Source organism: Erigeron canadensis, chromosome 3, assembly GCF_010389155.1.
Source record: "Erigeron canadensis isolate Cc75 chromosome 3, C_canadensis_v1, whole genome shotgun sequence".
NCBI classification, from domain to species: domain Eukaryota; kingdom Viridiplantae; phylum Streptophyta; class Magnoliopsida; order Asterales; family Asteraceae; genus Erigeron; species Erigeron canadensis.
The window spans coordinates 33,368,875-33,504,031 of record NC_057763.1 but is presented as its reverse complement, the minus strand read 5'-3'; the positions used below and the strand labels follow the sequence as shown (position 1 = coordinate 33,504,031).

At 33.2% G+C, this 135,157-nt stretch overlaps 15 protein-coding genes across 17 annotated transcripts in view; 8 read left to right on the top strand and 7 right to left on the bottom strand.

The window, feature by feature from the left end:
- Positions 1 to 3,122: 3,122 nt before the first annotated feature.
- LOC122593120 (NAC transcription factor 25-like) lies at positions 3,123 to 4,741 on the bottom strand. The gene is made up of 3 exons (XM_043765477.1): positions 4,529 to 4,741; positions 4,087 to 4,388; positions 3,123 to 3,933 (listed from the first exon to the last, which is right to left on the bottom strand). The coding sequence occupies exons 1-3, from the start codon at positions 4,710 to 4,712 to the stop codon at positions 3,340 to 3,342; spliced, it is 1,080 nt and encodes a 359-aa protein (XP_043621412.1). The 5' UTR covers positions 4,713 to 4,741; the 3' UTR covers positions 3,123 to 3,339.
- A 6,094-nt stretch (positions 4,742 to 10,835) lies between these two features.
- LOC122591958 lies at positions 10,836 to 11,633 on the bottom strand. Its single transcript, XM_043764178.1, has one exon. The coding sequence runs from the start codon at positions 11,631 to 11,633 to the stop codon at positions 10,836 to 10,838; it is 798 nt and encodes a 265-aa protein (XP_043620113.1).
- Positions 11,634 to 15,607: 3,974 nt separating this feature from the next.
- Positions 15,608 to 17,038, top strand: LOC122591957 (protein GID8 homolog). The gene is made up of 5 exons (XM_043764177.1): positions 15,608 to 15,628; positions 15,832 to 16,006; positions 16,095 to 16,204; positions 16,307 to 16,610; positions 16,863 to 17,038. The coding sequence occupies exons 1-5, from the start codon at positions 15,608 to 15,610 to the stop codon at positions 17,036 to 17,038; spliced, it is 786 nt and encodes a 261-aa protein (XP_043620112.1).
- Positions 17,039 to 20,032: 2,994 nt separating this feature from the next.
- On the bottom strand, positions 20,033 to 20,776 carry LOC122591956. Its single transcript, XM_043764176.1, has one exon. The coding sequence runs from the start codon at positions 20,774 to 20,776 to the stop codon at positions 20,033 to 20,035; it is 744 nt and encodes a 247-aa protein (XP_043620111.1).
- Positions 20,777 to 27,563: 6,787 nt separating this feature from the next.
- LOC122592617 (NAC domain-containing protein JA2L-like) lies at positions 27,564 to 29,325 on the bottom strand. The gene is made up of 3 exons (XM_043764892.1): positions 29,027 to 29,325; positions 28,620 to 28,888; positions 27,564 to 28,356 (listed from the first exon to the last, which is right to left on the bottom strand). The coding sequence occupies exons 1-3, from the start codon at positions 29,205 to 29,207 to the stop codon at positions 27,802 to 27,804; spliced, it is 1,005 nt and encodes a 334-aa protein (XP_043620827.1). The 5' UTR covers positions 29,208 to 29,325; the 3' UTR covers positions 27,564 to 27,801.
- A 9,742-nt stretch (positions 29,326 to 39,067) lies between these two features.
- On the bottom strand, positions 39,068 to 40,790 carry LOC122591954. The gene is made up of 6 exons (XM_043764175.1): positions 40,638 to 40,790; positions 40,232 to 40,499; positions 40,020 to 40,116; positions 39,470 to 39,594; positions 39,310 to 39,394; positions 39,068 to 39,236 (listed from the first exon to the last, which is right to left on the bottom strand). The coding sequence occupies exons 1-6, from the start codon at positions 40,788 to 40,790 to the stop codon at positions 39,068 to 39,070; spliced, it is 897 nt and encodes a 298-aa protein (XP_043620110.1).
- Positions 40,791 to 50,257: 9,467 nt separating this feature from the next.
- Positions 50,258 to 54,790, top strand: LOC122591236 (beta-glucosidase 18-like). The gene is made up of 12 exons (XM_043763471.1): positions 50,258 to 50,514; positions 50,598 to 50,664; positions 51,955 to 52,013; positions 52,094 to 52,169; positions 52,262 to 52,336; positions 52,576 to 52,663; positions 52,741 to 52,993; positions 53,081 to 53,196; positions 53,604 to 53,856; positions 53,945 to 54,047; positions 54,125 to 54,233; positions 54,473 to 54,790. The coding sequence occupies exons 1-12, from the start codon at positions 50,338 to 50,340 to the stop codon at positions 54,708 to 54,710; spliced, it is 1,614 nt and encodes a 537-aa protein (XP_043619406.1). The 5' UTR covers positions 50,258 to 50,337; the 3' UTR covers positions 54,711 to 54,790.
- A 3,644-nt stretch (positions 54,791 to 58,434) lies between these two features.
- On the top strand, positions 58,435 to 62,408 carry LOC122591215 (beta-glucosidase 18-like). Of its 3 annotated transcripts, none has more exons than XM_043763440.1 (12): positions 58,435 to 58,642; positions 58,720 to 58,786; positions 59,586 to 59,644; positions 59,748 to 59,823; positions 59,916 to 59,990; positions 60,231 to 60,318; positions 60,397 to 60,649; positions 60,737 to 60,852; positions 61,170 to 61,422; positions 61,511 to 61,613; positions 61,697 to 61,805; positions 62,044 to 62,408. In XM_043763440.1, the coding sequence occupies exons 1-12, from the start codon at positions 58,463 to 58,465 to the stop codon at positions 62,285 to 62,287; spliced, it is 1,623 nt and encodes a 540-aa protein (XP_043619375.1). In that variant the 5' UTR covers positions 58,435 to 58,462; the 3' UTR covers positions 62,288 to 62,408. The 3 variants fall into 3 exon arrangements, with proteins under 3 accessions (XP_043619375.1, XP_043619376.1, XP_043619377.1); XM_043763441.1 differs by having other exon boundaries at positions 58,436 to 58,642; positions 60,397 to 60,545; positions 60,723 to 60,852; XM_043763442.1 differs by lacking the exon at positions 59,586 to 59,644 and having other exon boundaries at positions 58,550 to 58,642.
- A 3,456-nt stretch (positions 62,409 to 65,864) lies between these two features.
- On the bottom strand, positions 65,865 to 66,643 carry LOC122590583 (TIR-only protein-like). Its single transcript, XM_043762777.1, has 2 exons — positions 66,186 to 66,643; positions 65,865 to 66,071 (listed from the first exon to the last, which is right to left on the bottom strand). Exons 1-2 carry the CDS (start codon positions 66,623 to 66,625, stop codon positions 65,966 to 65,968), a joined length of 546 nt encoding a protein of 181 aa, XP_043618712.1. The 5' UTR covers positions 66,626 to 66,643; the 3' UTR covers positions 65,865 to 65,965.
- Positions 66,644 to 74,198: 7,555 nt separating this feature from the next.
- Positions 74,199 to 79,609, bottom strand: LOC122593890 (ubiquitin-activating enzyme E1 1-like). The gene is made up of 6 exons (XM_043766342.1): positions 79,474 to 79,609; positions 79,183 to 79,400; positions 77,834 to 78,628; positions 76,628 to 77,487; positions 75,733 to 76,129; positions 74,199 to 74,792 (listed from the first exon to the last, which is right to left on the bottom strand). Exons 1-6 carry the CDS (start codon positions 79,598 to 79,600, stop codon positions 74,199 to 74,201), a joined length of 2,991 nt encoding a protein of 996 aa, XP_043622277.1. The 5' UTR covers positions 79,601 to 79,609.
- A 24,663-nt stretch (positions 79,610 to 104,272) lies between these two features.
- LOC122594561 (ethylene-responsive transcription factor ERF054-like) lies at positions 104,273 to 105,267 on the top strand. Its single transcript, XM_043767000.1, has one exon. It carries the CDS (start codon positions 104,339 to 104,341, stop codon positions 105,011 to 105,013), a length of 675 nt encoding a protein of 224 aa, XP_043622935.1. The 5' UTR covers positions 104,273 to 104,338; the 3' UTR covers positions 105,014 to 105,267.
- Positions 105,268 to 117,103: 11,836 nt separating this feature from the next.
- LOC122594145 (WD repeat-containing protein 44) lies at positions 117,104 to 123,190 on the top strand. The gene is made up of 8 exons (XM_043766618.1): positions 117,104 to 117,488; positions 117,613 to 119,023; positions 120,573 to 120,663; positions 121,123 to 121,280; positions 121,390 to 121,441; positions 121,523 to 121,605; positions 122,059 to 122,152; positions 122,222 to 123,190. The coding sequence occupies exons 1-8, from the start codon at positions 117,337 to 117,339 to the stop codon at positions 122,830 to 122,832; spliced, it is 2,652 nt and encodes an 883-aa protein (XP_043622553.1). The 5' UTR covers positions 117,104 to 117,336; the 3' UTR covers positions 122,833 to 123,190.
- A 1,250-nt stretch (positions 123,191 to 124,440) lies between these two features.
- LOC122594147 (protochlorophyllide reductase-like) lies at positions 124,441 to 126,204 on the top strand. Its single transcript, XM_043766619.1, has 3 exons — positions 124,441 to 124,584; positions 124,788 to 125,678; positions 125,892 to 126,204. Exons 1-3 carry the CDS (start codon positions 124,444 to 124,446, stop codon positions 126,045 to 126,047), a joined length of 1,188 nt encoding a protein of 395 aa, XP_043622554.1. The 5' UTR covers positions 124,441 to 124,443; the 3' UTR covers positions 126,048 to 126,204.
- A 1,538-nt stretch (positions 126,205 to 127,742) lies between these two features.
- On the top strand, positions 127,743 to 131,315 carry LOC122594148 (ribosome biogenesis protein BRX1 homolog 1). Its single transcript, XM_043766620.1, has 8 exons — positions 127,743 to 128,005; positions 128,113 to 128,254; positions 129,613 to 129,691; positions 129,834 to 129,958; positions 130,133 to 130,234; positions 130,551 to 130,619; positions 130,714 to 130,812; positions 130,907 to 131,315. Exons 1-8 carry the CDS (start codon positions 127,818 to 127,820, stop codon positions 131,036 to 131,038), a joined length of 936 nt encoding a protein of 311 aa, XP_043622555.1. The 5' UTR covers positions 127,743 to 127,817; the 3' UTR covers positions 131,039 to 131,315.
- Positions 131,316 to 134,533: 3,218 nt separating this feature from the next.
- LOC122594542 (CBS domain-containing protein CBSX5-like) overlaps positions 134,534 to 135,157 on the top strand; it is a 1,475-nt gene continuing 851 nt past the window's right edge. The window contains exons 1-2 of the mRNA XM_043766985.1: positions 134,534 to 134,930; positions 135,107 to 135,157. The exon at positions 135,107 to 135,157 is cut by the window's right edge and continues 851 nt beyond it. Coding sequence (XP_043622920.1) covers positions 134,572 to 134,930; positions 135,107 to 135,157 — 410 coding nt within the window. The 5' untranslated portion in view covers positions 134,534 to 134,571. The remainder of the gene's footprint in view (positions 134,931 to 135,106) is intronic.

Genomic DNA, 135,157 nt, shown 5'->3' with positions numbered 1-135,157 from the left:
AAGTATTCTTTATGTACAATAATATTTTTTATTTACAACATTTTTAGTACAAATTTATTTTTTAATAAATATTTACAATATTTTTTATAAAAATAAAGTATTCTTTTATAAAATAAAATTAAATATTTACAAAAAATATCAATGTACTTTTTAAAATTATTTATTCCTAAATAATACTTTGTGTAATTAAAACAACAATAATAATAATAATAACAATAATAATAATAATAATAATAACATCACTTCCATCAGAAATTAATAGGATTTACAAGAAATTATATTAATAATAATAATAATAATAATAATAATAATAATAATAATAATAATGGTTAATTACATAAATGACACTTGGACTATCCACTATATTAGTGGTTCCATACCTAAAACTTTAAAATTTACCGTAGTCATACCCCAACTTAACAGCCAAACTGACGCCCGTCAGGTCAGGTCTCGTCCGTGTGGAGAATTGATAAGTTGGGGTATGATGAAAGTAATTTTAAAGTTATAGGTATGAAATCAGTAATATAATGGATAGTCCAGGTACCATTTCAGTAAATAACCCTTAAATATATGTTTATTTAGTTTTTAAAAGAATTTGAAAAAATAAAACAAACAAAAACTATTATAATAAATATGGATGAGTCAAATCAAATAAAAATAGACAAAATACAAAACAACCTTAAAAATCTGTATATAAATTTATCATATTAAATACATATGTTTATTTAATTTTAAAAAAATTAGTTAAAAAAAATTAAGCAGGTTGGCAAGCAGCTGCGCAGCTAGCGTGCTTCACTGTTCATAGCTACGCTCTTTGTTATATAATAAATATGCAAGTTATATATCTAGCTACTATTCTATCTTCCATCACACGCACGTCCGTGGGGGGTTAGGCATAGTACGAAGTGGACGACCGACCGAGATCCGATCTTTTAGGAGGCCTGACTTTTTAATTTTTTTATGTGTATATATATATATATATATGTTGTTAGCCAAGACCGTTACAAATTTTAACAATTATTCAGAAATTAAACAATAGTACTTAACAAAAAAATGCTCAAGCTAGTATCAGATTCATATAACATTTATCATCGTTTTAATATCTTAGTTTATATAATTATAATTGTTGCATCTATGCTCTGGGCCATTTTTTTTTCTCGGCCGAGGTTCATAAATCCTCAGAGACGGCACTGGGCACGTCATAATCCAATACTGTTGTTAATATAAGTTGTACAATATGAATAAGCAATTGATCGAAATTAAGGTATAGAATGATAAACGAGCATAGTACCTGCGCAATGCGGCGTTGGTGGTGGGGAAGACAGTATAGTGGTGTCGGTGATAGTAATATTGGTAGCGGTGGCGGTGTCAAGTGATGTAAGTTGATGTAATTGTGATAGTGGAAATTTTTTAGAAGATATGGGTTTAAAGTGTTCATTATTAAAATAAAGGTCCAGAGTGTAAATTAATTTATTAAGGACAAGTTTAGTATTTTATAAAAATTCTTTCCATAATAAGTGTTTATTAAGTGTAATTTAGTAATTTCGTGTATAACTATTTTTAAAAGAGTAGCGTGTGATAATTTTTATAAAGGAGTATAGATGAGATATTAGATAAGATGTATTAGGGTTGTTTAGTTAATTATATATCTTAGCTTCAATTCCTCATTGAAAGAGAGAGATGAAAAAAGATGGTCCATATCAAGATTGTCCCATTAAGATTCACAAATAAAGCCACTAATGATGCAAAACGTATTAAAGTTGGTTTCTACACTTTACTTAAAAAGGAAAGGAATGCAACTAGTGTGATTTAATTTGTGTGGTTTTAAGATTATGATTCCTTTTGGTGACAGCAAAATAGGTCCCACTACCAAAAAATACGACTTTAATGTCTGAGGTGTGGTTAATTAACAAGCAAATGTCTCATCCTTAAGAAAATGACTCTCTAGTCTCACATTAATACTAATTAATCTTAGCGATTAACTTAAAGATAATATCAACTTAAATATCATCACATCTCTTGAGAGATTAGTCAAAAGGTTTGTCATGTAAAAGATAACATGACGACGACTTTGGTTTCTTTTCAAACTTTTTTCTTTCTTTTTGATGTTTACTGGTCATTGAAAATACAACTGTAGATGATTTTAGTGTTGTCGATAATAAGAGACGTGTTTCTTTCTATAGACGTATTTGTTTTTTTATTCTTATTGGGGAATTGAGAGCGATCAAGTAATACACATTGCATTCGCATTGTTAGTGGCATTTCAAATTCCATGTTCGCTTTTCTTCATAATCTTTTTCAACCTTTCGACTCATTAAAGGGTGTTAAAGGCAATAAACATAAAAGGTATAAAGGGATTGATCTTTCTCACACCTATTTTGGCTAGTCGTGCCAATTTGTTATCTTGATGTAAAGATCAAAAGTTAGCCTAATGAGCCAAGATTCGGAGTGTAGTGTTTCCATGTTCAATCCTATGTTATTTTAGCCATTTTGATTTACATATGATATGAAGATTTTAGAAAACTTGGTCTTTTAATTTGATGCATTTAAGCCTAAATATATTAGTAACTTAGGGTTGTAATTATTTGAAAATTAAAATTTATGTGAAATTAAAAAATTGGTCAAAACATATCGTGATCTGAATTTAACACAACATGCTTTTAACATAGCATAATGTGTTTAAAAACACATCGTGTTAAGTTTCAAATTAGAGTGTCTTTGACCAGTTTTCTTGTTTTCACCCGCTATTAAAAACACACTGTAATTTGAAACATAACACAAAGTGTTTATGCAAAAACATGTTGTGTTAGGTTCAGATCACAGTATGTCTTGACCAATTTTCTAGTTTTCACGAAAATTTTAGTTTTAGAACAAGTAGTACGATCTCATCAAGTAATTATATATATACATTTATATTTCGAAAAAGGAAATTTAACTAGTAAATCCAACCAGAAAATATTCATGATCAATTATCTGCATGGAAAACTTTTCAAATTTGAATAAACATGTAATAAGTGTTCAATCCAATAATAGTTAGAAAATTTAATAATCAACCAAACCTTCATGGCATATTATGATGATGGTTTTTTAATGTAAAGAAATCCATGTGACACATATATAGATATGTATGTATAAATCATTTCTACCTTATATATTACAGAATTTAGTAAAGTACATATGTATATGTTGTACAAGTTTAATAAATTAATTAATTAAACAGCTGCATTGCGCATAAAAAAAAAGTATATATAAAGATCATTTTTACCTTTTAGGGTTTTTGAAGTGACTCATGGAAAAGAAGATTATGGAAATCGTTCACACCAACTTTCCAAAACTGATCTAAGAGTACCAATTCATGCCCTGTAATTGATATTGTTGCCGAAAAACGCCATCTTCAAGCGACCCCAACATTGCTTGTTGTTGCATTTGTGGTGTTTGCGGTAATTGGCTAAGCAAACTTGCTATCGAGCCACTGTTTTCTTCCGTTGCTCTCGTGGCGCCGGCCATGACACTCACATCACTAGTACTCTGATCGGCCGTGAGAAACCTTTTCGTATTGTTATTGCCTCCTGAAGTGTCTTCGTTCCAAAAAAGGCCAGCGGAAAGGGATCTTTTGACCGGAAGGAGATTACAAGTGTTTGTGTTTGTTTGATCACTATCGTTTGTGTTCATCCTAGAAGTATCGAACATGAGGTTTTGTTCATGATTCTCTAACAATGTATTATATCCTAGTACATGATGACTTGTTGTTGTTGTGGATGGCTTGAGAATCATTCCTTGCACATGGTTGTTTGATAGTGAAATAGATGGAGGTATAGATGATAACATTCCATTCATATTGTGTTGATGATGATGATGATCAATGTTGTCGCTATCCATAGGCCTTTGTACATTGTTCTTCTTGTAGATTCTACATAATACCCAATCATCTAGCTACAAAATATCAAATCAACAAATTACTCACTTTTTTCGCGACAAATAATTGGTGCCATATGTATATAGTCCTTCGACTTCAGAAGGACTATATACATAGCACTTTTTTATCTGGTATTAGTTGGCCGTTTAAAAAAAATAAAAATTTATTACCCTTAAAGAGCCTTTTTGTTTGATAGGATCACATGGTTTGGAGATGGTTTTACCATCAGAAAGGCGATACTCATGCATGATCCAATTGGTTTTAACCCCTTTTGGTGGCTTTCCTCCGTAAAAAACTAAAGCCTTCTTGACACCAACTCTTTGTGTACCACCGGATGTCATCACCGGCTTATCGGTTCCCGTGGCTTTCCAGTACCCGGAATTCGCTGCCCTGTTAGGCCGAGCTCCATTCGGGTACTTCCGGTCCCTCGGGCTAAAGAAATACCATTCTTGCTCCCCAAAGGTTGCCTTGGCTACAACAAATTAATTAACACGTACTATAAATAATTAACCACATATATAAAAAGATTCACATATAATTACGTATCTTGTATTATAATAGTAACTCTATAAATTATAAAGTGTGGATGGAGAAATTGATGAAACTATTAACCTGGGAGCTCCCATGGATCAAACTTATATAGATCAATTTCCGCGATGATGGACACAGGAAGAGGGACGGAGGCCACTCGTTTCTTAAGGTAGTGAACCACCAACTCTTCGTCGGTTGGATGGAAACGAAAGCCCGGAGGGAGTTGAGGTAACGGGGACCCCGTCGACGAATCTGTACTCTCCATGATCAAGATATCACTTGGATATATATATAGATATTTGATATGGATATGAATCTTGATTTGTAATAAAATGATCAAAGAAGAGCATCACTAAATTTGTTAGATATAAGTTGGTCTTATATATAGATGTGCACATCTACCAATATATTGGACCATGGTATATATTAGTATGGGCTACACTGTTGGGTTCCAATACTTGGGTTTTTTACTGCAGTATGCCACGTCATGTAATGAAGGATGTAATGGTCATTTGCAACCATTGGTTGTTTTGGAAAATTATGGGGGCCCAGTTTCCGCTTAAATATCATATGGGCCCGCCGTCCGTAAGATGTCACACGTACTCTATATTGAGAAATTATGTGTGTCAAAAAACACATTAAAATATCGATTTAATTGATTGGTTGGTTTAGAATATTTAATTATCCAATTTTCTTTTACTAAAAACTTCCATGTAATGTAACAACACAGAAATACGAGTATATATTCACAATTAAGCAATAAAAGAAAAGGCGCAAACTTATATATACATATATCTCACTAGTGACTGACCAAAGATAGTTCACTACTTATAAGTTGAAAGAAAATACATAATTATCATAACATACTTTAGTTACAAAGTTTTGAGTTTATGATGACCGGATTAAATATTTGTTTCCTCATATGATGAATCATATGTTGACTTGCGACACATAGTCAAACTGGCCATCCCATCTTATTTGATAAATTATGATTCAAAGGACCCACAATTAACACTATAGAAAGCAAAGTGTTAGTTAAAAGAGCTTTCATATATTATAAGCTTTTATTATTATTATTATTATTATTATTATTATTATTATTATTATTACAATGCATGTGAAATAAAATCGACAAAGATAATATAGTACGTACAAATAAATTTTATAAGATTTCCTAAATAAAAAATATATGTTTAAGGATTTCGGGAAGGGGAAAAGAATGAACCGACCATCTCACCGCATTTTCCCTTTCACACATCTCATGATATGTAACAGAATCAGGCATGGTCACTAATTGCATGATCCTTAAACATGTGACCAAACACATGCATGTTAATTAAAATCTGTTTCACATAATTGTCTCTTTTGTTACACGTAATTACTTCATTTAAATGTTTGGTATATATATGCCATAATTCATTCATGCAATAGCAACATGTTTAATTAGTTTGTTCTTTGGTCCAATTAAAAACAAATGTTTCAAAGAAATAATGATCGAGAAAGTTGTATAAAAATAACCGTAAAAAGATAGATTATAACAATAATGTATATTGCTATGTAAGAGTATTTGAGAGATTGAGGATATATGGTATCTATCAATAAATTAAAACAGGATTGAGATATTCTTGAAATGACATGTGACATTATACTTGATCGACACTTGTCATTTTAATTTATTTATTTTATTAAGTTAGCATTTTTAGTCGTATATAAACTCAATTTACTTATTAAACTTAGAGTTAAACTCTAACTTTTGACTTATTAATACAAAATACATTATATCCTTATTTGATTGATCGTTTTTTCTCATTAATAAATAGTCTCTTTTCTTTTCTCAATTCTTCAAATCCTATTACTTATAATAATAAGTTATTAATATGAAGGTACTTCAAAAATTTGAGTTTATGATCCGAAATTACAAGACTATTTGTCATCATCCACTATGTTTATAAGTTCTAATTTTGATGTGATTCTAAATAAAAATTTAAGGTAAATCTAAAACTCTAACTAAACATACTATATTTATCATTATTGTTTATTATAATTTAGTTTCGATCATCGATTTACTTAACCACAATTTATTTCATATTAATGAATCATGTATGAGGAATATTCAAATTTCTTTGTGATACAATCTATATAACTACCGTACATCGTACGAGTATTAAGACTAGTATATATATATATATATATATATATATATATATATATATATATATATATATATAAAAGTTGGCTCAAATTATTGCTGCTAATTAGGTAGTCCTATGAGTTATTTTTAGAGTGCATAAAATGTTATATTTTTATTAAATTCAGGTGGTACGATGTTTATATGTAAGGTACCAAAATTTACGCATGTTATTGGTATCTAATACCGTATTCACCAATGTATGAGAAAAGTTGAGATGTAAACAGTTTTACCTCTCGAGAGACTATTTTTAGGTTTTATCAAAAATAAAAAAAGACCACTAATCTTGCTGGGTATGAAGATTGAACCCTTAACCCAGGGAATAATAAGTGGAACCCAATTATGTACTTAAGGAAGTTTATAAGAATATAGAGATAAGTTTATATAAAATTGTAGTTCATAAAAAAGATGATGTATCACAGTGTATTAATGTTATGAACTTGACTATCATTTATAGCATTGGAGTTTTGGAGATGCTCTTAGCAATTTGATAGTTGCCTCTTTGTTCCCAACTTAATTATTATTATCCTTGTACGTATTCTAAATGTTAAATTAGAATTTGTAATTTTCTATAGTGTTCTAGGTACCGTCGATTATAGTTTTTATTTAGTCAAGGATAGTCATCAAGATAACCAAATTAATAACAAGAGATCGAGTTTAAAGTCTCTGCTTCCAAAATGTATATTATAAGTTTTCTAACTATATACAACTTTGTCATTTGGAGAAAAATAAATGTCATCGCCTTAATGTAACAAAAAAAAAAAAAAAAGAGCGCAACGAGGATAGCAAAATTGATACAGTAGATTACAATTATGTACATTAACTGAAAAAGGGGATATAACATTATAATTAATTAAGCGACCTAATTCTGTTTTAATCCATATGGTAATTAAGGTAATGTGATGGCAGCAGGTGGGGTAGGGTTGCTTTCACTAATGACATTTCAGTTAACACTTAATTTCATTTTTCTAATTTACATTTAGTACATTATTCAAAACTAGTACATATTCTCTGCACCGATGATTTGGTTTTAATTGGTGCCAACTTTTAAACTGTTGGATGTAGAGTGGGTAGTTCATTATTATATCAGTATTGTTCCATTTTAAGTCATCTTGAAATAACATATATGAAAATGAAAATTGATATGACGAAATAATTAAATAGACGTAAAACTTGATTTATATATTTCATATTTTAAAATATAATTATCTATAAATTAGTTATACAAGCATTAAAATTTGGGTACATGAAAATGAGACTGTTTGGTGTGTGATAACCAAAAAGTAGCATTAATAGATTGATGTTTATCCAATTATAGAAAAAATTAAAAGAAATGACATTAATCTATTGGTTGGTTGTTTGTAAGGTTTATATGATATTTTGAAAGTGGAATCTATTTCTCTTGTTTCTAAACCATCCAACATCTAATTATTACATTATATTTTTTTTTAAAAAAGTAAACTTTTATTCACAATCGTCCCGGCAAGACGCCGGCGGTATATTTACAACAATTTACATAATCTTAAAATTACACCAATCAACCCAAGTAATGCTCTTATATCTAGTTCTATTCCTATACCACAAATACCCAAGAGCTTTTATATCTTGAATTATTCCCACGACGTTTCGGTTTTTCCTTTCAAATTTGATTTCATTTATAACTTTCCATATACACCAGCAACTCGTCATAACGACTCCTTTGATAGCCAACTTTTCCATCTTGCTCTTTCCTTGCACTTCATGGTACTCCAGGAGGTCTTTTATGCCAAAAACAAAAAATGGAGGAGATTTGCACCAGTCGCTAACAAATTGCCAAACTCTCGCCGCTGTGATACACTCGCAAAACAAGTGATCCACAGTCTCCACACCTTCCCCACAGAAGACACAATCCGTGTCATCAAAGTAGCAATTACAGGCTTGAAGGGCAGTCATGGTTGGAATCCGATCCATAGCGGCTCTCCACATAAAAATGTTGCACTTCTTTGGAATCCACTTACACCATTCAAAGACGTACATGTTTGTAAAATCTCTATTACCATTGAATAACTCTTTAACGCAGCTAACCGTCATAACCTTATCTTTGGCTCCCATCCATATCCACCTGTCGCGTTTGTTAGAGAGATCCAGCCCAGCAAGCAGATTTATCAAACTATAAAGCTCGTCCAACTCCTCCATCTTCAGCGGCTGTCTGATCCAGCTCCATGACCCATTAAACGTCCTATCACCCAAGCTGAACCGATCCACAGCACGGGCCTTCTTGTCCCTTTCTAATTTGAATAGCAATGGGTACCTCTCTTTAAGCGGTTCATCGACTACCCAATTATCGATCCAAAACTTTATATCATTCCCATCCCCCAAATCTCCCTTCAGGAGCTTTCCAATTCCCGCTCCACCCAAATTAATTGCCTCGACACCTTTGACAATGTTCTTCCAAGTACCAGGAAAGTACTTATTCAGGGGGATACTTTTCCAGCCTCTTTTAGTGTTGTGAAGAGCATCGATCACAACTCTCCACAGTCCCTTAGAATCATTCTTGTACCGCCAAAGCCATTTGGACAGAAGAGCCAAATTCGTCTCCCCTAATTTACTCAGGCCCAGCCCTCCCATGTTCACCGGTGATGTCACCCTATCCCAAGCCACCCAATGAATTTTCCTTCCCGACTCAGAACTTCCCCACAAGAATTTTCGAATGATAACTTCCAATTTATCCACCACCGCTATTGGGGCTTTGAAAATAGAAAAAGAATACGATGGTAAACTTTCCATAACAGACTTAATTAAAGTTAATCTTCCCGCAATAGAGAGGCTAGAAGCCTTCCATCTGGAAAGTCTATACTCGAATATGTCAATCATAAAATTCCAATTGGTGATACAGTTCATATTCGCCCCAATCCACACCCCCAAATGCTTTAATGGGAGTGAACCAGCAGCACAGTGAACATTCCTTGCCATGGTTCCGACCTCTTCATTGCTTACCCCAATACCAATCAAATTCGATTTTCCAAGGTGAATTTCCAAGCCTGAGCATAACTTGAACACCCTCAGAATTCTAGACACGCAATTTATGTTATCCCGAGACCACTCTCCTAAAATCATGCAATCATCAGCAAACAACAAATGTGAGAGCACCAACTTATCTTTACCCACCTCGACACCCTTGAACTTCCCTTTATTAATCGCATTATTCAACATAACAGTTAAAGCTTCCATCACCACAATGAACAAAAAAGGCGCGATAGGATCTCCCTGTCGAATACCTTTATGACATTCAAACTCGAATGTTGGTGAGCCATTAACCAAGATAGAGGATCTCGCGGACGACAATGTACCAAGCACCCAATCGCACCATTTGCTCGGAAACCCCATCCATCTTAACACTGATATAAGAAAGTTCCAATTTACGTTGTCGTAGGCCTTAGCAAAATCAATTTTGAAGGCAAAAAATTTCTTTTTATTTTTCTTCGCTCAACTAAAGACCTCATTCAAAATAAGAGGTCCATCAATAAAATTTCTATCCCCCACAAACGCTGTCTGGTTAGAAGAGACCACCAAACCTACAACCTTTTTAAGACGATTAGCCAACACCTTAGAGATCACTTTGTTGATCACCCCAATCAAGTTTATTGGGCGGTAATCGTTCAGGTTCTCAGGATCTTTAGTTTTTGGTATTAGAGTGATGAAAGATGACCCACAACCCCTGCTTATCCTCCCATGTGTATAGAACTCGTTCAATAAGGCAATAAAATCGGGTTCTAAAAGTGACCAGAATCTCTTAATAAATCTAAAGTTGAACCCGTCGGGCCCAGGCGCCTTATCATCACCACAGTCAAAAACTGCCTTCTTGATTTCCCCTATCGAAAAAGTCCTTATCAACCCATCCGCTTCCTCGCTGCTCAGTTTTGAACCGGACCACTCAACGAAAACCGGTCTGTTAACATGTTCTTCTTTAAACTTGTCCTGAAAGAAGGCCAAGATGTGCTTTTTGATACACTTGGGCTTCTCCACCCACACCCCATTTAACATTAAGCCCGGTATGCTATTAATTGATTTCCTGTTATTAATAAAACCATGGAAAAACCTCGAGTTTTCATCCCCATCAATAGCCCATTTAATTCTTGATTTTTGTTTAAGATCTTTGGCTTTTGAGTCCTCCATCTCCATGATCCTTCTAATACATTCAGTTCGTATCCAGCTTTCTTCCTATATCAAGTCGTTTTCTTCCATAGCCCTTTCAATCTCCTCCAACTCTTTTCTACATTTATCCATCTCTTCACCCTCTTTTTCTCTAATTTCATCCCTCCACACCTTTATCTGATCTCTTAGATACTTAAATTTCATCATGAGCCTGGTGTCGGCAGGCCCAAACGAGATAGCCTCACCCCAAGCCTTCGTGACCACCTCTTCAAAATCGCTCTTATCCAACCAAGAATTGAACACCCTGAAAGGCTTTGGCCCAAAATTCAGGTCCTTAAAGGAAAGGAGTATCGGGCTATGGTCAGAAAAGGCTCTAGATAAGACTCTACAACATGCCAACGGCCACTTCTCCAATATCTCGATCCCAACTAAAAATCTATCAATCTTACTGAACTTCCCCCTACCGTTATCGTACTTCAAAAACATAAATTTTCTCCCTCTCATCTCGTATTCATGGAGGTCAGCTTCATAGATAAAGTTGTTGAAAGCCCGGGCACAACCAGAATTGAACAAAGACCCTTTTCTCTCTTCCGGGCTCCTTACCGCGTTGAAATCCCCCATAAAAATCCACAATCCCCTTTCAACATTTTTTGCAGCTACCAATCTATCCCACAACCTTTTCTTATCCCTCACCTTCTGGGGCGCATATACATTTGCCAAAAACACTGCCTCGTCACAGCCCTTAAGCTTCCCTTTTATGATTAGGAAATTATTATCCTTTACGCTACTAGTCTTAGTAAACATCCTAGTGTCCCAAACGCAAACTAAACCTCCCGACCTTCCTAATGGTTCACCAACTCCCATCCCATGTTTTTATTACCCCAATATTTTTTAATCAAAAAGTTTCGGAAACTCCCGCACTTTGAGTTTCTTGGAACGAAACGAAAGACACCCCTTCTTTATTAATAATATCCCTTATCCACCCCGACTTACCTGAACCCCTGAAACCCCTAATATTAATTGAGAGACAATTCATTGGGGAACCTCATTTTTACCTTCCTTGATGATATCCTCCTTTACCTTATCTTCGTGTCCCTGTAGCTTGACCCCGACACAGTTGCCCATCTCTAATGTTCCTTCAGTTTCTTCTTCAATAAGGTCAATTGGACCATCTGACTTTTCGTTATCTTCAAGTTCTACTTCCACCATGGTTTCTTCAGTTGTTTCTTAGAAAAGAGTTTCCTCGTTGTTTTCATTATTAGGGCAATTGTTTAAGTCAACTGTTTCTTCATTTAAATCCTGACTAAATACTTCCTAGGCTCTCGTACGAGAGTGGTCATCCCCATTCAGATTAAGGCCCACCAAATCATCTAGCCTACACTCCTCTTCAGGTCGTTGTCTTTTTTTGGGCCTGATATTAAAGTCACCCAACTTTTTGGCCCAATCTACCGAACAATCACCCTTCTTTTGAAAGTTGCCTTTCTTTTTTTTCAATTTAAATTTATTAGTATTAAAAGAAACTCTTCCACCCTGGCCCACCCCATCATTCTCTTGCATGGGGAACGTGTGAGCATTTTCGAACAACGAACCACAGTCTGAATTCCCATGCACGTTTGATTCACCTTCCTCCCCACCCTTTGACCTTCCATCTTCCTCCACCACCGTTTTCTTCCCTGGGAAATTTTCCGGCGAGGCTGCCATGTCTACTACTAACTCCCCATGACTCTATCTCAAACGGATTCCACCCTCTGTTTTCTTCCAAGATCCACACTCTGAATATATTTTATCTTCCCATTTTAAAGACATCTTCTTGTTAACCATTTCCCCATCACTACTCAACACTCCCATGGAGAACTTATCAAACCTGAAATCTTTACTGGTAATTACCGGAGGAACCACCACTTTCCCGACTTGACTTCCAATTTGAGACACCACTTCCGTGAGGGCTAAGTGTAAAGGAACACCGATGACAGTTAGCCAAATTATCCTTTCGAACGGGAGGGTCTGCCCAACCCAAGTATCCACTTTAGTGAACCACTTTCTCCATACTTTCTCGAGATACATGAACTCAATAACCTTTTCTTCACTTGTAAATGATAATAAGAGACTGAGCCCACCCAGGTACTTAAAACCTACCTCACGAAGACTCGCCTTATCGAATAGAGACCTTATCGAACAGAGAGTCTTGACATCACTACACCGCACCACCACAGCCTTAGAAAAGAGCTCAGGCAAAGCTTTCTCCTTTGGTTTCACCGTGATCACCTTTTCCGATTCTACCCCCTTTGTTTCCCCATAACAACATCTCTAAACGAAAAATCACCAGGAGTCCAGAACGACGTTCTGGTAGCAGATTTATCTCCCCGATTAGAGAGAGGTACTGCCCCAGGCTTGCTTCTCGGCTTATCATCCCTTCTATAAAAAAAACTCCCCATTTTCCGCAGCAAACTTTGCTACGTTGGCCACTAAGTGATACTTCCCAACCCTGGCCTTCTTCATTCTCTGGATAAGTTCCATCCTATCCCTGACCTCTTTGAAGGTTACAAACCCAAATTTTTCTCCCATCTTGTTTCTTCTTCTCGCTATGTATACCCCTGCGATGGTCCCGAACACCCCAAGGCTAGATCCCAGATCCCAAAGACGACATCCATCAGGAATATTTGAGATATAGAACTTGATGACTGACTGGTTATACCCATTTCCTTCGAAAGCACCTTTTTGTCTTCTCTTGAACGTCACTTCTTTCCGGTCACTTTCTCCCTCCCGGTTTTCTCTCTCCCCCCTCTCTTTCTCACACACTCCCATTTTTTTCAAGTAGTATAATACTACCTGCTGGTAGTTAATTGCTACTGTCTTAGCCTAATCTGCTGCTGGTAATTATTACATTATATATCTTTATGCATAAAAGTAAATATAAAGTTGTTTCATATCTAAGTTTAAGTATTTGTTATATAATAATTAAATCACATGATTTCATGAATTTTATGTAAAACTTGTTATAAATATGTTTAATTCATTTGGTAACAGCTCGAAGTTGGTAAAATAAGGTAAATCAGTACGACTATATGCTTATAATTAGCAGAGAATCATTTGCTGCCTTTTGATTTTATTCCATGCCAATATAGTCATGCATGATAACAACATTAAGGGACTAATTATAAGGGTGAAATAAAGTTAATTGATGATTGACTTGCATCATAGGTTATTAGTGATACCTCAAAAGCTATAAACATTGACACTAGAAGAGACAGATTATTAGATTAACAATTGAATTTGAGAAATACGAGTAGTAATTTTCTAAATTATTTTCTTTTTGTTCTTTCTAAATTGAGCAATGGTACTTTTTGTTTTGTAAAGATTGAGTTGACAAGTTTTAACTAATAAAACAAATGAAACATGACAAATGTTCAATAATGAGGAATCATCAAATTAATTTGATAACTGTTGGCACGAGTGTTTTATATAAAAACTGGGTTGTATCGGCCGATCGATAACATACACATTATGTTTTAATTTGACCAAACTTTGTTTTAAGTTGATTGTTTCAATATAACATATACATCTTACCAATTCACACAAATTATGTTTTATACAATTTTACACTATAAATTATAATACATACAAATTTATTATGAATGGTTAAAAGTTTTTCTAAGATCTATAATCACCCTTCCTATTATCATTATTGTCTAATAAACTTGTCCAACAATAACATACACATTCATCATGTGGTGACAACGCATGATTTATCATCGGTGTTCCTTTCTCCTAAAGGCCGAGTCTATTTGGATTCGATGATGCAGTTACTGTTGTTCACTTCCTGTAATCACAAGGATCTAGTTGTTCGAAAGGCATGTGTACAAATTTTTATAAAACTGATTAAAGATTGGTGCACGAGGCCCTTTGGTGAAGAGAAGGTACCTGGTTTTCAATATAATACACATTCACTATAGAATCGTTAGATGTTAAGCCCACCGGAGTATTCGATTAGCTTTTATAATAATTAGTAACGTCTTGAATAAACAATCGGTAGTTTTAGCCTTTGGGCTAGATAAGATGTTAGCCCAACAACTGGATGCTTGAAGCACTAAAAGGCCCATTTTGTTAAAGAGGAAAGGAATAAAGGATCAAGGTGGACATCACGCATCTGATTACTAGACTTGCTTGTTGATGATTTGAAAGACAATTATTTAACATCTCCACAAGATTCAAAATCCACAAATATTCACTCGTATTAGTTGTTAGGGCTTCGTTCTAACGGCTTTCGTTAAGATGCATTAATTAGTTGTACACTTACCATAAAATTCAGGGGTGGACTTTTAATATGAAAATATAAAAATCTTTTTATGCACGTTAAGTGAAACCCTAAGCGCTTTGTTTAGCAATTATCTAGTTATAATGGAACTAAAATCCATAACCTATCAAACGCTTATAATCATCACACTCCATCATGACAAAAAGAATTTACGTGAGCTGCTACCCTCTTTATTATCAAACTACATATAGAAAAGATATCATCAATCCGTCTTAAAAACGCCTTAAAAGAATCTTACCAACTGGATTCTTCTAGTATATGATTGTGTTAACAAATGAGTAACAAAGAAAAGGCTTCTAAAAAGCTCTTATAACATAACAGAAATAACCGTACGTAAAACTACTTTTAAAAACAGATTTAGGCGCCAATATAACTCTCTCGCAAACAACAGCTCATCGTCTTTTCATCTCTTTGATTCAAGATCCATCAGTTTGCCTTCTTCCCAAGATTCACAATAAAATTAAATTTCAAAAAAAAAAAAAAAATCACACATTTTCATTTAATTCCCTTCAAGAATCAAAAAATGGATCAAGAAATGCCACAGGTTTAAATTTCACTATTGTCAATCTTTTATTATTTAGAATTCACATTTTTACTTCTTAAAATTCAATATTTATATTTTTAATTGGGAAATTCTTATTGAAGATTTTTTTTATTTATATTTTGTTTTGTAATAGCTATTATCTTGACTAAATTGATGTAATTTTCATTGTTTTTAAAAAATATGGGCCTGGTTTTCTAATGCAGGTAGATTCAGAAAATGGGTCAGCAAAGGAAGTAATATCCGAGTACGACTGGAACGAGATGTTTAAGAAAGGAAAGTTCAAAAAGGAAGACATGAATACGCTGGTTATGGATTTTCTTGTGAACAAACTTCATACCAATGTTGCGGAAACGTTTCATACAGAATCTGGCTGCCCATGTATAGTTCTTGATCCCTTCAAAATTTGGGTCAATTTTAGTTTTGTGATTTGTATGCATTAGTTACATCAATCTTTAAAAATGTGTAGTGGGAATTGAAGATATTTCTTTTATAGAAACACAAAAGACAGTTAAAGAACTTATCTACAAGCGACAATTCGATGAAGTCATTAGTCTTCTTAATCAAAAACTAGGCTTGGTAATACAAAATCTTTCACCTTTTCTTACTGAACTTTATACAATAATTTGTCTGACTTAGATTTGATTACATGTCTTACTTATGTTATTAATTCGGATGCAGAGTTTCTTGGAAAGTAACCCACAAGTACGTTACCTTTTGGACCAGCAAAAGATGATTGAATTGTATCGTTCGGGTGATATATATACCAACGTTGCATTGGACTTTTCCCACGAGTTTAAAATGTGGGCAGATTTTATGGTCAATGATGATGACTTTGATAAAGATTGTTTTGAAACTTTGCTTCTAATTCTTTCCGGAGATGATAAAGAAGTCCTTGTAGATGACCTATTGCATCCCTGGAGGATATCGTGGGTCGTCGTATCCACACTAAAAGCAATGATCAAGTTCCGTGGCCGTGAACAAGGTTTGAATAGCATCTTTCTTTTTTAGATATTCAAGTCTTCAGTTTTGAGGTCAAAAGAAGAAAAGATATTAACTTGATTGATGCAAAGGTGTTAATTTTTTTTGATGATTTATATAACTTGATTAAACACTATGAAATTTTTTGCAAGAATAAGTAAAAAATGGTGAAAATAATAGAAAACTTGTAATGATTTGGAATGGTCAACTGAAAGTAGTTCGACTAAAAAGTCAAAGGGGGTGAAATTTTTTGCAGACCACTTGATAGGAAAAGCACTGAAGATGTTGAAAGCAGTCGAGGATGAGCTGAATGAAGATGTCGAATTTCCAAATTTCTATATCGGTAGTGGCTACCCTGAACCTCTTCCTCATCCAGATGGGCCCTTCAAGAACTTTTTTCAAACTGTTGATGATGACTACAAAGATTGTTAAATTTGCTTCAGAAAATGGTCTTACGGAAAATAAGTAATTGTATACTATACTTCTTAATGACTGCTACCGTGCTACGGCTATAGAAGACTGATGAAGTTTTGGAATTTGATTTCATTAATCTAATAAGGCCTCATGGATTTTTACCCTATTGGTTTGTTTGGTTTATTTATGTTCATTCTGTCATGCTCATATTCGACTTAAAACAAACAAGTACAGTTTAACGACAAATCGGCTTCCAGTTTTCTAGTAATGGCAAGAAATCTTAAAGCATTTTGTATTCAACATTAAAAACAATCTTAAAGCATTTTGTATTCAACATTCAACATCTTGTATTCAGCATTTTGTAATGGTCATATTCGCTTATATGGTTGCCACATATACATTTTCAACATTTATTTTCATTAACTCTTTAAATCACATCAATTATTTTACATTAATTATCTATCTTACTCGCCGTTGTTGCCACTACAAGTTTCCACCACCGTCATGCCGCCGCCTACACTGACACATTGCGCGGGTATTCGTGTAGTCATCTCTAAAAAGAATTGATTGTTCAAAACAATGATAACTAGATTAATACTATATTTTTATATTCAGCCCAGCTAATTAAAAGGTTACTGTTGCTGAATTTGGGCTGGACCTTGCTCACCCAAAAATGTTTGAAATAAGTATCCACATATTAGACTGATTTGGCCCATTTATAAGAAATTTGTTTTTTCCAAAAATGTCATTCGAATAAAAACTTTAGAGTTAATTTCACAAATCGTCCCCAAAAAATCATGTTTCATCTTTTAAACTTTAAAAATGACACTGATAGTCCTTTATACGTGGATAATGGTCACGTTTTGTCCTTTAATTTAACGGATGATGGTCACGTTTCGTCCTTTAATCTAACGGATGATGGTCACGTTTCGTACTTTATGCGGTCGACTAAAGGACGAAACGTGACTATTATCCGCGAATAAAAGACTACCAGTGTCATTTTGAAATTTAAAGAATGAAACGTGATTTTTTGGTAAAACCACAAGGACCATTTTTGAAATTAACTCAAAACTTTATATAGGAAAAAGCTAGGAACCTGTTTTTTCAATATACCTTCGAAAGAATCAAAGAAAACATGACAATAAAATACGGAATACATGCTAATGTATGTTCCCACGATTCGAATAACTTTCTTGTTGAAACTTAAATATAACTACGTAAGCTCTTTGATGATATTCAACAGTATTTGTAGGCTGCAACGTTGAACATTTAGAGATTAAACAAGACCGGTCAAGGTTCATTAATCCACTAAAAAAAATTAAAAGTCAGGTTTAATTTTTAGAAAATGTTAACCAAAGCCCTTAGGGCTTCACTTAACGTGTATAAAAAATTGTACATTTCCATGTTAAACGCTCACCCATAAATTTTATGGTAAATATATAACTAATAAATGCACCTTAACAAAAGCCCTTAAAATTTCGTTTAGAAAAACCCTTAATTTTTTTATAAGATAACCTTAATATGCATGTTTTCTTATATCTCAAGTTATGTAAAAGCCTCTATTTAGAAAAATAGAGAATGTGTTCTACAAGTTGTGCAACGACGTTTAAAGCTGTGTAGGTGAACAAATTTATTTCCATTATCAATAATATCTGCTAATGTTTACTTTAGACATGTCATTTGGTCAACCTAACAACAGAGTTTTAAGTTCATACTACTTCATACATAGTTTTCAATAATATTGTTGGGTCTAATAGTGTCTATAGAGGCACAAAATTACAAGACTATATATATGTCGAATTTGTTCCTTGACTTTATTTTTTTCTATAGAAAAAATATGTATCAACAGTTTTAGGAAGACCACAAATTGATCAAATGTTCTATATATGATTTATCTAATCGACCAACTTGATTACTTTTCTTTTTCTAAAAGTACTTTCAATTCATGAAAATATCTTTAATAAATAAGTGCATTGGGCATCTTTAGTTATGATCAAATGATGACTTCAATTATTTCATGTGTTTATTTCTTGTATATAAAAGACGCCATTTATCTCAGACAAAAAATCAACAAAGAGTGAACTCCACGGTGGAATTTATTAGACAAGTAAAAAGCTTACACTACCTCGAAGTCTATATTTAGCAAAAGAAAAGTAACCAACAAGTGTTGTGTTTTATAAATAAGAAACATAAAGGGGTGGGAGTGGATACCCCAACTCCAAATTTCCCCAAATTTCCACATCATTATTTTCTAATAAAAATCTTTCACCTCAAACTTCCCCAATTCACTCCAAATCATCCTAAAATGGTGGCGCCACTTACCCCAATCCCAATTTCCACATCATCTTTTTTATTTTCATTTATTTTTACTTAACAAAATCACAAATTATATTAAAATTAAAAAATATACCCTTTTATTATATTAAAAAAAAAAACATTACATAATACTTAAAAAAAAAAAAGAAACATTACATAATACTTAAAAAAAAAAAAAAAAACATTACATAATACTAAAAAAAAACTAATCATCGAGATACGCCAAATCTTGAGCCCATACGTGCTCCGTAAGATCATATCGAAGGCGATGGTGAACTTCTTCGTCTATCAACTCCGCATACACACTTTCATCGAACACCGGTTGCACTGGCGGGTCCATTAAATGGACCGGTGAGATTGCCCTCTCGTCCCTCTTAATGATCATGTTGTGTAAAATAATACATGTATGAACATACTTTCCAATTTTGTCTTTCGTTTGAGGTCGAAGAAGAAGTTTCCATTTACTTTTGAGAACACCAAAAACTCGCTCGACATCTTTTCTCGCCGCCTCTTGCAGTTTCTTGAATCTTTTTTCCTTAGGGTCGATTGGATACGGGTATGCTTTAACAAGTGTTGACCACTTGTTGTAGATCTCATCACTAAGATAGTAGCCACGTTTATAATCTCGGCCATTCACGCGGAATGAAGAATTCGGAGCCGTTCCGTTACGGGTTGTGACATACAAATCAGATTGGTTCAACACGTTGATGTCGTTGTTTGACCCCGAGACACCGAAAAAGCATGCCAAATCCACAAATCTTGTGACGGGGTGATTTCAAGCATAATAGTTGGACCGTTGTGGTCACCCCTCGTGTATTGCCCTCTCAAACGTCTAGGACATGCCGACCACTCGACATGTGTGCAATCGATGCTACCAAGCATCCCAGGCATATGATGTCGAAGCTCGTGGGCCTCGAAGATGCGTGCAACGTCGTGTGACGTCGGCCTGCGTAGGTACTCTCGACTATACAACCGAATGATGGCGTCACAAAAATAATCAAGGGTCTCACGTGCGGTTCTGGCTGCCATGCACAAGTACTGGTCATACTCGTCTGGTGTGTTACCCGTCGCGAGTTGCCTAACGGCGGATGTGCATTTCTGTATCGCCGTAAAACTTTTTCTTTTTCTTGCATCGTAACGTTCTTGGAAATACAGGAAGTTTGCTTCAATGTTGCGCACGATATCTAAAAACATGGTCTTGTCCATTCGAAACTTCTTTCGAAAGTAATCGTTTTCGTATTTTAGTTGTTGAACGAACCAATCGTTCAAAAGAGTGGCAAGACCAATTTCCCGACGCCGGTCCGTATACCGTCGAGTTTGAGGAGCACTAGAACTTGCCGTATCTTCAAGAAAGTATAACGCGTTAAGCAAGAATTCCATAGAGCTATCGTTTGATTCGTCGGGAGAGTCGCTCGAATTATCCAAATTACCGGAAGCCATATTTTTTGGTGTTGGGTGTAAGAAATTAGTAATGAAAAGGTTGGGGTGTTTGAATTTTATAAAAATGTAGTGAAAATGAGAGTAGTTGTGTGTTGTTTTGGGAAGAAAAGAGTGTATATATATAGAGAAAGAGGTAAAAGACAAAAAAAAACAACAATAATGTCTCTCTACCCCCGTTCCCCTCGCCACGTGTCCGGCCACCATTCGTCCGTTTCCTGCGCGCGGTCCCCACACTCGTTTCTCTCTCCTCGGTCTAACTACCCCGTTTACGATCCTTTCTTCCCCACCCCGACCCCCTGGCGGCGGTGTTCTCACGCGGGGCCGGGCTTCACCGTTCACCAACCCACTTCCACTCCCACCCCTCTAAGTTTTATTTGTAGTTTTGACGAATGCTTCAAGATAGGGAAGTGATATTTGTATCACAAAAGTTGATTTATTTACCATAATGTATAACTTTTATAACATACTATAAAAATCAATAAAACACATTTATGATAAATATATCAATTGTTATGTGTTAATTCCTCAATAGATATGATACTTTTTCTAAATAGATGGTTTTGTACTTTCTAGAAATATTGTTTTTGATATTTATTTTTATAGGTAGCATATATATAATATATTAATCATATATACTAATATAATATATACACACAAACATGAAGATGGGTGGAAAAATGAATATAAATATTTCCAAATAGTAAAATATGTTCCAAATGTGAGGCTTGGACAGCTGGCGCCGCAAAGGAGCAAAGGAACGTGGGCAAATAGGAAATGACGGCTGTCGTATGTAACGTCTATCGATACATCACGTGTCGCTTTAATGTTCTTGTTTTTATTATTTTGACTGGTCAATACAAATCCTAATTCCAAACCTCAATCATATATACGAACGACTTGATGTTCAAAAAAATATATATACGAACGACTATTCCTTGCCAACTGCAAAGTTGTAAAACTGGCTTTTTTGTTTTTCTTATTTATATAATACGATTCTTTATATGAACGGTTAAAAAAAATTAATCTAAGAACTTGAAAGGTTTAATACGTTTGTATTGTATGAGATGAATCAGATGATCATGGACCAAAATTTTTCGAAGTAAGAGTAGTAATAACTGTAAATTAAGAAGTAGGTTGTGAGAGTGGCCTGTCTTAAGGGTGGATAAAGTGGACGACAAGCCGAGGCTCGTTTTTTTAGGGGGCCTGATTTTTTATTATTTTTTTTAATGTTATATATATAGGTTTTAGATAGAATAAAACAAATATTAAATTAAAACAGATAAAACAATATGTTTCTCTTCACTCAAAATCACCGTGGATAATAAAAATCATCGTTCATTAATTGCTTCGTGAATCTTCGTACATCAATTTAATCATAATTTAAAGGTCAAGATCTTGTCTTATTTGTTTTACTTTAATATTTGTTTTACAATACATAACCTCTATATATACATAATATAAAATTAAAACTTTTACCGTCTTATAAAGTGGGAAAAAAAAAGTCAAAGCAGTCATAATAATCGAAGTCAAGCGGTGCTCTCATTCTGTCACTGTGATCACAAATTGTCTTTGTCCTCACCTTTCTTTTAATTTGTGAGTGATACTTTTCTCTTTGTTCTTATTTTATGTAGATAACGATTAATTGCAAACTTTTATTTGATGATTTTGCATTTTTTTTTAGTTTCTTAAAGAATAACTTTTGTTATGTTTATTGATATACCATTTATCGTCATTTTTAAAGATTAGTTTATATAATATAAACTCATTATTCAAAAAAAATATATATAGACATAATTTGTTGCGCTTAGCCTATGAGGCCTTTATTGATGCTCGGCCAACACCTATAAATCTTCAGGGCCGACCCTCCAGAGTCGCCTAGTTTCACACGTACTTTAGTTCCGTTTTTCCCCAATAAATACTAATGGTACAAAAGGTATTCTACCTTGATAATATGTAGTCTCTATTTTTAGATAATGTAAAAGACACTGTAGCAATTTACAAATTCATGAAAAATCAATCTTATATGCTTATTTGGGCAAGTTTACGTGGAGAGATCATATATATAATGCCTGGTTATCGGCTTAAGATTTTTGATAGCCTTAAACGAGATTAAATTTAAGGGTATAGTTCTAATTAAAGTAAAAGAAAAAAGAAAAAAAAAAACCCAGATGGCTTAATTTGTGTTATGAACTATTAACAAAAATTTTTTGTGAAAGTTGATGTAAAACTCAATGATAATGTTATTGTAATATAAATTGTATTATGATATCGATCTAGCTCAGAGTTCAAATACTAAATGTCTAAATCTACTATAAAAAAAAATAAATAAATTAAGGCCTTAGATTTTTAGGGGCCTGAAGCGATTGTTTGACCCCTTATAACCATAGAGCCGGCTGTATGTTTATATATGTTTTTTTTTTTTATTTCTACATCTATGTATATAGCTATATAAACTCACGTGACACATGTATACATGCATATTTCGCTGCAGGAGACCCGTGACAAGATTATCATTCTATTTTAATAAGTTATATTTTATTTTTATAAAAAAACTTTTTATTTATTGTGATAAGTATGAATTGATTTATTTCCAATTTTAGTGGTATTAGGATTATTATAAATAGGGGTTTTAATTATTGTAAAATTTAGTTGAATATTATTGAGTTATAAGAGAATTGATGATTTGTCAATAATTTCGGTCTTTGATTAATCATTTTGTTCTTGAGCCATTTGAATGCGTGTGACACTGCATCATATTCACTCATACGTATACACACATTTTACTCCTGTATATTTTTGTCTAAGTCTTTTTGAAAACAACCTCTTTACTTTCAAATAATACTATGATAATTTATATCTCGATCAATTCTTGCATATCTCGTCTTGTACAGGATTGAATATTATTGTTATAATTATTGTGTTTTACACTACGTTATAAAATATCTATTTTTAGATATTCTTTTCCTTCAAACCTTGTTAGGTTTACATACTTTTTAAATTCCACTTAACACCACCGATAAAAAAAAAAAAAAAATCGACTTTGACAAATTTTTCACTCATTTTTTGGTCAAAAGTTGCCATGCTAATTACTTGGTCACCTTTTATATCCTCTTATTTACGATTGTTTTTCTCCGCTTCCTACTTTTCAAGCCATTTATTATTTGGTGTGGAATCCTATTTGTAATATCCGCCTTTTTCTTTTCCGAACATCTGGAGACTTCGGACTATAGTTTTATATTGTGTGGTTCGGCCCAAATGGTTTGTTTCACTACATATATCATATATGATATATCATATCTACATGCACTTTTCATATGAAAATTAAGATATTCATGGGGTTATATATTTTTAACCGGGACGTTATGATGTCTATACACTATATGGAGAACAAATTAAGATTGGGATTGTTTTTTTTTTTTTTTCTTATCAAACAACTGTTAATAATTAGCATCTCAAAGTTCATTGAAGAAATCAAGTTCATAAGCTATCAATGAGTAAAAAATCAAAAAAAAGCCAAGATCGGTGAATCTTCCGGGCAATTAATGTGGTGTTTGTTAATTTGATGAGTTGCGTTTAAGTAACAATCTTTAGGGTGCGTTTGGGTGTAAAAAATATTTTCTAGTTTTTCATTTTTAATTTTTTAGAAAATGAAAGAAGTTTCTATTTTCTAGAAAACAAATAAAACTTTTGAAAACGCGTTTTAATTAGAAAACTTGGAAAACATGTTAGAGATGTGAGGGGGGGGGGGATAATGAAAAATAGAAAACAAGAAAAAGATGTTTTCAAGTTATCTATGAAAAAATGTAAAACATTTTTAGAAAACTATAATTAGAACGCGTTTTCTGTTTTTCATGTTTTTTTGAAAAATAGAAATAGAAAATGGGAGTGTTTTCTGCAACCAAACACCCCTTTAATTTTTTGGTTTTTTTATTTTGGTGTATTTTGTGTTCATCTATTTCTGTATTGGCTAGAACCTGCAGGCAAGCACTTTTAGTGGTATACACGAGTAACAAAAAATTTTGTTGCCCACACTAAAATCTTGCATAAATGCATAATACAGGGAATAATAAACATTAAAGTACTAGGTAAAATGTTAATGTTTTCACTATGACATAAGTTATTAATAATCATATGGATAAGATATACTAAAAGAATTATAGTATCCGTTGCATCTTTTGTATTGAGCATTGGAGATACCGTAAAAAAAATAATTTGTGCTATGAGCGTGTTCTTAATTATTTATTTTAACGTTGTAAATTAAGTTATGTGAATATAAAACATATTTATATATATTTATTCAATTAGACAGATGATGAATGTTTCAAAATAAAGTATCCCATTACTTGCACAGTTATACAAGTTTTAAATTAACTTTAAACTCCATACCTATCTAAAGCACATATGACATCCACATATATGCTCGATAAAAGGAATGAGCTCGAGGGAAGCCCCACTAGGAAAATATTGGAAGGGAAAATACTTCGAAGATCCTGTTTCCATGCAATAGTCAGGAATTCTTGACGATATCGAGTTGGAACAACTTGTTCATCCTGAATACCCTGATTCAAGGCCAAAGAGTTTCCGCTGCTATCATATAATATTCGTCAGTATTTGGTGATAAATAAGCACCCACACCCCTTTTGATTTCTCGTAAATTTATAACTATTCAGGTTATCATTGCGACAAAACAAATCTGACAAGTATATATATATATATATCCCAACAAGTTATATCCTACTAATTAATCAAAATCTTACTTCTTTTTTTGAACGTTCGTGTCACAAGATGGCTAACTGTTACATCCAATTGGGCATACAGTCACTAGCGACCGATCCTTGAAGTCATGGAACCACAGTGGAGGGAAAACCACACCAATTTAGCTGCTACAGAAGGAACGACGTTAAATTAGGGAAAAACTTTGTTTGCTCGGATTCAAATCCTGGTCTCCCAAGGCCCAAACTTCATTGCAAGGCAGAGATGTCAACTACGCTATTAAGGCAGGGACCAAAATCTTACTCTTATAATCAAGTTTCAATTTTAGATTTGTTATATAATTTCAATCAAAGTTAGAGATGGTAGCCATTTATCTGTTTTGCATTTAATAAAATTTTATAAGAACATAGTTAATTTACCTATTGTACAATTTTATTTTTCTTTAAGAATGAGTCATTAGTTACTAGTTAGAAGTTAACATTCGAAAAACCATAGTGACATCCAATTTGACGGTATGGAAAACTCAAACCATATATGACTAGGATGAAAGTTAGAACTCTCGAAAACCACTCTAATAATCCTACTTCTAAACATGTAGGGAGTGACATTCAAATTTTGGTGAATTTTTCCATGATCTTACCAATGGGCCTTGATAGTAAATTGTTATTGAAATTGTTTATTATATCACTTAATATAATCATCACAAAATTATAACAGCCTACGGTTTGCATGTTTTTCTTTCTAAATTTACTTTCATTCGATTGTCAAATAAATACAAACCAAGATTGTTATTAATTTTGTTTTCATAACGCTTTGTTAAGTTACTAATATATAGAATTTTTATTAGAAAGTTTTCTATTAAGTATACAAAAATGTACTTATAAACCTTCATCGTTACGTAATTTCCATTTTGTAGATCTTAATTGATAAACAAAGAGTTGTATAATATAATGTGGATGGAGTATTGGAGTTGCTTGAAAAAATATAGAGATTTTTATGTAGATTAATTGGTTGCTTTCATGTGATTGATTAAATTGATTTTCTTTTCTATTTACATATTCCTTTAAAAAATACATTAACTCATTAAAATATGAGAAGTAAATCTAAGGTTATTACACTTCCAACTTATATAAAGAGTGAAAAACCTCTCATATCTTAGTTTTTAATCTATAAAAAACATTTGGACCAATCAATTATTCAAAATATTAAAAATTAACATGTAAGACAACATTATCACCTACACTTTTCCCTTAAAGATATACTTGATATCTAAATACTAAATAAAAAACTTTTAAGTTGATAGAGAATATGACAAAAAATGTCAAATAATAAAACATTTATAGAAATTTTTTTAGGAACACATTTGATCATAATCACAATGGAAAGGCCTGATTATAGGTACACATTGCTCTACAATGTTGACTTTGTTGGACCACACGTCCACACGTGTAGCTATAGTAGGAAATTTCGACGTTATGGGGTGTTTTCTTAATGTGAATATTTATGGAGTTATTGTGGAAGGTTGTGTTTGAGGTTAGGAAATTTTGATTTCAACTATGTTGAGTTTAAATACAATTGTAAATGATAAACTCCAAGGATTATACTTGGAGCCATTGGAGTTCAAAGGTATGTTTAAAGAACATATTTAACTCATAATATTAAATTTTTCCGAAACACGTCATATAATTATAATTATATTATATAAACCAATAATTTAGTGAGGGAAAATGATTGATGCTCCTAAATTTTTAGCCTAAAGATCCTCTTAACTTTTTATGAATGTAACAAGTGTATTTCACTTAATCTCTCTCTTAATCTTCCCCTTGAATTTCCACATGTCACTATTCAATAAATTAAGAGGATTTTTAGGCTAATGAATTAAAAAGATTAATCATTCCCCGTCTTTTAGTGGGTACAAATAATGTCGACCAAAGGACCTCAGGCACCATAAGATGTGCTACAACTAGAACATCTAAAACATATGTAATCATTAGTTGTACATAAAAAACTAACACAACCAAATTAACATCAATAATGTCAAAGTTAGGCAAAATTGAGTCAAAGATCCAACACAAATTGAAAAGCTAATACTATTCTCCAAGTGAAATTACATTGTAACAACAAGAAGAGAAGAGAGAGAGAGTATCTACGTTGAATATGCTATTCCTTCATTAATTTCCCCAACTTCAATTTTTCCTTTTTTCTTCCTTCTTTTTCCAATTAAATTTCCATCAAAAATTGGGTTCCATTCCCACTTCAATAATAGCCCCCTATAGATCATATATTTACACGCCACCCCCTCTACTTAGCTTTCATTGTCCGAAACTCAACCCCCCTTGTTGGGTTGGGTATCGAATGCCAAACGGGTCATTCGTGTTTGTTACATTTTGTGTCTGACCCCACGGGCTCAAATTCGATTGAAAGTAGCCCGAATTATCAATCCTTTGGCTTCTTATTCCACTTTGAACTTCATCTTCTAATGATCTTCCAAACTTTGTGTCCATTGTGTACATAGGTGCCATTGTAGGAGCTGCATTTGTTGTCATTGTAGTAGTATTAACTTGAGTTGCGGATATGGGCTCGGGCAGCCCAAATGCAGCGATGCTAGCCCAATCATAATTGCCCGAATCAAACTTTTGTAGATTTAGTTTTTGGTCCTCTTGTTGGAAGCTTTTGATGGAATTAACCCTTGGCAAGTTAAAAAACCGGTTTTCAATATCAGGTAATGATTCAAGAACATCATCGAATTGAGATGATGATGATGAAGATGAACCATGACTTTGTTCGGTTGTTTGAGCTCCTCCTGAAATCGCCTTTTGTGCACTTGAATTCTTCTTGTAAATTCGACATAACACCCATTCATCCAACTACACAAAACCAAAAAAACACTTTAGAAACTTGATAAAATTTATCTTATTTATTAAGTTTTAATACGACTTATAAACAGTTTTACTCGGGTATAAAAGTAAAACTGTTTATCTAATTCTCTAAAAATTATAAAAGTAATAAGTCATGTCAAAAAAAATTAATTATTCCAACTTGTTTACATGTATGAGAAGTGTAAGACATTTTAATAAGCAAATTCCAAAAACTACATTTTGACAAGCATAAATTAAAATTTGTGACATACCCTTGAGCTACCATTTTTCCTTTGTGGTTCGGATAACCTATATTCATGCATGATCCAATTAGTTTTGTTGCCTTTAGGAGCTTTTCCAACATAAAACACCAAAGCTTTCTTGATCCCAACTCTCCTTCCTCCAGTAGTGATCACCTTATCTGTTCCGGTAGCCTTCCAATAACCCGACCCGGCTACTCTATTGGGTCTTGACCCATTTGGATATTTTCTATCTCTTGGGCTAAAAAAATACCATTCTTTTTCACCAAACATAGCCTTACCTATAACAAAACAAACAAATAATACAAAAGGTTAAACCATGTTCATATAACAAATCTCACAAAAATGTCAACGACACGAAAGATATATAAAACGTGTTAAAAAAGATTTTACATGAAACATATATAATAATTACTTACTTGGTAACACCCATGGGTCAAACTTGTACAAATCAATATCAGCAATTATTTGTAAAGAAAAATCATGTCCGGCCACTTTCCGGCAAAGATATTGCACCAGTAGCTCTTCATCAGTCGGGTAAAACCGGAAACCCGGAGGTAAGCTTAGTTGGGTCATCGGGTCGGTAACTGGTAAACCCATTTTGTTAAAAGAAGATTGTTTAGAGAAAGATATTTGTTCAACAAATATATATTTTGCAAGAAAGATAGATGGAATGAAAGAAATAGTTTTCTTTTTTGTTTTGGTTATTCAAATTTCGTTTTTTTTTCAAGAAATGTGAAATTTGATGGGTATTTATAATGGGGAAATAAGTACGGAAGTCCTTTTCTTACTGTGGTGAAAGATAGGTTTAGAACTGAACACGTGTCGATGAGCATAATAAGCCGACCTTATCCAAAGGTGTGTAAAAAGTTTCAAGTGCATGAACCAATTGAACCAAATAAGACAAAATAGAGGTAGTGACTTTATGTACAAGATTAGATCCCAACCATACACGTATTGTTCCAGAAAAATAAAGTCGATGAAACATATAGCGACAAATTATGTGTGTTTTTTGTTTTGTAAACTTCATGGGTAGTGAGAAGTGAAAGCAAGGTATGGACCTAAAAGTAAAAATGTATTTTACTTCACCCATTTTACCATGACTTATCCACATTGAAAGGCCAAGGTTATAATATGTCAACTTTGCCATATCTTTATATTGGGATTAATTCCCTTGAATGTAAAAAACTTTGAACGAATGTCTATAGTAGGAAATTACTAAAGCTGTGTGTATTGTATGTAAACAACTTTGAAATAATGTTTATTGTATGTAAGAATTTCGTTTCAATCAATTACAATCTGACAAGTGGCACCTGTATATGGTTGCCACGTATGTTTTCTTACATACAATAAACATTTTTTCAAGTTGCTTACATACAATACACATAACTTTAGTTTTTCCTAGTATAGACATTCGGTCAAAGATAGTTACATTCCAGGAAACTAATCCCCTTTATATTTAAACGAGGCTTTGTGGTTTGGATCTATGATTCTATGATTTAAGCATTGCCTTAATTTCTTTTTTTTAACGCGTATTTCTTTTAACGAATCAATTAATACTTTTAAATTGTACGTATATTTGGGACGAAATCAAAACAACATAGAAAGTAAGACTTAAACATTAATGCATTTTTCTAAGATCACATACCTCTGGGTCACTAAGCACATTGGTTTAATTGAGGCTTTTTGTCTTCAATAATGACTATTTATAATGCTGAACTCTGAACGTAGAGCTCTTATTAACCTTGTGGTGCTTGTATATGTCTGGGTAATTTTGAAATGTCATAACAATTGCATATTCTCAAACAAGCAACCCTTGATGCGTTTCGCTATCTAGGAAATTAAAGTAACAAGTTTTTTCTCTGGCTTTCAACTCGGTCCAGTAAACTCCGGGCCGATTAAGAAAAATGAAACTCTTTTAATGTCTAGCTTTTATGATTATTGTCTCAATCTCTAAATTCTATAACTTTGTATCTATAATCCGTTGTACTTCCTAGCAGTTCGCTAGTTTTTCATCAATAAAAGCCTTATTTGAATGTTAAAAAGAAGACTATTTATAATTCAGATGTAATTAGCTTAGTGAGATATCTTTATGAACATTTTCGATCTATTATTGATTACGCTGATCTATATTAAATGATAGATTTGTTTCACAAGAATAAAATTATGACATATTTAACTAGTACCGAGTACCAATTTTTGCTTTGTAAGAAAGAATGACCAAAGTTTAGATGTGCAATTTCACTAGTCTACAAAGTAATGTTGGATATATAGATCTGATTTCTGGCTTTGAAGGACATTGCTTCAAACTCCCACACCATATGTATATTATGTGGTTTAGTGCGCCGGAATGAAACAAACTATGCCCAAAAAGTTATAGTGTACACTAACTAACATTTTTGTTTGTTGTATGCATAAACTTAATAAAAACTTCAAATCATGCAATGTGTATACGTGGCAGCCCATATGAGTTGCCACGTGCAAAAATTTTTTTTTTCAACATGCCACGTATAAGGTTTTGATTGGTCGGTCACAAAAAGTTACATAATAAACATTTTTACTAAGTTTATGCATACAATAAACAAAAACGTTAGTTCGTGCGCACTATAACTTTTTGGGCATAGTTAGTTGCATTCCGTCGCACTAAACCCTATATTATGAGACCTTTTCAAATCGTTTTACCGTTAGTTTACCTTATCACCAATATGCCAGGTCTATTAAATTAGAAAAAAAAAAAATTCAAATAAGTACATCATTACTTTATTAATTACGAGTAATATGTATGACTAACCTCATTTGTCTTGGTATACGTTTTAACTTTTAAGCATCAAACATTTCTAAACAAACAAGTGATACTTCTTAAATATACATATTCATATCTTGTTGTATATATTGATCAGGAAATCTAGCAACTAATCACATTTGATCGTTTAATATTGTGACCTTTGAAATATACATTGCATACATTTTTTTCTTATATAATGATTTCCATTCTTATGTTTTTAACTCTAGACGCAATTTGTTGACATCAATTATAAAAGGATTTTATCCTTTTATATTAAAAAACACGTGGGCAAAGAAAGTACGTGCGTGAGAGTGTGGAAACTAAGGCAAACACGTGGTAAGTAAAAGTTAGGCTTGAATTTTCGTCAAAAAAAAAAAAGAGTGGAGGTTTATTAATTATTATGCTTTAAAAAATAAAAATGTCATTTAAGGACACGTTATCCCCCATTCTTTGCATTTGTTTATTGTTTCTTTATGCCCTTTTCTTCAACTTATATTTTATGCTTACTTTCACTCTTCTCCTTCCTAATCTTCCTTTGACTTTTGACTTTCTCTTTAACTACATTCTTCTTCTTCTTTATATCTTGGATTATTTTATGTAGATATGTGCATTATATAAAGTTCACCATCTTTTTGTTGCTTAACTAAAGAGTTATTATCATCTTATGCAATCAGCCAAATTCTCAGTAACTTTTCTACATAAAAGATGAGGTTAAAAACTTCAATAATAACTCTTGCTTAAATAAACAAAAACACAAAGGTAGTTTTATTCCCATTATCCCATAACGGTTGCAAAATACAGTAAGTTTTTTGAGAAAATAATGTAGAAGACATCAATAGCAGAGCTACATTAAGGTCAAAGGTGGGTAATTAACAACCTCATAATGTTTTTAAAAATCTATATTTCTAGCTAGTACTAATTTTATATATTAGTTTAGTTTAGTTTAGTCTATAAAACTCAAATTATAAATACTAATATATATATTTTACACATTTGTTAGTATCTTGTAAATTGTTCGGCTACTCGAAACGTAAAATTCTGACTTCGTTACGTAAAGGCTTTTTAATTACTAAATACATAAAATGTTTACCATATGTGTTATTGAGGAGACTTGAATTCTTAGTCTAGCTATTACCTTAATTGTGTAAACACACAAAAAATTACTAGCCCAAATACTCATGGGTGATAGGCATCCTACTTAACTTAATAACTCGTTTGGTCATAGCTGATGCATGGAAAACGCATCGACTTTGAATTAACATGTGTCCAATTTCTAGAACAAATGGTTGTGGATTGCTTTTTTCGGAAGTTAAATGTTGAGCAGATTGGTCTTCTTTTGTAATCTTTGATTACTTCTAGTTTTTGTTTAATATCGATCGAAAAGGCTACGATATTATGCGATGGGTAACTAATTAATCAGGAAGGTTGATTAGGCTACGTGTTAGAGAGCTTGTATATATTGATGATGATAATGATGATGATAAGATAACGTTCTAAAAGAATAAAAATAAAAATAATATAAATTTAAGCGATCGACATTTATCTATATTTAATTAATTAATGATATTATTATGAGAAAATGACGTATCTAATAATTGCAAGAAACTTACCTAACAGATTAATATCTTCTTCAACTTTTTAAAAGTGGGGTTTTCATGAATGCTAATTATACGTTAAGACATATTAGGACATGAAGTTCTCATACTTGATTAATTGATTTTAACAATCAAGCCCTTCATGACAAAAGTAACTCTATTTAGTGGCAAATAGGAAGTAAATTATGGCACATGGTGGTTTAAGATTCATCTAATTCACAATTACGATGGCTGCATCAGCTATTATATACTCCCTCTGGCCCATTTAAGTTGTCTTCAACTTTGACTGTAAATATTTTTGTTTGTATTATTTAATACTTAATGAAAGTTATATCATTAAAAAGTTCGTTTAAAATCAAATTTATTTATTATATATATATCAAGTGTTGTAGAATATAAACAAAAATATTTGCGGTCAAAATTGAGACACAAAAACTTTGAAAGTCAACAATGGACAACTAAAATGGGACGGAAAGAATATTACTACTAAAAAGTAAACTGGCCGGTACTCACATTTTTTACTTAGCTAAAAGTACAACTTCAACTGCAAAAGGTACAACTTCTATTATACTCACACAATATTCATTATAACTAACTGTACAAGGTATAACTTATTAAACATGAATACATACACATACATACCTCTTTTATGAAAAGTAACAAAATAAAAATAAAAATCACAAACTTATGTTAGTATAATCATCATCATCTGGTAGCTAATGAAAAGAAGAAAGAAAGCTAAATGAAGAATCAATAAAAATCTTGGTTTTTAAAGCAAACATCATAAATCTTTCAAATCATGTATCTACATATCCAAACATGAGAGATAAACGAGACCACATTGAAGGCTTGCAGATACGGAGAAGGTGTTGCAATGGCGGAGTCCTGGTTGCAGCGGTCACAGGAGGACACGACCAAGAGTTGGTGGTGACTTTGGAATTGATGGTGAATCTCCGCCCTTGATGGTGATGGTGATTAATTTGAAGGTTTTGTGAGTAGAATGGATTATCTACCTAATAAAACAAATCCACCTATTATCTTTTTAAACTTTTCAGCCTTTAAGAAGACTAAAATATCCCCAGACATCTTTGTATTCTATAAACACTATTAATGCTTCCTTATAATACTGTTGATAAAATTAATTTGCAATATACTTTTTACATTAATAACTTACATTACTTGTTGTCGCCATTATCACCACAATCCTCGCCGCCGCCACCTTTCGCCACCCCACCCATCGCCGCTGCCGCGGGTAAACCTCTAGTTTTAATTGTATTGTAGTAGGGTTCCATAATTATAAAACTTAATAGAAATACTAGATTTAAGAAGACAAAAAAACCACAAACTTATATATCATCGCTAAAATAAGTAGAAAAGCAACAAAGAGAAAAACATTTTAAAAGTAAATAATCCACCTTACATAACAAGTCAGTTTGTAAATCTATATTTGTTATTTGTTTGTAAATCTTCTAGCATTTCTCAAACTTTATCGTATTCATAAATGAACAAAAATCGGATGCCCTGTTTTTCCACGAATTTATACTAAAACATTACAATTTTCATATTAAGGAATAGTCGGCCATATCACTTGTTTTCTGCTATCAATGATCAGTTGGTATACTGGTTTGAAGTTTCTTTGCTGACCTATAAGTCTCAAGTTCGAATTTTCATTCCACAAATTTTGATATATAAATAGTCTTTCTTTGAGGGTTTGGCTTGGGTATATCCATGTTCAAACTTGAGCTAGCAGGATTTACCCATATTAATAGTCATGTCTTCGGGCAGATTAGAAGGACCCCCATTGAGTATTTGAAATAGGCATTTATATTTCGACATCTATCTAGCGCTGGCCCGGTTAAGGCTAGGGCTGTAAACGAACCGAACGAACACGAACGGGACCTTGTTCATGTTCGTTCATTTAACTTAACGAACGCTTCACGAACAAAATGACTTGTTCATGTTCGTTCGTTTGTGTTCATGAACGACTTTTCACAAACACAAACGAACGAACACTAATGAACGAACACAAACGAACGAAATATTTATAAATTAATTATTTTTATTTTAACTTTTTTTATTAAATAGTTAGGTATTAGTAATATATATTATATAAAACACATATTTATATTTGTAAATGAACATAACGAACAAATGTTCACGAACATAAACAAACTATTGTTCACGAATATTGTTTACGAAGAACGGTTCATGAACATAAACGAACTAACGTTCACGAACAGATTATCGAATGTTCACGAACGTAAATGAACGAACGAGAACTTTGTTCATGTTCATTCATTTAACTACACGAACGAATTTCCCGCTGAACGGTTCATGAACTGTTCGTTAACTGTTTAGTTCATTTACAGCCCTAGTTAAAGCAACGTATGATAGATATCTCGCTGTCGAATCACGACATGAAGTTTCAATCGAAATTCACCTTTCAAGAAAAACTTGTTTTCTGTTGACATAAATGCAACATCTATATATGTTGTCTGTTTTGAGTATGCTTCGAGTTTACATATATCCAAATTAATTAATTGTTATTAACCCAGTTAACAATTAACATAAGCACTAACTAAATATATAAACGAGCACCAAGTTCTACTTTAGCTATTATAGCTTGCCATTTATGAAACAATATGTGTACAAAAACATCTAACGGCATGTGTATTGATCAGCACATCAATAGAAAGCTATGGCTTCAAATTCCTCAAGAGACAATTAATTATATAGATTGTTATTATGTGTGATGCCTCGTAATATTTGTCTTTCTTAATTACAAACATAGAATATATCTCGTAACAAATTATTATAGAGGAAACAACAAAAAACGACGATAGTAAAACATAGCAATGATATATTTAATTAACGACTACTTAGATGGAAATGTCGCAATCAAATTCTTTTTTGGTTTCAAAGTCGTATAAAATGGAGATGTGAAGAGAAGCATATAGAGTTACAAGTGGAGACTGATGACGCAAACACTGATGTTAAAAAACTTTGGCTTTATGGGTATTCTTTAATTGACAAGTAATCCATATTCTACGTGGCAAACAAGCATTGGATAAAAACAAACATGAATGCAACCAAATTAACCAGTCTGGATCTTCCTAGAATAATGTGCACGTGGCTCAAGTGCGAGCTCAAAGACCCAAAGTGTTTTATACGTGTAAAATATTTTGATTATGGCGCCATACTTGTCTCTTTATTCAATTTTTATATGTATCTTTCGATTTACAACTTTACATGCTAATACTACTATACATAATATATACTCTTCCGTCTCATTTTAGTTGTCATGTTAACTAACTTTGACCATAAATAATTTTGTTTGTATTATATAGTAGTTGATGAACTTATATGAACGAAAAGTACATTAAAAACCCAATTCATTCATATATTTTATATCAAGTGTTACAAGACACAAACAAAGTTATTTACGGTCAAAGTTAGTCAACATGACAACTAAAATGAGACAGAGGAAGTATAAAATTTAATAAAGATTCATAATGGTGTTTTTGCTAGCAATCATTGACTAGGTGTAGTTATGCCTTTTTTATTTATTGTTTTTATAATTCGAGATCAATTATTATATATATACATACATGATGAGGTTGGTTATTGTAAATAAGTATTAAAGTAAAACAAATAGGACAAGATTTTGATTCTTAAATCATGATTAAATTGATGCACGAAGATTTATAAAGCAATTGATGTACGAAAACTTTGACGAGATTTGTTTACTTTAATACTTGTATCTTTTATTTTAATTTTAATATTTGTAAGAGTCCAAAATCTATAATAGATTATTTGAAGTATATCATATTTCTTATTAGTACGTATTGCTTAATATATATATTATATACTCCACATCCGCCATTAATATTAGGGCTTTTTCCATATGTTATTAATTTGACTGTCCTTCATCAAATTTGTCAACTTAACTATGTGTCACATAAACATTTTTTAATTGACATATCAACTAATATTGTGTCTAACAATTTTCTTTTATTACTTTACTTTCTTTTAAAATAAATATTTTATAACTAAACACAATGATTAAAAAACAAAAAGTAATAAATAGGACATTATATTAATAAAAAATTACATTGATTATCAAAAGTTGTCGGCATTTATAAAAGAAACTACAAGTATTACTTTAAAAAATCCCCAAAACATTACATTAATTTTTTTAAAACACTAATTACATGGATATTAGGATATACATAAAATTGAAAGAACAAACTAGTTGTGCATGCGTCTTATCTAATGTCGACTAACTGAAGAGCCCCAAATCAAGGGCGTTAGTGTGCACGTTTTAAATAATTATATGCTAAAATCGTTGAATGTTGGCATGTAAATGAACGCCAAACTATAGTCTGCATATTTAATTGTGTTGATACATTATTATATATAGTTTACATTTTGCGTAGCTTTCATGTGTTTTAAGATATTTAGTGGTCAAAAAGCATGCTCGGTCACGAGCCACTACGGAATTTTGTGTCTTTCTATATATGTCTCACTGGTTTTTATACAGTTCTAAAGATCATTAACTAATCAACACTTAAATCATAATATAAACAATGTTTGATTATAGACATTTAATCAATTTTAGAGTACATGTGTAGCGTTTGGATAACTTTATAGACTTCAAAATGACATATATATGTGCATGAATTGAATGATGAAATATCAAAAAAGCGCTTAAAAAGGTAAAATAAAATATCATAGTGTGGCTATTTAAATTCAATTTGGTAGGTACACCAAAATTTTATGCTACGACCAAACTACATACGTGTATCGATAAAATATATGTGAGTTGATATTTGTGAGTCCGATAAAATTAAAATAGATACCCATAATATATATATATATATATATATATAATATAATTAATTAATTTTCTTTTTTCAAACATCCAGTCAGAATACGACACCAGTTGGGAAAACTCATCGTATAATGGTGAAGACTTGCACCTATCCTAGACAACAAGATGTTGACATGCACCGTTACAAGTATTCGGAGGAAAAACCCAAAACTTGTCATCCCTAACCAGGGATCGAACTCAAGACCTTGGATAAAACTTGAGAATGTCTTTACACAAGTTGGACTAGACATCATTCGTATTGATTAATTAATTAACTTGCACTAGACAATACCTCATCCTACATTACCGACATATATACGCGTAGATATACTCTCGATTATTAATCATCTACGTACTCGATCTTATCTATGGTAATCGTATAGCACAATGAGTTCATTAATCATTTAAGCAAATTACTATTTTTGTTGAATACGACAAACGTAATGTATCAATCGTATATGCTTTATAGAAAAGGTGATCAAATATATAGAGTTTCTAAATTGCGTCTAATATACATTATGCGGGTGATAGGTACGTACATTATAAAATGTCATGTCGACTTTGATTAGAGCATATATTTTGACCGTAATGATTATGTTATATATGTACAAAGATACCAGCCATGATATTTTCATTTCATTAATTTATCGAGTACTATGTGTTTTTTTTTTGTGTGTGGCAAATATATATAACAATCATATAACTTCCTAGCAATAGAAGTTGTATATACATTTTTGGTAGGAACGTAGCTAGGATTTGACATTAAAAAGATGACTTCATCCATGAATCATGTATATCTAGTAAAAACAAACAACAAACAAAGAACAAAGTATATATACAAGTATGTAAAAATAGGTTGTACGAGTAATATATAAGTGTGGTAAATTTGGAATAAAAGTATATATATATATATACTAGTGCCTAGACCCGTGCGATGCACGGACAACTTAAAATTTTAATGTAAATTGTATAGATCTTTGAGTACGCAACTTCTGAACATATTATATATCATAAAGCAATATGTCACAATTTACTGGAGTTGGAATTAATCCATCGTACCCATGCCAAAATAGTAACAGTAATAACATTTACATGCTCGTATTATTAGATTGAAGATCGGCAAGAAGAAGAAAGTGTAAAGACAATAATGATGATTGTTATTAGAACCAAACTTAATTCATGTGCACATCTTATGTAAAACAAATACATACTATTGGAGATAAAAAAAAAACATGTCAAATTTGGTATTAGTGAAGAATATGGTATCTAACTCGAACAGTTGGACACATTTGGTATTAGTGAAGAATGCTTTAGTTGATGGATCTGCTAAGGATATCATCTTATGATTTGCAACTTCATCCCCGTTTTTCTCAACAAAACTGTATATAATAAATCAAAATATCATACACGCTCATATCACATATTTCATGTTCGACTATATAAATGAGTAACCTTTTTTTGAAGGCAATGATTTCATCGATATTACTATTCATGAAAATACGGGCAACATTGAAACCATGAGACACAGAGAAATTTCCTGTCAACATACATGTAATGTATTAAAGTAGTATCGAGAAAATCAAAAAACCAATGATATATATTCTAGAAATACCTCTCCATTCCCGCAACTTCGCAAACTGTACAATCATCACATTAACATCAGCCTTGTCATTGAAAATTTTTGCCTTGAAGTCATCCACATATGAATCCCAGAATGTTACCTTCATCTTGTTACCACTACATATTTGCATATTCAAAAAAATTAGTCTAAATATTGAGTTCTGATGGTACATCTACTTTATTGGTGCTTAAATATTGTTTCTTATCATAAGATATAAATTTTGAAGTCCAGAGATGCAAGAAGCAGATTCCATCTCTCATTGTAAAAATAGATGAATTATTTTTCAAACACATATAACTGATTTCGTGTTATCTCATTTATTTGTGTAATTCGACATAGTTAACTTCCAACTATTGAGTTGTTAAGACGATTAAAATATAGTTAACTTCCAACTATTTGTGCTTTGCTTTTTAAGATGATGGGTACCTAATCTTTTTTAATTTTTCAGTTACCACTACATATTTACATAATCAAAATAATTACCCTACATATAAAATATTGATGTAGTTATTAAGAAATATAAATCACAACAGTTTCTTACTCAATGTCTTGCAATTGCACATCCATCCTCTGATTTGGGGAACCGTTTTTATCACCAATGATCACATCACCATATCCAGAAACTTTACCAATCACATCTGAAATTAAAGATGAACTTAGTTATGCTTCTGTACCATCCACATATAAATTACTAATAAATCGACTGTAAATATATATATATATATATATATATATATAATTAGCAACACATACCAACTGTGGTGTTGTTTTCGACTTTCCCATCTGTCATATCAGGGAACGAAATGAACCTAAATCCATGAATGGATCCACAAAACTTCTCAATAACCTTCACAGCAGTCAATTTGTGAAGATTGATTTTGTATGGGTTATCCAAAATCTTGTACGACCCAACATTCTGATGCACGAAGAAGTTACTCATGTATATCGATCCACCTTCGACTAAAAGTTTCTCAAAGGTTGGTATCACATTTTTCCTGACAGAAGCTTGAATTCGTTGACCCTAAAACACAAAATTGAAACAAACATAAGTAGTTGTACGTTTTATATGTTCATGATATCATGAATATAAACCATATCATAAATCATGAATAAACCATACATATATCATCTGAAATTAAATTTGATAAAAAATACTAACCACTGCGTCCATTAAGATCATCTCGATGCGGCCGATGCTGTTCACATTGCCATACACAGGTTGTTTCCACAACCTGATGATCCTCACAGTTATGGAACACGGGTTGTGGTTTGTGTCAAGTTCGCTTATCATTACGGGATTTTTGGAAGCCATGATCGGAATTTGATTTGATGTGTGTGTTATTTATTGAGAAGGTGATCGACGGGTTGTTTTTTAAGGCACCAAGATGGACGGTTGTAACTACCATACAGTTTTAGGATTTAAATTCAAATTCATTAGTCAAAATCGAAAAGGAGGGAAAAAGCTGTGGATATGTAACCGCCATTATAACTTAACCGTATGAGTAAATCTAATATACACATGCCACATAGGATCTTTAGTTGTAATAATCACTCATAAAGCATGCCACATAGGATAGTTTTAGAAAAACCCAAGTAGGGATTTATATAGTGTATATATATATATATATATATATATATATTTGAAACAAATTCGTCCCTAAGAAGGTAAATATTTTTATTTGGAGACTTAGACGAGACTACGTTCCTACCTCGATCAATCTTTGTGCAAAAGGTATAGAAGTCGAGTCTATTAACTGCATGTTGTGCAACAACGGGACTGAATTTTTGGATCACATATTCAATAAATGTAGCCTCAACGTTGGTGTTCGCAATTCCATTTCGTCCTGGCTGAAGTGTGTAATCCCTAATACGTCACTTGAAGCTATCTTGGAATGGTGTAATGATATTGATAAACCGATCATTGTTCGTCAAAGAATTCAAGCGATTCTCTTCACTTGGTGGTGGCTATTTTGGAAGGCAAGAAATACTGTGGTAAATAATGGAAACTTAGTGACTAGCAGCAAACTGTTCCAATCCATCGTTGACTACTCGTTTCTTTGGATCGGAAGTTGTGACAGGAAGTCCTCATTCACTTGGGATAAGTGGCGCACATGTCCAGTTGATGATGGTTAATTAGTTGGGGGCTGCCGAAATGAGTACTTCTTGGTGGTAATTTTGTCCATTGCTTTGTCTTGTTATTGTTTATTAGTAGAGGGTACCCCGAAACTTGTTTGGGATTACATCAAAAACATCACGAAGTGAAAACCGGTAGCTCGGCCTTCGCTTGATGAGGTTTTTTCTTGTGTCTTGGGTAACCGTAATCGGCACAAGTTTTTTTCAACTTTTCTGTAAGCTTAGCCGTTAAAGTTTCGGGCGAGGTCTAGATGTAGTCTATGTGTTGATATCTAGATTGTTTGTTTCGTGTAATTGTACTATTTGACCACTAGCATTGTGCTAGATGGCCTTGTTATTATATATATATGTCTGTTTCCGTTCAAAAAATAAGTATATATATATATATATATAGGAAAATTATTTGTAGACATGTACTTTTTATAGTACATGTGTAAGTTAACTTACACACTTTTTCTTCCTTTTTCCTTCCATCTCCGACCACCACCACCATCATGATCCTCCGGCGACGACGATCATCTCCGGCGAGACTTACACATGTGTAAGTACAATTTTTTTAGTATTTTAGGATTTAAAATTTCTAAGTTTTTTCCTTCGCAAGACAACCACCACCAGCCGCACCATCATCTCCAACCACCCCAACCATGGCGCCGGCAACAAGGGCTTCGCCCGTACCGTAACAAACCATCACCATCTCTTGGATCGCCGCCCATCAAATCCATACGATTCCCATATGCAACTTTTGACGGTCAGTTTAGAACGGATAAGGGCCTCTGGTCCGTACCGTTTCCACTCTAAAACGAACAGTAGTCTCGTCGGAAAGTTAACTTACACATGTGTAAGTCTCGCCGGAGATGGTCGCCGTCGCCGGATGATCATGATGGTGGTCGAAGATGGAAGGAAGAAGGAAGAAGAAGTGTGTAAGTTAACTTACATATGTACTATAAAAAGTACATTTACTACAAATAACTCACCCATATATATATATATAGGGGTGAGATATTTTGAGACCACCTCTTATTATAGGACCAACTAGGACCATTGATTTTTGTACACCATCATCATCTACTACGATATACAATACTTTTTTGTAAAAACACTAAGACTTTCCGACGACGGGCCCGCAGAAAAATCACATGTAAGTTAACTTACACATGTGTAAGTTAAGTTTCAACATTTTTTTTTTCCAAATTGTCTCTATATATTTACCTAAAATAGCTATAATACTCATTCTCTTTCCTTAAATTTAAACTAATCATTTTTTTTTCTCTTCTCCATAAATCATTTATTTTTTTCATTTCATTCAAAATCTTTTATCTCAAAAACCGTACGTCGATAAATTATAAAATTATATGGGTGTTCTTAAAATTTCATGCTCTTTCATTAAAGATGTCATTCAATATACTTTTGACGAATTTTTAAATCCGAGGACAGAACCCGTACGGTTAAGATATTTGGTTATTACACTCTATGACCTATCACACTTTATGACCTATCACCTCAACCATCTCACTGCCTCAACGTGACTCTGGGTGATTTATTTGGGAAAACCGAAATAGAGCATGCTTCAACAATTCTGTTGCTAAACCCGAAGTCCATTTTGTAATTTTTAGTTAACTAATTGGGCTATAAACAGAAGTAAAGGGGTGTAACTATAAATTGTTAGAGTGCAGAAGACACCCTGCTTCTTGTTGAAGCACATTGCTAGAATAATTTGAAACAAGTTACACTTGTTGTTAGAATTTAGGGGAAAATTCATAAAAAAAAATTAACATTTTTATACAAATTTTTTATTAGGGATCCTATTTAGTTTTTGTCTATTTAAAGAAGCTCATTTTTAAAAATTTCGCAATAAAGAGAATGTCGTTAGTCTTTAACGTCTGTCCTCCGTTAAAGAGAATTTCGCAATCAAGGGAACCGACTTTCGAAACGAGATCCTTTAAATAGACGAAAACTATTTACGTTTCTTTAATAAAAAAATTGTATAAAAAGGTTAGCTTATATGCAATTTTTCCCTTGAATTTATCGTATTTGAGATCCATTAACGATTTTAAATGATGAGTGCTATACAACTCCTTATGGTTGATTTTTTTTTTTTTTTTTATTAGGAGAGACCGAAGGTTTAAATACTTTATGGATATGTGTTATGGGTTGAAAATTAATTTATGGAATAGTTAGAAGGAAGCCAAATACCATGTAATCTTCTACGTACTAGCTTCACCTTTTGTTTTGTTATTTATAGATATTTCTTAAAACCATGAATAATACTCGTAATACTTAACTTTGATATCCATCATTTCGCCACAAGTTGGCTAGACCAGGCGGGAACAAACAATTAATATTGACTTTGGGTAAAAACATCATGCTTAAATTAATTTGAGATCTTTAAAATCACGTGTAGAAATGAAAACTTTAATTTAAGTGATCATCATGATATCATCTAAATAGATATTTATATGTTTTAGATATTTAATTTGTTACGAAACCAACTCTTTGTTAAATTAAAGACAATTAGCTGTAATTGTGTCCTGATCTTATTTATGTTCCATATCTATTAAACATTTGATGCTTATCATTTACGTTGTAGTATGTATATATATTTGAATTTTGAAGCCATCTCCGATCAATGACATATCTCATATATGTATATAAGTGCTAATTAAAATATAAGACATGAACATGATGTTTAATAACAATGAAACGGCAAAAGGTTTGTTAATTTCTGGCCAGGCTTAACACGTGTGAAGTGAAACGAGCCGACTGGGTAGCAAGCCGATGGATCGAGTGTTGTCATCAATTATACATACACCGCGGATACAGAAGGAAAGATAATCAAAATAATAACAGATAACCAATATTGTGCGTAGTTTAAGAACCTACACATACCTTATGAGGGAACATAAATATTGGTGGGATGATGTAGGTAACATTAACTAATTATAAGAATATTACAATAAAACAAATGTTCATAATCATGTCTCGAGTCGTGACAATTGAAAACGACTAGTAGACAATATTTTTTAATAATTTGATTATATGTGATCAAATAATTCAAAGAGATGAAAAACTCACTCAAAGGTTAAAAATTTTAATATTATATATATTGATCGAAGAAAGTTGGTAATCCGTCATTTTAAAGAGTACAATTATAAAATGTTCATTGTTAAATATAGTACCAGTAATCCTTGATTATTTTCTCCTAAAGTCTGAATTTGTTATACCTTTTCAATATTTGTTGCTAAGTTCTCCTACAAATAATTCAAAAGTAATGAAAGGATCCATTGCCGGAAAAACCATGAATAAGACCCGAATTGAATGCTAACAATTAAGTTAACATTGTTTTCAAGTTTAGAAGCCTCATGTGACAAACTTTTTCACTCTATAAAGCGCGCAATTAATGGTAAGTTGGTAAGGATGTATTTGTTAATTAGTGAACCATATATATCTTCAAGTGAGGTTTGGTTTATGGCTAAATCAAATGAGTTGATGAACCCTTGAGGATAGACACAATGGTAAAAGGTGGTCCATGAGACATGCATTTTCAATATATATAATATGTATACACGTTCAATGGTTTTGCTTCTCTTTTAAGGACTAAAATTATTGTATGAATTCCAATAATGTTGGTTTCATGATTTTTGTGTGCTACTATACTATAACAAGCGTCTCACCTTATCCTTCTACTACTTTACCAGCTATTACTTTTGTCAAATATGGCAAGTAAAAGTACTCCATGCATATTCATATGTATCGTTTTATCTTTCCCTTGTCTTCTAGAGACAGCAGAACGAAATGCATCAATCAAACTAGCTAGGAGCTTTAATTTGGTAAAAAGAGATATCGTGATCATACACGCAACTTTTTACCATGTCATTTGAATCCGGTTTTATGATTTTTTTAGTTATGGACATTATTATAAAAAGACATTAGCGCGCGCTAGCTAGTGATGGTATTTTTGAGGTAATTCATTAACTAATAGAACATAAATTATAGTCGTATCATGAACAACTTGTAAAATGTGTATGTTGATGTTAGGGGTGGCAATAAATGGATATGGATTGGATCATGATCTGATCCATTAGTGATCCAACTTAAATGGATCATGATTCGATCCGTGATCCAACATAATGGATCGTGATCCGATCCATATCCAAATAATTTTAAATAGATGGATCATCATCCGGATCGATCCATTACATTTTTTCAATAATTTTATTTTTTAGGTTAATAAAAAATTTACTTTTCAGAAACTAAGGAATGTTTAGTAGGAAAACCTTTCGTGCCCCGTCACTCGTGTCCATTGTGACTCGTGCCCCCAGTTACCTTGTCTTAGTCACCCCTCGCCCACAGTCACCTCAGCCAGTGCCCCTAGTGACCCCGACCATGGGTGCCCTACTAACCTGTGCCTCCGATCAAATGATACCTTTGACCGGGGACACGGGTCACGAGAGACACCATTTGACTGGGGCCCCCTTGACCGGAACAAGGGTCACAAGGGGCACCATTAATCGGAACAAGGGTCACCGAGGCCACCATTAACTGGAAGAAGGGTCACCGGGGGCACCCGAGTCCGGAAAAAGGGTCACCGCGGGCACCCGTGACGGGAACACGTCACCGGGGGCGCACATGTTTGGGGACACGGGGAACGAGTCACCGGGGGCGCACATGTCCGGGGACATGGGTCACCGGGGGCACCATTGACCGGTGGCATGCTCAACGGGGGGTACTCGTCAATGGTGATTTGTCGATCCGGATCAATCCGGATGGATCATGGATCAATCCAAATAATTAAATGGATAAATGGAGCAATCGATTGGATTGTTAAATGGATAAATGGATATTATTTTTTATCCAATAAGTAATATAAATGGATTGGATCGGATTTGGATTAATATCCAAACCATTGCCAGGCCTAGTTGATGTTGTCTTTTTAAAGATATTAATTTCATGAATAAAATTTTCACCACGGCAAATATATAATTCATTTGTTCGCATAAATATTTTACACATTTAAAGGAACAATTTGTTATTTTGTTGATACTTGAAAAACATGTAAAAAAAGTTTCACGTTTACAGTAGATATGACGAAATTTGAAAAATCTTTAATTATATGTATATTTGAAAACGGCGTCTTGGAGGGAGACGAAAGTCACGCAATCGATACTAATACTCATTAAATAGCATTACGGAGATTAAAAAAAAGGTAGGTTGAGACTCCCCCGGCCCTTAAAAAGTCCACATCTGGTTAAAGATGTATAAGATACAACCTACCGCCTTTGTGCAATTGCATATATATATATATATATATATATATATATATATATATATATATATATATATATATATGTTTGGATTAATGTTTGGTTATTCTAAGGCCGAATTCGTTGTGGGTTGTCTTGGTGGAAGCTTCTTCTCTTTACTTTCTCCAAATATTTAGTTAAAAAACATGTCATTCATAGATGATTTAACATTTTAACTGCTGAAGATTTCACCCGTTTATTCTTTTATTATTATTATTGATGAAGTATCTTTTTACGAATGCTTTCAAATTTAGCATTTTTCTCTTCTGAAAATGATAATTTGATTTGAGTAGAAATGTAATGTGATGTCTTACATGTTTATCGTAGTAAAACCATGACGATACCAATGACACGTACGGTTGTATAATTGAAAATACGCATAAAAACTACGAGTAATAAAAAAACTAAAAAGTGAAAATAGAGCTTTAGCCCATTGGGCGGAGGCCCAAATTTTTAGTAAGTACAGCATTAAAGCCTATTTTGTTTTGCAAACATATTTGGCCTCTAAACGTCGAAATGTGTCCATGTGAAGATTAGTTAAGTTTTCCAATATCCTTAGTTCATGTCATCATGTGGCCTCTAAATGGTTTAGTTTTCCAATATCCTTAAAAATCCTTCTTTTTTTTTTAAAGGTAGATTTCATTTAAAAAAACTCCCATGCGAAATCCGCAATAGGAGGATATACAATGTTAAGTTACATTGAATAAACACCAATCCCTCCAACTAATATTTTCTTTCTTACATCTACAATTATACCCGTCTATAACTAGTCGTCTTGATCATTATAATAATCTTCTCAATATTTATCTCCGTATTTAAAAACTTGCATTCATTTCTTGCCTTCCATAGCCTCAAACATGCTACCGCTACAATTCCTTTGAAGATCTTCCTTGCTCGTTTGCCTAGACCTACATGATCGTGGACCTCCAACAGATCTCTAAAAGAAAATGCAAAAATAGGACTAATCTTACACCAATTGCTAATATAAAGTCATACTTTCATAGAAATCTCGCAAGCTCCAAAAAGATGGTCAACACATTCTGTTTCTTTATTGCACAGCCCGCATTTAAAAATCCTTAGTTAAGTTTTTGTTTTTCTAACTATCGAAGTATATCCATCTTTAAAAATCCTTAAGAAGAAATCCTTGGACAAGGATATGCTTTTAGAAAATCCATACACTTTACTTTTGTTAGTATATGAAAGATGTGTGATAATATGGAAATGTAGGGAGTATTTTAAGAACTTTTTGCAGGGGCGCAACTATATAGGGGCGGGGAGGGGAGCCCGACTCTCCGAAATTTTTTTTTTTTGCAATGTAGGGGTATATGGTTTTCGTGTAGAAAAATTTCGATATACTCGGTTTCAACCCCCCATTTTAAAAAAATAGTGTTAGGGAAAAAAAAAATTTAGACCCCGACCCCACTGAAAAGTTTCAAGCTTCGCCACTGACTTTTTGATATGATGACAACTCAAGGATGCATAAGGATTTTTTAACCATTAGAGATTGTCTAAACAGAGAAAACCTACTAATTTCCAACTGAGTTTTTTCTTTAATTATAACTCTATCATAGTATTATTAGATCTAAGGATTCTTGTAAACCTTTTGGTTTTGGATATTAAGTTTTCTTGGAATCGAACTTCTGAACCTTTTTCCTAACCATTATCCACTATCAAGATGTTATGAAAACGTTCAAGTCTAACAATTCTTGTGAATACATCAGAATATCTAACGACTAACTGACTTTCACTTAGATAGCGGTTGTCAATGTATGTTACAAGTGCATAATTAATTCAAGTACACAAAGTTGATGCTGTAGACAACTTAGACAACCTTTTGATTTTTGATTATATATGTGATCCAGTGAAGTTATAAGAAGCAAACTTTTTACTATCATACACAATTAATAAACATTACAAAATTAAATTATGAACCCTGTTAAATTCAGTAACAATATACTACAATGTAAAACTAAGTAACTATGAATTTGTAAATTGTACATATCGGTTGAAGTACTACAATGTAAAACTAAGTAACTATGAATTTGTAAATTGTACATATCGGTTGAAGTAGACAGGAATGGGGTATCAATTCCACATGGGCGTCTCTTTCAAATATCTATAGCTATTATATTTTTTAGCATGTGTTTCTAACTTTCTTTAATTTGGTTATTTTCACTTATCTTAGTAGATATGTAGAATAGAAGTTTAGAAAAGTTTATGATGGAGACAAGGACGATGATTCGTATAAATTTCTTTGCTGAAAACAACATAAAATGAGGTAGTCACTTTAATAAAAGCTCAATATATAGATAATGTACAGTATATCAACATATTTCATAGAAGATACAACCACATTGAATCATTGATCAAGAATTCGGATCCCTCCTATTGATATACTACCGTGGTATCGAAAAGATAACTACACCTAGTTCTTAATAAATAATCCAATGAATCCAAAAGAGTATCAACTCACTATCGACTCGGGATATTTTGTAATTCTATCTACACCTTTTTTCCTGCTAGAAACATAACATTTTGCTTTGTGTAATATTAGTACTAGTCATTATAATCATTTATGTGATCCATTATTATCAAACAATTAGGTGTACGCATAACAACAAGTCAACAAATTTGGTTAGAATTACCTACCTCTATTTAACTTAACTATGGTTTGCTTTAGCTTGCTATTTCTAACTTGTTGCGGGTAAAAATGGGCATTAGGTGAAATAAACAAAATGGTGGTTTGGGTGGGGAGCGGCTTACTATTTCTCATTTTCTCTCCATTTTTTTTATTCCTCCTCGCATTTTTTCTGTTTGTAAGCCTCATCATCTTTTTCATTCTTTTCTCACTCAAATAAAGCAAGAAATAAAAAAAGAAAAAAATGCAGAAAAAATCGTAAGCAACCAGTTTTGGGTATATGAAGAAAAACAATAATATACATATACAAATATCAATAAAATAAAATAAAATAATAGGATGATGTGAAATTGTTAAATAATAATAAAAGAAGATATATTCAATAGACGGTCCCTGCAAATAATCGAGTAAATTTTTTTTTATCGTAAAGGTTATACATGTAAAATACTCGTACATTTTTAGTTTTTTATAATGTCTAACTTTTTTTTTTTAGCATATATTTAGTTTTTTAATTTCACATCATTATCATTTCATTATTATCAGGTATAAAAAATTGAAAATATGAGATACGTCAAAGATATAGATAGCTTATTTAAACGAAGCACGTGAAAGATGAGACTCGTAATAGTTTTATTTTATTCTAGTTGTGTACATCTCTCGCTATATATTTCCTTTCCAAGGTCTTATCCAATCACATAATAAAGTCAAGAAAGCATAAACACGTGACTTAACAAAATCTTCGTAATTGTCAGAATGAAACAAGACATAAGTTGATCTTTCTGAAAAAAATGGAATTAAAGTCATCAACAATTAATGTACTTTTTGTCCTTATTTTTGCCTGCTCTTCAAGAATTCTTGGAGCTTTCAGCAATGGCGGTGAATCAACAGTTAAACAACAAAACCCAGTAAAAAGATCCGATTTTCCATCTGGGTTTTTATTTGGAGCAGCCACTTCTGCTTATCAAGTAAGCTTTAATTATTTTTAGTGTTTTCTTGCTCACTATTTGAGCTATTTTTCTACTCTGAAAAAATGCTGTTCTTTTTGCAGGTTGAAGGAGCATATTCTGAAGATGGTAAGTCTCTTAACAACTGGGATGTATTTTGTCATTCCAAAGGTTAGTCTTATTTATTTATCTTTAATTGTTTCTATAATGGATTACTTTTATGTAAAACGAGACCCGCGCTTTTGCGGCGGTGAGATGGTGAGGGTGATAGGTCATAGAGTATGATAGGTCATAGAAGGTGATATGTTAGAGTGTCATAGCCAAATGTCTTAGCCGTACGGGCTTCACCCTCGGATTTAAAAATTCGTCGAAAGTATATCGAATGACATCTTTAATGAAAGAGCATGAAATTTTAAGAACACCCATATAATTTTTATAATTTATCGATGTACGGTTTTTTTAAAAGTTAGAAACCATATTTGCTTTATATTATATTATAGATATTGGATTAAGTTTAGTAGCCACTAGCAACCTATTCCAAATTTTGTTCCATCTACTCTGAAAAATATACTTACCAAGGCACTAAACTTTGGTTATTTGTTTCGATATAAGTAATATGGCAACTCTCAAAGTTGAATTATAGATGTATCAAACTCTCAAAGTAGACATTAAAATTTCAAAATATTTAAGTAGTAAATGTTCAAAGTTGCCGTTCAAGAAAAAAGGTAAATGTTCAAAGTTTGAACCTTACATGTGTTAAACTTTGGCCACATAAAGTTTAGTGACAGCAAGGTTGGAGGTCTTTTTTTATCTTTGGTAGAACCTGGAAGCAGCCCCTCTACCCGCGTAAAACCAGCTGGGTTGGATCAGTGCTTGGAGCCCTTGCCTTTGGAGACATAGGTCATGGGTTCAATCCTCATGCCCAGCAAGGCTGGGCTGGAGGTCCTTTTCTACCTTTGGTAGAACCTGGAAGCAGCATCTCTACCTTTGGTAGGGGTAAGGCTGTCTACATCACAACCTCCCCCATACACCGTCAAAGATGGTATTTGGGACCCAAAACCCATGGAAAACGGCATTGGGAGTTACTTTACTTTACTTGTTGGCCACATAAATGAAGCTAAGTCTTACACGGTAAGATAAGGGACAATATGAATTGCCAATGGGGTCCGTGTCCCATTGGTAAGGTCTTTGACCTTGGGAAGATCCACCTGGGTTCGAGTCACACTCTCCACATTTGTGAGAGTGGATTATTGGGGGTTTTCGAGAGTCCTAAGTTGCATCATGGGCATTCGTGTATCTTAGGAGTAGGAGTATGATAGATTGTCGTTCAACAAAAAATGAAGTGTCTCTGTTGGAAATTTTCCTGAGTACATTACCTACCTTGGGAATTTATTAAAGTATGTTGCTATTGAATGGCCATCATCCTATATTGTAATAATGATGCTGATTTTGCTAATTTAGGTTGTGGAGAAAATGGTGAGAATGGAGATGTTGCAGATAATCACTACTATATGTTTATGGTATTTATTTATCTCTTCTATTACTTGCTTATAAAGTCATATATTGTTTTTTTCCTATATCAAATTTGCTTTTTATGCAGAATGATATTGAGATGATGCATTCTCTTGGCTTAAAAGCATATCGGTTTTCGATCTCTTGGAGTAGGATTCTTCCAAGTAAATATCTTAATTATGCCTTTCTTTCATCATCCGTATCTTTATGTTCATAAATCTTGTGTGTGATCCCGTAATTATGGTAAACTTTTTAGGAGGAAGATTTGGTGAAGTTAATCCTCTTGGAATCATGTTCTACAATAGGATCATTGATAATCTTGTACTAAAAGGTGAATCTTGATGCATTTTGATATTTTCTTTTTCATCATTGTGAGAAGGCAAAACTTGTTTCTTTTACCAATTCAAACGCTTATCTTGATCTACTATTTATTATTAAGAATGAAGTTTTGAAAAATAGTTCTTGAAATTCATTAGTTGACTAAATTAAGTATTCTGCATGACAGTATATAGTGTACATCTACGCTTAGTATTATTCATGGATCTTGAGTAATAAGGCAAAGTTATACAGGAATCGAGCCATTTGTGACGATTCACCATGGAGATTTCCCTCAGGAACTTGAAGAGAAATATGGTTCATGGCTAGATCCTCAAATGCAGTATGTTTAGATATCCATTTTAGTAACAACGTTGACTAATTTTTACTGGCGGGATATTAATAACGTCTATCTGGCAGGGACGATTTTGTACATTTTGCGGACACGTGTTTCAAAAGTTTTGGAGACCGTGTGAAGTACTGGATTACAATCAATGAACCAAATTTGGTTACAGAAATGGGTTATGAAAGAGGGGTGTATCCACCAAATCATTGTTCACAGCCTTTTGGTATCTGTCTTGCTGGAGATTCTGATGTTGAGCCTTTGTTTGTTATGCATAACATGTTATTGGCCCATGGTAAAACAGTAAAGCTATACCGTGAAACTTATCAGGCAATTCACCAACTTTATGTCAAATTGTACACCTTTTCTATCTATTTGTTAAAAAAATTATTGTCATTTTTAGATTTTGTTGTGCAGCCAAAACAAAGTGGACTGATAGGACTAGTTGCACATTGTTTCATGTATGAACCACTTACAGATAGTGATTCCGATCACAAAGCTGCAGAACGGGCTTTGATATTCAATATTGGCTGGTAATATTTTGTATAAAAAGGTATCATACATTAGTTCACTTTCTATCTTAGGAAACCAAGTATATTTAGTCCAGAAAAACCATCAAAGTTTCAACAATAACTTCCTAAAATTTCCAGTTAAATGTTATCTGGCCCGATAGCAGGATAATGTGTAATCCGTAACATTTGACCATGATAACTTTTGTTTATGATGTGGCTGTTAAATCCAGTTAGGTTAGGTACTTAGCTTAACTCTGATTATTGGGAACTATGGTTTTTCTTGGCCTAAAATAAGTTGGTTGCCTAAAACAGAAAGCAAACCGAAGTTTGTTATCTTTTTGTGCAACAAGTCTTATTCTGGACTGATTACTCAGTTAATTTTTATATACTATAATGAATAAATAGGTGCAAACTTTTTCTCCAAACAGGTCATTTGATCCACCAATATTTGGGGATTACCCTCAAGAAATGCGGGATTACCATGGTAGTGATTTACCAAGATTTTCTCCAGAGGAAAAAGATTTTATGAAGAATAGTATTGATTTTATTGGAATTAACCATTATTCAGCTATATATGCCAAAGATTGTACCAATTCTAGCTGCTCGGAAACTGCCAATCGTGCAATCAAAGGTTTCGTGGAAATTACTGGAGAGCGTGATGGTGTGCTGATCGGTGAACCAGTATGATATACAGATCTCTGTTATAAAATTTATTTTTGTTTTGTAGAGTTTGATTTCTATCATCAAGGACTCGTTTTGCATATAACAGACGTCAATGCCAAGATTCTTTGTAGTTCCTAGAGGCTTGGAAGAGATTGTTAATTATGTCAGGGATAGATACAACAACAAGCCCATGTTTATTACTGAAAATGGTAAGTCTTCATGTTGTGTGGATTGCAGATTATCTTAACTTCATACGTAGTGATCAAATTTTGTGTTAATGTTTCAGGGTATTCGTCACCAAAGGTGCAGGATATAAAAGTTGAAGAGATTGTGAACGATGTCAAACGCATTGAATTCCATCAGGCATACCTTGCTTCTCTAGCAAAAGCCATGGGGTGAGTTTTGATACTTTAATTTATTACTTTTAAGTCAAGCAAATTACATTTTGTCTCAAATTTGAACTTACGTCTTCAAGTTGAAGAGAAAATTCCTTGACCAAAGTGACGGTACGATAGAACGATATAAAATTAAAGTTCTAATTCCGTTTCAACTCTATGCATGATAGTAGTCAATTTCACCATGAAACCCAAAAAATGTATACTTTTAAATTACGGTGGTAAATTTTGAACGACAGGAATGGAGCTGATGTTCGTGGCTATTTCATATGGTCATTGATGGATAACTACGAATGGACACAAGGTTACAAGGTGAGATTTGGATTACACTATGTTGACCGCGTAACATTTAATCGGGTACCCAAACTGTCAGCAAGATGGTATCAAGATTTTATAAAGAACAACAGTCAGGTTGATCTTTTAGGAATTACAACTCCAAAATTAGTGCACAAACAAGCATATTTATATGATATTTGATTTGCACATACCATTATTATTTTGTCATATATTGTTACCGTTCGTATTTCTATATATACATTGCTGTATGTTTTTAGGAATTCCTACAACTGTCAATTCTGATTCCAAACCTCAGGTCACTGCCTTTGTTGCTAAAACTGTTGATTATAAAAAGAATTTTTTTTCCTAATAGGGGTCCTTACCCTAATTTGAATTGTAAAAATTGTGGTATGATTGGTCGGGTGTTATGAAGTTATTGGATACCCCTTGGTTTTAAAAGGCATCCCAATCCCACTATACATAATCATGGTTATAAACAAGGTTTCAGTACTAGTTATGCCAACATGAATTCTGTGCAATCTGCAAATGTAAACAACATACCTACTCAATTTGTTTACCTGAATATGAATACTATACAACTTTCTTCCATGCCTTTCACTAATGAACAAGTGCAGATAATATCCTTGATTAGTGATAAGCCTTCTTCTATGCCTTTCAAACATTCACACTTAACAGTCTAAACATTAATTGTAACATCCGGTTTAAACACGTTCTCTTACATGAAGAAATTTTGTTACAAATTGACTTTTATATTATTCAGTACGGATAATTTATATATTTTTACACCCTTATAAGTGTAAAAATATCATATAAGTGTAAAATTGTTATATTTATTTGAATTATTTCACATTTATAAATGTAAGAAAGTTATGCACATTTTAACTGTTAACAATGTAAGAAAGTTATTCTAATGAATGGCTATGATGAAATCCAAGACTTTAAAGAACACTCACGGATTAATAAATTTACAACCGTTTTCAAAAAATGTGAATAAATGACAATTTGTTGTATAATTTTGGGCTAGTACATTTAGTCAAAACTCAGAAAGGCACATCATTTGTAAATAATCTAAACATTAAAATGTTTATCCTTTATTGTTGTTGATGAAATATTTGTTTGTGAACGCTTACAAATTGAGCGTGTTTCTCTTCTGTAAATGATAATTTCATTATAAGTGAAAATGTTATGTGATGTCTTACATATTTATCATATGGAAACCATGATGATATCGATGAGACGATTTTATAAATGAAAATATGCATAAAAAAGTTAAAAACTACTAAAAGCGAAATTCCGATCTTTGGGCCATTGGGCGGAGGCCCACATATTTAATGAGTAAAAGCTTATATTCTTTCAAGAACATTTTTGGCCCCTAAAAGTCGAACAACGGAACAAGTTACATGTGTCCATTTGAAAGACTAAACTGAGAAAACAAAATCTACTAGTGAACCAAACAACTAATAAAATGAACCTGAATTTCATTCTATCAATCAAACGAAATGAAAGTCAAATTTCATCAAATTATTGAGAACTTTACGAACCAAAAAGGCCCTAAGTTGTTTTAAAAGTTTTTTCCTACCAATAATTAAATTGCTATGAAAACGTTGAAATCCAACACTTTCTTGTAAATATATTAGAACACCTTGATAGTATGTATGTAAGTATGTTATAAGTGCATATTCAGTTTAAGTACAAAAAGCTCTTGTTATAGACAACTTAGCAAGTGGTTATCATGATGCACTTACTACTAGACCCATCTTCTGGTAGTTATACGAGGAGAATGCCCATTTCCTAAATGTACATCTTTTAATATTGATATCAATATAATTTTTTGATTTTGTTTCAATTGATATTATTTATGATATGATTTTTTATTATCCGAGGTCAATGAAGTTACTAAAACGATATATAAATCTTTTTTTTTAATAATCATAAATTCACATATACGACATTAAATTTTGCGAAGACAAACAAACAATAAGCTACATTTTTTTTTATATAACAATTAACTATGAATTTGTAGATTGTAAAATCGGTTGAAGTAGACGGGAATGTAGTGTCAATCCCACATGGGTGTCTCTTTCGTATCCATAACTAGCTATTAGAGTATTTATTAGCATGTGTGTCTCTCTTTCTTTCTTTCTTTTCTGGTTTATTTTCACATATTTTAGTAGGTATGTAGATAGAAAATAATCATTTACAAAAATGATGGTTCATATTAATTGAACAATTTCTTTGGTGCATACAATATATAATGAGGTAGCGCCATTGATAAAAGTTGAATGGATAATATCAGCCACATTGGCCAAGAATTCGAATCCCTTCTAAATTTATATGATAGTTCCTACAACTCATTTCCTTATACCTCGCTCAAAGATTGAATTCTGTTGTTATTAATAGTTTCATAGGGTGAACCAAGAATATAAGTTAAGTTGGAAAATTTCATATAACATTTACATTTGTAAATAAGGTCGTCTAATTGTTGGCCGCTCCGGAATTTGGTGTGACTTTATGAATAAAAGCTTTTTTTCATTTAAAAAAAAAAATTAAAAATAGGGATTAGTTTTCTGGAATGTAAGAAATTTTGAACGAATGTCTATAGTAGAAAATAACTAAAGTTGTGTGTATTGTATGTAAACAACTCAAAATAATGTTTATTGTATGTAAGAATTTCGTTTCAACCAATTAAAATCTGACAAGTGACACTTATATATGGTTGCCACATATGTTTTCTTACATACAATAAATATTTTTTCGAGTTGCTTACATACAATACACACAACTTTAGTTTTTTCCTAATCTAGACATTCGGTCAAAGATAGTTACATTCTAGGAAACTAATCCCTTAAGAATAACTGGACATTATGTCAAACTAATCCTAAAAAAAAGTCAATTGAACCCTATAGACTATCGACTCACAGTCAACTCGGGATCTTTTGCTATTTTATACTTCTCTTTCTGCTAGATACATAGCATTTTGTTACAAAAAAAAAAAAAAAAAAAAATAGAAAGAAAAAACTACTTTCCAACCTCATAACTAAAATGACATTCTGGTAGTGGGATAAGACCTAGTGACCATAAAGCCATGAGTTCAAAACCCACATGGGGTATTCTCAAATTATTGAGAGTAAATTACACTTTTCGTCTTTAAAGTTGACACGTTTTGCACTTTTCATCCCTTAAGTGAAAAAATTACAATTTTGACCTTAAACTTGGCGGAACTTTGCAATCGTCCCTAGGACATACAACGGTAAGTTTCAGCCGTTAAGTCCCACACGTGCAAAACACGTGAGGGACTAAAAGTGCAAAAGGTGATTAGTTCAGGGACGAAAACTGAAATTTACATTATATATTGTCATCATCTTCATCTTCTCCGGCTGAGTGGCCGGAAATTTCGTCGGAAAACTTAAAATGTCGATATCTCACTCGTTTCTTCGAATTAGACCATGAAACCACCATCAAACTTCTCAAAATTAACTTCCGCATAAATCACAACCAAAAGATTTCAGATTCAACACTTGCCGGAATTGGTGTATTGACATTGACATTATTGCTTAGTAAGGATATGATTGAAAAGTGTAAAACGTGCCAACTTTAGGGACGAAAAGTGTAATTCACTCTATTATCGAGTTTGCTTTTGAATTGGTATATTAACATTGACATTATTGCCTAGTAAAGATATGATCGGATGATACTTTGACAGCACGCTGATACTCCAATAATCTCTTAGTGATTCAATTTTGCTTTTAACTAAAATGACATCTACCCTTCACATATTTCCTTTTCAAGTTCATTTCTCTTTCTAATATTATTATCCAATCACATATACGGAGTAATAAACTCAATAAAGCATAACACGTGAGTTGCACAACAAAATCTTTGTAAATTTCAGAAAGAAAGAAAGAAACAAGACATAAGTTATTTCTGAAAATATGGTATTAAAGTCATCGTCAACAATCCATCTACTTTTTGTCTTTATTTTTGCTTGCTCTTCAAAAATTCTCGGAGCTTCCATCAATGGCGGTGAATCAACAGTTAAACAAGAAAACCCAGTAAAAAGATCCGATTTTCCTTCTGGGTTTTTATTTGGAGCAGCCACTTCTGCTTATCAAGTACTGTTTTTACTGTTTCTTGTTCACTATATGAGCTATTCTTTTTTTACCCTGAGAAAATGCTGTTCTTTTTGCAGGTTGAAGGAGCATATCTTGAAGATGGCAAGTCTCTTAGCAACTGGGATGTATTTTGTCATTCCAAAGGTTAGTCTCATTTGTATATTTTTTTATTGTTTTTATTATTCTATATATTTTTTAATGAAAATGAATTAAAGTTATGTAAAAGATACCAACTTTTGTTCCAAGGTAATCTACTCTAAAAAAAAACTACTTACTAAACTTTCGTAATTTGTTTCAACTTTCAACATATGGCCGATAAGTTATCCCAGCTAAACCGGTAAACTTGAATAATAGATGATGTGTACCCTTGTAGGCCACATAATGAAGCTAAGTTTTACCCGGTAAAAAGTATGAAGTATGTTGCTATTTTATGTTTACGCTAATATATTTGTAATAATTAATAATAAATGAAATTTTTATTTGAAGACTAAAATTTTGGTACCGAACACACTTTGATTTCAAACCTAATACAATGTGTTTATAGCTGACCACCACTACCATCATCCCTGTCTCTCTGCTCCTCCTCCTCGGACGCCATGGCTTCAGGACAACGCCCGTACCGTATCAAATCACCACACTATCTCTTGGAAACCCATCAAATCCACAACATTCCCATATGCGTCCAACTTTCAACTCCTTTATAAATGTCTCGAGCTAGGCTACCGAGAAAGGCGAAGCCCCCCTGAACCACATAGCCGTTCGATTAAGGGTTTTGCATGTATCGTATCACAATTTACGCAATGGTGCTGCTGGTGGTGGACAACCATAAATACATTGTGTTAAGTTTTAAATCACAATGTGTTTGACTAGTTTTTCACACAATTATATTTTTTTTTTCTAATGATCACAACCCATAATAATAATGCTGACTTTGTTAATTTAGGTTGTGGAGAAAATGGTGAGAATGGCGATGTTGCAGATAATCATTATTATATGTTTATGGTATTCATTTATCTTTAATAATTACTTGCTCCATACTGACATATATTGTAGGGATTTTTTTAATTATTACGATTTTGTTAGTTTGATTTTGTTGTTTATGCAGAATGACATTGAGATGATGCATTCTCTTGGCTTAGAAGCATATCGGTTTTCGATTTCTTGGAGTAGGATTCTTCCAAGTAAGTTATCTTGATTATGCCTTTGTTTCATCATCCGTATTTCATCTTCATAAATCTTGTTAGTGATGTTGTAGCTATGGTAAATGTTTTAGGGGGGAGATTTGGTGAAGTTAATCCTCTTGGAATCATGTTCTACAATAGGATCATTGATAATCTTGTACTAAAAGGTGAATCTTGATGCATTTTGAATTTTTTCTTTATAATCATTATGAAAAGTAAAATCTTGTTTCTTTCACCAATTCAGACGCTTATCTTGATCCACTGTTAGTATTTGTTATTAAGAATAAAGTATGGACAATAGTTCTTGTAATTCATTTGTTGACTAAAAAAAGTATTATACATGAAAGTATATAGTATATCTACACTTAGAATAATTCATGGATGAGTAATAAGGCAAAGTTATTCAGGAATCGAGCCATTTGTGACAATTCACCATGAAGATTTCCCTCAGGAACTTGAAGAGAAATATGGTTCATGGCTAGATCCACAAATGCAGTATGTTTAAATTTCCATTTTAGTAACAACGTTGACTAATCTTTTACTGGCGGGATTTTAATAACGTTTATCTGGCAGGGACGATTTTGTACATTTTGCAGACACGTGTTTCAAAAGTTTTGGAGACCGGGTGAAGTACTGGATTACAATTAATGAACCAAATTTGGTTACCGAAATGGGTTATGAAAGAGGGGTGTATCCACCGAATCATTGTTCACAGCCTTTTGGTAACTGTCTTGCTGGAAATTCTGATGTTGAGCCTTTGTTTGTTATGCATAACATGTTATTGGCCCATGGTAAAACTGTAAAGCTTTACCGTGAAACTTATCAGGCAATTCACCAACATTATGTTAAATTGTACACTTTTTCTATATTTTTGATAAAAAAAAAATTATAATGTTTAGATTTTGTTGTGCAGCCAAAACAAGGTGGATTGATAGGACTAGCTGCAAATTGTTTCATGTATGAACCACTTACAGATAGTGATTCCGATCACAAAGCTGCAGAACGGGCTCTGATCTTCAATATTGGCTGGTAATATTCTGGAGCATAAAAAGGTATCATACTTAAGTTCACTTTCTATCATAGGTAACCAATAATTTTTGGTCCAGAAAAACCATCAAAGTTTCAACAATATGATTTGAGGTAATCAACTTCCAACAATTTCCAATTAAATGTAATCTGGCCCGATAGCAGGATAATGTGACAGTTGCCTTGTCCCTAGCATTTGATCATGTGACTTTTGTTATATCTTTTTGTGCAACAAGCTTTATTCCTGAGTCTGTACTGAATACTCTATTAAGTTTATATACTTAAAGGAATAAAAAGTTGCAACCTTCTTCCCTAAACAGGTCATTGGATCCTCCTATATATGGGGATTACCCTCAAGAAATGAGGGATTACCATGGAAGTGATTTACCCAGATTCTCTCCAGAGGAAAAAGATTTAATGAAGAATAGTATTGACTTCATTGGAATTAACCATTATTCAGCTGTATATGCTAAGGATTGTACCAATTCTAGCTGCTCAGAAACCGCCAATCGTGCAATTAAAGGTTTCGTGGATATTACTGGAGAGCGTGATGGTGTGCTGATCGGTGAACCAGTATGATATATTGATTTCTGTTTTAAGATTTTCTTTTGTTTTTTACTGTTTAATTTCTATCAACAAGGATTCATTTTGCATGTAACAGACGTCAATGCCAATATTCTTTGTTGTTCCTAGAGGCTTGGAAGAGATTGTTAATTATATCAAGGATAGATACAACAACAGGCCCATGTTTATTACCGAAAATGGTAAGCTTTCATGTTGTGTTGATTGAAGACTATCTTAACTTTATACATAGTAATTGAATTTGTGTATAATAATATTGTTTCAGGGTATTCGTCACCAAAGGTGCAGGATGTAGAAGTTGAAGAGATTGTGAACGATGTCAAGCGCATTGAATTCCATCAGACATACCTTGCTTCTTTAGCCAAAGCCATGAGGTGAGTTTTGGTACATTTTTGATTACTTTATATCAAACAAATTACTTTCTGTCTTCAAATTTGATTTTACTTCTTCTAGTGAAAAAGAAAATTCCTTGACCAAAATGACCGTACGATAGAAAGATTGTACTATTAAAATTCTAATTTGTTTCAACTCTATGCACGATAGTAGTCGATCACCCCATGAAAACCAGAAGAGGTATACGTTTGAATGATGGTAGTAATTTTTGAATGACAGGAATGGAGCTGACGTTCGTGGCTATTTCGTATGGTCATTGATGGACAACTACGAATGGGCACTAGGATACAAGGTGAGATTTGGATTACACTATGTTGACCGCAAAACATTTGATCGGATACCCAAACTGTCAGCGAGATGGTATCAAGATTTTCTAAAGAACAACAGTCAGGCTCAGGCTGATCTTTTAGGAATTACAACTCCAAAATTAGTGCACAAACAAGCATATTTATATGATGTTTGATTTGCACATACATTAGCTTTGTGTCATTTATTGTAACCATTCGTCCTTCTATATATACATTACTATATTATTAAAATCTCTCTATATAACTAAGAGAGTATATATTTTTATTATGTGGCAATTATGAAATCATGTTATGTGGGATTTTTACCTAGGTGTCATACTTACATTAAATTTCCTAATTTTAAGCATACTTTAAAAAAATTACACTTTAGTCTAATCATCATTAAAACACAATTTAAAAATTATACTTTAGCCTAATTATCATCATTAATTAAGTAATAATAAAAAAAAGTTAAAAATAAAATAAGACGGCAAAATATATCTTAATGGAAGCAAAGTATATCTTAATGGAATGGATGGATAGATTTCTTATGTTATATTAATGTATATCGGCTAAATTCATGGATGGATTTCTTCTAGATTTTTTTATTTATGTTTATAATAATTATGCTATATTAAAGTTATAGTAAGTATATATATTCAGAATCAGCTAAACATTGTTTTCCTAATTTAATTTTAATTTTATTTCATGTATATTTCTTAAAACTTAATGGATGGATTTCTTTTGCACAACGATATACAATTTTTTATGATTTATAAATGGAAAATTCTAAATTGACAAACAAATTACAAATAAAATTATACAAACTCACTTGTCATATGAGATGCACCAACTAAATTAATTCATTTTTTCTTTTTTATGTTTCTCTCTTCATGTTCTATTGATGACACCTAAGTTTGTATAGTTTTGTTTGTAATTTGTTTGTTGATGTAGTTATACTACATATTTGACGTAGTTATTACCATTTAGGTGGAGTGGTAGAGAGTCTTGCCTTTTGAAGTGTAGACCAAGGTTCAATCCTTGACAATGATGTAATTTAGTAGTGTATTATATTTGCCGTTCAAAAAAAACATATTTGACGTATATCATATATTCATAAACTATAATTTTATTGTTTGAATCAGTCGTAATCAGACATATTTTAATATTATGAATTATAATGTAACTATCTGTAATTGTATTTTTTACTTATGTTATTAGTTAGTCCCGCACAACGTGCGGGTTTAATCTAGTTTATATATATATATATATATATATATGCACTCCTTAATAAAGAGTATTTGATTTCTTAAAATTCAATACTTTTTTTTCTTCCCAAAATACCCCTACTTAAATATAAAACCATTATATACCTCATTTTCCCTCGATCTCTCTAATCATTACACACTCTCATCAATCTTCAATCACCTTCCGTCGCCGCTTTCGATGTCAAGGTGTTACAATTATTAAGTATCAAATGACTATTGAACGCTATCTTTTAGTTCAATTGTTGTTTAATAGCGCTCCTCTGGTTAATTATACATTGAGATATGTATATATATATATAGAGAGAGGACAATATATCAAATAAGAACAGACTTTATATATATATATATATATATATAGGGTAAAGTTATTTTGAAAACTTTTTTTTTGTGAGAACCTTTGAGAATTTTTCAAATCAAGCTTAACCAATGATTATTCTTTACATGAAAATTGTTTTTTTTGTATTCTGAATAACTTATGTGTAATTTTGAAGTTTATAATTGTTTGGAGGCATGGATTATCATCCGTTATACAATTATGTGGAGATTTGGATTCTTGATCACATGTGCACGAATATTGCTATGATCACATGTATGCAAGTTTATCAAAATATCCATCTTGGATTATCAAAATATCCATCTTGGATGCATATTTATCAAAATGATGCATCCAACAAAAAAGTTAATTTTTTCGATTTTGACGGATCAATGTGTTGTTAAACACTTAAATAATGATAATTAGTTATGCACTATGTTAGTTTTATGGATTTTTAATGCATCAAAATGATGTTTTAAATATTATCACCATATATATATATATATATATATAGGAAGTGCATATCGGGTTGTCCCCCATCTAAGGGAACACCTCACATTTTGTTTCTTTAATCATAAAATTCATGGGACCCATGGTTTTATTTAAAATACAAAAATATTAAAATATATGAATGTGAGGAATATATATGATGGTGCCTAGGTTCCATTTTGAAATGCATATTTATTCATCAACTACATTTTCTGACTACATGAATATAAGTTGGAGGTACAAACAATTAATTCCGAATTCATACCTCACGTTATATGAATACCTTGAGTTCATGTATGTGCCTTGACATTTCAAAACTATGATCTGCTTTATGCAGTTTGGGTTAACATGCTAATTAGATGTCTTTGCCGCATTCGTTTTAGCTCTTGATGTTTCTTGTCCGACTATTTGCAGGGACCTCTAGTTAAGGTTCTTGTCTGACAACTTGGTCGCTTTTGAGATGACGCTTTTCTCTCTTTTTCAATGTTTGGCATTCTCTCCTGGACCGTATAGTGTTTGTTGGTCCTCTCCTCGTATAGTGAAACCCTGGGGGTACAGTATATGGCGTGCGGTCTCTGATGAACCCGTGGATTTGCTTGCTGGAGTAGTATATCTTAATTTTATACACTCGGTAATCAAATTTTCTGTTAATATTTCGGGGTATTGGTCACCAAACGTGCAAGTTGAAGAGATTGAGAACGATGTCAGGCGCGCTGAATTTAGTAGGGCATTCGATCATTAGCTAAAGCCATGAGGTGAGTTAATTTGGTACATTTTCTACTTTTAAGTCAACCAAATTTACTTTCTGCCTTCAAATTTGGTTTTACTTTCTCAAGTCAAAATAGAAAATCCGTTGACTCAATTGACCTTGCACTAGAAAAAATATTAATTTGAAAGATTATGTTTTTAATATTTTATTAAATCAAATTTGTTTTGACTCTATAAATGTTATTGGTCATGAAACAAAAAGGGATCGAGTGTCATGCATGACTAAGAAAAAAAAAAAAAAGGGTTAAGGAGGGAACCTTGTTACTGTATCATATTAATACTCATCATGACCTTTTCTTAAGGCTTTTTTGACACACAGGTGAAATACCTCCATTTAATTTTTCCCATGTGGCCGGGCCTTAAGCTTCATTGATAACGGGTACCACCCCATCTATTGATGGATCAGTAATGCATGACCAGAATGGAGCTCGTGTGGTAGGCCTCAACTACGGATAGGGACTCGCGCGGTTACAAGCTAGGTGAGATGGATTACACTATGGTGACCGCAAAACATTTTATCAGATACCCAAACTGTCAGCAAGATGGTATCAAGCTAGATTTTCTATATATCGAACAACAACCGCTGGTTGATGTTTTGGAATTAGAACTCAAGAATCAGTGCACAAACAAGCAGATTTTATAAATCATGTTTGATTTGCACATACCAGTATAATTTGTCATTCGTAGAAACAATTTGTACGTTACTGCATGTACTTTTATATATGTATACATCATGTAAATCCGAGATCTCTAAAATAAATGTTTGCAAATATATATAGACTCTGCAAATCATGATCAATTGACTTTTATTCATAAATATAACAAATTAAGGCATATATATATATATGGCACAACAAAAAGAATGTGAATATTTTGTAACAAATTTACATGAATTTTCATGCTCTCCTTGGAGAGTAGTTATTTATTATTGTAGTTAAAAATAAGAAAAAAAAAACAAACAAACAAATCTTCATAAAATAATGTTGATCATATTATAAGTTCCGATGGATGTATGTTCAAGACAAGATTTCAGTGCGACGAGTTGCTTTTTCCTCATTGTTGATCTCGATCAAGCTTTCTTTAACCAATTCTGTTGCATACGTTACCACATCCGACCAATTCCTGTAATAAAATCACACAATTCATTATAATTAGTTTTTCCAACACGCGCGTACAAATTAATAATTAAAGAGTCAAAAAAATGAGACATATATTATACGAGTAAGAAATAAGTACCCTTTGGATGAGTCAAATGCAAGTCCTACAGTATTTTTAGCCTCTTCAATTGCATAACGGAATCTTTTGGCCTCAGACGCGGTACATATTTTGTTATCTGAAACCTTGAGTTGAGAAGGTTTCACGTCACAAAATATAGGAATAACTTTTTTGCCAGACTCGATCATCAAAGCAAGTTCGTGAAGACAAAAGTATGATTCACAATAACGAGGTGAAAAAACCGCGACGCCAATTTTGCATCCCATTATAGCATTATCGATATGGTCAAAAAGCTTATCACCCGGTTTCATGTTCTTGTTGTCAAGGAATGAAGGGATTCTTGACATCGAAAGTTGAAGATGGAGCAACGAGGCCATTGATCTCTTCGTGTCTATCCCTCGATGGTTTATGAAAACGTCACATGCTGGATGAACCGTGGGCCGGATCCTTTGAAATGCCATTTGGCGTTTGATGATGTTTAGCATGGCTGAAGAACGATGCATGGTGCGTGTTATATATATACTGTTTAAGGAAAGTGAAAGCAATTAATAGAAGTTTTGAAAGCTTTTTGTGTTTATGTTTTGTGTGTGATTTGATATAAAATACAATTATAAGTTAAGGTGGTGAAGGTTTCTATTTATAGATGATGGTCATAATGTGTATGTGCGATTTGACTGAGAATATATGTTTCAGATTGGACTTATTAGGATACAAGTAAACATTATGACCATATTGGTAAAAGTGTCAATTCTTTATATTCTTATATTACTTTGAAGTGGGTTAGTCATTTTTGATCGATAACTCAACATTTTGTATGATTATATATATATGTCCAATGAACATGAATGATATAAACTTAGCTAGTAAAAATAACATAGCATAATGTATTATACATATGGGTGGAAACATAAACATATATACATCCTTTGGATATATGGTCGTACTATTTATTTTGAATTTATGAAAAGCATTCTTAATAATTCTAGTTTTAAAAAAGAGAAAAAAAATGGATAGTTGAATGGATCAATGTTGAGGCATATAAGAATTAAAAACCCGACAACCCGACAAAGGATCCTTTGAATGTTTTTCAATTCAAGTTATATAAATATAATAAAATAAGTTCATGCATATGGAATTAATTGAATTTCCAAAGACCCTTCAAAGACGTTTTTAAACCACTTTTGCGTTCATACCCGACTATACCTTTTTGTCTAAATCTTACTACTATTGTTTAAGATAAACAATGATATTACATGATAAAATTAATCATCATTATTATTATTTATTATATTAACTTATAGTACTGTAACAATTGTGGTGAGGATTTCGTGAACCGACAATCTCCCATCTTTCACCACTTGAAAAACTTGCTATTGTAAAAAGTTTAATTGATGTTGTGTCTAAATTATTGTTAATGTGGATGCAATCAGGAAGGTCAAACACATCAACTTAAAAAGAGTTGGCTGAAAAGCTGTGTAACTGGAAGCTCTCAAAACGGGCCGTTTGTTTCGATTCAAATAAAAAGTTTCTGGCCAGCTTGAATCTTTGATACTATAACCAGTGTAACCCCAATTAATTAAGTTTACATCCTACCCGCCTGCCTATATGTGTCCTTACTTAATTTGTATTCATATATCCCGGCTTGAAGTATGTGTCGGGCCCACGGGGCTGCTGAGTGATATCTCTAGCATTTTCTTATATTGTACAAGCAAATAATTCTCACTCGTTAAATGTTTATCCAAATACTTTTAAACATTAATATAGAGGTTGTTCACATCAGACTCCTTAATTTCTTGGCTCATCAGGGGAAATTGCAGAAAATTAAAAACAATATTTGGAATCTCTAATCTGAAAGACATGACACAATTTCAGATCAAATCTATTTGGTAATTCATTCCAAATGAATTTACCAGATACAATTCAGAAAACTTACAAGTGTGTATTTTGAGAGGAATTTTCAAACCAGAGTATGTAACCAAATGCCTGGGAAATTCTGATATTGCTTGCGGTGTGGTTCGGGTTTCAATATTATTGTCAAATTGCACCCTCTAAATTAATATTTTAATTAAATTCCGGAAATGATTTCGGTGGTGAAAATCTTAACACATCTCAACCCAGCCACGGACTACCTCCTTTGGACCCTGCAAATGGGGTGTTGCCCCCGGAATCTGTTACTAATGGGCTTCTTCCCTAAAGTCATAATAAACTCAAATAAGCACGCAATCCGCACCAGCAAACTTACATGATATTTTATTATTACAATATTGGTCAAATTAATATAGTTACACTAAGATATCTAACAGCTTAATCAATAATCATGAATATAGAAAAAAGGGTCCGATTTCCAATTTTATGTGACTTTTGATTCGTTATACAATTAGATCTTATGAAAACTCATTCGTCTCAATTTCACTTGTATTCCAATAAACGAATTACTTGTTTGCTCAAACTAATGGACTTAATGTTCTAATTTTGATTCAAAGGAAAGAAAGATCATGCAAATTCATTAAGATTGTTAACATATTGAAAGATTGGAGGCATAGATTTACCATAACTCTATGGCTTCTATTCCAAGGTCCAACCCTTATATAAAGAGGTATTTACCCTGAAGGTTATGCATGTTCACCGCCGAAAATCATAACCTCACATACACTCCAATTACCGTTTGGTGGGGTAAACCCTACTACTGAAAGAAAATCGTTAACAAATATCTGACAAAAATATATTCCCTCTCAAGTCATTTTCTAGTGCGACTATACAAACAATCAAATCGGCGCTTTCTGTGGGACATTGTACAAAAGAACCATTTCCTATTTATTCAGATTAAAGAAAATTCTATCAGACATGACTCGTTCCATGACTAGGAATCCAAAAAGGCTTTTTTGATTGCCTTGTCATACATCTTCTACTATATAAAGCAACACAATGCAACCCGTGTGTGTGTCCACTAAAACTACTAAGTGTTTTTCTGTTTACATAAGTTGTAAAATTGTTAAGTTTTTGTGAGTCAAAACTAAACAGGTGTTTATTTTTATGTACTTATTTGTCAAGTGTAATTTGATCATGTATTCACTGTTTAAATACTCTTATATTAGTTGTTAATATAAAATTAAAGAAACTTGTGAACTGTCATATATTTTCTGTCGTTTGAAAAAAAAATGTTTGCTTTACCTATCCATATACATGCAAGCACAAAGCACTTGCCACCATAAGGGTGGGGGGAGAGCTTGCCCACTCCTCCCCGCCCTTCCCCGATTTTTCTTCTCCTCCCCTCCCCTTCCCTAATGCTAAAAGCACCTCGTCACCCCTCCCCTCCCCACCATTTTCTATTTAATTTAAATTCTATTTATTTTTAAAACTAAAATATTTTATTTAATAGATTAAAACTAATACAATATTAAAAATAAAACAAACAACAAAATAAAACATCAAACTACAATATTAAACGAAACGACAACACAATACATAAATAAACTAGCGATCGATGCCCGGGATGAATGTGTGATGAATATGGTCAATGAGATCCATCTTAAGATCTTCGTGAACGTTTGGGTTCTGTATCGCTGCCAGTCGTTCATCTGATGGCTGTGGCGCAACCGGGGGATCTGGAATGTAATCAGGACTTATAGCGTGGTCCTCGTCTTTTAAAATCATGTTGTGAAGAATACAACACGCATACATGATCTTACGGATGGGGGTTTCTTCCATTTGTCGTGCCAGTTCTCTAAGTATTTTCCATTTTTTTTATAATACCAAAAGCTCGCTCCACATCTTTCCTTGCAGCCTCCTGTGCCTTAGCATATCGAATCCTTTTCTCACCGGTTGGATGAGAAATCGTTTTCACAAACATCGCATATCTTGGATAGATCCCATCCACGAGATAATACGGGTACTGATATTCAGTTCCATTTACAGTGAAAGGAACCAACGGTGTTGTGCCGTCTTCAAAAGGATTGAACAAAGGAGATTGGTTCAACACATTAATGTCGTTGTTTGAACCGGCAACACCAAAGTATGCGTGCCAAATCCAACAATCCTGTGACGCAACTGCTTCAAGCGATATCGTCGGCCCGTGATGGTCACCTCGCGTGTGCTGGCCAGGCCAAGCTACTGGACAATTATCCCAAGCCCAATGTGTACAATCAAGACTCCCTATAAACACATTTATTAAACCGAAAATATTAACTAAACAATGTAATATATACATACACATTATTAACTAAACTATGTAATATATATATACACATTATTAACTAAACTATGTAATATATATGTACACATTATTAACTAAACTATGTAATATATATATACACATTATTAACTAAACTACATAATATATATATATATATATATATATAAGTAAATATATACCTACCATGCCGGGGAAACCATGATAAGACGCATGATGATCAAGAATGTGTTGCGTATCGGTACGCGTTGGCCGACGCAAATATTCATGCCGGTATAATCGAATGACTCTGTCACAAAAAGCATTAAGGGTGTCACTCGACGATCTTTCCGACATATTTAAGTAATCATCTAAACTGTCGGAATTACTACCATATCCTAACTGGCGAACTGCAGATGTGCATCTCTGTAAAGCCGAAAACCCCCATTTACCACGAGCGTCGATCTTCCTTTGAAAAAAACTAAAATTGTTTTCCAAATCTGAAGCTATCTTCACAAACAACCGTCTACTCATACGAAACCGTTGTCTAAAAAAAGTCTCATCAAATTTCGGTTCATCGGCAAAGTAATCTCGAAAAAGACGGTTGTGAGACTCAATAGGATCGTCTTTTTTGTATACTTTCTTGAAGAGGAGGCAGTATCACGGACATCTTGTTGAATCGCATAATGCGTCATTGTGAATAGATTAATATACCGTGTCGTCTCGTCGGATGAACTCGAATCCGATGGCATATTTGGGGGTGTTGGGCCGTGTTCCGAAAATATAGGATTGTTGAAGAAAAGATTCATAATTGTTGTTTGATAAATTATATGTGTATATATAATATATGTATGTGTGTGTTTTGTATTGTTTGAAAGGAAATCAAAAAAAAATAAAATGGAGGTTCTGAGAAAGTGAAAGAAGAAAAGAAGAAAGAAAATGAGAGAAAGAAGAGATGTTAGATGTGGGGGCCATGTTTTTTTTATTTTATTTTTATTAATCCCAACGGTCGAATAAGGAGGCATGGCTACCGGCACCACTGTGCCCAAATGGCTCCCCACCCCACCGGTACCGGAGGGTCGGCACGGTGTGCCAACTGGTACAGGTCCGGTACTGGTCCCCTCCCCTACCCACTCCGTCCACCCTAAGAGACGTGTTTAAACTAAAATATATTTTCACATGCTGTGACTATTTTCCTAATCATTTCTCACAATCTAAATCCGTTAATAACTATTTTAACCAAAAAAATTTTACATATTAATTTTGGAATGGATGGTGTTTGAGGTATGTTTGTTACGAAGTTTTGTAAAACTAATGGGAGTGCACGTACTTAAGAAAAGAAAACAAAAAATTTCGTTTGGCAAAAAACGTTATGTTTATCTAATGCACATAAGAAAAGAGCAGGAAAAGTTATTCAAATATGTTAATATTCATATATGCAAATTAAAAAAGCACAGATTTAGTTGGACCGGAATGTCAACTATCAGATGTACAAATGAAAATAACATTGAAGATTACTTCACATGTCAGTTATCAGATGTCTATATGAAAAATCCATAAAAAGTTATGGAGATTTTTATAAGATTAATCTTTGTGTATTGCCTTCATAAATAAAATGCAATGACTGCACACACTAATCTAGCTAATGATATAAGTTGTTTTTTTTTGTTTTTGTTTTTTTTTCTAATGAACGAACCTCAGAGAAAGTCAGCGAAGTAGTTCTTTCTTTCCTTTGACTTGCAGAGACAGTTGCTCTAACATTTGTGGCCAAGGGAACTAACACAAATGATACAAAAAATGATGGTATGGTTGCCGAGTTAGAGACCTTCTGCACACTTAGCTATACCAAGCACCAATAACATTATAGCTTGTGTCCATGCCCATACAGATTTATCCACATCATCGTCTGCCCATTTCTCCCACGGTTTCTGCATAATCATCAAGGTAAGTTTACTTTTAACCAACTTTTTATAGTATTTGTAGTTTGTTAGCTTAATTACCTGATATACATCTTCAGGCTTAGGTGTCTCGGGGATGGTCAGTTGTTCATTGGACTTGTTTTGCAAATCTTTAAATCCATCAATGAATTCCTTCTCGTCGATCTGTTTATCTCCACTTTTGTCTAGATCTTCCATGATGTGAGATGTTGCTTCATCCACATTCCATGGTGTTTCCCCAAAATCGATGTCCATCATAAGGTTTTCAATTCGGATAATGATATGGCACTATCATTGTTGACATCTAAGCTCTTAAACAATCTAATTATGTTTTTAATATATATCAACTAGTTAACCAAATTTTGACTTATTTTTCACAAAATCAAATATTAACTAGTTCTACTGTCTTTACCTTCTTATGGCAGATACATTTGGCGTTCCGTCTTCTTTATAAAAACCTCCCAGTAGGTGAGTTTTTTGCATGCTCAACAATTTCAGATACTAGGACTTTCATCATGTCTTGTTCTTTCTTTTTGGTTTGAACCCATAGTTGAACAATCTGAAAAACAGATGTGCCAAGAAACTCTCACGATATATACAGAACATATGTATCCAATACACTCGAAGAAGCCTTATCATTTTTCAGATTTAGATATTAGTCTGGCTTAAGCAACAACTGATGTATTACAAAGTTCAATAAACGTTTCTAAGTGCTTGAAAATGTCAACCACTAATGCGATTTTAAGCTAAATAAGATGTTGAGAAATTTATAATAAGATAGCTACCTGATATAAGTCCTTCCAAGAACTAACTGAGACTTTGTGAATCCATCGGTGAACTCATCCACAGTTACTTTTGTGTCGCCATCAAAGTCAAATTCTTTCATCTTAAGTATGAAGGCCTATAAGAAAAAATAGAAGTCATAGAGACAATCTATAAGAACAAAGGGGCATACCGAGTAGTATTAAGGATTCGGGAAGAAAACCAAGGACCTGAAAAGCACTTGCACCAAAGACAACAGGACCAAGAATCTTGAAAATCCGCTTACCTCCCGAAGAAACATAGCATTCTCCATGATACAACAGGTACTCGTAAACTTTAATGAGGAAGAAATGCCCTAAAGAATTTTCTGAGCATGGTAAAAACCCATACATTTGCTCACAATGCCCTTCCCAAGAATCGATTCCTTTGAGATGCAAGAAAGATGATCCTTCCGCGTGCACTAGATCATCAGCACCATCCGATATCAACTTAGAAACAACTGTAGGCCATATAAGTTTGTGTATAACTTTCTATTATAAGCTACCAGATTATTAAACGTGTCATAGTTTTGAACTGTTGGCCAAACCCACCCATTTCAGGCCTAATTCTAAGAACAAGCTCATATGAAGGTTCGACTGCAACCATCTTAATACAAGGATTACATCAGATGTGATAACAAGGATTTATGAAAATGGAAGTAATGAACCATTGGCTTCATCTACTGAGCATTACATCCGAAGAGATAACTAGCCGTTGGAAGTGTCCTGTCCTTGCAAACATTTTGCTGCAGTAGCGTGCTAGCAGCAACTGAAGGCCTCAACTGAATACATATTACTATACAAGTATTATACTCGTAGAATATGTAGAGATAAACTTGCATAAAAATGAGTATACCTAGTTCGCCAAAAAGATATATATAAATAAAGTGTCAAACTAGTTGCAGCAAAACAGAAAACATTACTTAAATTACTTACAGCAAAACAGGACAGAAATATAAAAATAAAGCATTTGCAGCAAAAATTAAATATTTACAGCAGCAGATTGCATCAAAATCAGTTTTGTCAATTTACTACTAACCAGTCTAACACATTACGGAAATTATTATAATTTACATTCATAGTACTAGATAGGGTGAAATGCATGCCCAATGATATCAATCATTGGCAGTTAGAAGTACACAGATAAACAGGGGATATCAATATCATTGCTCTCTTCATCTTCACAAGCGACAATCAAATCCAAATGGCGACGACAGGGTGGAATCTCTATTTTAGATGCATCCTGGGCCAAATCCACCATCTTCCTATCCATTCGAGGTTCGTGATCAGGATTCATACTCATGTACAACATCCACCTTCCAAAAGAAATGGAATAAGCATCAAGTCCCTTATCTGCAAGCCATTTGATAAGTTCCCTCAATGTAGGGTTGCCCTCGATAGTCCACCTGTCCCACTCTGTCCACTTCATGTCCCGGTGCTTAATGACTTTAGGTAGGACCGGCTCTGCCAGGGAAAAAAAAGGGAGTGCCAGATTGGCAAAAGTATTACGATAGTCTTGCACTCTGTGTCCCCCGTCAATGACCTTGTATAGCTCGAGACACGCTAGACCAGTGGCCATTTCTTTCGAGGTAGCAATTGCAGGGATAATTCTTCCAGCTATAAACTTGGCTTTCAACTTGTCAACTTCCACGATTCCATAATTCCTTGCTCTCATGTTTGCAAGTCCAACAATGAAATCCATATGGTAATTTGTGTCATCAGCCTATAAACATTGATATGTATGAAAAAGTGAAAATTTATGCATGCATCACATTCCAAACAAAATTTTAACATCACAGGTGCGCATAAATATTATACACAACAATGTCAACCCATTTACTCTAAATAGGGTCTATTCGGGTATATGTTGTATCTTTAACACGTAGAACTGCCTACATTTTATGCGAATACAGTATGACAATTAGTTTTTATTGATTATGTCAGACCCCTTTGATTGTTTGTCCAAAAAATTTTATACACACAGGGATTTATGTAGGGCTAAGTGCGCCGGAATGCAGTCAACTAATCACCAAAAGTTAATGTGTGCATGAACTCTAGGTCGGGTTTATTGTATTCAAAAAACTTGAAATTATGTTTATTGTGAACATAAAACGGATGTGGGACCGGTTACTTCACATAAAACTTGTTTATTTTCATATAGTATTTTTTTTATTGTGTGCATAAACTAATCCCAAAAAGTTATTGTGTGCATGTCACGTAAGCAATCAACGTGAAAGTGGTGACCGGCTAACTTCTTACCGGTAACTTTTGTTTACTATGGGACTGATGAACAAGTTTCCTGAATACAATAAAGTCAACCTAGAGTTCGTGCACACAATAACTTTTCAGGATTAGTTAACTGCATTCTTGCGCACTTAGCCCTTTACTCTTTAACTAATACAGCCTAGTTTCTCTTTAAACCATTTTTCACCCAGATAGTATCGTAGACTGCGCCATGCAAAGGAATATGTGTTTATAAAATTATAAAACTGTAAAATTTACGACTGCCATTTTGGACAACTGTGATACGGCTAATCTTGTTTGATTTAACATAGGCCTGTTAAGAATTGTTACCCAACCCACCCTTTGTGCCAACAACTCTCTCTCTCTCTCTCTCTCACACACACACACACACATGCAAATGGGTAAGTGAAAGTGGAAACCATCTCAAACTCAATAGGCATCATGGTATATCCAGATGGAAGAAACATTCTCCGCTGTTTTATCTTCTCGATTAATTCCTCAATCACTGCACCATCATTAATCATATTTCCAACACCTTGCATTGGATGGAAATCAGGGATAGACACCTGATCAACAGCCTCAGCCAATTTCTTAGGATTTTTAGCCCAATCCGGAACAGAGATGCCAAATGTTTGTGCACGAAGTATAGAGCCAGCCATAACAAAACTTAGATGGCTCGAATCAGATACAGAGAACTCGAGAGAGCATGGGAAACGCTTTGGTGCTGTCCAAATTGGAGTTCCAGTATCACCCACGCTGTCTTCTGGGTATGTAAATATCAAGTCTTTCACACAATTGGAGAAGTAATCCTCAAACCTAACAAGTTTATAATATACAGAAGAGCAATGGCATTATATGATTTGAACAAAATTTGGATACATAGTGGGAGTGATAAGATTGCAGCATCGACTGGTCATGAAATTTGCTAAGGTCACAAGCCGGGTTGGGTTGACTCGAAAACACTTTCTTTCAGCTTTCTATAATTATATATATATAATTACTAACGTGTTCATTAATAGAAAACAGTATGTTGTGATAATCGAAGAAATGTTCATTAATAGAAAACAGTATGTTGTGATAATCAAAGAAATGTTTGAATAACACGATTTGGTAGGTTGTATGCATTTCAAATACCCTTGAGGCAACTTAACCCGGTTTGACCCATTCCCCCTTTCAGTTTTTTTTTTCTTATATGACCTATAAGAGACGAACCCAAATCAAATCATTCACAGAATCACCTGAAGTTGCAATCTCAAACAAAAATCTATGAATTTAGGTTACATACTGCAAGAAAAAGAAGAAAAAAGGTATTACCTTAGGCGTGCCCAACTGATGCAATCTAGAAATGTTTCACATTTTTCCTTGTCAAGACACTCGAAAACCCGTTGTAATTTATCACGAGCCTGAGCAGTATTCCTCATTGATGCATATACACCAGGATTCAAGAGACAGGCGTTGACTTCTGCTGGCGTTTTCTCAAGTTGCAGTTCGAATTCTGACTTCGCCCAGATTAGACAGTGGTCAATCTTATATGGGAACGAGTGCACAACCCACGTGGGTACTTGATTCTCTGGTGGGTCCACAGAGGCCCCATAGCTTTCAGTCAAGTGTGGAATAACCATTTGAGTGTTGCATTTAGCACCATGTGTACCAGACTCTATAAGCGGCTTTTGAAAATATAAGCATCTGCTGTCAACATAAAGCCTCGCGTCAATATTGTCTACTGCATTAATGACAACATTTAAATTCTCCCAGAAGGCGTCATCAAAGATGTTTTCGGTCTGTGCACCCACACGATTCTGCAATGCTTCGATCTGAAAATTAGGGTTGATCAATGCAGCTGCAGAGGCGGCAACACTGGATTTTGCATGCCCAATATTCCGGTCACGAAATAAAAATTGTTGGCTGAGATTACTTTTCTCGATGACATCGTTGTCAGTGACTGTCAATTTCCCTTGAGTGCCACATGAAACACCCATCAAGGCTAAATTTTTCAAAAATTCACAACCCAAAGAGCCGGATCCTACAACAAAAGACTTGATGCTTTCCAATTTCTTCTGGAATTTAGCTCCAAATACTGAAATTTGGGCATCATAACGACTGTTCAAAGGCGTATACTCGCTTGGTTCCACCGGTTCAGTGGGAAGTGACTCAATCGAGTCAAAGTAAAAGAACTGTACAATCATAATTGAAATCATCAGAGACCAACTCAAGATCTGAAAACAGATTCTAGACTAGAGCTTTGGGCTGTTTATATCTCACATTGTTCAGATTAGATTTAAGCTAGAGTGTACGAGGGTGTAAAAAGAGTTATCAGTAACTATCAGGGTGTAAAAAATTTCTTTTAGAAAAGACAACTGAGTGAATGGCAGACCAACCCAACTCACTCCAATACACCCAGCCCATCTTGCCACCTCCAGGGTTGACCATAGAAGATTAATCAACAAGCAGACGCAAGACACAAAGGAGCTACAAAAGAACACAAACTTTTAGATGCGCAAGTAATGTGTACAGACAGACCTGGAAAAGTGGATGGAACTTTCCAGAGCATGCCTTGAGAACCTCTTGACCAACTATGCCACCAAACATGGCAGCCATGGGATTAAGCACAGCTCGCGCCCCATAAGCAAAAACTCGTAAAAGTTTTGGATTAAGATCATCCAACTTTCCATCTCCTGAGCTCTCATTCATGGTGGTGGCTATAGAAATGAACTTGTGTGCATCACTTTCTGAGCCAGAAACCGGAAACCGCCCAAAATCAGTAATGAAATTATCAAGTGCTTGGAAGGCTAGATGCAAAAGAGGAGGGCGGTCAAACTTAGAGAAGTCACTCAACAGAAACTCGCCTGGAGCTTCAAGTGCATCTCTTAAGGGCTTGAAATTCAGGACCTTTGACTGTTTGACCTCGGTCACTATACCACCTTTAGCATATGTGCCAAAACTGGTGGTGTCTTCTTCAAGATGAAACGAGTAAGGCCCACAGCTTTTGACCTTTCTTGGTTTTCCATCATTAAGTTCTGCCATCCCGCGGATTTCAGAAAACTTGACAAGATCACCATCTTGGAACTCCAACCTTTCGGCATTAACACACGTTGCAAGAGCGGGGTAACCATTGCTAATAGATGCAACGAAGCCAGTATGTGGTTCCTCGCCATCAACATCAGCTACAACGAACTCAGGGCCAAAATCACAGAAAACGTTACCAAAAAGTCCCCTGACTTCGGTCTTGATGAAAGCAATAGGAGGTTGATGGTTGTGGCAGTAATCATCAAACTCGATAGCTGTTTTCAAGTCGATATTGGTAAAGACTACAGCCTGAAACATTATAGAACGGTAAATTATCATGATGCAAAACAAATAGCTATGCGATTAAAGTAATGCCATATAAGCTTCTATCAACCTAATTCTACTAAGTAACCATTGAGAATTTCTACCCCTAACATACTTTTTATTCTTTGACTTTAAGTTATAATAAAATTCATCATTATTAACCTTTAAGCTTTATAGTTCAAATCACTTAACGTACATATCAATGGATATAGATAAATAATCTACCTGTGCAAAATCATGTATGTAACACGTTATCCGTGTCATCAAATCGACTTGATAAGCAATCGGTCATTAAATAGATAACCGAATGACTTAAGAGTGGACAATAACATAACTTGAGTGATCCTTTATAAACAAATGATAACGTAGGTATATATTAGAAAAAAAAAAAAAAAAACTTGCAATCATTTTTCTAATGAGTTCAAAGAGAAAAAAAACATGTATGTAACCACTGGAAAATTCTACCACTAACTCATACTTTTACTTTTCGACCGAATAGAGTGAATACAAACACTAAGAAAGCATTAAGTAAGGGGTACCTGAAAATTACAAAGTTGTTCTTTGGTCAACTTAGAAGGAAAAACAGAGACGAGGACAGCAGGGTTGAGCTCTTGCAGCTTGGGGAGGGATGCAAAAGCTCTGTTCTTGCCAAGATCGTTTTCTGAGAAAGTAAAATTACTGGACAAATCCCAGAGCTCCACTGAGCCTTCATCATGCAAAGTCACAGACTTGACACCAGCAAGTATAAGACTTTTTGCTGCAAACAATAACACTGAATAAGTAAAATAAAATAAGGGAAATAAAAAAAAAAAGGAGGGTAACCAGGATACCTATCTCTGCACCAAGTCCTTGTAAGCCGGAAATCAGGACATTAGAAGCGAAAAGGTGTCTCATTGTCTCACGTCCATAAACCAGAAGTTGTCTGCTGTGTAGGTCCTCATCAATATCAACCTGCATACTATCATCCAATGCATTCTTCGCATATCCCCACTCCTCCGCAGACTTTGTGGATGAAAAACAGCTATGGAGGCATGGCTTCTTGTGGGAATAATTATTATTATTAATGTCATCAACATGTCTTATTTTAGGGAACATATCCGATATATATTAAATTAAACCTGCAACAACACGGAAACAAATAGGATCAATTCAAAACAATCAATAACATGTTTTTTGCAATCAAACAACGTATATTACTTTAAAATAAATCCCTAGATTTCTTCTTGAATTAAATCTACAAGCATTATTATTTATATTATATATTTGATTCAACTTAATAAAAAATTGAAAATCGTATATATATAATCTACAAGAATGCTTACTAGAAGAAGGTTTTTCGTTTCGTCTGGTGATTCTAGGTCTTTCATAACCATTCGATATACTTCGACGAATTTTTAAATCTGATGACGAAGCCCGTCAAGTTGATCACCCCATCACCGCCACTGTCGTCATTACATTAACACGCCACCATCACCGTCGCAATGCGCGGGTACCGTTCTCGCTTTTAGAAATAGTTACATACATAATTACAAAATTACCCATAATAAACACCCGCCATGAAAATAGTTTTTATAAAATACCAAATTTGCCCTTAATAAATCAATTTAGACTCTTATCTTTTAAAAAAATTTACTATCACAATTACATCAACCAACACCACCAATGGTACCATCACCGACGTCACTAGACCTCTTTCCCCACCACTGCCGTCGTATCGCTCGGGTACCATGCTCGTATTTATTAATATATTTATATATTTCCTTTTTCTTTTATTTGTTTATCTATTTAAAAACTTCAATAACTATTTTAAGGTAGGAGGGGTTCATGAATTAGCAAAAGGACTAGGAGGGTTTGCAATGGAACCGACTTGCCAATTTTTTCCCGATGGAAAGAACTGAAAGTGTACCCTCGCTCCTAGGTGGCTTAGTGAGTGCGAAATGGGCCAAAATAAATATTTATATTTTTTCAACTTTTTATAAATAAATTTGTACAAACAAAAGTTCCACCAATTAAATCATCACTACGGACTCTCTCTCTTAAACCATGTAATATTGATTTTAAACGTTCAACTACCTATCTTCACATTTTTTGAATATCTCTCTGGCCCTTTTGGATCCTTAAAACTAGGGATGTGCACGGTATGGTCCAAACCGGCTAAACCATTTGAACCGAGGTAAGTGGATGAATTGGTCGGTTTGAAACTAAAATTTTTAACCGTCGGTTTGTTTTTTTTCCTAAACCATTTGTATGGTTTGGTTTTGGTTTTAGATACTATATAATCCGGAAAAACCAAACCGGACCATTTAATTATAATAATTATATCAAATCTTATATATACTAATTATTTGTTAAAGATGTAGAAATTATATCAAATCTTAAATTGTTATGTATATTTTGCTTAAATTATATCAAATCTTAAATTGTTATATCAAATCTTAAAATTTGACCAGTTATAAATAATAGTCTTATTCTTCATATGAATTGAAGCATAACAAACATATATTTTTTTCATTAATAATACTAATTATTACAATTTTTTAAAAAGTAGGTAGTTATAATTTCTCAAAGATATAGTCTTTAATTTTATTTAATAAACTTTATATATATATTTATTTAATAATTTTTGGGGATATATATAAATAAGATAGAATATATCTGTTTCGCTAATAATACTAATTATTACAAATATTCAAAAAGTAAGTAGCTATAATATCTCAAATATATAGCACGTCTTTATTTTTGTTTAAGATTATTTTATATACGATATGATTTTATAAATTCTATATATATCTTTATTTAATATTTTTTATGGGATATATACATATAAGATAGATAAATAATGCTAAAAAAATATGAAGATGCCATGTAAGGTTAAATCCTATATGGCAAATTTATAAAATAGGTTTGAATTTTTAGAGGCTCTAGAATCGTTCGATTTCCTACTGTTTTAATAATTATATAGATATAAAAGAAAGTTTCTTTGCGCTTCGGATCCAAACTGATACGAAAAACCGAACCTATTAGTTTTAACTACGTAAATCGTTTTTCGATTGCGTGATTGCTAATGACTCGAGACTATGACCCAAGGTACCTCCCAAATGATAATATCCAGTGAATTAACCCAAAAAAACTCCAAGTTATTTCACAAAAAACAATTAAAGTCAAGTGAAAACTCACTAAAATTCACTAAAAATGCTAAAAAGTCACTTTTTAACTACGTAAATTGTTTTTCGACCACATGAATGCTAATGACTCGAGATTAGGACCCAAGTTACTTTCCAAATAATAATATCTAGTGAATTAACACAAAAAACTCCAACTCTCCTAGTTATCTCACAAAAAACACTTGAAACTAAGTGAAAACGGTATCTCGGACCGAATCAGTTTGAAACCGATTGGACCCTAGAAACCCCGAACCGGTCTCGAACCACCGGTTTGGCTTAGGAACCGAACCGTTTTGGTCAAATCAGTTTTGACCGAACTCTGATTTTGGTTTTGGTCGAACCGGGTCCGTTCAAACCGATTTGGATGGGCATGGCTAAGTACTATAGTGCGTAGGGAGTGGGCCAAAATAATCTTTTGAGAAGTTATGGCCCAATCAAACCAAGTCCAAGTCCCTCAATCGAGGCGTTAAAGCAATAGCCAACAAGGTATGGAAAAACTAAATTAGGGTTTGTCATCCTATCCTAACCCTCCAATTATATAATACTACTAAAAAGCAACTTTGCTTTGTGAGGGGGAGTTACTGTAGCTAAAAGTACTCCCCCTTTAGCATAAGGTACTACCCTTTAAAGCATCCAACAAAATTAACTAACTTAACGACCGTCAGGTGACAGATTTAACGAATGTTAGATGACGGACTTAACGACCCTTTATTTTCTTTTTTTTACTGTAGCTAAAAGTACTCCCCCTTTAGCATAAGATACAAGCCCTTAAAGCATCCAACATAATTAACGGACTTAACGACGGTTAGGTAACAAACCTAACGACTGTTAGGTGACGGACTTAACGACCCTTATTTTTTATTTTTTTTTACTACATAACTTTTACTTTTTAAACTTTCTACCAATTTTTTTTTTTACCTTTCGTCACATAGCTCTTGCTTTTTAAACTTTCAACATACAAACTTTGTTTTTAGGTATAAAGTTTATTAACTTTTGTATTTTTTTTCATATAACTTTGTTTTTAAACTTTGCTCTTAAAGTTTTCTTTTATTTTCTTTTACGATATAACTTTTGATTTCTAAATTTTATTACCAAAGTTTCATATTCTTTACTTTGAACCACAACTTTTATTTTCTTAACTTTTGTCACGCAAATTTTGTTTTTCGGCTTAATGTTTTTGTAACTTTTATTAGCAGAGTTATGTTTTTCTCCCGGGGCAACGCCCGGGTAAAAATACTAGTTATATATAAAAAACCAAACCCTTTGCAGTCATGCTTCATCGGAGTTCAATCGCCTCACCAATCTATGTTGTTTTTTGTAAGCTTTTCAAATTTCAATTAATTTTTTAAGCATGTGTAATTGCTTTTGAGATTCGCCGGTTCCCGGTGGCCGTATCAACGAAAGCATAAATGATAATTTCAGTCACCACCGGACATGATCCGATTTCATAAATAAATCTACGAGCTTTCTCACTTGCAGCTTGTTTATATGTGGTCTGAAACTATTTATATATAAATCTTATTTTGTTGGGTATATTTGCTAAAATCGAAATAATTAGGTTTAGCATTGCTTATTCCCGGCACTTATTCAATAAGTTCTTTTTTTGTTGAAGAGGGATTCAATCAAATGAGATTTTTATATATGGATAAGATATGATTTGATCCAGTTTTTTCAGCTTTAAAATTTCATTAATTTAATTTAGTTATTTGTTGCTGAGAGTAATGGAGATGATGATTATTTTTCCAGATGATTTTGACATGTTTAATCCAATAATATGATCTTTTCTCTTTTTGTTCTCAAGTTTTTTTTATATATGTAGCTTAAGTTTTTTGGAAAACATTACATCTCTTTTCGGAAAGAATAAAAAAGTTTAGGGTTTCTATATTTTTAAATGAAATTTTGGTATGTTCTTTCATATGAATTTGTATTTTTTTTACTTGGTTTTATTAAAAATTTTAGCACTTCATTTGATTGGATGGTGTTATGTATAGTAAGTGATTTATGGGGAGAAATTGAGTTTCTGGTAGTTACCAAAAATTTGAAAATTCCTTTTTGTTTATAGGGCTGTGAAATTCTTTCTAATCTCAACAGGATTAGAGTAAAATTTTCATCGATTTTTTTTTGAACATTGTAAGAAAAGCCAATTGATACTAAGAGCTGTGCTTTTGCAATTCAGCTGTGTGATGATGGTGGCGGTATCACTGTTGTTTAAAGGTAATTGATATAAAGAATGTACGATAGATTTTTTAAGAGATAAGTTTATATGGTGTAAATATATAAGATGGCTAATTTTCAAACAATTAGGTATAATATAATCTTTGTATAGCAGTTGATAGATAATTATTTGTAAATTATAATGTAGTTATAGATATTATCTGAAAATAATAAGGTACAATCAGTGAATCATGATTCATTTGATCGAGGCATGTACTCCTAAAAGAACAGAGACGAAGATCCTATCAGTGTCCAAATTCTGATACCTGTTATTATATCCGAAACCTATACCCGATAACTGTTATTATACTTGATACCCAAATCCTTTCTGAACAATCTAAGGAAACTAATAGACCCAAAACCAGAAAGATCAGTAGCAAATACCAAGTGTTTAGAGGAGATATTGAAGGCATTTCTTAAGGTATTGCGGTGAAATTACGTTTATGAATTCATAACCCATTTATAATTTATTATAAGATCAAAATAAAATACATCTTATATAAACACACATATATATAGAACTAGGTATTTTATTCCGCGCGATGCGCGACTAGCTAAAAAGATTATTTTATACATTAGTAAATAACTATTCTATAGGTTTATTATGTAAAAATTGATTATGTTATAGTTCATGGTTAATTCATGTATCACTCTGGTTACCCTTTGTTTTTTCGGACATGTCGATAGCACAGTCACTTAACCTACTATAGTGATTGCACATCCCTTCTAAGAACATTTAACCTAAGATATTTTGATATCATCAACAACACCATTTGGGTAGCCATAAATCGCGTAAAAATGTATTCACCTTATAGATTAACACTACAACAAATCAAACGTAAATCGATAATGTAGCATGTTATCTATTCATCAAACGTAATAATATATACAAAGTAAAAAACCAAACATGACAAAAATTTAGTCATATAAAATACACATAAATTTAGTCATATAAAATACACATAAATACAATACGAATAAGTAAAAAAAAACAATAAAATAAATAAGAGAAAATCATTATAGTTTTTGCTTTTTATTATATAATAGACTTCGTTTTGTTATTAGAATAACGACCAACTTTAGTTAAAGTTTCGGCAAAAAGAAAAGAAAGAAAAAAAAAAAGAGAGAAACAACAAAATTGATTGGTCATATATAATCTAATAATATATTCAAATAATTTCTAAAATTTGATATAGTCTTTAAAGTTGCATATATTTTAATAAATAATATTATTTAATAAAATAAAATAGATTATTTTGAGAATAAATAAAGGTTATAAAATAAATATATTGTAAAAAATGTATGGAGATGCCACGTAGGATAAAATCCTATGTGGCAATATTTAAAATTAGCTTTAAATTGAAAGAAGGTTTTAGAAGGCTAGGATTCTTATTGTTTTAATATATATATATAGATATATATATTTATATATCTGTTAGGGTAGACATGTTCCGTAAAGACCCGGAACGGATACGGAGACCGGTTTTGTCTATCATGTATCAGGTTTTATCACCGGAATAGCATTCGTTCGACATCTCAACTATCTGCGCAGATGATTAAAAGCTTTATTTTTGTCCACAAGGTTAGTTAATTAAGTACACACATCCTTATTTTTTCTTTGTAAATAAATAAATAAAAGTTAAATCTTGTACGAATTTTCATGAAAAAAATTTAATAATTTTGTTTTATTTTATACAAAAAGAACCAATTGCATCATTCTTATTACTCAAAGGGGGTTTTCATAAATATGCTAAAACGCCCCCTTTTCTTCTCACTGCCAAATTTATACACTATATAAATCTCTACTTAGGTTTTTCTAATTATGTCCTATATGACATGTCTTAGAAAAGATTCATTATACTATACATCTGACGTGGCATTCTTATATCAAATTTTAGGAAGTAGTTAATGTAAAGTGACGGTTATTTGTATGTAGGCCAACACGATTTTTCTTCCCTCCAGTTTTCACAATACTCAAAATTGAATTTAAAATAGAAATAGAATTTGTATAACCGTGTGGGAGTTAAGTCCATCCATTTTGGTGTGGTTATTAACGCCATTTATTTAGATAATATTCAGTTGTGTAATTATCAACCCATAAAACACGAAATAGCTTTTGCATTTGCGATGATATATATTTTTAATTTTTGAATGAATTTCTTTTGCTTAGGTCATTATAAATTTATGTTTTAGTTTTTAATTGCTTCTTGGTTTTTGGCTTTTATTCGATTATTGATGCAGTTTTGAAATTGAACCCAAAACTGATCAGATTCAGTTTGTTATTCACAGATCCAGACATGCTTCAGGTCCGGAAAGGAGGGATGAAATGGGGATGAACATGGTGTCAAAGGGCGTCCGAAATGTCCTGGATTTTTTTTCAAATTAATTTTTCAGACATGGATGTCATTTGTATTCAGGTGAGTCTGAAATTCAAGAATCCGGATCTAATTTGATGGCATATCTGAAGTCAAATTTGTTTGCATACCATTTTTTATAAACTGGAACTTTATGCATGCGTTTATGTGGTTTTTGGTATATGGGTAAGTAAAGAAGGAATGAGTGTCATCTGTAAATGTGTAGTTTGGTTGAAGTTATAGGTTATAAAAATGGCAATGAAAGGATGAAGTTGGGAATCCTTCAAACTTGCCGAGGGGGTGGGTTAGGAAACTTATCCTTTTGTTGGCAATTACATATGAACACTGAATAGAAAAATTATGACATGATTAAGGCTAAATTGGGGATTTTGTATGACCACCAGAAAGTTACTGGCACAAGGCTGATGGATACTGATTTATATGTATATAAGTAGTTCAAACTTTGACGAATATCTTCTATAAAGGTTTGGCCTAGCGGTATTAGGTGTTGCACATCAACCGGGAGGTAATGGTTCACTGTCACTTACAATTTGTTTATAACATACATAATTGTAGGTTAAGAGGTAGGGTGTTGAAGTTGAAGCCCTGTTAATGTTGGGGTTGATATGTGTTTATAGAAGATATATATTCATAGTAGTATGTTTGAGTAATACTATAGTAGAATTTGTATATTTTTCAAGTCCGTTATATCACAAATTGGTTTTTTTATGTATATTACTCCGGTTATAATCTTTTTGCAGTCAATATAAGGATGTGTAAAAGCTGATTCGTGGGGGTATTCATGTATGTTCCCTCAGTTAACTACTTAACTAAACCTTTTTTTTGTTCTATCATTCTTCAGTTATTTATTTTTTGAAAGAAATAACGGTTATGGCCCATAATTCTAAACACAAAAGGAAGTATAGCATTTCACACTTTGACCAATAAACGCCCCATTTTTTATTTTTTTTTCTCTGTTTTTTGTTTTCTTTTGTTTGTGTTCTGTGTAGCCAAACTAATGGTTTCTTTGCAATGGAAATGGCAAAATAATTTTTTTAGATGTCAATCAGTGATTTAATGTCATTTATCAACCATCTATATGGTTATAAGTTTATGTAACATCATATTTCTTACGATTAGTTATCTTCACATCCTTTTTGAAGATAGAGTTATCACTGTGGACACTCTCCTGGTAGTTACTTATCAAGTACTTTTGAATAGCTGAGTTCTGTTGGATTGGACAATGACTTCTTAAATACATAACTTTCATTATTACGGGATTATAAACAACCAGAACACCCAAAGCCAACAGAAAGTATCAACAACAGAGACGAAGATAAAGCCCTGGTAGAAGATGATGTTTCGGGTGAGGCTAAGATCAAAAATTCAAGTATACGACAGAATCAAAAGTTGTAGGCTGAAGAAGGTGTATTAAAGGTGAAGTTAAGGAAAGCAAAGAAGAAGGGAAGGAAAAAGTCGAGCAAATTACCTTCCATGGAAAATTTACCGTCCAAGAAAGGTGATTACGACTTCAAGGCAAGGCTGGCAATTTTAAGAACGTTTCAGCTATAGATGATATTTAGGGAGACGATGATCGGTCATTTAAAGATGTTATGAACAACATATTTGCAGTGATCGGTGAGGCTGACCGATACCAAAAATAATTAAATGACTATTTTTTGATAACTAAAAGACTCTTTTTATTTTTGAGAACATCTAGAAACACTATCATTCTGTAAATATTTGTGACTACAATGGCGTGGAGGTGTTAGATAATAGATACGTACAGTTAAAAAACGCTTCCCTCTTTCTTTTGTAGGGTTGGTTCACCTGAGTTGATGAGTATTATGTAAACAGGTAGCAATGTTCAGGAACGAAGTGGAAATAACCAATATCTGAACGATGAATAGTTGGTTCAACATTACCTACACAAGTGCTAAATACAGAAAGGTCGTGTCAAGTAGGAATGTAAACTTTGGTTCGAATCATTTAATGTTGGTTTCACTTTCACCCGACCAAGGTAAGCATGTAATGCCACTTCATTTCATTCTTTTATGTATTTTCCATTCGCTAAAGACGATGCGGGGTTATTGACTCACTGGTTTGCTCGAAAGCGTGTTAGCTTCCTGTGAACACAATAGTGTCCATTCTTTAAAATTATCTACCATTGGTCGTGCATCGCACGGGTCTAGGCACTAGTTCCTTATAAAACCCTACTTTTTTGTTTTCATTACAACAATACGGTCACAATGGCGGGTAGGCCTGATTTTCCACAGCAGATTTATCGCCAAATCATGCAACTGTGCGTTAAGAACTTTTTTTTTTTTTTCTCCAACCTTCCACTTTGTAGATTCAATTTAGTTTAATTATAGTTGGTTTGTTTTTTTCAGCATCAGAGCTGGGATACGATGTGCAACTTGTTGATGAACATATCCAACATATTTCAGTCTTTATTGATTGACCTGTGGGAAGTAAGTTTTTAGTTTCTCTTTATTTTATTTTTAGATGAAAAAAAAGTTATTTTATATTTTATGGTCTTTTTTATAAGATTGTGGTGTTTGTTTTTTCTTTTAGGTAGTCATTATGTGCTAAATCGTTGATGAATTCTGTATTATATGTTAGTTTGTGTTTATAATAGGATTGTTATACCTGTGAGCAAAAGATAATAGATTAAAAGGATAATAGATTGTTATTTTTTTCAGTTATACTGTGTGTTTTTGGATTTTGTTACCTATGTGATTATCTTTTCCTTGTTTTGTGATTACTACTTAATTTAAACTTTTTGGAATATATATATGTTCATTTTTACTGATATCCAATATAACAGTGTCAATTCTCACACTTTCCCAAAAATGGGTTGTATTTTTGGTTTGATGAACGCTGTGAAACTAAACAAGTGGTATCTTGTCAAATTCTTTTGTGATATTTTGTCATAAGTCTTTTTGGAATGTAATGGATGTTTTAATTGTTTCTAGAAGGGTTCTATTACAGTAAGACTCCTTGTTGTGATGGTTACGAAAATTAGTATCAGTTAAGGAATAAGGACATATACTTCATTATTTAGGAAGTTGGGTTTAAAGCAGGGTCTAAAGGGGTGGAAAATGCTAAACAATGGTATGGTATCGTTGTTGCTGCACTTCTATCTTGTTTCGGACTTTTTATTACTGTTGGTGGACTGTAAGATTACTACGCAATGTCATTATATTTAGTTTGTTCAAATTGTTGTGTTTATTCTATGTTACATTGGATGCATGTTATTGGTATTTAGAGAGGATTCATAACCTAGAATTTGAATCCATGAACTGAATACATTAACAGGTAAATGCAATGTGAGCAACTTTTAGCACCTTTTAACTAATTTCTTGAAGTTTTAAATTTGTAGGTTTTACTTCCAGCTTTTTAACTATAGCATTAATTTTCATTTTGATTTAAGTTGATATGTGTCCCCTTTTTTCTTTAGGTGCTACATTTTCTTAATGATATCCTTACTTTCCACAATGTTATCCCAATCTTTGCTAAGTAAACTGAATAATAGATTTTCCGTCTGGACTGGTCTTACGGTATGGCGTTTGTATTGTAATTGCATGAACTTATTCGTTTACTATCTCTTTCTCATGGCATAAAAAAGGTACAATTGATGGTTGGTTAATATTTTGTATTGCTATTGTCAGTTAGATTAGCTTATATTGTTTGTGATTAGTAGGCTCTTGCCTGCAATGTTGCAAGTATGTTGTTTACATGACCACTTTCCATATCTGTATCATGGTAACCTCATTCCTATAATACCAGTATTATAGAATCAAAACAGGTTGTTTTATTTTTGACGGGTTAAATGAAAAAAAGTTTGCCAAAACGATGGACAGAATGAATTACTTGTACTAAAAGGAATTGTATTTTTTTTGAAAACACTAATTCATTAATCAAGTTCAACAAACTGCTAACAATAATTCATTAATCAAGCTGGGAAATAATCGTTGATCTCCCAACCCGCTATCCTGAACAGCCCCCGGTTGTTCGCTTTCACCACCCCTTCATTTTTCACCCCAACATTTGTCCACGGTAAGTCTCTCTGTCTTTGTTATTTGCTTAATAGGTGACTTTTATTGAAGTTGCATTGGTTAATCTATTTTCAGTACGGGGAGGCTTGATCTTGCTGTTCTGCAATCTGCTAACTGGAATCGGTCATTGGGTAAAAGATATAATGTTTTACTATTATTTCTTTCACAATGCAACTCTGCTGTCTCTTTGAAACAGTCCTGGAAGCTGCCAACTGGAATCGGTCAATGGGTATTAGATAATGTTTTACTGTTATTTCTTTCACAATGTGACACTGCTGTCTTTTTGAAACAGGTTTGCTTGCTCTCTTTGACACGGTAATTCCTGGAATCTTGATAATACCTGACTGCGATGAGGCTATAAACCGAGCTGCTGGGTAATTGGATAGACATCATCCTGCTCTTTTTACCCTCCGCAGTTCAATGTATGTAAATAGCATATCCTTCTGGATTCCATATAAAGGAAACTGAATCATATCAAGAAAACTGATGTTTTCTTGTTTTTTCTCATGAACAGTATACGTCGATGCATATCCCATGGTACTCCCACAAGAACACCAGCAGCAACTAGTCCTAGAAGAACTAGAAGAAGAGCAGCAGCAAGAAGCCCCAGAACAGGAGAACGAAGTGATTGCTGAACAACAGAACGAAGTGGGAGCCGAAGAGGACAACGAAGTGATGGCCGAAGAGGACAACGAAGTGATGGCCGAAGAGGACAACGAAGTGATGGCCGAAGAGGACAACGAAGTGATGGCCGCAGAGGAGGAGAACGAAGTGGTGGCGGAAGAGGAGCAGAACGAAGTGGTGGCGGAAGAGGAGCAGAACGAAGTGGTGGCCGAGGAGCAGAACGAAGTGATGGCTGAAAAGCAAAATGATGATTTGGCCGAAGATCTCCCACCACCGTCTAAAAGAGCAAAAACAAGTATTTAAACTTGCTTCAAACATCTGTACCTAATTTTGAGACTTGTTTCTGGAATGGATTGGTTATGGCTGTTTTTTTTTATTCTAAATTAGTATCGGATTCATAACAATGAGTTTAAATACTTATCAAAGCTTTCATATTGCAACTAGCTTTACACATAACTAAACAAGTCTCAAAATTAGGTACAGATGTTTGAAGAGTTTAAATACTTGTTCTTGCTCTTTTAGTGGTGGTGGGAGATCTTCGGCCAAATCATCATTCTGCTCTTCAGCCATCACTTCGTTCTGCTTCTCGGCCGGCCACCACTTCGTTCTGCTCCTCGGCCACCACTTCGTTCTGCTCCTCTTCTGCCACCACTTCGTTCTGCTCCTCTTCCGCCACCATTTCGTTCTGCACGAAGTGGTGGCGGAAGAGTAGAACGAAGTGGTGGCCGAAGAGCAGAACGAAGTGGTGGGCGAGGCGCAGAACGAAGTGGTGGGCGAGGCGCAGAACGAAGTGGTGGGCGAGGAGCAGAACGAAGTGGTGGGCGAGGAGCAGAACGAAGTGGTGGGCGAAGCGCAGAACGAAGTGGTGGGCGAAGCGCAGAACGAAGTGGTGGCCGAGGCGCAGAACGAAGTGGTGGCCGAGGAGCAGAACGAAGTGATGGCCGAGGAGCAGAACGAAGTGATGGCTGAAGAGCAGAACGAAGTGATGGCTGAAGATCTCCCACCACCGTCTAAAAGAGCAAGAACAAGTATTTAAACTTGCTTCAAACATCTGTACCTAATTTTGAGACTTGTTTCTGGAATGGATTGGTAATGGCTGTTTTTTTTTTATTCTAAATTAGTATCGGATTCATAACAATGAGTTTAAATACTTACCAAAGCTTTCATATTGCAACTAGCTTTACACATAACTAAACACAACATGTTTCATACAATTCTACAAGGCAAAAAGTTAGGTACATTATTTGTTGAGTTTGGGTACTAATTAAATTTGACATGTTAGATTTATGAAACCAAAAAACATGTGTTTGCTAAATGGATTGCATCGTATCAAACTGACCCATTCAAATCTTGGTGACATAAGTTATAATCCTATCTAACATCAACAATATACTAGTGTCTAGTAAAAATGGTGCCACAATACTTTGTCCATACATCTACACACATAATTCTTGCATAACTAAGTAAATAATGAACAGAAGTTAACAATGTTTAAGTGGAACAAAAGTGAAAAGTGTAGTATGCAGATCTATCACTATTGGAGTTTGTGTTCAGAAATGCGTCACCATTGTTAATCTTTCCATGTGTTCTGGTTGAAATGAACAGTTTAAATTTTTCAGAAAACTTGACGGCCGCTGCAGTTGTGGGCTCGCGCTCTGTAAAGCGTCTAACAAAAAGGAGTCGTCAAAAGCTTTGTTGGCTTTAAGTATTAGTGTAGAAACTGTCTTGGAGTCTTTTCCATCTGAAAGGGCATTGGATCCACAGATGACATACAAAGAAAACATAACAAGTTATGACTTTGGTTGTTTCGAATGTTGAGTCACTTTTTGTACAAATGAAAACGAAATCAGGGTACGTCATTACTTGTGATGGTGGTCGAGAACGTCAGATCTCTCAAGAATCTGTTCAAGTTATTGATTCTTATGTGGAAGAGCAATGGAGGTGACAAGTCTGTTTAACAGGATGAAGAAAGTGGGTGCTAAACCTAATGAGTTCACCTTCATAGGGATATTAAGTGTTTGTGTGCATGCAGAGTTGGTTGAAGAGGGACGGAAATATTTTACCACCATAGTGGAATATGGGTTAAAGCTGATTTTTCAGATCGAGCCTAATTTGAATGTTTGAGGATCTTTTGTTAGTTATTGTAAGGTAGAGAATAACTTTAAGATGGCAGAAAAGCTGTTGCTTGCAGCAGCTTCAATGATGGTCGAACCCAGGTTTGCAATTATGAATTATGATAGCGGACAAAGCCCTGTATAGAACTACTGTCTCTGGTCAAGGGGACCCATCTCGCCGACAGATGCATCTTGCAAAATTTATGAGCATCTTATTAGCAGACGTGTTTGGTGTAGCAGTGATGAGCACTAATAAAGAGGGGGCTCAAGTAACGTCATGGCTCATGCTTTTACAACCAGGTCAGATTTGAAGAAAGGAAGTGGAGAAGGATAAATTTGTAAAGTAATTAGTTTTCATGTTTCTCTAAAGCTGAAGCCACAGGTTCCAGATTTCAATTTTTGAGAGCAAAAATCATATTAAGGGGAGGGTATTGTTACATGTTAAATGATAGCCAAATAGTTTTGGTACTGTATTAATAAGTAGCCAATTCTTAGAAGGTTAGACTGTAACTTTGTCATATAGTCGTTACTCGTTTTAGCATTAGCCGGTAGAGTTTGTTTTGGCAGTTACAAGTGGGTTAGATAATGTAATGTCAATCGAATCAGAGCCAAGCTCGATTTGATACAATATATCTTCTTATTCGATTCTCTAAATAGAATTTCTCTCAAAACACTATTTCTCAGAATTATCTTGTTTCTGCAGCTTGCTATGGTGTTCATGTACCTGTCGTCTATTTCTCAGAGTTACCTTGTTTCTTCAGCTTGCTATGGTGTTCATGTGAGAGCTAATTGGAACCGATTACACAAAATTTGACTCATTGGGAATGCCCAAGGGTAACTAACAAATTTCCCCATTTTGTGCTATACCGTTTTTTGCTAACTGCTATACAAAATGCATTGACCCTATGTTGTAATATGTCTTGTGCAGTTCCATGTGAAATCGATCTATTGTAGGAAGTAGCAGTTAAAGATCACAATAGACGACAACAATGGTAGGAAGATTAGAAGATGTATTAGGATTTTTTTGACCCTTATCTATTGTCACCTTTATTACTCAAACTTGAATAATAGTTTCCTTATTTAATGAGACTCATATGATTAATCTAATCTAAATGCTAGCCTTACAACAAAAAAGCAAAAATGATTTACCAATAATATCCCACCAGCATAGTATAAAGAGATTAGTTTCCTAAAATGTAAGAAACTTTGAACGAATGTCTATAGTAGCAAATAACTAAAGTTGTGTGTATTATATGTAAACATCTCGAAATAATGTTTATTGTATGTAAGAATTTTGTTTCAACCAATTAAAATCTGACAAGTGGCACCTGTATATGGTTGCCACGTATGTTTTCTTACATACAATAAACATTTTTTTGAGTTGCTTACATACGATACACATAACTTTAGTTTTTTCCTATTATAGACATTCGGTCAAAGATAGTTACATTTCAGAAAACTAATCCCTAATATAAAAATGACAATATTATATAATTACATTCAAATTTGTCATGAATGAAATATACGCGAGGTAGAGTATAAATAGCCTTTGCCCATCAAATCGAAGTAAAGACATATATCTATATTTTAGTTTAATTGGATTAATTGGTAATTTAATCATAATAATACATCATATAAGTTTGATGGTGCGAAGAGCACGACGGGGATGCGGGGCAGCGCTCCCGGGAGCGGGGTCCAAGGAGCGGGGTCGAGCTTGGAGATTTTTTATTTCCATTAAATTTGCTATGGCAAAAACATCTCAGAATATTATATCTGAATTTGAGGGACTAGTTTTATCAACTTCGCAAACACGATTTTAACTGCCATAAAGAAAGTTATGGGCTTGTATTCGATTCATTCTAAACATACGAATTCTCTCTGAATTCTCTCCCCGTTTTTCACATTCCTTCTCTCAAACACAAAATCATACAAAACGTTTTTAATCACTGATTGTATCCGGTTGAATAATTCGGGATGAACCACTGAATTAATTCAATCTGAAAACGAATTGCGTCTTCAGTGATTGATATGTATCCGGTTTTATTTGTTGATTACTGCATATCCCCAACATCTAAAACTAGAATTGTAGCATTTCTCATACATGGAATGTGGCGTAGCTATAGACGTATTTACTCGCTAGATCTATCTTCAACATAATATCTTACAGTTAAGTAGAAGTTTAACAACAATGGCATACATGTTTGCAAAATTGCAAGTTAGTTTTTACGAAAAAAAAGCTATTTTCAAAAAGAAAAGTAAACCTTAAAGTATCTTTAAGTTAGGTGGAGCTTTGTAGGTTAGGGTGGCAACGGGGCGGGTATTGTCGGATATCTTGATCCCCATCTCCGTCCCCGGTTTCCACTTGTAATCTCCATCCCCATCCCCGTCAGGGATATAAATTACATCTCCATACCCATCCCCGTCGGGTATCGGGTATACCATTTTGTGTAAACATAAATTTATTGTAGCATAATATAAGTAATAGAACATGTAATTCGACATTTTTTTATATATATAAACTAATATCTATGTTAACTAAATGATAAATAATATATAACACATAAAAAGTATTAAATAAAAACTCTAAACCTGATATAATCCTAGATTAAACTTAAAGTAATTCTAATAAATATATATAGTAATTCGGGGTCGGGTATGGTGATCGGGGATTTACGGTTTCCCATCCCCATCCCTATCCTCATCGGGAATAGAATTATATCCCCAAACCCGTCCCCATCCCCGGTCAAATAGGGGATTCCCCGGTCAAATCGAGTTCAAGTATCGGATTCCCCATCGGGTATGAGTATTTTTGCCATCTTAATCAAACAAGACTTCTCTACTAATAGTTTTTACTTTATGCGCAAAACATACCCTCACGAGAGAGCAAAGCCATAAGAACTACATAATTCGAATAATCGTTCTTTATACGGGTCATTAAGTATTTCAAAAGAATGACATTTGGGGGCACAAAATATGACATGATTGACATACTATAACAAGTAAATTTACTTTTACATAAGACGAGAGCAAGTGCCCGCGCGTTGCGGCGGTGAGATGGTGGGGTGATAGGCCATAGAGAGTCATAGTCAGATGTCTTAACCATACGGGCTTCGCCCTCAGATTTAAAAATTCGTCGAAAGTATATCGAATGATATCTTTAATGAAAGAGCACAAAATGTTATGAACACCCATATCATTTTTTTATAATTTATCAACGTACAGTTTTTGAGATAAAAGATTTTGAATGAATTCGTCGAAAGTATATCGAAAGATATTTCCTAGCCCTATATAAACAAGGGGTCTGATCGATCATAGGGAGACATTTTGCTTCTCATTATTACTTCTACTCACACTTGTAAACACACACACACCCCTCTCGTTACTTTACATTTTCCTCACTTAGAAGATCGATCAACCTGCTTCATCATTGTAATCAATTTAAACACAATTAATATGAAAACAAAGGCAGAGACGATTGCTTCCTACCGGGGTTTTTATGCCGGCAAACCAAAAGGATTAAGGGCTTTTCCTCGTTAACAAATATCAGTGTTCCTTGTTCTCTTCTCTTTTATTTACTGCATCTATCTACGATTATCTTTCTTTATCTTGTTTCTTTTAAGATTATTTGCATCATATTTTATCATAACATAGTTTGCGAATATTTTTGACCACCTTCTTTTGCTTAAGTCGACATAATCTTTATTTATCATACTTATTTTATACGCATCTTTGAATCTAAACATATTTTACAAGCCTTTAACCTCACAAACGAAAATTTGGTTACATAATTGATCTAAGTCTAGATTATCTTAGGTATTCATGGCTTCTTATTAAAGCTTTTTACTTAAAGCTTTCAACTTTTGAAATTGGGTTGGTTGTGCAGCCATCCTATATTTTTATTGTATGCTTTTTACTTAAAGTTTTCAACTAGATATTCAATAATGATATTTAATTCTTTCAAATTGTTTTTGGTTCTTAATTTCTCTATGTTTTTCACTATGCATTGAACCGTGTTGTAAGAGTAGAGTGGACCTGTGACTTTACAAAGGTCAATTTCTGTTTGACCTTGAAGTGTCATAATGTTCTATCTCTAGCTCTCTAATGTTTTATATAGACTTTATGAAGAGTAGAATGGACCTGTCACTTTACAAAGGTCATTTACTTCATGGCTTCTTATTAAAGCTTTTTACTTAAAGCTTTCGACTTTTGAAATTGGGTTGGTTGTGCAGCCAACCTATATTTTTATTGTATGCTTTTTACTTGAAGCTTTCAACTATTGAAATTGTGTTGGTTTTTCAATCATTTAGGCAGTTTGTAACTTGCGCTTACATTGATGATATATATTTATCCATCTAAAAAGGGGTGAAAAAGGTTGATTTGCTTGAGAGTTTAATTGCGATAAAAAAAGATAAGGATGAAATTAAGGAACATAGAATCATGGAGTCTTTATATATGAATATCTTTTTATTCCTTCAATATTATCGAATATGTATATGTATATCATATATATAAAAGTTCCCTATCAATAACTTTGGCGTTTAACCTTGGATTTAAGGATTTGTAAGGATATGATGTGGCAGCTCAAGGGCGCCTAAGGGCGTCCTTAGCATTGGAGATAGCCTAAGGCTTTTTATGAAGGCCCTTGACCTAATTTTCAGAATGGTATACCATATGTTTGTACCTTTTGCGTCTTGGGATTTTATCATGCTTCATCTTATGTAAGTTCCCCTCCTCTCGTTCTTGCAGGAGATCAAGATTGCATATCTTATTAATATTTGCTGATATGGTGGAAAAACACAAGGATGAACTCTTGAGACATGAAATAACAAGCAGCCCAAAGTGAAGTACTAACGTTTTCACGTTTATTACGTCAATGGTAATTATATATATTATACGAGATGTATCTGATCATAGCTAAAACATTTATGACACATCTCATTTTTTTATCGACTTTTGATTGTAAGAATTTTATTGTTTAGGTGTCAATATCGGCTAATGGAGAACGACAGAGATGGGTGAGCTCTGAGCTGATTGCCAAGTCCATGGAGAAGGTTGGCAAAGAGGGTGTCCTTAAAAGTTTGGAAAGAAACTCTGGACTGTATGTGTTTTTTTAAATTTGTTAAATCTTGAGTAGCTCTCTCGTAAGATAGACTTGGTTATTTCCCCTGGTTTTGATGATCTGACAAGCTGTATGGTTGTCACTTAAGTGAAAATTGCCAATTGTGTTATCAAGATTATACATAACCATGATTAAAAGTAGGATGCACTTTATAACAAAATGTGAGTAACTGGATATATTTAGAGATACTTGGTGTCGTAGTGGTATCAATAGTTTATATTTGGTTAGCTTTTTTTCATTCTGTTTCAATATACAGTTTGGTGTTTCAAGAGTAATAGTTTTAATTATGTCAGCCACTAAATGTGGATGGAGGTGATATGTTAACGACTTGATGTTAGTTTCGTCTTAAACGTGATTCCTGGTCAGCATTGATTTAATATAAATGGAAATTATTTTTTTGCAATGTATTATTACGGTTATAAAGCAATTTGTAGTTTATGAATTGCCGATGGATTTGTATAACTGTTTCTAACACGTTGTCTAAAATAACTAGCAGGTGAATGTATTGAAAAGAGACTCCAGGAAAGGTTTAAACGTGTCTTGGTGAATAAATTATAGGTAGACTGGTGAATCAATAATCTATCTGCCATTAATTAGTGGCCGGCCAATGTAGTAAACGCTTTCTTTTCTCCAATTATAGTTTTTTTGTTTTTTGTGTAACTATCCAAGTACTCTGATGGCACTCTCATGCAATGCTTAACTGTCTTTGAAAGCCTCCATGAGTTCGAAGAGTCGGAAAAGGAAAAGAAGAGACTGTTGAATGTGATTAGAACAATCAAGTCAAAGCTGGAACATAGAGAAAGATCAAGACGAATCATTGCAGCCAGACTTCCAAAAGAACAGAAAGGTGTCATTCATGTCCCAGAAGGTTCTTGGGTCGGATATTCACCAAATAACGAGCATGGTATACATAATATGCCCCCACTCAACTTTGCCGATAACATCATTGAACCACAAGATTGCCCTGAAGATCCGAAATACCATTTTGTACCCAAGAAATACTGGAAGGAGTCAAAGAGCAAATACGAAAAAGAGTCTTCAAATCTCAATCCTTCACTCAGGATAAACCCAAATCTTCCACAAAGAAAAGAAATCGAAGGCAGAGAAAGAAGAAAAGGGCACAATGATGACCATTTACAAAACAACACTAAAGGGGGAGATTGTTAGCTTTTATTTTAATTACAGTAGTGCGTGTTTTGTAATTATGTATTTGTCATGTCCTTTTAATTAATCTTGTTTAGATGAAGGGGTTGTAATGTAATTATGAAAGGACTTGAATGTAATTAGTGAGGGGTTTTATAGCAAATTCATTGCCTATAAATACCCCTCCACATGTAATGAAAGATTAACCTTTTGCCTAAATTAATATTCATTTCATTTATCTACTTTCTCTCTAAATACCTACTTTCCATTTCACCTTAAAAGGTTCACTACACATTTAGCATTGTTTACAAATTTGATTTACTTTTTTTCATTTGTCATGGTGCTATATGGCTTGTCATAGGATTGCAAATATGTTTTCGTTCCTTTTCATTGAATTCGGTTCTTAAACTATTATGCCTATCTCAATAGTTTGTGGGTTGTGGGTACACAATATTAAAGTACATTTTCAATTAGTATCAGAATTACCTTTTACCTATTTTTTTGTGGGTATATATCGATATGGCAATTGATGTATGTCATATTATCATATATGACTGGCTGCTCCATATCTTCTGGATTTGATCACTTACCTGTGTGATGTTCTAATTTGCATCAATACAGATATGGTTTTTCAGAAAACAAAATTATAAATGCTTTTAAAATATGACATTCCAAGCACTTTTGTCTTAACATATCATCACTTTGTAAAAACATTGTCTAAAGTAAATGATTACACATTTGTTTCATATATTTCAAAGTAGTGTTTCATTCTAAGAGATACTTCAACACCATGGAGAGGTCCATATGCTGTAGGCATAATCCTAAAGTCATATTCCTTATACGACACTTTTTTCTAACATTTGCATCTTCCGGATAGTAGAGACTAGCGGGTAGAAAATAGAAGTGGTAAGAAATAATCTGCTATCCTCTAAAAGGATGAGGAAATACTCTGTAACAACAAAAGAAATCCACGTAGGGGTGCATTGCAAGTCCTGCAATTTGCAAAGTGCCCGTGAAAAATATTACAACATTGAGGAGTTTGGCCCATTATCAGTTCTGAACCATATAACCTGGGTCAGACTCCTCAATAATGTAACATTGTCAGGAGGACTTGCAATGCACCCCTATGCGAATTTTTTTGGTTGTTGCAGAGAATTTCCTCCTCCTTTTTGAGGCGGCAATGATTACTTCCAACTTCCATAGGCTACCCGCTAGTCTCTACTATCCAGAAGATGCAAATGCTAGAAGAAATCGTCGTAGAAGGAACATGACTGTAGGGGTTCTGCCCACAACGTACAACAATAATGGTTATAATTTAGTTGCAGCCTACTACCGACTTGTATAGCCTGAAATTTCTGAATTCCACAACATAATTGTTTTGGTCAAAAATTATCCAAGATAATCAATCTTGAAGACTTAGATCAATTATGTAACCAAACTTTCGTTCGTGAGGTTAAGGGCTTGTAAAATAGGTTTAGATTCAAAGATGCGTTTAAGATAAGTATGATAAAAATCAAGATTATATCGACTTAAACAAAAGAAAGGTCGTCAAAAGACTTCGCAAACAATATTATGATGAAATATATGATAAATCAAACAAGATAAAGAAAGATAATCGTAAATAAATGCAGTAAATAAAGAGAAAGGATCAAAGAACATCGAGATTTGTTATCGAGGAAAAGCCCTTAATCCTTTAATGATTGCCGGCATAAAAACCCCGGGAGGAAGCAATCGTCCCTGCCTTGTTCTTTTATTAATGATGTAAATTGATTACAATGGTGGAGCGACTTGATCAATCTTTCTAAGTAATATGTAAACTAAAGTGTGTTGGTGTGTGAGCAGAGAATAAGTTAACGAGAGCAAGTGAATAATGTAAGGTGAATGTGTGTAACGTTGTATATCCTATGATCGATCAGGTTCTCGTTTATATAGAGCTGCTAGATAACTAACTATCCGGAAATATAAGGATCTTCCTGGTCTTCATCAAGTGAACGTTGGAGCCTATCTTGACTGATATAGTAGCCGTTTGAAGATATTCTCCTCATGCTGAAATCCTCTTGAAGTCCGATTATGTTGCTGGACTAAGTCTTTCTTGCATGTTGATCAAATAAGACATGTGTTGAATCTCATTGTACCGTTGGAGATATTTTCCTTGTGCTTAATATCAAATAACCTGGATAATATTCTCATAGAAACAATATCTAAAATGTATCGTTAGTAATATATCAAGATATGTTAAGATCCTGATGGTGCATGATCCTAAGGTTCCAAGATAATGAAACCTGAAATTTCACCCATAACAATAATGATGCTCACAAGAAGTTGCAATATGAAGGTAAGAATAGGGAAGTTGGTTAATGATACGATGAACAAATTAAGTGAGTATAATTAATTAGTAGAAAACAAACATTTTCTTACACTGGTAAAACAAAACTCATTGGGTAACAGCGGCAGATACAAAGCATTAGGGAGGGGGGAGACCGACCCCAGCCAAGTTAGCACATCATAGACAATTTAATAGTGTATTTACTTAGATTTAAGACCTTAATCATAAAAAGAACCCAACCCATAAATGAAAAAGAACCCAGCTCGTGAAAAATTTAGCAATGTTCAGAAACAATCCCTCGTGTGTTATAGTGCAGCTAAAGTTTTTGTAGATTTCAATGGAAGAAAAAAAATTGCAGGTTGGTTTCTAGAAGATGATAACATATTTTGTACAATTTGTTATTTACCCCCTATAGTTTCTGAAAATATATATTATACCCTCTGTCTTCGGTACTTTTTTATTTGCATAATCCAAATGGGAAGTAGACAAATAACATTTGTTTGTAGTAAAGTGGGCCTAGTCTTTTTGATATGGAAGGGAGTCACGGACTTTAAAGTTTAAAGGATGATCTAAGTTATTTGTTTACTAGGTTTAAATAACGCTTAATTTATTAAAAACAAAAAATAAAAACCCTCAAAGTCTAACATTTTGAGTCTTAACTAATTATATTAATTATATTCTTGAGTTTCCCTATTTTAAGAACTATTTTTTTTTAAAAAACCATGAGAACTCTTGGATAATATATTTGTTCACATGCTTTTTTTTGTTCACTCACATGTGAAATAATATAAAAAGGTATGTTGTAGAAGAAACTTTTTATGAAACCTTCAAAGTAGCCTTTATGAACTTGTGAATGAATTTGTTTACATTTTCTGTTCACATGTGACAAACGGCTATATGTAAGGTTTTGAAAAAAAAAATTCTTCTGTAACATATATTTTTATAACGTTTCACATGTAAATGAACAAAAAAAACATGTGATCCAATATAAATATTTGGAGTTCTCACGGTTTTTACAAAAAAATGGGTTATCAAAATAAGGATCCCCTTATATTCTTATAATATGTTTCTTTCTTATTGTTGTTCCGATAAAAATAAAAATAGATAGAGTTTTGCAAGGCTTGTTTTACATGAAAAATCATAATCATGATAAGCCAGTTAGGTTTAATAAATTATAACATCTTAATACATATCTTGTTTGTCTATAAATTTAATAGCGTATATTTTTCTTTCGTTATGGGCATTAAAGCTCGGGATTGGCTCTCGGTAAATATTTAGTAGTAAAAATGTCGATGGATAGATATTTGGCAAAGTATGATAGTTTAGTTGTTTCCAACGTAATATTTTTCCCCCACCCTCCCTGAATCCGCCACTGTTGGGTAACCGATCAGGTTGTTTGGCCATGTTTGCCATGCGATTTGCCAAGGCTTCACACATGGTTTGGAAACCGGAAAATGTGCCCATTGGGAAATGTACAATACATGACTACATGCCTACAGATGGATTGACCATGTTTGCCAAACACTTCTTGGTCACCATTTTCATCTTGATATGTCCCCAAAATAGTTCATCTATGTGAATCAAGTTGCCATGTGATTCTCGCCTCCGGCTGTATAAATTGCAACTACATGAGTGAAACAATAGTTTGGCCTTTTTCAATATTTTCACAGTCATGCAACATTGGTGAAATTTCTTGTATAGTTTGGGAGCCAAAAACGGCAGGATGGTAATATGAAGAAAAGAGGAATTAAAGATGCTACCTTTTCTAAAGTGGATTCTGATAATCCTTGGGCCTGATATAAACTCGGAATTGGTTTTGATTTGAAATATAGGTTCTGCCTAAGCTTTTCTATTTACGCATCTTTTGCTTCCTTAGTCCATGAACCAGTATTGAGATTGGGTTTAAAGCAAAAATGAAAAACAGACCAATTAGGTACGAATAATTAGAAATCGACCTTTGATGTGTAACTAAGTTGAGTTCTTTATGCATTTTTAGCATTCGACTTTTCCTCCAAACTCTTAAAGAACATTATCAAAACAAAAAGAACACACACACACATATTATATATATAAATAGTTTTAGGCCCTGTCCGATGAAAGGTTGATTTCAAAACACATAATTTATAGCTTTTGTTACAATATGTGGTGGTGTTTTGACAAATTATAAAATATGTTATAACAAAATTATTTATAACAAATAAAACATATAGTTGTAGCCAAACAACAAACCAAAAGACAATTGGTTTCTAACATGGTCTCTAGTGACTCCATATGCGTTATTTTGCACTAGTACGGTGGCTGACCAAATCATATAGTTTTATTGCTTATGAACATCAAGAGTGACTAATATTCAATAAATCACAATAGGAAAACCAACCTTTGCACAAAAGTCAAAAGTCTTTGGCGTGCCTATGAGAATGACACTTTTACTAACTATACGGGTAACTTGGCATGCGTGGTATGAAGTAGCAAATTAAAAGTCCATTGACATATAGCTTCTAATGCACCGAAAGAACACTTAAATCTTTGATATATATGAATATATAATTGTTTTGTGTGTTATACTAATTAACACACCAATGGAACATAATCATGTTGAAACTTCTTCTAGCTCGGGTAGGAACAAAGGTAAACAATCATGGAATATTGTTCATCCACTTAAGAAGATCAAAGGGCCAATAAAACAACACGCGCAATCAAAATTTGTGTTTCCATTTTCTCTTGACGACAATCCTCAATCTCAATCGTCAACAAATCAACAAATGATATCTTTTAGATCAAATGATAAAACGGGCCATGATATGGAACCTCAGCAGCCTGTGCCAAAGCTATATAGAGGGGTGAGACAACGCCAATGGGGAAAATGGGTAGCAGAAATACGTCTCCCGCATAGTAGGAGTAGACGGTGGTTGGGAACATTTGAGACTGCTGTTGAAGCCGCTTTAGCGTATGATCACGAGGCTTTTAAGTTAAGAGGAACCAAAGCCCGATTAAATTTTCCCCAAGAGTACATCAATAGTCAAGAACAAATTTACATAGAACAAGAGGCCATCCCTGTGATTAATGACTCGTGTGGGTCAGAACTAGCAGGTCCGAGTAATGAAGAATGTTTGAACAAGTTTGGGCCGAGTGGTCAAAGCTTGTTTCCATATGGTGAGCCAGCATGGGAAACTATGGAAGATGGGGCGTTAAATGCATCACAAGGTGATAATTTCATATGGGATAACTTTGAGCCCAGTTTCTTGAGTCCGTGAAGACTTAGAATATTTTTCTTTTAATTTCTAAATGATTCATATTATGTATATGGATTCTCTAGAATTTGGCACTTTTCAGGCTGAAATTGTAATGAAACCATGCGGGTCAAGACTATACCACATTTTTATTGTTATATTCAATAAGGGAAACCATGCTTGAGCCAAGTATGGTTCTGACTTAATTAGTAGCTTTGACAAGTCTGCAGGAGTCAAGCTTGTAAAGTCTATTGTAAGTTTCATGACTCAAGTTTATACTAGCCTAGTAGGCATTACAGTTATTGATAAGTAATCAGTCGATATTATGTACACCTTTAAAAAAAAAAAAATTTGACATTGTTTGTACCATCATTTTTAATGTATAAGTTGTATAGTTAATCGTGTAAGCTAGTGATACACAATGGTGTTACATCTATCCAAATAAATGGTATGAATATCACTATTGTTTGAATTATGTTGGAATCAAGAATCAAACCATATAGGACAAATATCGTGAACCTGACTCAAAATTTGGGCTAGTGAATCAGGCCTAATAGTATCATTTCATTAAATCTTAAAAGAACAACATTCATTTCAGAATGGACCCGATCAAAACCAGACTTTTTTCTTTTCTTTTATTTTTATACACTGATAAAAGTCTTAAAATTTAAACCCAGATCCAAGTCATCCAACATAACAGTTCTGGTTCAGCTTTAGTTAGATCTATTGGTTTCAAACAATGTGCTCCATCAAATGGTGAACACTTCCATTTGATAGAAAATACATAAATTTTGTGAGTTTAGACAAATTTTGTTCAAGTCACTAATTAAGAATAATAATAATAAAAAAAAAGCAATGCTAAATTGATATCAGTAAGACAGTAACAAAATAAGTCCAATGTGACTACTACATTGGTATGTTTGTTGTCGGGCTACATGGTGTAAATGTGAACATAAGTTATTTGGATTATTCCGAAAGGAAATTGATAAAAATAAAACCAAAACATTAAATTATGGCTAAAGTATACATAATAATCAGTATGAAATGGGAAACTTAGGTTCGGAATATATAAACTAAACCTGGACAAAATTATCATATACCACGTGAATAATACAAGATCACAAATAAGTAGTTAAAGATACATATACATACAACAACATATGTTATTAATTTTTTGGGAAGCGAGGGGGCGGTGGTGCGGTGATATAAAACAAATGCCATAACTAAAAGAAATAAAAGAAGCAAGCACCAATAATCCAAATGATAATTGTCACGAAAAACGACATGATGTGTGTCAGAAAGGCCTATACCTCCATTTTTCTGAAAATAACCTTGTTTTCACTCTTTATTCCCCAACTAAATTATTACACTGCAATTTTGAGTTTTTCTCGACGGATAGAGAATGAAAAAATAGAAGCTATATTAAAATTTTTATTTTTGAACATTTTTATTGAAGAAAAAAAAGAAGAATGGTAATAAAATTTGGAGATTTCTAGTCTTAATAGTTTTTTATTAATTTGGCGGTTGGATAGAAAAAACAAAAATAAACAAAATTATGTAAATGTATTACTTCACTAATCTACTGCTAATAATTTGTTTTAAAATTATACTTTTACTTTTCCTTTGATATAAACTCAAGAATATAATTAATTTTTATCTCTTTCTTTTCTATGATTATTTTTAAACTCAAAACTGCATTATATGTATATTTATACGTATATAATTTTTTTTTCCTTTTCCTTCTTTATCTAATTCTATTATCTTTTTCTTTTGATTTAAACTCAAGAACGCAGTGTTAACGTTCAGAAAATAAAAAACAAATTAAATTGTATATGAATTGATTTTTTTAATATATAATTGCATATTTCATATTTAATTTCATTTATATGTTTTGTTAATTTATAATTTAGAACCTTATTGAAAGAAAAATAAAAAAGAATTTTTATAAGTTTTTTAACCTTATATTGTCCTAAAATATGTCTTGTTGGTTGGAGAGTATGTATCTCTCAATCTCATTATGCATGAACATTTGATGTCGCGTCTCCTTGTACAGGTGGAACAACCTGTCATTTGAGATGACCCATAACTATTTTATCTTTTGCTTCATAGGGAAAAATTGCTACTATAAATTTAGGATATAAATGTTGGAAATAGGTGATATGAAACATATACCTGAATACCTATCAGGTAAATGGTAGACAGTCGTATACATCATCAGTTGGCAGTAGCGATCATCAACATATATAGAGTACTCACGATTCACAAAAATAAGTTTCCTTTGTAATGTTTGCCTTGAGTATATACAAATTAAACAAGAGCTCTCCCTCGTCTCTTTGGATTATCTCTTTAATATGTGCTCATGTGACTTTATCACCTGTGCAAATTAACATTCGTGTATTGTGTATATATTAAATTAATAATTTAGGTAAATCAATCTCAAGTTATTTGATGATTACATCTAGTAAATCTGTTTAAGCAGTATCGTTTGTATCAGTGGTAAACATTTTGTATCTGGAAACAGAGGTGGGAGGTTTGATCCCCATGTCATGTAAAAGTCGGATGTTCTTTTCCACCAATTAGGTAGAACCTGAAAGCAGTTTCCCTATCTATGTAAAGGTAAAGTTTGTCATCTTAATTCTTAACCAACCTCATACACCGTTAAAATATTGAGACCCAAAACATGTAAAATACGGCAATGAAGGTTCATATCTATACTCTTTTATAAAGCATTTTGGGTTTTTATTTATGGTATTTCTTAAGAAATTAAGCAATTTTTTTTCACAAAAAGCCCTTTTCACCATATTTATGTTTCCCAAAATGCCCCTTTACCATATTTATGGATCCTAAAATGCCCCTTCACATACTACAACATTAAATTACGATATCTACCCTTATAACAAATTGTCATTCCTAAAATAAAATACGCTGTAACGTACGGATTTATGCCCGTATCTAGTTAATTTGCTTGCACACAATTAACAACATTATATATGGCAGTTTACTTCATAAATAAATAAACACATAATTTTGGTATGGGGTGTGATTGAACCTTTACAAACTATGTGACTTAACTTGGAAATGTGTGTATTGTTTTATGGGTCCGGATTTAGATGGGATACCATTAAAAAACAAGTTAAGGTAAAAATCGGTATCTCGGTCTTAAACTTGGGAGTTTTTTTCATGGGCTTCTCACATATGTGGTATTCGTATTTCATTGTTTTTTTTTTTCTTTTTAAATCTGAATGTAGATCAAAACAAAATACGAGTAGTATTTAATTGTAACTTCTATCCTAAATGGATATATGTACTTTTAAGATTATTTGGGGACTTGCTAGTAATTTATCAATAATGTACCTTTTTATCTTTCAACAAAAACTCTGAAAGGTTATGAGATACTAATGACCGTTTTGACAACATTATGTGAATTAGTTTTAAGTTTAAAAAGTTGGCTTAACATTCACCTCTATGACAAACCACATTTTTGCACTCTTATTATAGGGCATTGTCTCACTACGCACTCCTTTGTGATTACATTGGCCTCTTCCCAACGCCCTTTTTCTTATTTTTTCTGAGAAAAAGGTTCCAACTTTTTCTCAAGAGAAAACAATAGAAAGTAGAGAGAGAGAGAGGCTAATATGAGTATAAGATTGTTTTTTTTTTTTTTTTGAGGAAAAAGGGTGAGAAAGAGGTATGGTTGGTAGTAGTATTTTCTGGAATATAAAATGAGAAAAGAGATGATGTGGTGCTAACGTGACATTAAGAAAGAGGTGAGAAAGAGGTTATGGTTGGATAAGGCCTTATATACTAAGGGAAAATTACCTAATTGATCAATTTTGAATGTGTATATCTAACTTTAGACACCTATAAAAAAAATTACTTATTTAGTCACATATTTCTTACCACCTAACACTCTTAGTAAGAAATAATGATATCCAATCAAAACATGACAAAAGTCATTAAAAGGGCCCCACAATGTTGTACAAATTTTGACTTAAATACTCTCTCCGTCCCATTTTAGTTGTCATATTGACTAACTTTGACCGTAAATAACTTTGTTTGTGTCATGTAACACTTGATATAAAATATATGAATTGATTGAGTTTTTAATGTACTTTTTGTTCATATAAGCTTCATCAATTACTATATAATACAAACAAAGTTATTTACAGTCAAAGTTAGTCAACATGACAAATAAAATGGGACGGAGGGAGTATTTGTTAATATAAATACTTATTTAGTTGAGTTAATTGCAAAAATGGTCCCTTTGGTTTACACACTTTAGTAATGGGGGTCCCTTTTTAAGTATCGTTGCAATGGGGGTCCCTGTTTTGAGAATTTTTTGCAAGATTGGTCCCTTTCTAACAAAACCGTTAGCGAATGTCGTCAAGTCTTAACATAATGGACCATCATTGCTAGTAAACTCAGAAAGGACCCCCATTTCTTAAATGGAAATACCATAGGGACCGATCTTGCAATTAACAACTTGATATCTTTTTTGATTTAACTCAAAAGATTGCAACATACAATTGTCAGTGTGTCAGATCCTTAATTAGTAAACTTATATGTATACTAAAAAATTTTAATAATGGATATGTACTTTGTATAATCTTTTTACATTGAAAAATAATTGATATATAATCTTTTGGAGGTTGTATGTTTGAAATTTGATAAAACCAAAAAGTAAACCTGTTCAAAAAATATAATTACCATATATGGTTTTTTAGTTCCATGTGTAATATGTTGAACATTTATGCGGTTGGTGGATTAACAAATATATATATTTTAAATAGATCATAACAAACTTTTTCATATGTTTTTTATATATCGAATAATACAGTTTGTTATTTTAAGACGTGGATATAAATTAGTATGTGGGTTTGATTATCAGATAGAGATCAAATTAGAAGGGTCCTTAAGGAGAAAAAAGAGAGAAGGTTCGTTTTTTTAAATTATTTTTTTAGCTTGTTTTTTGAACTTTTTTTCAGTTTTTCATTTCTTCTTTAATTGACTAATTTTATATAAAAATTTTAAAAAACTTTAAAAATAATTTTTTTTTCAAAGGGCGTAGCCCGTAAACTATAGGCGACGCCTTTCAGATTATGGCGGAGCCATGATGACTAAGGGCGAAGCCCGTAAGGTAGATCACCTCATCACCGATCACCCCCTATGACATATCATCCTCTATGACCTATCACTCTCACCAGCTACCCCTTATTAATATCATTAAGGGTGAATCCCGTATCGTACCCTTATATGTATAACTCACTAACTCGGGTTAAAATAGATTTATTTTTTATTTTAATTTTTTTATAGATTGAGTTAATTAAAAAAAAAAGCATGAAAAAAGTGAAAAAGGGAAGTTAAAAAAAAAAAAAACATTCTCTCTGAATCTCTACCCTTTGATTATCATCAACAATTGAAACATTTACAAAATTTAGAATATTTTTGTAGAAATATGTTTTTAATAGTTTAATTATCAAATAATCATGAAATGCTAAAGTATGTTAATAGTCATATTTAAATTAAGTATTCATTAATTTTTATTTTTTTTATAGAAAAGTGAAAAAGTATAATTAGGGATCTAACGCACTGATAATTGTATGTTGCAATGTCTTGAATTAAATAAAAAAAAAATATCAAGTTGTTAATTGCAAGATTGGTCCCTATGGTTTTTCCATTTTAACAATGGGGGTCCTTCTTGAGTTTACTAGCAATGATGGTCTCTTCTATTAAGACTTGACGACACCCCACTAACGGTCCTGTTAAAAAGGGACCAATCTTGCAAAAAGTTCTCAAAATAGGAACTTCCATTACAACGATACTTAAAAAGAGACCCATATTGCTAAAGTGTGTAAACCATAGGGACCAGTTTTACAATTAATTCTAGTTAGTTTCTTCTACTCCTATTCTATCTTTTCTATATATATATAAAATATATTTTATGTACATTAGTACTTTTTTAGATAAAATGCAGGATTAATTGATTAATATTTATTATTGTTTCATTTTTTTCTACATATATTTTAACTTGCTTGTAAAAAGTTTTCAGTTTATTTTTGTTTTAAATCATTTCTACCGAATATATTTCCACAAATGAGTTATTTCAAAGAAATAAACCCAAATAAAGTTTTTATTATTTGTGATGACACAATAAGAAGTTTAAAATAAATTAAAGTTTTAGATTCTTTAAAGAAATCATAAAATGTTTAAAAAATAATTTAATTTTTTTTATTCATTTTAAACCCTTTAAACCTGTTTTCTTATCACCACAAACAAAAAAAATACCTTAATTATATTTATCTCTTTCGAATAGTTTATTTTTGGATATGTATTTTTGATTTAAATAAAACCGAAATTGAAATAAATCATAGTTTTCTATGTATAAATGAAAATATATATGCATATAAAAAGGACACTAACAATTACTAATCAATATATGGACTTGCATGTATTGATTACGTAGATTATTCGACCAAATATAATAATTTGTAAAAAAATGTTTTTACAAAATATACAAGAGAATAAAAAAACTTTGTTAAAAAAGTAAAAGATAAATACAATGGAACCAAACAAGAATGGAGAGAAAATTTATAGATAAAAAAACATATTATATATTTTTATTAATAGGAGAATATAACAAATTAGTACATGTATGACTCCAACAAAAACACTTGTTAACATTTAATTGGCTATTAATATTTCTTACTAATAAGGGTAGGTGGTAAGGATATTATGCCCATTGTGGTAAAAAAATTTATAGGTGTTATGTGGACATAATCTCTTAAATATGACTATTGTAGTAATTTTCCCATATACTAATGTTTCATTTCGTTAGAACTTATACAGTTTGAAAAAGAAATGACAAAAGCTTAATTATCTATGAATGTCCGTTACTAACTTAATTGGTGTATATTTAATTAACCGATTATCCATAGTAATCGACTAATTTCCATCATAACGCCTCAAAAAAAAAAAAAAAGAAGCTCGTTCCCACGCATGTACACTTTTTGTAAACTAATTAAATGGTGGACATATTCTAACAATCACTTGCTTCATTTTATTATTTTTATAAATCGAATAATGCTATGCATTTTCTTTTAGTTATGCTTGCACACATCAAATTTACAATTAAGCAAGTAGCAAAAAGTACTAAAAATGACCATTAACAGGCTGTTTAGTGGGAATCAAGCCACGTGGGCTGTCTGTCACTAATTAAATCATAATAACCACGTTACACTACCATTAAACTACACACAAGTCATCTTCCTAAATTTTCATATTTCATTCCCAGATTACACAAAATCACAAATAGTTCAAATTAATGTTCAACACTATTAAATTTTGGCCTCGGCTTATCTATATATAAGCATGCACAATCTTTTAATATTGTATTTTAAATCAGAAAAGAAAAGAAAAAGTAGACTACTTTAGTGTACCTCACATTTTGTATGAGTCATTATTACAATACAAATTTGAAACTGAAGTAGGTTTTTTCTTTTCTTTTTGTACATTAAATTAAGTAGGTATCGTTTATAATGTATAGTGGTTTAATCTTTTATGAAACAATATTATTTTAGTATTATCATAGATAATAGTTTTGAAACAAAAGTATTATGTCCAATTTTATGCAAGCAAAATTCACGATTTCTAATTTTTTTTTAACAGCAAAATTCACGATTTCTATTATTGTAAAATAATGAAACGAAGTGCTTCCCCCAATGAAGCAAAAAAGATCACGCCTATATCTTGCATAGTGGGTCCGCACTCCGCAGTCCTTTTCTAAGTCTGTCTAATCTGCTTTTCTATAGACAGATTAATGAACTCGTCATTACTAAACATGTTTAATATTTTGATTATGAAAAATTATTAATCTTTTTAACAAAATAGCCTAAAAATCCTCCTAACTATTGGATGATGACATGTGAAAAAATCAGAGGGCAAAATCAAATAAAATAATTAGTTTTCTTAAAGTTTAAGAGGATTTTTAAGCTAATCTTTACGAAAGTTTATCATTTTTGTATATGACTCAAATATAGATATAGATATAAAAAAAATGTAAGCATTTTATAAACACACATATGTTGGTGTTGTCATTTTGTTAATTTTAGCAATTGTTCGTGTGTGTCATAATTAATACTAACAAAACTGTTTGAGCAGAATAATTAATTTGAAATCAACAGTAGGTGCAAATATTGTATCTTTCTTATAACTTGCTTTATCTTTAAAAACACTAAAAAGTTATTCGTGTAACATATGTGGGTGATTGTTTATGTTTAATTATAGTGTAAATCAAATATACAAATACAATTTCGAGGTGAGCTTAATAAATAGGTGTTGTAACATAGGTGTAAATGAAAAGTAAAGAAGTTGTGAGCTATGTATGTGTGTATATTGAGTTGTCAAAGTGTGTGTAGGAAGCGAGCGAGCAACAACGCACGCATGTTTGTTTGGTGTCAAAAAGTGCCTCTGCCTCTCTCGTTTGCCAATTCACTATTCACCGACCTCTTAATTAAGCCGACTTTTGCTTTTCATTTTTCTAAGATTAACAAAATAACAAATAACAATAATTATAACATTCCATTTTTGTTTATATATAGTTTGTTAGACGAGTATTACTTTCATTCGTCTTAATTATCTTTGCTTTTCATTATCTTAATTTGTTTGGTTATCTTTGTGTAACTCTATGAAATCGTTCACTTTACATATAAAATTTTTAAATTTTTTATTCTTATAAAATATTTTAGATATTTATTTTCGGGTTCACGTATAAATAACTGAAATATAAGGATCTTCTCAAGTTAAAAACAATTTGATAGGTCATGTTGTGATTTTTGTGGTGTAAAAATATGTTCTTTTTTTTTGTGAGCATAATATTCAACAAAGCTAGTATTATATTAGTTTCGAACTTAAAAATCTTAATCCATAATCCAAACGTAATTCTCTTACGCAAACAAAACATCAAAGAATTTTGTTTAACATTTACTGTTTAAAAAAACATTAAAGAATTTAATTTGGCTCTTTGGGGGAGTTTCGGTTAAGTCAATGATTTGACAGGTTTGATTTTGTCTTTAAATTTTCTGTTATTCTTAGAGTCAAAACCAACAAGCTTTTTCACAAATTCGATCAATGTCACCATCACCCCTATACTTTTCGTAATTACACAACCTACCCAATGTTTCCTGTATCCGTAATTTGTTAGCAAATCTTTTCTCTTTTCTGTTTGCTTTGCCCTGGCCCTGGCCCGGGCTCGCTCACTAAGTTGGTTGCCTAATTTGAAGAAATTTTACATTCGTTTTATTGATTACAATTTTGATAGACTATAAGTAGACATCTATAATGTACTAGTGGTCCACGACATGTATTGAATGGGTTTAAGTAATTAAATCATAGGTAGAGATACAACTTGATCACCGCGAGTCGCTATAATGGAGGCCTACTGTTACATTATGTCACGTTGAAGGTTTCAATGGGCTATAGATATTTGTTTGACAATGTGGATATGGTACACAACAATTTGATTAAGTTACAAATTAATATAATATCTAGCTCGTTACATCCTTTCACTAGGAATAATCAAGTTGGAATAACATATATTCATTTTTTAACACGTTTAAGATCTGTTGTTTAGATAAATAATTTTGGAATGCCTAGACTCATGAGTCATTTAGTAGAAAACATCTCAATCTTCCTTAGAATTGAATAGGTCCTCCCCTTATACGACCTTAATAACAATATAATTTCATTGTTGTGTTTATCTTTGAGCTATATATAAACTAGTCGAGTCAAACTTGAGTTTAAGCTCGTATTATTAATACGAACAATCATCAACAAATTAAGTTAATATCAGGAATAAGACTATATACAATAACTTGAACAACAACATTGTAAGTCTTGCTACAAAACGTACACTTTATCTTTGTTAATAATAAAAGGTACCCCAACTTATTGATACAATTTAATATGTTGTTGTAGGAGTAAAAGAAGCCAGTTAATAATTTTAAGGTGAAATGAATTTGGTTTTTGTACTAAAAAAGAGGGTATATTTTTGTGTGGTCTGTAACACTGTATTGGTGGTGGGGGAGGATACACAAATGTACTATTACTATACGATGATGGTCTACACCTCTGTCCTCCTCCTACCCTATCTAATACTAGCATGGTCCATCATCTCATCACATCATTTTCTCAAAACTTAATACAGTATATAATATAATATAATATAATATAATATAATATAATATATGCCTTTTCTTATAAATATTTGTAAAGTTACTAGTATGATTGTATGAACTTAGACCTTCCTCCTGTTCGTTCAATATGTGAAGTGGTGGTTTGAGGGTAAGGCAAAGAAAGTAAGGGCTTTGGGCCCCGTATTATTAAAGGCCTCAAATTTTATATATAAATTAAATATATCAATTTATTTTATGTATGGAGAGAAAAAATCATATAAAGAAAATTTGAAAATAAAAATAAATAAGAGAAGCTTAAAAAAAATCAAATTATGTGTAGTTTAAAATGACTTTTGATTAAGTACATTGTAATACGTTTTGGGTATTGTGTTCTTTTTATATAAGTTTTAGTTATAAATAGGTCTCACTTTTTTGTTTCGCTTTAGACCCCAACATTGCTTGAGCAGCTAGTGAATATATCTAACATATATGTTTCGAGATCATCGAAACCATTTTGTCGTTTTAAAAAGTGATGGTGAAATGAGTCATTCCAATACTTTTTTTATCGGAGTATTAAAGTAACATTTTTCCATAAACTGATTAAACAACTTAATATGTTAGTGGACCCAAAGAAAAATTTACATAGTCAACATGTCTTCCCTTTATTTCTTTCGATCAACGCATAGACTAATTATATATGCTAAGATCAACCAATATTTACGAAAATAACTTATATACGAAGTATTAAAGTAACATTTTTCTAGAAAATGATTTAAACAACTTAAAATATTAGTAAAATAAAATCCAACGAAAAAAATTGCATTGTAAACATGTCTTCCCTTATTTTTTCGATCTAGACATAAATATGATCACATCAACCAATATTTACAAAAAATAACTTATATGCTTTTAGTAACATCTAATGAAAATTCATTACCAACTTAATCGTTATCACTTAATATTGGTTCATACTCCATTGTACCCAAAATCAAAGGGTGAATGAAATTCATTACCTACTTAATCGTCTTTAAGTGGTTATCTTAAGTGTTTAAGTGTTTACTAACCTACCACATAAATGCAAAACAAATTATTTATCTAGCTAAATATGTACGAATCATGTTAACGAGAATTAGACCTACTAGCAATTAACTAGAGAATATAGTGTGGAGACATGATAAGATTTTACCTATAGATCGGGGTTTAAAACTTAGTTGTCATGTGCTGGTTTTCCTTATACAGATTAATAATATATAAGTAAACTAATTTCATTTAAGTGAGTTAGTCATGAGGTTTTCTTTGAGACTTTTTTTAATCAAGATTTGGAGCTCAGAACCCGTTATATACAATTATACATTATGATGAATTACTAACTTAAATACTAACCATGAACGCTTGCTAATATTTGCATTTAAAAAAATGAATGATGATAGATTTTTCTAACCAATCCTTTCAATGTCTTAATTTTGTGTCGAATGTATACATCATATATCATGATTATATTGTTAAGAGGATTTAAAAAAAAGAAGTTAGGAGTGATATATATATATATATTTTTTTTTGTAAAAAACACATACCCATATGAGTACTATATACTGCCTCTAGACAAAACTAAACAAACTTCAATGATTGAACTTATCCATCCACTTCCCAACATTTTAGTTACCCACTTGGTGTAAACATTGGTAATATACATCTACTTTTGACACCACTTTTTCTTTTAAATAATTTTTTTAATTACAAGCTTCATCATCTGTTTTTAATTAATAAATCAAGATGGAGAGACAAATACTCCGTATAATTTATTGTTGAAGGTTCTTTCACAATGCATATGGCAAATAATTCTACAGCAATTATTTTATTATTTATACATTAAAATTATTCAAATTAATTATTTAAAAAATTTGCGGTGGTTTCACTTTAGTGGCCATATTACACACACACACATACAAAACCAAACCCAACCCACTTCTTTCTATTTTAATTTTCCCAGTAACGACACACAATACTCCAAGACGACATCGTTTCATTCAGCACCGCGGATCTCAGAGAGAGAGAGAAAGACTTGTTCTTTTTTTTTTTTTAACTAACTCTTTTAACAAACTTAACTTACTTATACCTCGATCTCCGATCACCGGCGCCGGCGGGCATTTTCATTTCTCCGATGAGAATGCCCGAACAATGAGCAAATCTCGTAACCAAAACGACGAAGCTGAAGACCAAAACGACAACGAATTTTTCTACGAGTCTCTTGATCGGTTACTTTCCTCTACTACTTGCTCTTCTTCATCTTCTTCAGATAATGAAGAAGATATTAATAATCACTGCCACGTGTACGTTCCAGATCTCAATTTCACTTTCTATTAATAAACATAACATCTATATCTATATATAATACACATACATATATACATATTAATAATGATTTTAATAAAATGTGTTTGTACTGATCTATAGGTTTCCGAATGGAGTCACCGGAAGCTATGACGTATGGATCTCACAACCGTCGTCGGTGGAGGAACGGAGGTCGAGGTTGCTGCGGCAGCTCGGACTGCCGCCGGTTTTAGGTAAGTCAATATCTGCGGATCAGTTAGATATAGATGATTACGATGAAGACGAGGAGGATATACGTATTGCGTCTGTAATCGTACGGTCGAAATCTGCTGATCATGAAACACGTGGTGATTTAAATTTGAATAGTAATAATAATACTACTAATTGTGAAGAAATTCTTTTAATTAATTCTGAAAGTGTAAATAATAAGGTTGATAATAATAATGATGATGATAAGGATAGTGAGAAACATTTGTTGGTGAGATCGTCGAGTGTTGGTGTTGGTGATGGTAATAGTGTTTGTAAGCCGCCTACGGGTAAAGTTGTTAGGCGGAGTGAGGAGATTGTGAAATGTGATGTGAGTGTTGATAGGAATGGGGGTGATTCGGTTGGGATGTATTTGGATGTGGATTTGGGAAGGGATGGTGGTGAAGATGATGATGCGGTGTGTACGATTAAGAATTTGGATAATGGGAAGGAGTTTGTGGTGAAGGAGGTTAGAGAGGATGGAATGTGTGGGAATTTGAAGGAAGTTGGGACGGGGAGGCATTTGACGATGGAAGAGTTTGAAATGTGTGTTGGACATTCGCCGATTGTTCAGGAGTTAATGAGACGGCAGAATGTTGAAGCTGGTAATGGTGAGGATTTGGTTGATTTGAATGGGAATGGTAGTGGTGGGAGTGGATCTAAGTTGAAAAAGAAAGGGAGTTGGTTAAAGAGTATTAAGAATGTAGCTAGTTCGGTTACAGGGAGCAAAGAGAGACGGAGTAGTGATGAGAGAGATACGTCGTCGGAGAAGGGTGGGAGACGGTCTAGTTCAGCTACTGATGATAGTCAAGATGCTTCTTTTCATGGTCCAGAGAGAGTTCGGGTTCGGCAGTATGGAAAATCTTTTAAAGATCTTACAGCTTTGTATAAAAGTCAAGAGATTCAGGCTCATAATGGTTCTATATGGACTATTAAGTTTAGTTTGGATGGGAAATATCTTGCTAGTGCGGGTGAGGATTGTCTCATCCATATTTGGGAAGTTGTTGGTTCAGAAAGGAAAGGCGATCTGTTGTTTGATAAACAGGAAGATGGAAATTTGAATGTGTTATTGATGTCCAACGGTTCGCCAGAGTCAATACCACTACCTTCAAGTTTGGAAAGTGTACCCGAAAGGAAACGAAGAGGAAGACTATCTATAAGCCGAAAGTCTATAAGCTTGGATCCTATCGTTGTGCCGGAGACTGTATTTGCGTTGTCAGAAAAACCCATTTGTTCTTTCAATGGGCATCTGAATGATGTGCTTGACCTGTCCTGGTCCAAATCTCAGGTTAGCCAGAATCTTAATTAACTAGTATTTTAAAGATTAGAAGTTTCTTTTTTTTAAAATTATATTTGAATATATAGCATGAATGTTATATGTTTGTTGGAGTAATTGAATTAACAAACATGGAAACTTAGTTCGGGTATTAGTTTACCATCTGTGGTCTTGACTATCTTCCTTAATCACAATTAGGTAGAGCAAAAAGATTAAGCTGATTAAGAGGCAACGTATGTTCAGATTGCCCATGAATAACCATTACAACTATGGGTTTTAAAGATAATTAGTCACAATTCCTTATATGCTAGACTTTATTAGCCTCCTCCAAATTATACATATCTGGCTATACCCTTGCATGACACAGGCCTTTTAGCTTTTTTAAAAATCAATTTCAGTTTGAACTTATGCTAATACTAGTAGACAGTTGGCTAGGATGTCACCGCAACTGCTTATAATCTTCATAAGCGGTTCTACTGTAATGGTCATTTGAAGAAGCATACATTGTCTATTGGAATGTCTGTTAGAGTAAATTTGCTATAGAATTTGGAAGATATGTCTCTATTTTTCCTCCTGGAGCAATGACATAGTGAGGGCTCTGGATGGAGATTAAAAGAATATTCCAGACTACCCTGATATCAAATCCATATCAGCTACATCGTACATATCGTCCATTGAAGTAATTTTTTATTAGGATTGTATAGAGTAAGAAACTGTATTTGGCTAGCCTTTTACCATTGCCCTCGAACACGTATTGTTATAAAGATTGATGATCAGCGGAAGGTGCTGAGCCAGGTCGATGAGCAAGAGCAGAATTTTACCTAAAAATATGTAGATTATGCTGTGGCTACTTACTCGTCGTGTAACTTTGTTTTATAAAGTGAACATACATCGTTTTAGTTTAAAGATGAATCCAACGTAGATTTTAAGTCTGAGATGTGCTATTAGGTGCATTACCAAAGTGCCTAGTATTGGGGTACCTTTCAACCTAGAGGTTGAGGGCTCTTTATGTCTAAGTTGTGACAAAAAAGTGTAACAATGGGTGGTTAGGATGTGTAAGTCTCTACCTTAAAAGAAGGATTTGGGTACATTGGTTTAAATAGAAGTTAGAAGGCAGTTAAGTTTCAAATTCTGGGTTGTATCCAGCATGATACTGGTTTGTCATTATTAAGAGCTTGCTAAATGATTCCTTTTTAGTGTACCATCTAGGTTATGAATGGATTTTGGTGATTGTTTGGATTTTACAAATCTGAACAGGTTTTCTTTCCCCTTACTTCTACAGTGATCTGTGTAGCATCTTCTTGCATGTGGTAATAATATAGTCATTTATTTATAAGAAAACCTGACATCGTTCATTATTGGTACCACCATTTAGTTGTTGGATATTAGTCCCAGGTTTCTTGAACTAACGTGTTACATGAAGTTTTACTTCTGCTCTTATTTGTATAAATTCTTTGTCAATTGTACATTCTCTTTTGTCACATATGATTGTTTCCATAACTGTTCCTATTGTTGCAAAGTGTACGTGAAAACTCTTATTGACGATAAATTCCAATTTCAGCATTTGCTTTCATCCTCCATGGATAAAACAGTACGGTTGTGGCAGTTGTCTAGCAAGTCATGTTTAAAGGTCTTTTCTCACAGCGATTATGGTAAGAATTGTTTTCTTACTACTTAGAGACAGTATTAGATGATACTTTATGACCAGAGGTGGCAATTTAAACCCATTTAATTTATTAATATGTCAGTTTGGGCTGTGCTTTCATCTCAAAGAGATAAATAAAAAGAGTAACGTTAAGGGAAACATATTAAATGGTCATACAACCTCTTATTCATATATTCAAAGAATCAAGTTATCATTAATAACGTTTATGTAATCACAATTTACACCTTAATCTTAAAAGAAATGGATAAAGTAGTGACTGTGGCTCAACACAACCATTTTATAAGTGGCAATAAAAAATGACGCTTTTCAGTCTGAATCTTTTTTCACACCCACTCATTAAACTTATTAATGACCAATCGAAACTTGTGTGTTCTCTTGCGGAGCGTACATGTCCTCTTTTATGATATTCACCAAGTCTCTTTTCCCATGTTATTTTTTGATACAGTGACTTGCATCCAGTTTAATCCTGTTGATGATAGATACTTTATCAGTGGGTCTCTAGATGCCAAGGTTCGCATATGGAGCATTCCTGATCGACAAGTTGTTGATTGGAATGATCTACATGAGATGGTCACTTCTGCTTGCTATACACCTGACGGTCAGGTTGAGCCATATTATTCATTATTCAGTATCATCTCAATTTTATGTAACAAAAATACAAATTGGGCAAAGATCTAATGTATCTGAAAAAAAATTTCGTTGATTCTTGAAGGCTGCGCTTGTTGGTTCATATAAGGGGAGCTGCCGTCTGTATAACACCAGCGGTACTTCGCTGTTTTTTTGCGTGTTTTTATGGTTCTCATTTTTTTGTTGTTGCTTATATTACCTTTCTCCATGTCTTCCAGAAAATAAGTTGCAACAGAAGAGTCAGATCAACCTGCAAAATAAGAAAAAGAAGCCACACCATAAAAAAATTACCGGGTTTCAGGTAATAAAGCTATTATATGTTAGATGAGGCAGTTTCGACCCATTTGCCTATCAATGGGCTCAACTTCATCTATGATTCAAGTGAAATAAAAATATCTAACTGAGGAGTTTGTGAAGTGGGTCGTGGGTTGGACATGGATAAGCCACCGGAACTAATTTAACTAAACACTGCCATCAAACACTTTTTTCAAGATGCAGATTTTTTTGTAATAATATTCCTTGTGTAATCATAACTGAAAAAGGGGCAACTGGGCAAAAGGTGCAATCGGTTAAAAGGTGTTATGGATTTCTGAACTTGGCTCAGTCCGTTTTTGGCATGTATTTAATAGTGACCCTTATATACCTGTTGCCCAACCCGCCTATCTTTTCTCCTCTATTACGTGCCTTTAGTCTTTAGGGTCATGATTCCTTTTGGTTTTTAACCCATGTACTGACAATTATCATTTCTATACAGTTTGTTCCAGGCAGTACATCAGAAGTGCTCATAACGTCTGCGGATTCACGAATTCGTGTTGTTGATGGTGTTGACCTTGTCCATAAGTTTAAAGGTAACGCTAATTAGTGTTAATTTTACATGATTTGTTGGTTTCCTAATTCTATTTAATATCTTGTTACAGGGTTTCGCAACACAAACAGCCAAATTTCAGCCCACCTTACAGCAAATGGTAGATACGTGGTTTGTGCCAGTGAGGATTCCAATGTATATGTTTGGAAACACGAAGGTGATTCTCGTGCTAGCAGAAACAAAGGGGTTACAGTTACTCAATCCTACGAGCACTTCCATTGTCAAGATGTATCAGTGGCTGTTCCATGGCCTGGTATGACAGATGCCTGTTGGGGTTTTCAAGATGGGTTTGCTGAACCCACTAGGTTAAGTAGCGAAAGGGACCGGTTAGACGATGTGTCTTCGGCTAACCATCCCCCTACACCAGCAGATGACAGTAATGGAAAAGACGCTTCTCCATTACTAGCTTCTGGCTGTAGCAGCAGCCCTCTTCATGGAACTATCTCTAGTGCAACCAATGGTTACCTTTACGATAGGATGTCGGCTACATGGCCAGAGGAAAAGCTTGTTTTGGCTTCTAAGAACCCAAGTCCTCGGACCAGTGTTGATTTTTCAAACGGGATGAGCCCAGGGAAGTCAGCATGGGGTATGGTGATTGTGACAGCGGGACTACGTGGGGAAATCAGAACATTCCAGAATTTTGGAATACCGGTACGGATATAAGTGGATGGTTGTACAGATAGCTTCAATGATTTGTAAAATTTAGCAGGAGAGTCTTCTTTTCTTTTTATGCTACTTCTGCTTGTTCAAATTTGGAACTGATGGAGGAGCCAGTTCGAGTAGGAAAAACAAATAGAGTTGTTGGGGGAAAATAACCAAAAAGAAATTAAAAAAAGAAAAAAAAAAGTGAGGAGAATACGGTTGGGGAGTCTAGAAAACGATGATGAACTGTAGAGACTTGAAGATATTAATTTGTTCTTTTACGATTCATTCTTGTGTATTCGTTCTTTGTATCTTCCTTCCCCCCTTTTAACTTATTTTGTGTTGGTGAAAATGAAAGTATTCTTGATTGTGTATACAATTACTAGTGTTTTTCGATCTTGCTCTTTCCCTCTTTTTGGCCATGGGACTGAAACTGGTCCTAAAATAATAATGTCCTAACGGTGATGTAATATCTGGCATTTACCGTCTCAAGTCTCGATGTTTAAAACAAGAATGGTTTGTAGAATTGATCAGAGATTCAGAGTTATCATTTAAATTTCTTTTTAGTATTATCATACCAAAAGTTGGATTTCAACATATTAAACAACATAATCAAGATTTGGAAGAAACTATTTTGTTCAAAACTCCTGTTAAGGTCTTGCATAATCTGGATCTTGTGAATCTTGCTTAGCATATTGAGCCAAGAATGGAAGAAAGAAAGCCATTCATGGTATGGTTTGTCTAGTCTGCTGGAAGACAAAACATGCTTCTCCAACGGTTGAGGATCGAGTGAAGACATTATGAGAAATATCAAGTCTCTTGGTTTTCTTTGGTTAAAAATAAATCGAAGGTTAGAAAATTAGATTGGAATAAATGGTGTAAGTATTTCTTTGTATATGATGTAATTGGGTTGTATTGTTTTGGGGTTGATTTACTCTCTTGTATGCCCCTACTAAAATTAAGATTTACAAAAGTCAGAAGAGACATAAAAAAGAGATTGTTAGTTTTGCAATAAATAACCTACAATGTTCATAACAATGTATGTATGTTTGTCAAATAGATTTTAAATTGAGACTCGGGAAAGAGTGCAAGATATTCAAAGCCTATACTATGAAATAGTCATTGTCAATCAATGAAAACCAATACAACGAAACTTTTAATTTCTTATAACTATTTTGACGTGTTAAAATTTAAGTATGTAAAAACACATTGTTGGAACATTATTATAGGATGCGAGAGTTGATATTTAACAGTATCTCGTTTAAGTGTTTAACATATACGCAAAATGAATAAACACAAAAACTTACTCCTATATTCGTCGTTTTGAACTCCCCATTCCAAGCCCATAAAGTTTGGAGCTAAAAAACACATACCTTGGAAAGTGCAACTTAATATCGTCAAAGGCACGTGATAGAATCCATATCTCTATTCCTGATTGGTTGATTAACACATAAAGTTATCCAACGAAAATTGATAAACTAATAACCCGTAATTAGTTAGAAATCATATCCATTGATCACATCCAATAACAACTATATATAACCCACATTACCCAACACTTTTAACATCATCAAATATCCAAGTTTTCATTCATTTCCCTCTAAAACACACATCTAACTTCACTCTAAAAAAATGGCTCTCCAAGCTACTTCTTTTTCTGTTAACAATCTCATGGCAAAAACTACTTCATTTTCGAAAGAGTCAACCCTCTTTGGGATTTCACTTTCTGACCACATGAAAGCTGATTCCACTTCATTAACATCAAGAAACAAGGTATGCAATATTTTGCATATCTATAATTAGATTAAAAAAAAAGAAAACAACTTTTGCTTTCTAGCTCATCTTTAAAGAAAAAAATCTCTCTTTAATTAATTCGAAGCACCTAAAGAGGTGCATTGTTTATTTTGTAACAATTTTCGAAATATTAACAAACTGTTTTTTACATACGTGGATTTACAATGACTTAATTCTTGCAGATGGAATGCACCTGCAAAAAAGTGTTTAGACCACAAGCCATAGCCACCACAAGTGCACCAGCCGTGACCCGAGCAGCACCAGAGGGAAAGAAGACATTGAGAAAAGGAAGTGTCATAATCACTGGAGCTTCATCCGGTTTGGGTCTAGCCACAGCTAAATCATTGGCAGAAACAGGGAAGTGGCACGTGATTATGGCATGTAGAGACTTTCTAAAAGCAGAAAGAGCAGCTAAATCAGCTGGAATGTCAAGAGACAATTACACCGTGATGCATTTAGACCTTGCATCAATGGACAGTGTACGACAATTCGTTGCCAACTTCAAGCAATCGGGTAGACCACTAGACGTATTAGTCTGCAATGCAGCCGTGTATCAACCAACAGCCAGAGAACCGACTTTTACAGCTGATGGAATCGAGCTAAGCGTTGGAACTAATCATCTTGGTCATTTCCTTCTTTCAAGATTATTACTTGATGACATGAAACAATCCGATTACCCTTCAAAAAGGCTCATTATCGTTGGGTCAATTACCGGAAACACTAACACTTTGGCAGGAAATGTACCACCTAAGGCTAGCTTAGGTGACATGAGGGGTTTAGCCGGTGGTTTGAATGGGTTAAATAGTTCAACCATGATTGATGGAGGAAAGTTTGATGGGGCAAAGGCATATAAAGATAGTAAGATATGTAACATGCTCACAATGCAAGAGTTTCATAGGAGATATCATGAAGAAACCGGAATTACATTTGCTTCTTTATACCCCGGTTGCATTGCTACCACTGGGTTGTTTAGAGAACACATTCCTCTTTTCCGAATGTTGTTTCCTCCATTCCAAAAGTTTATTACCAAAGGGTATGTCTCTGAAGCTGAATCTGGCAAACGACTTGCACAGGTATGTAACTCTTACTAAAACTGCTTATCTGATTATTGCGTTTGTGATTGTTTAACTATCTGCTTATCCGTGTATATCAGTTCTAATAAACAATCCCAAACACACCCTTAAAATTTCATAGGGTGTTATTTTATTTTACTTTTACACCTATTTTTTTTTTAACACAAACTCATGTTGATTAACCAACTAATAATGAATATCTCTATGGTGTAGGTTGTGAGTGATCCTAGCTTGACAAAGTCGGGTGTGTATTGGAGCTGGAACAAAGATTCGGCTTCGTTTGAGAATCAATTGTCGGAAGAAGCAAGTAATGAGAGCAAGGCTCGCAAGGTGTGGGAGATAAGCGAGAAGCTTGTGGGTTTGGCTTGAGTTCGCCATGGATGAAGGAAGGAGTCTTTGGTTGCAATGGTTTTGTAGGAATTTGGTACCATTGATATATGTTTGTGATATAAATTTAGCCTAGTTTCAATAAAAATCATTCACCTTCTATTGTTCCATTTATATGTAAGGAAAATTATTCATTACATGATCAACCTTTGACATATGTTCATTGACTTCTATTCAGTGAAATTTATTTGTTTGAAATGTCAATAAGAATCATTAAACATATATCAATTGAAAATTATTTTAAAAAAGAAAGAAGTGTAATTTATATTCAAGAAAATATATACGACCAAAAACATATGGCATTAGTTATAAAATTTAATTTTTGAGTATTTTCATTGTTATTCCACTTTTTTTTAAAACGATATTATAATATTATATTAAAAATGCTAGTAAAAAACTAGTCAAAAACAAGAAAATACTCAATCCAATTCAGAACAGATAACAAGTATCCTAACATGACTATAAGATAAGAGCACACGAAACATCAATGCGACTACTAAAATGAGAAAGGATATCCCAATGCGACGGAATAAGAACAACCTCCCATGGATTATAGTGAAAACCCGTTGCACCAAGCTGCACATGCGAAAAATCTAACTGCCATCCTGATTTTTCAATCCATTTGTAGCACTACTAAATATTGCTCGCCTTTTCAAAACATAATGTAAAAGCATACTTTCTTTTTATGTACAAACAATACTCCAAATCTTATGATCATTTGAGAAATACCCTTGTTTTCCACTCAATCATTTCCATTTACAAAATTGGTCAAATATCATAATTTTTACATTCTCGTAACCTTAACCACCCAAAGTTGGAGATTGACTTGCTTTTGGTATCAACAGTGACGGCCCTGAAAAATCAAGTGCCCAGTCCGAGCCGAAAAAAAAAGTGTCCCTAACTCTAAGGAATCCAATTATATAAGCAAATTTTTTTTATATAATTGAGATATTATAACATTAACAAAATGATAGACATTATAATATTATACTTTTACATATATTGTTTATTTGTTTTACTCTAATAATTTTATTTTACCTAAAACCTTTACATATATATTATAATATAGAAAATTTTTGTGCCCCATCAAAATTGTGTCCCGGACAGATGTCTTGTTTGCACCTCCTCCAGGCCTCCCATGTGTATCAATTAAAGTTTACGAAATTTTTTTCGAACTTGATTCCCACTGAAATTTAAAAGATTGTAAAAATCCATCACCACCACACATTACATGAGTATATCTAAACTAGCTTATAAAACATCAATATCTTCTTTTTTTTTTTCTCAAGTTACATGTTTGATCTATCTAAAACATAGTTCACCATTTAACACAGGTACCACCTAACATATACTCTTAATTTAATAATTTATAACATTCATCCACCGACTCTTATAATAACTACATTATCTTTCTTAAATCAATTACCTATATATGGATAGCTTGTACTATTCGCCGCCATCGACTATCGTATTTCACGAGCATGCCTCCAGTCTCTATTTAATCGAAAAAGTACTCTTTTTCTTGTTGTTTCAATAATCAAGTAAAACATATATATACATGATACAACACAATAAGCCCGCAATTGTCCAATAATCCATTATATAGAAAAATAGGCCCAATAACTTCCAACCCATCTCATGTCATGTCAACCAAATAAAAATCTCTGCTAAACCCTCTTTCTAGTCTCTAGGGTTTACAGCAGCAAACATATCATCCATCTCTCACCACCCCTCAAAATCAAAATAAAAAAAATGGGCAAAAAACGAAAACACAGTGAAGTAGAAACCACCGTGAAAAAGGAAGAAACAGCACCCGAAAGACCAAAACGTACTCTTTTAGGCTGGAAAGATAATAAACCCCATCAACAACAAGATTCTACCCCTGGTTTTAGAAACAAAGAAAAAGTTCTCGTCACTTGTTCTCGCAGGATCAATTACAGGTTTTTTATTTTTGTTTTATTTCTTTTTTTTTTTTTTTTTGATGTTGTCAAATGGATTTCTATAAATTGATGTTTTTTCTTTTAATTTGGTTTTTGGATAAATACAGGTATAGGCATTTGATGTTGAATTTGGTGTCTGTTTTACCGCACTGTAAGAAAGATAACAAAGTGGAATCAAAGGCTACAAAAGGAGCTACTTTGAACGAGCTTGTTGAGCTTAAGAGCTGTTCTTCTTGTCTCTTTTTTGAGGTTTATTCCTATTTGTTTTTTCCTTTTTATTTTTTAATCATTTTTACAAGTTTATCTCTTTAATCATTCTTCTTGTATGCTGTTATGATTGTTTGAATGTAGTGCAAGCTTAAAGTTTGTGAGGAAAGATTGCTGAGATTTGTAGAGTTTGTAACACATTCAATCTGTGATTTGTAAAATAAGTGATACAAAAACTTGTTAACTTGACCGAGCTTATACGTTAAAATGTATCTTGTTATATATTGCTTGCTTTTAGACGTTTAGTTCATCTAATTTGACTTCAAGATTAGATTGTAGTTGAAATAACTTGGTGTTCAGTTTTTAACAAGGTAGATGGCGTGCCCTAGAAGTTCGCTGTTGGTACATTTTATGCGATTGAGTGCCTCACATTTTCTAAAACTGTGGAGCTTATTTTAGTGTATAAAGATGGTGCATATGGTCCTAAAATCAGAACTTTTAGGGTGAGGTTGCACTCTCTAAGTGCACGGTTTTTACAAAATGCCTATGAAGTTCTCCCTGATTATGTTCTCTACTCTGTAAATGATTAAATCTTTTTTTTTGTTACATACCAAAAGTAGCCCAAATAACAAAGTGAGCATTATGTACTACTATCGGATATAGCTAAAGAACCAGTAGAATCAGTTATTGCATTTGCATGAACCGTTTTTGGTTATAGTAGATGCTAGAATATGCTGCTTCTTACATGAGCTCCAAACCTAAGGAGTTCTCAGTTACATAGTTTAAAAGTGTCCTTTTTGTATTGGTATTTGGTTTTGGTCTTTTGGATCATCTTTTGTTGTACGATATTTGGTTTTGGTTTTGGGTTTGACTTTTAGATTTTGGTTTTACCTAAGCCAAGGTTTACATTTCTAAGTTTTTTCCATTCTTACATGATTAAAAGAACAAAACAAATTTTTATACTTTTGAAACTTTTGGATCAATATACCACTCATGTATGGTCTGATCAAGTTGTTTTTTCATGGGTTTGATTCCAGGAAAAAGTTTGCTTTCTGTAGTTTCTTTTATCTTGTGAGTTGTGGTTTTTGGTAGTTGCTAGGCGGTGATACTGTGATAGGTAGTACCCGCATTGGCCATGGTGAACTCTAGCTGAATTCTGGGAAAAGAATGATGTGTTCTGTTATTAATGGCCCGTTTGAACTGTTTAAAGTTTATCTTGGGTTCTGATATTCGCTCGTTTAGATCCTTTGATTAATCGAAAATTGCTCAAACAAATCAATACTTCTAAATTGAACCATTTCTATCTCTAGGGCCAAAGTTGTGTTAATTTACCGGGATCCCATATCTAGCCATGTCTGTTATCTCTCTCAATATGTGATACCTTTATTTTCATTTTTCAGTGCAGGAAACACAAAGACCTTTACTTGTGGATGTCCAAGTGCCCGAATGGTCCATCTGTGAAGTTTTTAGTGAATGCAGGTAAGCCGTTTGATACCCCACTTTTTGAACAACTCCTTGGCAGTGGTGCAAATCAGAAAACGTGTGAAGCCTCTGACCTGTTTTTTCTGAAGCTTTATATGTTATGATATGGTCGGCATTGATTTTCTTTATGTATATTTAGTTCACACAATGGAAGAGTTAAAGCTCACTGGAAATCATCTTAAAGGTTCCCGTCCTCTTCTCACATTTTCGTCAAATTTTGATAAAGATCCACACTGGAAACTCCTGAAAGAAATGATCACGCAGGTATCTAGTTCTTGACTTGCTTATTAAATAAATGGTTTGTACAATGCTTCTTATTGTTATTTATCTATCTTTAACAACCCTTCTTTTGTGTTGATCATCACTGCATGATTTATGATGATGTGATACGTGATAGTAACTTGAACTTTTGTTTTGGCTTTCGTCACATTGGAGTAGATATTTGGAACTCCCAAGGAGCACAGGAAATCAAAGCCCTATCATGACCATGTCTTTGTGTTCTCAATTGTCGATGACCACATATGGTTCCGTAATTATCAGGTTGGTGATGAAGATAGTGAACATATTGTTCAATATGACCTTTACCCTTTGTTTGTTTTACTGTATATATAGTGTAGTAAATTGAATATAGCCTTCATATGGGATTTTTATTTTGAAAGGCATATGATCGGCATTTTAGCGAAGCTTGTAAAAAGTTGGCATGCTAATAATAGTACTCTTATCTTACTATTCTCTTGTCAAGTTAACAAAAAAGTTATGTTTGTGGCATGTTGCAATTGATTTGATGAAATTTTATGATTTTGAGGTGATTCTATCTGTGAGCTTTGTTAATACTATTGATTATCTTATGTAACAGATATCATGTCCTCATACTGGAGCAGATAAAATTGACCGTGGAGGCCTAGAAAAGATGACACTGATTGAGGTTTGTAGTTATAAACTACTATGTATTTAGTAAAATTACGTTATTGACACCCTTGTAAGTTCTTGAAACTTTTTTATAACTTTCAAATGGATAGGTTGGACCAAGGTTTTGTTTAAATCCTATCAAGATATTTGGTGGTAGCTTTGGAGGTCCAACTCTATATGAGAATCCGTATTATGTTTCACCAAATCAGGTTAGGAAGATCTTGGATCTCCACTCTTTTATCTTGTTCGTTTAAGGCTTAATATCATGACTTACTGATTTTTAAAACTTTGTATTATTGTTAGATACGAGCTTTGGAGAAGAGGCAGAAGGCTGGCAAGTATGCAAAGAAGGTTAAAGCCAAGACAAGAAGAAAAATGCACGAGATGACTAATCCACTGGAGATCGATGAATTTGCAGACATGTGGAAGGAATGATTTTCAGTCTCATATGTATGACTCTATCTGATCTTGCATTTGGCATTTTTTTTTTTTTTAATGAAATCTGTACCCTTGATGAGCTTTAGTATACATGACTGTAGGATTTGTCAAATGGTTTTGTCCAAGTTTGATAAGGAAACTTGATGATTTTGGTGTCTGAATACACTGCTATGTTGTAATCTTTCTTCACTTATTCACCGAATTAACCAAAAAAGAGTAATGTTGCAACCTTGGTTAAAGTATGGGAGCATGATTTTTACTCCATTTGTTTGCATTTTGGTAATCATGTATGATGTATGATATGTGGCTATGTGCTATAGTTAATTTCTGTAAACATTTAGGATGTCTCAGGTCCATTTGGTGGAAATGCGTTATAGAGTATGAGTCAGTTTGATTTTGGTAAAAAAAGAAATACCCCACGTTGGTGCTTATTGATTGTGAGTACTAGTACTCTAGGTGAAGTTTAAAGTTATCAATCATCATTTTTCATATTTAAAGCAAACGAGTTGGGTAATGTGTCTGAAGATTGGCGTGACAGGCTTATCACATTATGGACACCTTCCGTGCTAAGAGCATCATGAGATGTGGTGTGGTTTTAGTTCTTTTCTATGTATCTCACCATGAACACCACTTCGGGTTTTCTTTTGATGATTAGCATGTGTTGTTTTGGTGCTATGATCCAGTCTGGATGCAAAACATCTTAAAAACATGTGTAAATGATGTGTTCAAATCACATCGTTAGCATTTTTATTCGTATAATGCCAATAGTGTTGGTGGCCCTTCGCCCCATCGGAGTTTCCAAGAGTTCTGATTTTATACGAGACGTTTATATTGGAGTGTTTGCTTGCTCCATCAATTACTAATAAATTTACTCAAACATTAACATTTTGATACTGAGTTGTGGACTTCTGCTTATCATAGAGTGATTAAATGTTTTTTTGTTAAGGTGGCTCGGTGATTCTCCATTCTAATTTCTTTCTGGTTGTACACTTGTACTTGTGTAAACAAATTCTTTTTTGCTGTTAAAGACAACGGAAAATGATAAATCTCATCGTATATAATTTGGTCATTGATAAGTTTTAGATTTTGGAGAAATTCATCAGGGTTCGAATCCTACTTCCTACATATATAAGAGTGCATTATTAGTAGGAGTTTTCGAGAAACTTGAGTTTCATCTCAGACATGTATGATTCAAGCTCTGCATATTGCATAATTAGATTTTTCATTGTGGTGTTTCGAGTGTTAATTCCTAACTACTAACTTGCTGTTAAAAAAAAATGGTTAAATAAATGACTAGAGCCTGTCACGAACAAAATTTTATATATTAAAGCACTATAATGAGTCAAAAATAACTAGTCATCTCGATATAACCTTATAGAAAGGAAAAAGCTTTTAAAAAAGAAAGTTATAAATCTCAGAATAGAGATGTATACGTATAAGATAAGCAGTAGCACCTCTCGATATGCATGGAGCCAGGCTGAGGTACTATTGGACCCTGGCTACGGTTGTTTTGTCGGGTTCGAAGCCAAAACTTCATTCAGTCACATGATGTATGTCCAAATCTTCCTTTTGTTTTCTTCCTCTGATCAATATATATTCTTCGATGCCATCTATCTATCATGTTTCTTATATAAGCATAATAATAATTGTATTACTACTTTGTACTACCATATATAAGTTATGTAACTGATTGGACTTTTTCAATTTTCATAAACGATTTTTTTGCTTTTTTTTTTCCTCTAACAAACTGAAAGCGTTGATCATATGATCAGCAACGTAAAGACGTTCAATTCATACATGAAAATATGAAATGATGCCACTGGAATATCGTATATTATGTGAAAGAAGACAAAGTTCACATTAAGCTTATGGTCCATATATATTGACTCAACGAGCCGCAAAATTTGAATATAACGTTTTTCATCCTATAATGGACAAGCTAGCTGTAAATACCGTAGTATAATTGTTATTCTTTTTTAAAAAATATATATTTTTTCTATTTACTATTTTCCATTTTTGTATAATTCGAACGAACATATCTATTTTGGCCACAAGCAAACGAACTTCAAATAGAGTACAAGAAAACTATATTTCATATATGTCCATTAATTGATCATATATAGTACTTTTTAATATTCTTATACAAAAGTGTACGTTATTGTTAGAAATGTTCTTAACCATTTGAGTAAGTATCAAACATGCGCTAATAATAATATTCTAATACTAGCTAAGAAGCTAGTGGACATGATCGAGAACATCGTCTAGCTTTATCCAGACCACATGTATTAATTAGGCTCTTTGGTATATATATAAATTTGTTGTAACTTGTAATCAATTAATAATTATCAGGTATTCGATCAGGTGTACGTACATTTATATGTTGATCATTTGTTATATATATTATATATGGTCGTTGTGTTTTTCTTATTAGGTACATAGTTTAATTTATGCGATCACATGTGACTTGTTCGTCCTTAAAAAAACATATGGTATTTGTTTGAACCCATCGAATGGCTTAAAATTATCGAGCTTATATATCATACAATCGATTTCATATCAAAATCCATTCATGAACATATATGATTTGATCTACCACATGCACACATATCCTCATGTTGGGGACTTTATATATACAATTTATGTTACTTGTTTGATTCATTTCCAAATTAGTAATATAGAGTTATATGCTCGCACGATGCGACGGTATAATGGCGACAGCGGTTTTGTGGCAACAACAGGTGACGCACGACAGTATCAGTGGTGGTGCGGTGATGTAATGGCAGCGGCAGTAGTGGCGGATATGGGTGGCTGGTGGTGGCAGGGTGGCGGCGGCGGTAGTAACGACGATTGTGGTGGTTGTGGTGGTAGCGGTGGCGGCGACGACGATTGATGGTGGTGGCGGCGACGATAAGTAATGTAGGTTATTGATGTGATGTTGTTTTGATAGATTGTTAGATACTTAAAATTCAATGATAGAAACTTAAAACTAACTCAAAATATAATTTACTCTATAATATGAGTATATAATATAGTATAGATAAAAATAAGTGTGTTTAGACTAAATGAACCTACAAATTGGTAAATGGTAGAGGTGTTCTCTTGTTATGGTTAGTAACCAAAAACAATAAGTATATATTTATATATATACAGTTAATCGCGAGATATTAATTCATAATTTCATATAATTATCTTTGATTTTCTTTTCTGATTACCCAAGATGTTAATCTATATACAAGTTGAAACTTATTTTTTTTACAAAAATATCAAATATGTATGAACATAAAACATGACTGTGATAGTTTAAATATACAATTCATTATATATATTATAGAATGAAAAAGCTGTGAGTTCCCAATATATTTCATGTGGATGTGGCACTTGAATTGCGTGTATAGTACAAACTAATTAAGCAACATATGAGTTGGACAAAAGGTCATCTATATATATATACACCACTTCAATTCCACATCAAACACATGCATTTGCATTGCATACACACTACTGCCCACAAACTTGACTAAAACTTGTGTATGGCAGCTCGGTTATTAGCATATGAGGTATCCGATCTTTGCCTTGGCAAACCTGCCCTCACCTCCCTCCCTATCTCCGCCTCCATCCACCACGCCTTAAACGCCCTCAAATCGTCTAACGACACCCACATCAGCATTTGGAACTGTGACCACAACCAGTCGGACACCACAAACGACGACCAACAACTCATCGACGAGTGTCGCTGTGTTGGAAAAATCTGCATGGCTGATATCATTTGTTATCTTTGCAAAGATGACAACATATCATTTCCTTCTACCGCACTCAAATCCCCTGTTTCGGTTTTGATGTCACATGTTAACGTTCCTTCCGTCGTGAAACATGTGGAACCGTCCTTTAGGTAAAAATTTGTTTTTTTTTTTTTTTCTGTTAATATTTACCAAAAATAACTCATATTATTAACAGATAAGGTGTTTCAAACGCTTTGAAACATCTTATCTCAACTCGTTCGATCATATCTTATTTAATTATATATATCAATATATGAACATATTTTATTAATTTGTTAATTTGCAGTTTGCTTGAAGCTATTGATCTTATTATTATTGATGGAGCTCAAAATCTTGT

Bases quoted from the DNA above. Each gene is read 5' to 3' on its own strand.
- LOC122594561 (XM_043767000.1), top strand. From the start codon at position 104,339: ATGGAACATAATCATGTTGAAACTTCTTCTAGCTCGGGTAGGAACAAA.
- LOC122591215 (XM_043763440.1), top strand. From the start codon at position 58,463: ATGGTATTAAAGTCATCGTCAACAATCCATCTACTTTTTGTCTTTATT. The intron at 58,643-58,719 runs GTACTGTTTTTA...TTCTTTTTGCAG, and splicing joins CAGCCACTTCTGCTTATCAA to GTTGAAGGAGCATATCTTGA. The intron at 61,614-61,696 runs GTAAGCTTTCAT...ATATTGTTTCAG, and splicing joins CATGTTTATTACCGAAAATG to GGTATTCGTCACCAAAGGTG.
- LOC122590583 (XM_043762777.1), bottom strand. From the start codon at position 66,625: ATGGCATTTCAAAGGATCCGGCCCACGGTTCATCCAGCATGTGACGTT. The intron at 66,072-66,185 runs GTACTTATTTCT...ATTTTATTACAG, and splicing joins GCATTTGACTCATCCAAAGG to GAATTGGTCGGATGTGGTAA.
- LOC122591957 (XM_043764177.1), top strand. From the start codon at position 15,608: ATGGATCAAGAAATGCCACAG. The intron at 16,007-16,094 runs GTATAGTTCTTG...AAAAATGTGTAG, and splicing joins TACAGAATCTGGCTGCCCAT to TGGGAATTGAAGATATTTCT. The intron at 16,205-16,306 runs GTAATACAAAAT...ATTCGGATGCAG, and splicing joins TTAATCAAAAACTAGGCTTG to AGTTTCTTGGAAAGTAACCC.
- LOC122593890 (XM_043766342.1), bottom strand. From the start codon at position 79,600: ATGCAGGTTGATATTGATGAGGACCTACACAGCAGACAACTTCTGGTT. The intron at 78,629-79,182 runs GTACCCCTTACT...ATAATGTTTCAG, and splicing joins AACAACTTTGTAATTTTCAG to GCTGTAGTCTTTACCAATAT. The intron at 76,130-76,627 runs GTAATACCTTTT...TAAACTTGTTAG, and splicing joins ATCAGTTGGGCACGCCTAAG to GTTTGAGGATTACTTCTCCA.
- LOC122592617 (XM_043764892.1), bottom strand. From the start codon at position 29,207: ATGGGTTTACCAGTTACCGACCCGATGACCCAACTAAGCTTACCTCCG. The intron at 28,889-29,026 runs GTAAGTAATTAT...GTTTTGTTATAG, and splicing joins TGACCCATGGGTGTTACCAA to GTAAGGCTATGTTTGGTGAA. The intron at 28,357-28,619 runs GTATGTCACAAA...GGTTTTGTGTAG, and splicing joins GGAAAAATGGTAGCTCAAGG to TTGGATGAATGGGTGTTATG.
- LOC122591236 (XM_043763471.1), top strand. From the start codon at position 50,338: ATGGAATTAAAGTCATCAACAATTAATGTACTTTTTGTCCTTATTTTT. The intron at 52,170-52,261 runs GTAAATATCTTA...TAAACTTTTTAG, and splicing joins TTGGAGTAGGATTCTTCCAA to GAGGAAGATTTGGTGAAGTT. The intron at 52,994-53,080 runs GCAATTCACCAA...TTTGTTGTGCAG, and splicing joins TATACCGTGAAACTTATCAG to CCAAAACAAAGTGGACTGAT.
- LOC122591958 (XM_043764178.1), bottom strand. From the start codon at position 11,633: ATGGGAGTTGGTGAACCATTAGGAAGGTCGGGAGGTTTAGTTTGCGTT.
- LOC122591956 (XM_043764176.1), bottom strand. From the start codon at position 20,776: ATGGCTTCCGGTAATTTGGATAATTCGAGCGACTCTCCCGACGAATCA.
- LOC122594147 (XM_043766619.1), top strand. From the start codon at position 124,444: ATGGCTCTCCAAGCTACTTCTTTTTCTGTTAACAATCTCATGGCAAAA. The intron at 124,585-124,787 runs GTATGCAATATT...TAATTCTTGCAG, and splicing joins CATTAACATCAAGAAACAAG to ATGGAATGCACCTGCAAAAA. The intron at 125,679-125,891 runs GTATGTAACTCT...TCTATGGTGTAG, and splicing joins CTGGCAAACGACTTGCACAG to GTTGTGAGTGATCCTAGCTT.
- LOC122594145 (XM_043766618.1), top strand. From the start codon at position 117,337: ATGAGCAAATCTCGTAACCAAAACGACGAAGCTGAAGACCAAAACGAC. The intron at 120,664-121,122 runs GTAAGAATTGTT...TTTTTGATACAG, and splicing joins CTTTTCTCACAGCGATTATG to TGACTTGCATCCAGTTTAAT. The intron at 121,442-121,522 runs GTACTTCGCTGT...CATGTCTTCCAG, and splicing joins CCGTCTGTATAACACCAGCG to AAAATAAGTTGCAACAGAAG.
- LOC122591954 (XM_043764175.1), bottom strand. From the start codon at position 40,790: ATGGCTTCCAAAAATCCCGTAATGATAAGCGAACTTGACACAAACCAC. The intron at 39,595-40,019 runs GTAAGAAACTGT...GCAAATATGTAG, and splicing joins GTGCAATTGCAAGACATTGA to TGGTAACAAGATGAAGGTAA. The intron at 39,237-39,309 runs GTTACTCATTTA...TATTATATACAG, and splicing joins ATCATTGCCTTCAAAAAAAG to TTTTGTTGAGAAAAACGGGG.
- LOC122594148 (XM_043766620.1), top strand. From the start codon at position 127,818: ATGGGCAAAAAACGAAAACACAGTGAAGTAGAAACCACCGTGAAAAAG. The intron at 129,692-129,833 runs GTAAGCCGTTTG...ATGTATATTTAG, and splicing joins GAAGTTTTTAGTGAATGCAG to TTCACACAATGGAAGAGTTA. The intron at 130,620-130,713 runs GTTTGTAGTTAT...TCAAATGGATAG, and splicing joins AAAAGATGACACTGATTGAG to GTTGGACCAAGGTTTTGTTT.
- LOC122593120 (XM_043765477.1), bottom strand. From the start codon at position 4,712: ATGGAGAGTACAGATTCGTCGACGGGGTCCCCGTTACCTCAACTCCCT. The intron at 4,389-4,528 runs GTTAATAGTTTC...AATTTGTTGTAG, and splicing joins TGATCCATGGGAGCTCCCAG to CCAAGGCAACCTTTGGGGAG. The intron at 3,934-4,086 runs GTAATAAATTTT...GATATTTTGTAG, and splicing joins AACAAAAAGGCTCTTTAAGG to CTAGATGATTGGGTATTATG.